This window comes from Rhinopithecus roxellana, chromosome 1 (assembly GCF_007565055.1).
Source record: "Rhinopithecus roxellana isolate Shanxi Qingling chromosome 1, ASM756505v1, whole genome shotgun sequence".
Lineage (NCBI taxonomy): Eukaryota > Metazoa > Chordata > Mammalia > Primates > Cercopithecidae > Rhinopithecus > Rhinopithecus roxellana.
The window spans coordinates 193,861,963-193,978,849 of NC_044549.1; the positions used below are offsets into that span (position 1 = coordinate 193,861,963).

Here is a 116,887-nt window from a genome sequence, read left to right on the forward strand (position 1 = left end):
GGGGACAGAAGGCTCTCGGGGCAGGCAGGGTCGGTCTTTCGGCAAGAGGCGCGCTCTCTCTCCCTTCCCCTTCCATCGAGGGCTGGGTGTGAAGGTGAGAGCAACCGGAAAAGAAGGTGAAGAGGCCCTTGGCCTTGACCCGGACGCGGGAGGAGGTCCCAGGCCGAGGCCGCCCCGCCCCCGCCGCCGCCTCGCCTAGCCTCACCCGGCACCGCCTCCCGTGTTCTAGGTTGACGCCTCCTCAGCGCTGGCCGCCGGCAGATTCTGCGGCAGCGCTAGTCGCCTCCTCCGAATCGGCTCCGCACAGGTAAGGTCAGGGCACCGGCGCCTGGGCTGCCGAGGAAGGAGTCGGGGGTGCTGCGTGAGACTGAGAGTTGAGGGGCAAGGAAACAAAATCGGATTTCCTCAGAAGGCCAGAGGAAGAGACTGAAGCACGCGAGCCCCAAATCCTTGGGCGGGGGGAGGTGGTCCCTGCCATGCCCACGACGGGTAGGCGCGTCTTTACCGACTGCCTGCACGGATCCGCAGATGTGCTGGGCGCTTAGATGCCTGCGGCTATGCAGAGACGCAGTCCAGAGCGGTGACCCCAGATCCTGGTGGGGGCTGGATCGCAGGGCCCCGACATCCCTTTGCAATTTCCAGCCATCAGCTAAAGACTCCCCTCCCGGGGCTTTAAAGAGAGGCTCCAGGCTCGCGATCCACGAATACACAAAAACCTTCCTTGCTGATGTTCTGAAGAAAAGCCCCGCCTCAGCCCTATGAATGGTAATAATAGGGGGAAGATTTATTCTTTCTTGGGTGTGTGTACAGGTGGAACAATCTGCAGAAAAAGACCTTTTTTTCGGAAAATCTTTTCAGTTTGAAGTTTCAGCAAATCTATGTTTGATTTCCTTGCATTTGGGGAAATGACATGGAATTTAAGCTCCAGTTTTGGGGCTGTCTCTGAAGTCCTGGGTTGGGCTGACCTTTCCCGGGATGAGGTTTTGATTTGGAGGAAGTAAAATGGGTATTGTCTGAACCTGTGCTCGTTCTTTAAACTTCTGAGGTCGGGGGCCGTGGACTTATTGACATCCTGTCTTCTCTCACCTGCAGCTGGGAGAAAAGATGTTCACTGTGCTGACCCGCCAACCATGTGAGCAAGCAGGTTAGTATCTCTCAGCAGGCAGCAAGCGTGGCTTTGCCAAATCGCAAGAGAATCCTAGCTTCGGCCCACAGTTTTTCATCCATGTCTCCTGCAAATTATTGTTTAACTTTATTGGTTTGAGACTCAGTATTCAACTGGGTTTCGCCACTGGCATTCCTCAAATAAAAGTAATGCTCTTCATCAAAGCCACACAAAACAAGGACTAACATGCATGTTTCACTTAAAAGGTTTTTCCGGTTTGTATAATCCATTAATTTGGCCCTTGTGGTTTCCCTTACCTAGCTGTATGTAAGGTTTGCTTTAGAATACTGTATTGTTGATTTTGTGATCAATTGTAAAGTACTTGGATCTTTCCTGTATTCCCATCCAAATGTTGCTGGCACAGTGCCTACAACACCCCCACCCCTCACCGTGGGTCAGTGTTGTTATGATTGATACTGCAGGCAGGAGTGCGGGATTTTCTCAAACTCGCAGGTACGAGCGCGTGCACACACACACACACACACACACACACACTTCTAAGCTTGCCCTGCCTGCCTCTAGAGTACTTTTTGGAGTTGCTCATGTGGAAGCCCAGAAGGCTCTGGCTTCTCCACGCTCAGGTAGGTATCTTGCAATTACCATGTTTGTCCAGCCCTAATGACAGCACAGCTCTAGGCTGCATTTCCTAAATGAATAAGACCTGGTCTCATCCATTTTGCTTTATAATAAGCTTTTCTGCTGGGACAAGGGTTTGCTTAAGGTAATCATAGCTTTTTACTTGAAAACTGCTGAAACACAGAAGACTTAGGAGGCCAGCCACGTAGCTGTGGTCAGGAAACTGCATACATATCACACACTCCTTCCCCATGGATAGACATTCTTTAGTCATGCCCCTAAACTGGGTATTCTTGTCTTCCAAAAGGATATGATTTTAGGATAGTAAGGGCAATCTATGTGAACTTTTATTTTTGTAAAGGGAGATTGCACGTGGGGAGCTGTTTTCCTTTGATTTTTAGGTTTTCCCCCAAAACACTTTGAAATGTTAACACAGAGATTGTAACATCACTCATATAGACTAACCTGTTACATTCCTTCCAAAGGCAAAGTTTAACTTGGCAGATTAAATTTCTACCACATTTTATTAGGGGGAAAAAAATCCCTTAAACTTCTATAACTGACACTGACAAATGCATTCTTTGAAAGCTGATGCAAAAGTTTGCCTCTGTGGATTAACTGGTTCCTGGCTGGTTCTTGTACTTTTATTTGGAATCACAGAAAAGTGATATAGGACCTCTTCATATGCTCTGCAGGTCAACTCCATGGCAGTTGGCTCTCCTTTCCATTGCTATTACCCACAAATCTGTAATGCGTAACCTTGTGTCTAAGTCATTTTACACATGTGGAGCTAGTTCTATGGGATAAATTCCCAAAATTTCGATTGTGAGTCAGATGGCATGCTTATTTGCAGTGTTGATAAATATAGACAAACTGCCCTCCATTGATGCTGTACCAGTTTACACTTTCAATGACAAGGTAGGAGGATTAAGGTGTTAAGTGACACCAAGAAATGTCTGTGACTGCAGCTACACTGCAGGGGAATCAGTTGAGATGGAAACAGTTAGCTGTTCTGAGCCACGAAGACCTATTGCGTGACTGCCCTCCTGTAGCAAATGTTGTGATGTGACTGAATTTATGGGCTGAATCTAATTATATCCTGGGTGCATAGACATGCCCTTTTTTTCTTCTGGGAAAATGTCTTACAGAAATAATGAAGGGGTAAAGCATAGGTTATGATGATCTAGGAATAATGTTCTGGAATAAGACAGGATCTATCGAATTGCTGTTCAGTTGATCTTCCTATAATGATGAAAATGTTATATGGCTGCACTGTCCAATATAGTAGCCACTAGCCCACACATGGTTATTGAACACTGGAAATGTGGCTAGTAAGATTGAGAGACTGCGTTTTTATTTTATTTTATTTTAATTAAGTTACATTTAGATAGCCAATTGATTAGATATATATTGGAATTCGATGAATCTAGTGATCCTTCTATTAGTGTTCATCATATTTCAACCATTTGGGTGTCATTTATGCTTATGTCCCAATAGTTCTACCAAGACTATTATTATTATTTTTTTAGAGACAAGGTCTCACTCTGTTGCCAGACTGGAGTGTAGTGGCACATCTCACTGCAGCCTTGAGCTTCTGGGCTCAAAGGATCCTCCAACCTCAACCTCCTGAGTAGCTTGGACTGCAGGTGTGCACCACATGTGCAGTTGATAATTTTTTCATTTTTTGTAAAGATGGGGTCTCACTATGTTGCTCAGGCTGGTGTCTAATGCCTGGCCTCAAATATCTTCCCACCTCAGCCTCCCAAAGCTGGGATTACAGGCATGAGCCACTATACCCGGTCCAAGATTACTATTTAGTCAATATTTTCATTGAATGTCTTTTTATCTTTTTTAAAAATTAGGTATAACTTCTATTCAGTGAAATGGATAGATCTTAAGTTGTGCCCCTAAGTTGGGTTTTCTTGCCTTCTAAAAGTATGTTTTTAGAATAGTAAGGGTAATTTATAAGAATCTTTTTTTTAAGGGAAATTATACCTAAGACACTGATTTGCTTTCATTTTCAAGTTTTCTCCAAAGGACTTTGAAAGGTTTGATGAGTTTTGACAAATACACACATCCATATACCCCACAATGCTATAATGTATAGTGCATTGCCGTTACCCCAAGAAAGTACCCACATATTCCTTCCCAGTGAATCCCTGCCCCAACTTCCACCCCCTGGCAATCACTATTCTGATTCCTGTTACCTGCCTACTTTAGAACTTCAAATAAGTGAAATCATCTCAGTATAGTATAGTGCTAATTTTTTATTTTATTTATTAATCTATTTATTTATTTATTTTTGAGACAAGGTCTCATTCTGTCACCCAAGTTGATGTGTAGTAGTGTGATCTCGACTCATTGCAACCTCTACCTCCTGGCTGCAAGCAATTCTCCCACCTCCGTCTCCCGAGTAGCTGGGACTACAGGCACATGTCACCACACCTGGCTAATTTTTGTATTTCTTGGTAGAGACAGGGTTTCACCATATTGGCCAGGCTGGTCTTGAACTTCTGACCTCAAGTGATCTGCCCACTTCGGCCTCCCAAAGTGCTGGGATTACAGGGGTGAGCCATCAGCCCAGCCTAATTTCTTTTTCTTTAACTGAGATTATTTTTAAATGAAATATTCTATCATTTAATTTTTTAAAAATAGATTTTTTGAATCTCCATTAAAACAAATGTTAGCTGGGCATGGTGACTCATGCCTGTAATCCCAGCACTTTAGGAGACCAAGACAGGCATATCACTTGAGCCCAGGAGTTCGAGACCAGCCTGGCCAACATGGTGAAACCCCGTCTCTACTAAAAATACAAAAATTGACTGGCGTGGTAGCATGCACCTGTAATCTCAGCTATTCAGGAGGCAGAGGCAGGAGAATCGCTTGAACCTGGGAGGCAGAAGCTGCAGTGAGCCGAGATCACGGCACAGCACTGTAACCTGGGCGATAGAATGAGACTCCATCAAAAGAAAGAAAGAAAGAAAGAAAGAGAGAGAGAGAGAGAGAGAGAGAGAGAGGGAGGGGGAGGGAGGGAGGGAGGGAGGGAAGGAAGGAAGGAAAGGAAAGAAAGGAGGGAGGGAGGGAGGGAGGGAGGGAGGGAAGGAGGGAAGGAAGGAAGGAAGGAAGGAAAAAGTAAAACGAATGTTATTGTACCACAATATCAGAAAACTAGACCATGCATACCTTCCCTGCAACACTGTTTTAGAAAGAAAGAAAAAGAAAGAAAGAAAGAAAGAAAGAAAGAAAGAAAGAAAGAAAGAAAGAAAGAAAGAAAGAAAGAAAGAAAGAAAGAGAAAGGAAGGAAGGAAGGAAAGAAGGAAGGAGGAAGGAAGGAAGGAAGGAAGGAAGGAAGGAAGGAAGGAAAGAAGGAAGGAAGGAAGGGAGGAAAAAGTAAAACGAATGTTATTGTACCACAATATCAGAAAACTAGACCATGCATACCTTCCCTGCAACACTGTTTTAGTACACAATTTGTGAGGAAGGGCAAATGCGTACTGTTTGTCCTTCCCTCAAAACTGGGGAGAAGGGGAGCTTATTTGCTACTCTGTCTTAGAAGTGTGGGTCTCGCTACAGAGAAAGTGGTTTATGCATATGATTATGGGGCCAGTCCATCGATTCTACAAAGAATACCAGTGCCTGGTTTTTACCTTCCCCTCAAGTGCCTTCTGGGTCTTCTCGTTTTAGGCCTCAAGGCCCTCTACCGAACTCCAACCATTATTGCCTTGGTGGTCTTGCTTGTGAGTATTGTGGTGCTTGTGAGTATCACTGTCATCCAGATCCACAAACAAGAGGTCCTCCCTCCAGGACTGAAGGTAAGTGTGAAGGGACTGGCAACAAAGGGAAGAAATGGGCATAAAGGGGAAGAAATCAATTATTCCAAAACCATGAGTTAGAAGAGCAGAAAATCTTCCCCCCACCGCCTCATTTCTGGCTGCAGCCAGGAGAAGGCAGTGTAAGACTCAAGGGAGAAGGTCTGGACATGTTGGGTTTATGATATTTGAGGCCACAAATTGAGGGTAGTGACACCTTCTCCAAGGACTGTGTTATCTTGCTTTGACTTCTGACTCCAAAGCTAAAATTTGTAACCAAGAGTTGCAGATGGCTATCAAAGATTTACCAGTTCAGCCAGGTGCAGTGGCTCATGCCTGTAGTCCTGGCACTTTGGGAGGCTGAGGCAGGTGGATCGCTTGAGCCCAGGAGTTCGAGACTTGCCTGGGCAACATGGTAAAACCCGTCTCTACCAAAAAAATAAATAAATAAATTTACCGGTTAGTGCAGTTTCCATTTTGACCAGTTTATCTGTTCTCCCAAGCACACAACCCTGATAATGAATAAAGACCAAGGCTGAGCACAGTGGCTCATGTCTGTAATTTCAGCACTTTGGGAGGCCAAGGCAGAAGGATTGCTTGAGCCCAGGAGTTCAAGACCAACCTGGTCAATTAGAGAGACTCCATCTCTACCAAAAAAACAATTTCCAAAAAAAGGAAAAAATAAATCAAGACCAGGAGACCCAGGCACCTCTTCTGGCCTAGGCTGAGTGAATAAAAAAATCAAGAACTTGAGAAGGTCTCCTTGAGCTCTATTTGTGCTGCTACTCTTGAGTCTAGAACATGTGCTGTGATCCTTCCAACACTTTGCTCAACAACCCCGACCCCACCAAAAAAAATTACTCAGGACCTTGTGCTTAGTCCCAGAGGCCCCTCTTAGCTCTCAACAAGTCCATCCTCAAATGATCTTTAGGCTCAGAATCATAATATATCCCCCAAGCTTGGCTCTGAGGATGCCCTTGGAGACGGGAGGTGATTCCATGAGAGGCTGACAAAGGAAAGGTGAAGCAAGTTGATGAGTCCTTCAATCATTTTAAGTAGGGGTCAGCAAACATTTCTCACAAAGGGTCAAATAGTACATATTTTAGGCTTTGAGGTCCATTTATAGTCTCTGTTTTATAACTCTTCTTTGTTTTTTGACTCAATTAAAATTGTACAAACCCTTCTTAGTTGTGCTGTAGGGACCAGGTAATTCAGCCATGTTCTTTGAATCTCATTTAACCTTTACACTTGACCTCACAAGTCTTTTCCATATCTTCCTGCTGTTAGTGACTATTCAAAGGTAATATTTGAAATACATAGACTTTTTAAAAGAAAAGAAACTAATATTGTTTTGGACTCTAAGGATGGGTTTGAGCTAACATTCTAAGGTGGCTTTTCGAAAAGATTAGAGTAAAATCTCCATTAGATAATATAATAGCATTTGGTTCCTTGATAAGATATTTTATTTAAGAATCTCAGCCCTCATTAATAACATGAATAAAAAAGAAAAACAAAAAAAACACAACCTTACGCAATCACCCAATAATGAGAAGAAAGCAAATTACCCGATTGTCCAAAGATACTAGCTAAGGCCTAAAAGAAGCTGTTTTCCCAAGCTCTAGGTACTGCCTTCTATAAACTACTGTATATAAAATTGGGACTTTGGGAGGCCGAGGCAGGCGGATCATGAGATCAGGAGATCGAGACCATCCTGGCTAACATGGTGAAACCCTGTCTCTACTAAAAATACAAAAAATTAGCCGGGCCTGGTGGTGGGCACCTGTAGTCCCAGTTAGCTACTCAGGAGGCTGAGGCAAGAGAATGGCATGAACCTGGGAGGCAAAGCTTGCAGTGAGCCAAGATGGTGCCACTGCACTCCAGCCTGGGCGACAGCGTGAGACTCCGTCTCAAAAAAAAAATAGGGACTGCAAGTAAGAGTAATATGTTTTTTATTTTATTATTATTATTTTTTGAAACAGTCTTGCTCCGTCCCCTAGGCTGGAGAGCAGTGGTGCAATCTTGGCTCACCGCAACCTCCACCTCCTCAGTTCAAGTGATTCTACTGCCTCAGCCTCCCAAGTAGCTGGGATCCCAGGTGCCCGCCACCACACCCAGCTAATTTTTTTTGTTGTATTTTTAGTACAGACCATGTTAGTACATCACCGTGTTGGCCAAACTAGTCTTGAACGCCTGACCTCAGGTGATCCACCCACCTCGGCCTCTCAGAGTGCTGGGATTACAGGCATGCGTCACCGCGCCCAGCTGCAACTAAGAGTAATATCTCTTTATACTTCGTATAGTGCTATTCAGTTAAGTGAGCACTTGTCCCTGATTATGTCACTTAGGTCTGATGCCAACCATAGAAGGTGGGCAAAGCGAGCACCATGACTGCCATTTTGAAAGTGAGAAAATACAGGTTTGGTCAGTGAATGACAGGTCCTGAACTGAAACCTGGTCCCTTCTGTTCCCAAGGCCAGGGCTCTCTTCACTGCCTCCCACTTCTCCCTGACTCTGAGTTCTGAATGGAGAGCCAAGTGGAGGGAAGGGATTGACCTCAGATAGGAGAACACTTCCTGCTTTGCACAGGAGTGAAGGTAGGGAGGCTGGATTCAGATGCAGGAAAATTGGTTGAATTGAGGGTGAGGAGTTAAGCCTAATGCCACCCTTAGACTCTGATAGCTGGGCTGCCTGCCCTGGGCCCCACATTTCAGAAAGACCAGCTCTAGCTGCACTTCAGGCTTAGCTCTCTTTATGACCCAAAGGAATATGCTTACCCAGAGCCCATACTTCCCCGTCTAGAACACACTGTGGCGCCCAAGACTTCAGAATCTAAGGATCTTCATGGACCTCCAGAAGGTGGACATCACCAGTGGTCTGAGGGGTGGCCAAGAGGCAGCTGCTTACAGGGAATGTAAACAGAGCATAGCTGTGTGGTCTGAACTGTCCCCACACAGATGCATGGGCTCTTTATTCTGTAGATTTGCCAGGGGTGGGAAGAGAACAGTTTTGGGAAAGGGACAGGGCAGAAGCCTCTATTCATAAAATTTTGTCTCTAATCCTACAAATGTTAGAAATGGGCTGGTTAAGGCAGTTGCCAGCTGATGGCTTCTACTTGTTCTGGATAGTAACAGGCAAGTCCTCTGTTCTTGCTGGAGGGACATGGAGGAATCAGATGGAAGACTAGTAAAATGAGTAGAGAAAAATAGATCCCTGGGCAGTCTAGAGGGCACTGTTGAAGGAGAAAACCACACACGTTGAATGCTACTGTCTTAGGTTGGGCTTTCCAAGTCAAAGACATACATGCAAATAGATCATCTGGGGATGATCCCAGGAAACGCTGGTGCGGGACTAGGGAGCTGAGATGGGTCAGGCAGCCAAGAGAGGGCCTGTTATGCAGCAGGTCAGCACTGTGGGCAACTGGGACTCAGTCCTGCTTGGGACCCTGTGAGATGGTACAGAGATCTCAAAGTTGTCCCATATCAAGGGGCATACAGGCATGTACCTCCCAGATATCCCACTCAAGGGCATATTTATCTACCAGCTTCCATCAGTCATTAGCTGAGAGGCTGCTCCCTGGATGTTAACTCTCTAGTCTTTCTGGCATATTTTGTGATCAGGTAGACTCAGGCCACTAGATAAAGCCTTCAGGCAGGTGAAAGATGGATGGTTGTACATCACAGTAGTAAGGTCTGAGGGGATGTGGGCAGAGAATTGCCAGTGACTACTCCATGTAAATAATATTGTTACTATCCCTGTATTGCAGATGAGAAAACAGGAAAAGAAAGGGCAAATAGCTTCCCGTAGTTACACAGATTGAAAACAGCAGAACTGGTGTAAAGGAAAGAAAAGAGAACAGACAACAGTGGTCTTAAACAAGGGTTTGGAGGAACCAGGAGACACACCCTCCACCAATTAGCAGGCAGTTCAAAGAGGGGATTTTAAATCTCTTCTGAATCTTGCTGACAGACCCTAGCCACCATTGCGAGGGGCAGGAAATTGTAAAACATGGGAAGATGAGCTCGGAAGGTCCATTCTGCTTAATTGGGTGGATTACATGTGAGAAAAGACAGATGTTCTGGGCCAGTTGAACCAGAAACAGAATGACAGCTTTGGAAGAGAGTGTTCCACATGCAGTTTTTCTCAGGATATGGAGAGATCTGTCTTTTTTGTCTTGAAGAGCATTGCAGGTGATGAAGTTGAGCAAATACAAGGGATTTTAAATTATTTGTTATTATTGTTTTTAATACCATGAGCCCTGTTTTGCTTTTGTGTGCAGCTGACGGTTGGTTCTAAAGGGCCAGCTCTACAACAGCCTATCTGGAGGGCCCTGAAATGTTACAGAGGATTCTCATGCAAGGTCATACCTGGCTATTAAATCTAACCTTGGCTTGCCTAACCTTGGCTTATGTGAGGTTATGGGCAGAACTATTAAAACGCAGTCAAGGGGCAAAAATGTCCAAGTCTCTTGTGTTACTGGTCCGACTTGCTCCACAAGCTTGAAGAGTAAACATGATGCCATCACTTGTAATTTTCACTCAGCCCCCACTCCCGCGCTTTATTATCTTGAAGTCCAACACCTTCCTCTTGAGGCTTCGCCCTCCCTACCCTTTAGAACTTCAGAGCCTCTCAGCCCAATGATCGATACTATCGAACTGCCTCTTGCAGCCATGTGATGTCACTGCTGAAGATGGGTTCTGCACAGTCTTAAAGTTTTAAGGATGGGCTTTTCCACTGTGACCTGCTTAGCCCACATTAGTTCCCCATACTAGGTCCAAGATCATAAGCCATTTTAGTCTACACTCCCATGCTCAGCCATTACTCTCCAAAGCACAACCACTGGCCCAGTCTGTGTTGAAATCATTCCCTCATTGAGCCTTGCTCATCAGCCTGGATTTCTGGTGCCTTGTAGCCCACCCTGGTCTACTTCTTGGAGAGCAAGAGTTGAATAATTAGTTGCTTTTTTCTTTTCAGAAAAACTCGGGCTCCTTATAAAAATGGGTCCTCTTTTCCAGCCAGATCTGCACACCCCTGAACTAAGAGTTTACTTTCAAGGGACTTTTTGTTTAAATAAGAAAGTCTGCAAAGCGCCTGATTACTGAACAGTCATGCCATTAGACTTGGTTTCCTTGGAGCTCAGTGAAAACATCATGGCTCTGAGTACAAGTTTTAGAGTCCGTTAGACTCAGGCTTGATCCGAGGTCTGTGATCTTGGGCATTTATGTACTACTGTAAGCCTCAGTTTGCCCATGTGTCGAATGATATGATATGATATGATATGATATGATATGATATGACATCTGTCTTATACAGGCAATAACACAAAGCACTTTCTGCAGTGCCTAGAATAAGTGCCAGACAAGGTTTATTACTACTACTATTCTTATTATCATAGTAATAATGATAATAATAATAAACAAATCTAAGAAAGTTGACCTTATGACTCTGCTTTTGCTATTGCTTTAGACAGATCACCCAATCCTTAAGTGTTGGACCAGGGAGACTGGCCCTTTCAGTTAATATTAATTGCATTAACTGTTAGATACAGAGTAATTTAGCCAATTTCCTGATTCTATACATTTCTAAACTGAAAGACTGTTTCCTTTTAGTTAACCCACTGCTTCAGATCCACATTCAAGCCATGATTTTTTCTGACATTGCATTAGACAGTGGATTACTTATTACTTTTTATCCAAACATCAACTGGCTAGCTGAACTGAAATTGATTCCCATCCCCTCTCCCCCAAAAGAATCACACTGAGTTTCACTGTTCAGGCAAAAGAGCTCTGAAAACTGGTTAAAGACCATTTTTCCCACTTTCAAAAATGTGAGTGAATGATGGTAGAGCTAGAAGAGTGTGAGTCAGTAGAGGTGGGCCTACATCAGCAGGTGCCGGATGGACAGCTGTTTCTCCAGTCTCACAGAGCAAAGTCTGGGTGCTGCAGATCCTGGTGAAAGCTGGATCCCAGTTGGAGTTACAAATAATAATGGATACTCTTCTCTGATCTTGACCCAACAGCCCTGAGCTTCACACACAGGGAAGACATGCTCCCTTTTAGAAAGGTTGGAATAAAGATTTGAGGAAAGGAAGATGATTGTTTTTCTCTTACTCTCTCTCTCCTCTTGTTTTATGGGTCAGCACCAGGCGTGGCAGGGCCAGTTGGAGTGGTGCTGATCAGGAGGGAGGAAAGAAAGCAGACCAAGAATATAGAGGCCCAGACCTCTTTAATTTAGTGCCTGGTTTCCTTCTTGCCTTCAGTTTCAACCTGTGCTTTAATCTCATTGTGAGTTGCTGCCTGTGACAGATTATGAACAATGCCACCCTTGTTCCCCATGAGGGATGTCAGGTCAGGATCCTGATCAACATTCATCATACTGAAGGGCTGAGATTAAGAGACTATCCAAATTCGCATACCAGTGGACACAGATGTTCTATTTCAAAATAATGGAGAGGCTATGATTCAGGAGCTGGAGCAACTTTTTAAAAATTTGGTCCCATTTCAAACAAAACAAGCATTTGTAATATAGATAATAAAAAGTTGGAAACCTCCTAAATGTATAGGATCAGGAAATTGGTTAAATTACTCTGTATCTAACAGTGGATACAATGAATGTACGAAAATGGTGATATGAATCTGTTTCTACTGTCAGGAAGACATGTTCATGATATACTTTTAAGAAAAGAGCATTGCATGGTCGGATGCGGTGGCTCATGCCTGTAATACCAGCAGCATTTTGGGAGGCCAAGGTGGGTGAATCACTTGAGTCCAGGAGTTCGAGACCAGGTTGGGAAACATGGCGTAACCGTCTTTACAAAAAATACAAAAATTAGCCAGGTGTGATGGTACACGCCTGTAATCCCAGCTACTTGAGAAGCTGGGGCTGAGAATCGATTGAGCCTGAGAAGTTGAGGCTGCAGTGAGTCATGATGGCACCACTGCATATATACAATGATATATGTATATATCCAGTTACATATATACATATATAATTAGAAAAGATATAACAAGGGCTAACGCAATATCTGGATTTGAGGGATACTTTGTTTTCTTTTCTGTTTTTCTTGTTTTGTGATTTTATTTGTTTATTTTGTTTGACTGGCCATTCTATATATGCTAATAGCCTGTATTTATGAGTAGCCTCTAAGCATCAGGCATATAGCCTTCTATTTACTTCTGCAAGTAAGTCCTCTAAAGATGAGGGAACCCAGAAAGGTCAGGCAACTTACCCAGGCCAGCATCATAAAATCAAGAATCCGTCTGAGTCAGCCTGCCTCCAGACCCAGCTTCATCACCTTCTGTGGGACAGGCTAGGTTAACCCAAAGGTAGTGGAGTGGGGGACTTCAGGCCACCCTGAAGGCCTCTGGATGCCCTGGGATGACTGTGAGCACAAGCAGATACTCGGCTTAGGTATGCATTGCTAATTCCAAACTCTATAGGGTACTAATACATACTCTTTCCTGGTCAGGTTTGGTCCAGAGCCTAGCCTGGGCCAAACCTGCAGATGAAGCTTTCTAGTGCCTGCTCAAGTTGGGCAAATCGGTCCAGGACTCTCAGCCTACTCTCCTGTACACAGGCAGCCCCAGCACTGCCCAGCAACACCTGCCTGTTCATTTGCTGACATACACATTGCCAAAGTGGGATCAATATGTCAATATTATTTTATTTTGCTTTTTTTCTCCTTAATTATGAATACTTTAATTCTGAGCACTGATGCAGGTATTAACATGCCTCAGCCAGGCACAGTGGCTCACATCTGTAATCCCAGCACTTTGGGAGGTCAAGGCGGGTGGATCACCTGAGGTCGGGAGTTTGAGACCAGCCTGCCCAACATGGTGAAACCCCATCTCTACTAAAAATACAAAAATTAGCCGGGGATGGTGGCAGGTACCTGTAATCCCAGCTACTTGGGAGGCTGAGGCAGGAGAATCTCTTGAACCTGGGAGGCAGAGGTTACAGTGAGCTGAGATCGTGCCATTGCACTCCAGCCTGGGTGACGAGAGTGGAATTCCATCTCAAAAAAAGAAAAAAAGAAATGCCTCTACCATGTGAAAAACTTCCTATAGCTTCTTCCTACGCTTTCATTTTGGTTGTTTATTTTTAGACTGATAAACCTAGAAGTTTGGAAATATAGGGCATCCAGGTGACTATTCATTTTCCTTCTGAGATGAAGATGGCTTTTGTACCTCCCCCCAGAGGTCTAAATGAGGAAGAATCAGGCAACTCGATTGTATACAAGATCTATGAAGTACAATTCTCAACCTTGGCTGAGTGTTGGACTCACCTGGGACTTTTAAAACCCGTTGATGCCTGAGTCCACTCTCAGAGATTCTGATTTAATTGGTATGGGGTGTAGCCTTGGCACTGGGGGATTTTTTAAGCTCTCCAGGTGATTCTAATGCATGGCAAAGTGATAATTATTTCCTAGAACCTGCCCTACCTTTCTTCATCCTGTTCCCTCACAATCCAAGGAGACAAAATTGGTTTGGAGGAAATAGTTTTTCTTATTGATCAGTCCTTCCCTAAGTGAAGCAGTGTGGATTAAGGTACTCAGGGTTCTCAGTGGCCAACCGAGAAAGCAGTGATCAGAGGAGTCCCACCCATTTCTGACTCTCCCTCTCCCTTTTTATTCAGTATGGTATTGTGCTGGATGCCGGGTCTTCTAGAACCACAGTCTACGTGTATCAATGGCCAGCAGAGAAAGAGAATAATACCGGAGTGGTCAGTCAAACCTTCAAATGTAGTGTGAAAGGTAAGGACTGAAGTGTGTCTGGGAGTTGCAATGGGAAGCAAGGTAGAATTCTAAGTGTCTTGGAGGCCTGGAGAGGTCGTTAGATGTTGCTGGGAGGCAGGGAATGAGCATTCGACTGGGAGTCAGGAAATAGAAGATCTTGTGCTAGTGCTGCTACTCATCAGTGGAATAAACTTGCTCTAGTCACTTCCCTTCTCTGGGCCTCAGTTTTTTCATCTGTATACATGGGAAGGGGTGGCGTCAAGAACTGTGAATGGTCTGATTTCACCCTGCCATATTTTCATGGGTGCTGGAAGACACAAGACTCCTGGTTCAGAAACAAAGGATAATTTGTTACTCACAGGAGTAGCCCAGAGTATCAGCATTTTCTTACACTGGTTCTGATTCTCAATTTGCCCAGGATGATGGAAAGAGAGACAGAGAGTATGCACTCATGCAATAGGTTCTGTCATAGGAAAGGAAGTCTGGGATTTTAGAGAAGCATTTATAATGGGCAGTGAGCATGTCTGCCTTTTGCTGTGGAGGGAAACACAAGGAACACATGGAAAGCTGTCTTCCAACAGTGATAAGGAGTAGTTGTGTGTACTGACGGGCAGGCAGAGAGAGAATGACAATATGTAAACAAATGGACATGGCTCTGTTCGAGTAAAGCTTTATTTATGGACACTGAAATTTTGAATTTCATATAATTCTCACATCATGAAATGTAATTCTTCTTGTAAATTTTTTCCCAACATTAAAAAATGTAAAACCTCTCTTAGCTCATAGGCTGCACAAAAAAAAGGTGGTATACTGGATTTGGCCCATGGGGTGCCAGCCCCTGAAGTGGAGTATTAGCAGCAATGATAATTAATGATCCTCCATGCAGCTCCCTGCCTTTTCCACAGCATATTCTGGGTTTTATATTAACTGTTTCCTTGTTCTTTTTAGTTTCGTCTTATGTATGTAGTGTTTCTGTTTTTTAAAACAAAATCAAACATGTATTCATATAAATGGAATCAACATATTTTATGCTGTATTTGCTTTGTTCACTAACAACATTGGGTTTTTAAGATTCATCTGTGTTGATATGAGCAACTATCTGCTCTTTTTTTTTTTTTTTTTTTTTTTTTTTTTGAGACAGAGTCTCACTCTGTTGCCCAGGCTGGAGTGCAGTGGCGCAATCTTGGCTCACTGCAATCTCTGCCTCCTGAGTTCAAGCGATTCTCCTGCCTCAGCCTCCCAAGTAGCCGGGATTACAGGTGCCTGCCACCACACCTGGCTAATTTTTGTATTTTTAGTAGAGATAGGGTTTCACCATGTTGGCCAGGCTAGCCTCGAACTCCTGACCTCAAGTGATCCACCTGCCTTGGCCTCCCAAAGCACTGGGATTACAGGCATGAGCCACTGCGCCCAGCCTCATTTTTCCATGTTGATAGGCATTTGTATTTTCTTGGTTACTAATAAAACTTAATATCTTTCCATATAATTATAGCAATTTCTGTTTTCTGTGAAATGCATATTCATGTCTTTTGTTCATTTTTCTATTGAATTATTGAATTTTTCTTACTAATTCATTGAAATTCTTTATAAATATTCTAAATATGAATTATTTGCCATTATTATTATCATATTATTGCTAATATCTTCTCACAGTTTGTAGTTTGTCTTTTTAGTTTGTGATGTCTCTTAATGAATAGAAGTTCTTGATTCTTATGTAAATACAACCATCAATATTCCCTTTTGTGGCTTGCTTTTTTGTATGTTTTATTTAAGAAATCCTTTCCTATCTTGAGGTCATACAGACATTTTTCTATGAAAAGTGTTATAATTTTGCCTTTTACAATTAAGTAATTAGTCCAAGTAATCGAGCCTAGTTAGGGAGTGTGTATAATTAGTCCAAGTAATCGAGCCTAGTTAGGGAGTGTGTATATGTATAAGCCTTTTTCAAAGCCACTTATCTTCCTCATTCGAGCATTAGGATTTTTGAGTTGGCCTGTAGCCTCCCAACCAGGGTTTTCTGAATGTGCCCAGTGTATCCTTGAGCCCACAGGACAACAAGTTAGAGACTCCAGACCTGTCCTCCCAGCCCAGCAACCTCCTTTGTTTCCCTCAGTGAGCTGCCAAAACATTATAAGTTCATGGGAATCATGGCATTGAAAAACTTGGGGAGCAGAGTTAGTCTTTCTCACCAGGAGACCGAGAGTCTTCTCTGGATAATCAGAGTGAATTCTGATCATCCGCCCTCCGAGGAGGGCAGCCAGGAGCTTGCCTACCCTGATGCACAGGTATTCCAGGTTAGGCTCTCCAGAAGCAGATGTAGAGACAGATTATGGAATGCAAGGTGGTTATTAGAGATGCAACATTATAGCAGAAAGCAGGCAGAGAGAAGGATTGGACAAAAAAAGAAGTCAAACTTCAGCCAGGCGCGGTGGCTCAAGCCTGTAATCCCAGCACTTTGGGAGGCCGAGGCGGGCAGATCACGAGGTCAGGAGATCAAGACCATCCTGGCTAACCCGGTGAAACCCCGTCTCTACTAAAAAAATACAAAAAACTAGCCGGGCGAGGTGGCGGGCGCCTGTAGTCCCAGCTACTCGGGAGGCTGAGGCAGGAGAATGGCGTAAACCCGGGAGGCGGAGCTTGCAGTGAGCTGAGATCAGGCCACCGCACTCCAGCCTGGGCGAAAGAGCGAGACTCTGTCCCCCCCAAAAAAAAAAGAAGTCAAACTTCAACTCAGGCCTGATGAAGCTTCAACTGATCTGTTCTGCTGCACCGGGTTGAAATGATGTGAAGTGGCTTGGCTGTAATACCCCTGTTGCTGCCACTCATTGGATGTTTGCCACCCTGGAAAGAGCAAGATCTTGAGCAAGGCAGCTCTCTGCAGCTCAGGCAGACCCTGAAGAAGCTGACAGCTGGAGCAATAAGTCTATTTGAAGGCATATTTGCACTGCATGTTTTTGGGTTCACCACACAGGGGACTTGGATATTTTCCCTTCTTTTTTTTTTCTTTTTGAGATAGGGTCTCACTCTATCTTCCAGGCTGGAGTGCAGTGGCACAATCATGGCTCGCTGCAGCCTAGACTTCCTGGATTCAAGCAGTCCTCCTATCTCAGCCTCCTGAGTAGCTGGGACTACAGACAGTGCCACCACATCTGGCTAATTTCATTTTTTGTAGAGATGGGGTCTCACTATGTTGCCCACGCTGGTCTTGAATTTCTGGGCTTAAGCCATCCTCCTGCCTCAGCCTCCCAAAGTGCTGAGATTACAGGTGTGAGCCACTGCACCCAGCAGATATTTTCTGAGTGTTGCTTGCACTGTTATCCACAAGACACAGGCAGCTGTAGCCCTGCTGTGACCTCAACCAGCAATCCTCTATCTGCTCGGGTAACTCGGGTAATGAGCCATTTCCTCACCTTCAACCATGAAATAGGACAGCAGGCTGCTCCTTTCAAAGAGACTATGTGCTCTGAGTAAAGAGAAGAGAGTGTAAGATCGAGATTAAGACTTCACCTCATCCCTACTGTGTGAACCTTGGAAAGTTATCTAACCTCTCTGAGTCTTGACTTCCTCATCTTTAAAGTAAAAAACGTAATAGTAGTTATACCTACCCCATAGGAGTGATTTGAAGATTAAATGACATAATATATGTAAAAGAAATGCCTGGCATACAGTAAGTGCTCAATAAGCATTAGCTGTTAGTCATGGGGCACCACAATCCAGAGCTCCTGGTGGATCCTCTTGCCACTTGTTCCTCTGTCTCACAGTTACAAGATCTCTGTTTTTAGACCCAAGAGGGCAATTCAATCAAGTTAGTCCTGACAGCCTTACGACTGTGGGGAAAAATAAGACTTATGTGGGGAGGTGTTACAGCAGTCCCTCAGGAGAAGGGTTCCTTGGCCCACCCGGGATGGCATATGTGATTTGAGGAGGCACAGAGTCATGGAGGCCACAGCACATCCATAAATGATCTTCCCTTCTTTGATCACAGTAGCCTCAGGGATCCATATATACTCTGAATGAACAGAAGACCACAAACTAAAGCTTAAATTACAGAGTTGAAGTTCAGCAAGTGTCATCCCCTCAAAGACTTGTGGCTTCTCCAAGGATAATTTGGGTTTCTGGTTCCTCTGTTGTAAACTTCCCAGGACTCCCCTGTCTTGGCCAAACTGAAGGGGGTGATGAATGCTTGCTCACCCAGCAGGGATTCCCAGATGCCTAGGCCCTCAGAAATTTCTTTCTGGTAGGTATCAACCCCCAGTTGCTACTGTTTTCCATGAGTTCATTGCCTTTGCTGGCGGTTTCTGTGCTGGTGTCTGTGTCTCTGGCTGCTTGTGGTGAAGCCACCCCCTGGAGGTGCTGGGTTCTCTGCATGTGTCTCATCTCATCTGCAGTACTCATGCCTGCTGCTGCCTTTCCCCACAAGGGACATTCACAATGTCTTTCCTTTAAACCAGTAACTAAAAATTACTTAAGCTCCACTAGAGCCTAAACTTAACAATCTCCTACATTAAAATCCCTCAAAGAGTTGCATCAGAAACCAGGCCACCATAGTATTAAAAAACATCCTTTGCCGCTGGGCGCAGTGGCTCATGCCTGTAATCCCAGCACTTTGGGAGGCTGAGGTGGGTGGATCACCTGAGGTCAGGAGTTTGAGACCAGCCTGGCCAACATGATGAAACTCCATCTCTACTAAAAATACAAAAATTAGCCAGGCGTGGTGGTGGGCACCTGTAATCCCAGCTACTCGGGAGGCTGAGGCAGGAGAATTGCTTGAACCCGGAAGGCAGAGGTTGCAGTGAGTGGAAATCACACCACTGCACTGCAGCCTGGGTGACAGAGCGAGACTCCATTTCAAAAAAAAAAAAAATTCTTTGCCAATAGTTGGCCGGAGCTCAAGCTGAGGCGCGTGTCTTTGGCTTCTGTTTCCCCTCAAGTAAGTTTTGTGCCATCTGTTTAACCCTCTCTCCCCATATTGAAATAGCAATTTCCATGCTCCTCTCATGGGACCAAGTGTCCAAGTCCAAGTATCCTAGGAGCCTATGAATCCTATCTCCTTTTCCCTCTGGGAGGCTTAATAGACCTTATGCAAACAGGCTTTCTGGTGACATATTCCCAAGGTTTCACCATTCTATCTTGCCTCTCACCAGCCGCTATCTAGAGACCAGCTGTTGCAGATTATATTTTGTTTAGCCGAGATTGGACTAGCCAATCTCCTTACTATAGAGATATATGGTGGATTGAAAGTCTCATTGATTGATTGATTTAATAAATATGTATTAGGTGCCTGCTGTTTGATATGAACTGTTCTTGGCACCAGGAATTCAGAAATAAACAATATATACAAAATCTGTGGTTGTGTGTTATGAGACTTTCATTCCAATGAAGAAGATAGACAAAAAAAAAAAGGGCATATAAGGAGTGTCAGGGAGACATGATGTGAAGAGAAATCAGGCAGGGTGGGAAATAGAAAGTGATCATGCTGTTTTGAACAGGACTGTCAGGGAAGTATGAAGAATATGACAGCTAAGCAGAGACAAAAGTGAGATGAGACAGTGAGCCATGTAAATGTCTGGGGGAAGAACATGCTGAGCAGAGGCATGGTAAGGGAAAAGGCCAAGCGTGGAAGCTGCTCAGCATTTTCTAGGAAAAGCCAAGGGGCCAGTGTGGCTGGAAGAAAGATGAGAAATGAGACTGAAGCTATAGCCAAGGCCAGCTCCTTGGAGGGCCTTGAGGTGTCATAAGGGTTTGACTGTGACTCAGATGAAGTTTCTTCAAAGTATATTGGGAAGCCATTAGAAGATTCTAACCAGGGAACTAATACATGACTTCTGTTTTTAACGGATCGCTCAGTTGATATAGAACACGTAGTCAGGGGCTAAGATTGGAAGCGAGGACACCAGTTAAGTGCTGTTAAATCAGTATGGGTGAGAGATTAGGTGATGGTCAATTTGTCCTTGACTAGTGCTTCTCAACACAAGGTGAATTTGTCTCCCAGGAAACATTTTGCAGTGTCTGGAGATCTTTTTGATTGTCATGACTGAGTCCGTGGTGCTGCTAGCATCTAGTGCATAGAGGACATTTCTCATCTTTCTTCCAGCCACACTGGCCCCTTGGCTTTTCCTAGAAAATGCTGAGCTCGGCCGGGCGCGGTGGCTCAAGCCTGTAATCCCAACACTTTGGGAGGCCGAGACGGGTGGATCACGAGGTCAGGAGATCGAGACCATCCTGGCTAACACGGTGAAACCCCGTCTCTACTAAAAAATACAAAAAACTAGCCGGGCGAGGTGGCAGGCGCCTGTAGTCCCAGCTACTCGGGAGGCTGAGGCAGGAGAATGGCGTGAACCTGGGAGGCGGAGCTTGAAGTGAGCTGAGATCAGGCCACTGCACTCCAGCCTGGGCGACAGAGCGAGACTCCGTCTCAAAAAAAAAAAAAAAAGAAAATGCTGAGCAGCTTCCATGCTTGGCCTTTTCCCTTGCCATTCTACAATGTTCTAAGCATTGTACAATGCACAGAACAGCCTCCACAACAAAGAATTATCTACCCCAAAATGTCAGTAGCACCAAGGTTGAGAAACCTTGGTTTACGAGGTTCTGGGGAAGGGGGTAAGAAGTGCTTAGATTTGCAAGGTATTTTGAAGGTAGGACCAACATGATTTTATGATGGACTTGATGTGAGGCATCTGAGTTGATAATGCATGAGCAAGAGTTTGGATATGAGCAACTGTGTGCATCACAACACCATTTACTGAGATTGGGGAACACTGGGAGTGGAGCATACTAGGGGCAGGGCAAGACTTAAAGAGTTTGGTTTTGGGCATATTAAGTTGGAGATGGCTATAAATCATTTGAGTCAGGGGACAGCAAACTTTTTTCTGTAAAGAGCTAGACGATAAATATTTTAGACTTGTGGGCCATATGGTCTCTGTCATAACTGCTCAACTCTGCCCCTTTAGCATGAAAACAGCCATAGACAATGTGTAGATGAATTAGCATGTTTGTATTTCAAAAAAAAAAAAACACAAAACTTTACTTATGAACACTGACATTTTAATTTCTTATAATTTTCATGACATAAAATGCTGTTCTTCATTTGATTTTTTTCCAACTACTTGAAAATGTAAAAATTATTCTTCACTCGCAATCCATACAAAAACAGGTATTGAGTCAAATACCTTGCTCACTCCTGATCTATATAGTGATGTGTGGTTGCCAGGCAAGTCAGGAGTTCAGGGGAGGGGGAGGTTGAAGAAATAAAGCTGAGGGTCATCAGAATACAGATGATATCCAGCCCCAGCTCATCTAGGGAGTGAGTAGATACTAAAGAAAAGAGATCTGAGGACTTAGCCTTACACGCCCCAGTACTGAGAGGCGGGGGAGAGGAGGAGGATCCAGCAAACGAACTTAGGAGGAATGGCAGCCAGTAAGGGGAGAAGAAGTTCAGAACCCAAATCCAAGAAATTTGAAGAAAGAGGAAGAGCACAATTAGATAAAAAGTGATGGGGAGCTTATAACCTAAGAAGTTAGACAGACATGATATGCCCCCAGTGTGGTGATGTACAGTAGGAAAAACCTAGCACACCTAGGAAGTGCTCTTGCCAAAAAATCAAACCTGAATCTGATCACATTTATAGAAATTAACTCCCAGTTTATAAAAAACACAGGAGATAAAGGAACATGTTCAATGACACCTCACGGATCCAATCAGTGAAATCCAAAATGAGAGAGCTGCTCCATTAAAATTATTTCTTTAATAAATAAATGGCAAGAAAAAAGGGGGTCATGAAAACTGTTACAGAATAAAGAATCTTAAAAAACATCCAAATGCACGTACAAGGTATGGACTTTGGTTTCTTCATCACACTATAAAGAAAAAGTTAGTTATTCTGGGAAATCTGAACACTGATGTGTCTTTAATAATATTAAGAACTTTTTTAGGAGTTATTTTTTTCTTAGGTATCATGGTTATACTTTTCAGAGTCCTTCCCTCTTCAAAACATATACTAACGTGTTTGCAGATGAATTAATATAATGCCTGGGATTTTCTTTACAGTAATTCATAGAGATGGAAAAAAGAAAGCATATAGATGAAAATAAGGTGGGCTGTGTATTGATTAACTGTTGAAGCTGAATGATCAGTGTATGGGGATTCATTTTACTAGTTTCACAGAAAACAATTATGAGGAACATGTACACTTACCTGTGATGTTCAGCACAGTTTTGTTGTTTTTGTTGGCATTGTGGAAAGGAAACCCTGTTAAATAACCTATCACATAAGAATATGCCTGAGAGCTTAATCTGACATTTTATTTACTGAGAGAGTTGTGTCTTTTTAAAAATAACTTTCTAATTACAAAATAATATATTTTCATTATGTGAAAATCAGAAAACATAGGTAAATAAAATGGAACCAGGCACAATGGATTCCCAGCTACTCAGGAGGCTGAGGCAGAAGGATCACTTGAGCCTAGGAGTTTGAGACCAGCCTGGGCAACATGGCAAGACCCCATCTTTATCTAAAAGTAGAAAAGGAAATAAGATCATCCATAATCCTTCACACGAGAGGGGAAAAAATTTCTTTTTTTAGGATTAATATATTTTTGTATTAAAAATTATTCATACAGGCTGGGTGCAATGGCTCACTCCTATAATCCCAGCACTTTGGGAGGCCAAGCGGATCAACTGAAGTCAGGAGTTTGAGACCAGCCTGGCCAACATGGTGAAACCCCGTCTCTCCTAAAAATACAAAATTAGCTGGGTCTGTTGGTGCATACCTGTAGTCCCAGCTACTCGGGAGGCTGAGGCAGGAGAATCTCACTTGAACCTGGGAGGCGGAGGTTGCAGTGAGGCAAGATCATGCCATTGCACTCTAACCTGGGTGACAAGAGCAAAAAACTCCATCTCAAAAAAAAAAAAAAAAAAATATATATATATATATACACACACACACACACACACATACATATATAAACATATATATTTATTTAATTGTTGTTATTAGTGTTTCTTACAGCTACTTCAGTTCTGAACTCCTGAGATCAAGCCACCAAGCTCATCAAGCCCATGGCTTATGGTGCTGTCATTTTTCTGTTGTAGGAGGTCATTCCCCCAGGAGGGAAGATTACATTAGAGGCTCTGTCCTTGGCCAAGGTTGGGAAAGCCTGTCCTTGCTTCTATGGCACTGTCGATGAAATCCACATGTTGGTGCATCTTAATGGACACATCCAAGTAAAACTTGTAATTAGAGAGCTCAGGGTTTTTTTTTATTGGTTTGTGGTAGTTAGAAGATGGGTGGGAAAGGTTAAGAAAGGGCAGTTGAAGGAGGCAGTGGCTCTACCAATTCCAAAGAAGGAAGTTTCCAGAGGAACCATATTCCCTCCATCTTCCTTGTCTGTCCTATACTTAGTCTTCCTTAAAGTAGGACGTATTTAAACTCAGAGCCTGGACTGGGAGAACAAATTAAGTTATATTCATGCAATGGCATGCAATGCAACTGTAAAAAGAAATGAAGAATATTTATATACTGCTATGGAGTGGCTACTAGGAAGTGTTGTTGAATGCAAAAAAAAAAAGTGGAGAAGGGTATATATAGTAAATTACCATTTATCTGGAAGTTGGGGTGATTAAAAATATATGTACTTGCTTATTTTAAACAAACATCAGTTAAACTTTTTTTAAAAAAGAAACTACTTACAGGAAGAGGAGACAAGGAGAATCTAGATGTCTCTGAATATACCTAGTTTTGTAGATCTGATTTTAGAACTAACTATGTAATTATTTTAATAACTATAAAACAATATCGTTTTTTAAAAAGTAATTCCTAAAACTCAAAAGTAAAATGCAACAGGCCAGGCATGGTGTCTCACACCTGTAATCCCAGCAATTTGGAAGGCCGAGGAGGGTGGATCACTTGAGGCCAAGAGTTCGAGACCAGCCTGGCCAACATGGGGAAACTCGGTCTTTACAAAAAATACAAAAATTAGACAGGCAAGGTGGCATTCATTTGTAATCCCAACTACTTGGGAGGCTGAGGCACAAGAATCGCTTGAATCTGGGAGACAGAGGTTGTAGTGAGCCGAGATCACACCACTGCACTCCAGCCTGGGTGACAGAGTGAGACTCCATCTCAGAAAAAAAAAAGAAGATATCACCATTTGCAACTCCTAATGAAATAATGGATTTAAGCCATTATCACTGATAATGCTAACAGCACAAAAAGAGAGACAACCAGATACTGTGCCTCCTATTGTAAATCCACACTAATCCCTATATTTTTTTTAAAAAATTCAAACCTGATCTGATCAAGCCTCTACATTCAATTAACAATTTATAGAAATACAAAGGACCAAGTAAGATGTTAATTGAATGATGAGGGTACAATCGACAAACTCAAGACTGTGGAAATTCTTCAGGACAGAGAAATTGCAATAAAAACTTTTAATAATTAGGAGGAATAATAGAAAGGGAAGGCAGAACCAATAGATAGAAAGAGACTTAACATTGCACTGAACGGAATTTATTGGGATCCTGACTCATACAAACGAGGAAAGGGTGGTGGATGGAGGAAGGAGGAGGGAGGAAGAGGAGGAGGAGGAAGAGAAAGAGACAGAGAGGATGAGAATGAGAATGGATATGAGGCAATGTGAACCATGACTAGATAGTTAATGATATTAAGAAATTATTTTTTTGGCCAGGCGTGGTGGCTCACGCCTGTAATCCCAGCACTGTGGGAGGTGCAGGCAGGTGGATCACCTGAGGTCAGGAGTTCAAGACCAGCCTGGGCAACATGGTGAAACCGTGTCTCTACAGAAAAAAAACAACAAAAATTAGCCAGGTGTGGTGGTACACACCTGTAATCCCAGGTACTCAGGAAACTGAGGCAGGAGAATCACTTGAACCTGAGAGGTGGAGGTTGTAGTGAGCCGAGATCATGCCACTGCACACTCCAGCCTGGGCGACAGAGCAAGACTGTCTCAAAAAAAAAAAAGAGAGAGAGAAAAAAAGAAAAGAAAAATAAATTATTTTTAATTTGTACAGGTATAGTAATTCAACCGTAGTTAGGGTTTCTTCAAAGAATTTTTAATTTTTGTGACACATACTGAAATATGGGAATTAAATGACACATCTGCATTTTGCTTTGTGGGGAGCAAGTGGAAGACTGTACAGATGAAATAAGAGTCGATTATTGTTGAAGCTGGGAGATAGATGCATGAGTTTCAATATACTATTCTCTCTACTTTTACTTATATTTGAAATTTTTATAATGACAACTTTTTTTAAAGTAGACCCTGGCTTACTTTTTTCACAATTGTAATTCATTCCTTTAGAGGTTGCAAGTAGACTGATCAGTGTAACCATATAGGACTTACCACATCCAGCTGTTTTCAACCCCCTACCAAACCCCAATAATTTTCAAAACCAGTCTGTTTTTTATTTAAAAGTTGTATTGCCGCTGTTGGTTCTTAGAAATGCTGACAGACGCTGACTGCTTGCTTTTCAGGCTCTGGAATCTCCAGCTATGGAAATAACCCCCAAGATGTCCCCAAAGCCTTTGAGGATTGTATGCAAAAAGTCAAGGGGCAGGTTCCATTTCACCTCCACGGATCCACCCCCATTCACCTGGGAGCCACAGCTGGGATGCGCTTGCTGAGGTAAAGGCTAAGTGGCACAAAGGGGCCCATTTGACCAAAATAACCAAGAATGTGTTGAACCTTGCCAAGAATGTAACTCTATTTCTGGGAACAACCCTTGCCCCCCAAAAAGAAGCCATATTCTGCCATAAATTTGGGCTTTAAAGGTTGGGAAACTTTTAGTCTTTATTTTAATACCCAGAAAGAAACAGTTCTAAAATTGTTTCCCTCTCACTTGGTGATTTTACTGGGAACTTTGAAAAAGAGAGAGGTAATATGAAATACGCTCATGGGATATAACTCTACTGCTTTGGAAAAGTAGCTGTTTTGACACTTGGTGTTTTAACACCTGTGAACAACCAGCTAAGTTTGGTAGTAAGTACAACCCATAGCTATGTAGCTTCTGCTTGTGTACAAAATATCACTGAAATCTGCTTTAAAACAATGGCATGTCTGCACCTCAAATCAGTCAAAGCTTTTGGAGTTGTTCTGAAACAAGCATCTCATTTCACTCACTCAATTAGTTCCTTCTAAATTTGTAGTCATGGCTTTTGGCCCAGTTGCATGTTTTTGAATGTCTTTTCTCTTTTTTCTCCATTATAGCATTTCCTTGACCTTGAAATTTAAAAAAAAAACAGTTTCCAAAAATAAACATCAAACTTAAATCTACTCAGAGTAGAGGCTACTCCAAGTGTTGGAATAAGGTTTTATCACAAGAAGACATCACTTATTCTGCTTCAAAGGCACTTTATCTATGACTCCAAGCATGCAAAATTAACTATGTCGGAGTATTAAGAAAATAAAAAAAGAACAAACAGAGCTCCTTTAACATGATAATGAAAAGAAATCATGACGTACTCTCCGTTAGACTGGGCCTTTTCCTTATAGTCTCATAATTCTCCTTTCTAATCTGATTTCCTGGCTGACCACGCTGAATGTGGAAGGAAGTCAGATTTCTTTGCTCACTCTTGGAATCTGCAGTGTATTTCTAAATTATTTCCTTTACGTGTAATAGAAATGACTTAAAAACTCCTTCCTTTTGCCTTTTCTTTCTTATAAAAACAGTTCTTCCAACAAGGGTGCAACTGAAACCTCGTAATCTCAGAGAACACAGCAAGGCAGCCCCTTTACAGGCTCTTAATTCCATGGACCTAAAATCCTCATCTGCTGTAGTGGATGCTTCCTTAACACGACACGTGTGGAGCTACTTATAGAAAAGTCAGCTGCAGGATGTGCTCATGAAGTTTTCAACTTGGAGACTGAATGCTTAGGGCTTAGTCTGTGAAATCCTTCTGCTTTCACTCTATTCAATTCACATTTTCAGGCTGAATTTTCCATTTCAGAATACATTAGGATGCTGTTTACTGTCCCTGGAATTTGACTTCAGGTAACAAGTTTCAGCACAGGACCTGAGCAATACCAGCAATATGAATGGGATAAGTGACTACTATCAGGGAGAAATACTGGTCCAATTCCATTAAATGTCTGTAGAAGTTACTCTAAAATATCTTTGCTTTACCAGTAGTGTTTGTACATATGTAAACTTCTTGGTTGAACTGGCTCTGACCTTATGACTTAAGTAGACTTCTACTACTCTAAAAACAAAAACAAAACAAACAAACAAAACAGCTCTTAAGAACCTGACTTTTTCTTGGTTGCTTCCCCTCCCTCCCCCAGTCTTTCAGTGAGAAATAATTAAAAGGCTCTGCAATTTACAGCTCATGACACAAACCGTGGAACAGAAAACTCACCCCTTAGGAAAAAGTGAATGTCTCCTTTGAATAAATTAAGTACTAACTTTTTCTTGTAAAACTGTTTTCTGATGATGATCTATTTCTTCTGAGGAACGAGCTGATATTTTAATTACTAGACAAGTAAAATAGAAAAGAAAACAATGAGAATTAGCTGCGATGAGAATTGATGAAACTGGGAAAACTCTGAATTATTTTCCAAGTAGTGATAACTGGCCACTGAATTGGAATGGATCCTGCTTATAGCCTTGCTCTTTCTTCTTCCTGAGCCAAGAGTCAGCCAGTGCCCCTGGCTTTCTTAACCCACGGATGAAAGAGGAAATAATCTCCCAAGCGAGCTCTTTCATAGCGTAAAATGGCAGCGATGGATGCCATAACATTCTGTCACTAGGGATAGAATGCTGTGTTGCCACTTGTCTAAGAGTCAGCACACCAATGGTTTTTCAATCCAGTGACAGCCATGATGACTGTCATATCCCTTCATGCTGAAGCCCTCCCAAAGACTGAAGCAGAAACAGCTGAAAACTCAATGTTCTTCCTTTCCCCCTTCCTACTAAGCTCCCCTTCCTTCTGGTCAGATGAGGGTTCCTTCGTATGGTGCCTCCATATGCCACTCTTATGCCTTCATCAATCTCCTTTCCTCTGCTGATCTGAGAGAGCAATGGCAGTTAAATAGGAGGCTCTTCTGATACATGAACAGATGATATAGGTGGGGAGAACAAATTGTACTTTTACTGAAAGCAATTTTCCTACTTGGCAGTTTGACAGGTAACAAGTGGATCCTGCCTTCACAGTTGCCCCAGAAGACTTCAACTTGCAAAAGGGATTGTGGTGTACAGCACACATCTGGAAAATCATTCATCCCCACCAGCAGGGAGATGGGGAAGTTTGCATTTTCACCTGAGTGAGACTATATATTTTAAGACTCTATTGTCTGGGCACTCAGACTTGTTTGTTCTGTGCCTTGCATAGGTTGCAAAATGAAACAGCAGCTAATGAAGTCCTTGAAAGCATCCAAAGCTACTTCAAGTCCCAGCCCTTTGACTTTAGGGGTGCTCAAATCATTTCTGGGCAAGAGGAAGGGGTATATGGATGGATTACGGCCAACTATTTAATGGGAAATTTCCTGGAGGTGTGTGGAAACAAATGCATGGTTTTAATCTTGCTGTTTATCCTATCCCTTGTGAGTGATAGCCTAAGTAGAGGTACATACCATTAGGGATATCTGTCCTGTATCACTCCTATCATGTAATGTATTAGGGAAATACCTATGAGACAATAGCTAAGAAAGACCTATATAGCTGGGGAGAAAACATAGTCGTAAATAGGACTAAATGCTTGGGAGGGAGGGAATCTCATCACTTTACTAGCTTGTAAGAAATTGAAGGGGGTGGGATCTAAAGTTTACACTAGGCTATGGGTCTTTGGGAGGACAGTTGAATAATCCTTCAGAGAGGCTCCATGACCATCTGAAATTTACAAAGCCCTCAGGAAGTCTGCATCCCTAAGTTCCCAGAGACAGGAGGAAGTCTTCACTCTGTGTTCCCAGGTCTCCTCACAGTCCAGTCCCTGCACTCCCTGCTCCCTTGGTGCAAAGGAAAGTTGACTCCAAGAGACAACTGCCATGTTACAGGGGGCACAAAACAGGAGTTACTCAGAGCATATCCAGCCCAAGACCTATTTTGTTCCCCTTCAAATGTATTTTAAATTTTTAAATAGTTACCAACAATTAACGTTTGGGAAATTTCACATAAAAATCCATACTTCTAGCTTCTTCTGACCTCCTCACTCCTCCCAAAAATCGGAGGAACTGGTCACAGTAGACTCACATTCCTGCACGGTAACGGGAACAGAGTGTAATTCGTGGACTCTCCAGTTTGCCACAGACCCCACCACTCCCTATTATACACCTAATCTACTTCACTCATTTATTACTTACCTATGTTACCTGCCCAGCTCCTGTAAGCACGTGAATTCACCACCTCTGAAAGAAAGGAGAGAACTGGCCTCACATGCTCTCTCTGTCCTACTTCTTAGTAATAGGAGACGAGACTTGGGTGGAGAACTTTGGGCAAACAGAGATGGTGCCTTTGGCTTTCTTTCTCACTTCTTTTTCCCACTGTGCAGAAGAACCTTTGGCATATGTGGGTGCACCCGCATGGAGTGGAAACCACGGGTGCCCTGGACTTAGGTGGCGCCTCCACCCAAATATCCTTCGTGGCAGGAGAGAAGGTGGATCTGAACACCAGCGACATCATGCAGGTGTCCCTGTATGGCTACGTGTACACGCTCTACACGCACAGCTTCCAGTGCTATGGCCGGAATGAGGCTGAGAAGAAGTTTCTGGCAATGCTATTGCAGGTACTTGAGTCGGGGGTAGGGGGTGGCAGGTGTTGTCTTGAGGGTTTGAGCTGAGGGGAGAATGCCCTGCCTTCTGGGGTCTGTCCTCTCCACTTCAGTTGAAAGGTAGATGGAAATAACCCCATTTTCCAATTTACTCCTGGGGGTCCAAGTCCCTTTCCTCTCTCTCTCTTTCTTCCCCTCCCTCTCCCTCTCATGTTGCCCACTCCCAGTGAATTTGAATAAGAAGTCTAGGGAATTTCCAGAGCTTCACATGTTTTGTAAATGACTCAAGACCTGGAATCCCTTTATGGACACAAACTGTTTTAAACCGGGAGCTAAATAAGCCTGAGAATATTGAGACTCCCCTGGGTGTAGACAAAATAATATTAGTGGTCACAAGAGAAATGTGTGCTGAAGTGGGAGAGGGCAGAGCCTTCCCAGGCTTAGCCTCCTTTTAGATGGGTCTATATTAGGCAGGCTTGATACCCTTTATACGGTGGAACTTTAGAGCAACCACATTCCATCATGTTGATCAGTAATTCATTTGGTAAGTGTTTCAGAGCCCAGAAGGCTAATTCAGGCATCAGCTAGAAAGTTATTGCTGATATTAAATTCAACATTATGTAGTGTGTGTTCATGAGGGCACTAACTCCATAGGTGAGACCCCAGACCCAAACGCTACTGCTCTGGGGACATCAATCTTAGCCATGGCTAGGTGGCTGAGAGGATGGGCCTTGACTACCTAGAGGGGTATGAGGAAATCAGAAGCCACAGATCCTGGCTTCTTACGGGACTCGAAGGCAGGGGAATCAGCCTATGAACAAAATGGACACAACATCAGTAGGTTAACCCACATTCCTCCAACCTACTCTGATAACTGAAGACAGGAGCAGACTCTATCCTGCAGAGGAGTTGAGGGAGATCACAAAAGTGCATCTTCAGCAGGACTCACAACTTCAGACCCCTGCATTTACCCAGTGTTCATGCAGGGTGGGTTGTGGGAACTCAGCTTCCAGTTCTGGCCCCTCCTCCAAACCTCTCCCCAATCCTTCCAGAAACGGCTAAGGCCCTGGGACACACGCATGGGACATTTATTGTCAGGAGAGTCTGAGCACTGCCTGGAAAGACCAGATGTGAGAACCCTGCAGACAGCCCTCAACTACCCTTCTGTACTAATCCGTGCTCACACTGCTATAAAGAAATACCTGAAACTGGGTAATTTATAAAGAAAAGAGGCTTGTTTAATTGGTTCATGGTTCTGTGGGCTGTACAGGTTTCTGCTTCTAGGGAGGCCTCAGGAAACTTACAGTCATAGTAGAAGGCAAAGGGGAAGCAAGCACTTCTCACATGCAGAAACAGGAGGGAAGATGCCACACATTTTTAAATAACCAGATCTCGTGACAACTCACTCACTATCACGAGAACAGCAAGGGGGAAATCTGCCCCCATGACCTAATCACCTCGCACCAGGCCCCTCCTCCAACACTGGGATTACAATCTTACATGAGACAAAGACAAACTATGTCACCTTCCATGGCTCCCACCCCAAATTCCACTTCCTTCCCCAGTCAGCCAAACCAAACCCTACAGGTAACTCAATCAACGCTCCCTATCAGGGGTCTCAATACTCACCGCTCATCCCCACTTGCTCATCAAAGTAGTTCAACCAACATGCTTCTTTCTTTCTGGGAGAGAAGCTCTAGAAAATCCTCTTTTCTCCAGCTCCTTTTACTTCTAGCAATGCTTAATGTCCTTTGCTCCAGCTCTGACTCTAGCAGGAGTAGAATGTGGAGGCTCAGGTGAAATCCTCCTTTTTCCAGGGTGAGTGGGGATCAGAGAGGCTAATCTTTTAAATTTGGCTGGCCCTGTGGAATGTGTGTTTCTGTCTGCCTGCATATGTCTGTGTGTTTTTGTACTTATATAATGTTTACTAAAGAATGATTATCTATGTATCCAGCAGTCCACAGAAAAGAAGTAAATACTTTACCTTTCTGAGGTCTGATTTAGGCTTGAGAATGCCAGTCTCCAAATGTGAGCCCAGCACTGGGGGTGGAAGAGTGAGCACCCATCCTCTCACAGTCAGCTCACAGGAACAGGGACACATGTCTTCAATTTGCCTGGTAACCTCTAGATGCCTGATAGGGTGACTCTGCCCTCGGAGGCTTCTGACTCATCCAAGAGGAGAGATTCAGATGAGATGAGGATTACTGACAAATTCATGTCAAGACCTGCCTGACCAACAGTTTCGTAGGTCAAATATGTATTGCCAAGCCCTGACTTGGAAGGTTCACACAAATTATTGCATCGTAAATACTGACTGAGTAAATTCCATCAGTCTGGATCTTGTTGCCTCATCTGTAATATAAGGAACTACGTAGTGTGGTGAGAATGATAGCTGGATGTATACTTTGCAAATTACTTTCTTATTAAGAAGTCTCCAGTCACCTTGGAGCTGAAGTCTCACTCTGACAACATGTTGGATATCAGGAATATGTATTCACTTTCTTTCCATTTTTAAGTAAGAAATTTGTCTTCTGTTTTTAATGTAATATATGTTCAGTGAAAAATATTTAGAAGATACACACCAAAAACTGTAAAGGATTTCTTTTTTTTTTTTTTTTTTTTGAGACGGAGTCTCGCTGTGTCGCCCAGGCTGGAGTGCAGTGGCCAGATCTCAGCTCACTGCAAGCTCCGCCTCCCGGGTTTATGCCATTCTCCTGCCTCAGCCTCCCGAGTAGCTGGGACTACAGGCGCCCGCCACCTCGCCCGGCTAGTTTTTTGTATTTTTTTTTTTTAGTAGAGACGGGGTTTCACCGTGTTCGCCAGGATGGTCTCGATATCCTGACCTCGTGATCCGCCCGTCTCGGCCTCCCAAAGTGCTGGGATTACAGGCTTGAGCCACCGCGCCCGGCCAAGGATTTCTTTAAAAACAGAATTAACCACTATTAATCATACTATTGCATTTTCTTCCACTTTTTTATGTATGAAAGTGTAAAAACTTGGCTTCATATGGTATATATAATTTTATATTTACCTTTTATTTTACCTAACCATATATTATGGTCAATTTCCTGTGTTGTTAATGTCCTTTTAAAATATTATTTTTATGAGATCATAATATTCCAAGTACCATAACTTAAAAAGAAAAAAATTGACCATTTGATTATGAAAGAAAGTACATTCTTATTGTAAAAATTTAAAGCCATACAAAGAGTGTTAAAGTCAAAATGAAAGATCCTCCTTCCAATCCCATTTACTGAATGCCATCACTGGTCAAAGCTTAATATGTTGTTCTTCTACACTTTCCAGGTCAGTATATTAACTTATTTTCTTTACTATTTAATATCCCATAATGTATCAATCATTCCCTTCCTCATGGACATCAGGCTTTGTCCTGTTTTGTTGCTATGACAATAATATAATAAGCCTTCTTACCCATATAACCTTATGAACCAGTGATTTTATTTCTGTAGGATAGGTTCAAAGGACAGGTGTATTTTTTTATTTAAATGAACAAATAGGTAATCTTCCAACAAAATTAAAACCGATTACCACCCATGTTGTGATGACTTTTTGAAATAAGCTTCAGGAATTCCAAAACATTCTAATAATAAGTATTTAGATAATGAGGATCTGCTTCTGGATTTTCTGTTCTATACATTCATTGTTCCATTTTGGGGCCGATATCATGTTGTTCTACCTGCAATAGTCTATTTTTCTACTCTCAGATGTTTATTTTCAACTTCAAAGTCATTTGAAGCAGTAACAAAAAAGGAAGTTTTTTGTTGAGACTGTGATTGTAATTACATTGATTCATACATTAATTTGGTTAAAATATGCTTATTAGTGACATCAACAATTTCTATCCGGAATTATACAATGTATTTCCATTTATTTAATTCTTGGCTTGTATCCTTCAATAAAATGTATAGTTTTCATCATTGGTTCTGTACCTCTCTTGTTAAATGTATTTTCTTTGTGTGTATTTTTTAAACTTCCTGTCACTAGCGAGAATAGTTTCTATCACTGTTTTTTCCAGTTTTAACCAGTTTAACTCTAAAATCAGATTATGCTATAGTTTTCTAGTGGACTTTTCTCCCTCGAGCCCATTGATTGACTCTTTCATGACAGTGCTCTTCAAACACTAAGCTCAGTGAAGACTGTTGAATGTTGAATGCCTGAACTTGGCACATTGGCAAATTACATGTAAAGAATGCCATAACAAAAATTCAAACACACAAAAAAGAAAAGAACTAATATTTACTAAGCTTTTCCTATGTACTAAGTCAGAAATCATTTATATTATCTTGTTTCTTCTCTGGACCAAACCAAAAATAATTTATATTTTTAATCATTTTAAAAGTATAAATCTCCCTTCAGACTATACCAGAAAAGAAAAAAAAGTATAAATCAGATTCGGAAGTAGATACTAAATAGCCAATTGATTGATTCGATATGTTTTTCTTTCAACCAATATTTCAGCTATAGGGTGACCCAAGTATGATATGCTATAAATTATATGTAACAGTTTTTGAAAATCATAGATTTTTTTCATACCATAGAGGCAGAAAGGGGCCTCTTTCTCAGTCAAATGAAGATCTTTCTGGAAAACACTCATTTGGGTTATATTTGATGAATGTAAAGCTTTTATAGGATTTTTGCAGAATCTTGTCACTGACCTTTGTTAAACAATTGCATTACTTGAATATGTACCTCAGTTTCCTCATTAGCAAAATGAAAGGGTTGGGCTAAATGTCTGAGTCAAGATTTTACTGTAGGGTGCCCAGGTGCAGTGGCTCACACCTGTAATCCTAGCACTTTGGAAGGCTAAGGCAGGAGAATCTCTTGTGTCCAGGAGTTTGAGACCAACCTGGGTAACATAGGGAGAACCTCTACCAAAAAAAAAAAAAATTAATTAAAAAAATTTTGTTCTTACTTTTTTTGAGACAGAGTCTTGCTCTGTCACCCAGGCAGGAGTGTAATGGTGCAATCTCGGTTCGCTGCAACCTCCACCTCCCAGGTTCAAGTCATTCTCCTGCCTCAGCCTCCCGAGTAGCTGGGAATACAGGTGCATGCCACCACATCTGGCTAATTTTTGTATTTTTTTTTTTTTTTGAGATGTATTTTTAGGAAAGATGGGGGTTTCACCATGCTGCCCAGGCTTTTCTCAAACTACTGACCTCAAATGATCCGCCTGCCTCAGCCTCCTAAAGTGCTGGGATTACAGGTGTGAGCCATCACACCCGGCCAAAACAAAATATTTTACTATAGGGGAAGCAGTATGCCTTAGTGGCTTAAGTTGAACATAGTTCAAATCCAGTTCCTTAGAAAAGAGAGTTCATAAATTGAATCAACAACATTTAGGATTTTAGCATAAAATAGAGTATTTTGCACCAGTAGATTAAAGATTGAATAGTCATATGGAAAAAGTAAAGCCAAGTCTCTATCCGAGTCTTTAAGTCAAATAAATTGCAATGGATAAAGATTTATATGTGACAAGGATATTTGTTTGTAATGGCAAAATGATTGGGAACCACCTCAGTGTTCATCTAGATGGTATTCCTTAAATAAAGTATGATTTATTTGTACAGTGGAATACTATGCAGCTACTAAAAAAATAGGCCACTCTTAAGTACAATGAATGGAAAGATCTCAAAGATACATTTTTAAGTGAGAAAAGCAACGAGCACAAGGGGGTATATAAAGTGCTACCATTTATGGCTTTAAAAAAAGAAAAGTGTGGGAGAAAAAAATATATTTGCATGTGCATGCCAGATCTTTGGAAGGATATACAAAAATTGGCAATAGTGATTGTTTCCAGAGAGAGGCCTGATGGCTACAAGTGGATGAGTAGGAGACTTCACTTTCATATATTTATCTGTACCTTTTGGATTATTTTGCTAGGTGGATAGATGATATTCTACTTAAAATGATACATTAAATATATCCATTTTCTCACCATGTGAAGTTCATAAAACCTGATTCACAGGGCTATCATAAGAGCTGGATCAGATAATGTGAGCGAGAGCCTAGCGCTATGCCTGGTACAGGTAATTGTCACAAACACACACACACACTTTCCCCCCCCCCACACTTGAATTATCTAGACAACCTATGGCCAAAGACATGCTGACATAGAATGGTATTTTTTGTTTCTCTCTTGGCATTGGAGGATAGTGATAGAGAGAATTTGCAAAAGGGAGATACTTGGCTATCCACAAAAAACGTGATTTCTAACACCTTACTCTTATACCTACAGAATTCTCCTACCAAAAACCATCTCACCAATCCCTGTTACCCTCGGGATTATAGCATCAACTTCACCATGGGCCATGTATTTGATAGCCTGTGCACTGTGGACCAGAGGCCAGAAAGTTATAACCCCAGTGATATCATCACTTTTGAGGGAACTGGGGACCCATCTCTGTGTAAGGAGAAGGTGGCTTCCCTATTTGACTTCAAAGCTTGCCATGATCAAGAAACCTGTTCTTTTGATGGGGTTTATCAGCCAAAGATTAAAGGGCCATTTGTGGTAAGAGCAAAACCTGAAAGATTCCTTTCTTTCCCCGTTGAATATTTATTTCTCACTTTTCTGTTTCTCCTCTGCTGACCTGTTAGCCACCTTCTAATTCCTCACCCATAAACCTTTCTATTATACCCATTCTGAGAACTAATTTCCTTCTGTATTACTTATTTCCAGGCTTTTGCAGGATTCTACTACACAGCCAGTGCTTTAAATCTTTCAGGTAGCTTTTCCCTGGACACCTTCAACTCCAGCACCTGGAATTTCTGCTCACAGAATTGGAGTCAGGTCAGTATTTAAAGAGAAAGGATTCATGTCAGTACAAACAAATATATATGGTAGAATCTATTCTATGTGTGTATATTCTGAATTTAGCCTTTATGCTCTTCTATTTCCATCACATCTGTAAAATAAAAGGAATAAGGGAATCTACTCCCACACCTGTGGTGTGAATTAATGTTATAACTACATGCACAATGGTTAGTATAATATTTGGCATATAATAAGCACTCAATGAGTTTAAAGATTAGTATATTGTAAAATTATATAGTGATATCTTCATAATTATATTGAATAATTATATGATTGTATTATAAAGTCTTTTCTGTTATGAAATTATGGATGATAAGATTCTTTAAAACATGACTTTTAACCCAAGGTGTTCATTTTAAAACATACCTGCCTGCCCTGCCTCTCAGATGTTTTAAACCTCCTTTCAGCTCCCACTCCTGCTCCCCAAATTTGATGAGGTATACGCCCGCTCTTACTGCTTCTCAGCCAACTATATCTACCACTTGTTTGTGAATGGTTACAAATTCACAGAGGAGACTTGGCCCCAGATACATTTTGAAAAAGAAGTAAGTCAAAGCACAAATCATTTTCTCTTCTTCTTCCCAACAGAGAGATTTGTATGTATGTGTGTGTGGAACAAATGTAGAAGGTAAAAGGGTATTAATGAGTTAAACTCACTGGGTGGAAGCTGATCAGACTGATCCCTTGTGAGTTTCCCAGAAGAGGTCGTGGAGAATTTAGTGGAGTTGCTCATGGGTGTCCATTCTCCTGGAAAAGACTGGAGGCCAAGGGCCAATGGACTAGCAGGTCCTGGAGGGCAGAGACTTGTCTTGGCATCTTCATATTCCCAGCACTCAGCACAAGGGATAGAGCCTAGAAGGTGCTTAGTAAATGTTTGTTGAATTCGTAAATAAATATGAATTCATAAGTAAATATGAATTAAGGATATGAGACTTTTCATCCTGAAAAGAAGCTTTAAATGTAACCATTTTTTAAAGAGGATAGTAACTAATTCTTCTCCATTTTATGCAGATGTCAGAGTAAGATACAGGCCTTAGAGCCTGACGGATTTGCATTAGCATTAAATAAACATTTTCTCTTTGAATGAACCTGAAGTCATTACATTTACTGACAAAGATTTGGGGGATGGGGAAGATATTCTTAGCTCAGGGTTTAATATATCTAAAAATGTATATATTTATAGATATCTATAAATACATACATATATATATGATGGTCAAGTGACCAGAATGGTCCAAGCTGGAATCACAGCTATCACCTGGTGACAGCTGAAAGGACCTCCATACCTTGTTTTCAGGCAGGGCTCAGCCTTGCGAATATGTTCAGCCAGCACTATGTTCCCCAGGTTCCAGAGAATTTTCTCATTTCAGAAATAGCTGATATGAAGCCCGAAGGATGTCTGGAGTCAGCCTGTTCAATACCAGCTTCAGCAATAATTATATTAAATCAATCAATATCCTGCATTAGGCCTCTGACTATCTACTTTTACATAAATAAAATTGAGTCATCTACAAAAAAATAAGGATATCTGGAGACATAAGGACTGTTGGTAGCATGTACTCTCTAAGCTTTGCTTCTAATGGATCTAATTACCAGTAAAGTATAAGAATGGAGAATGACTTTCCATTTGAGTGCCAGTTTGAGTTGATATAATATCTAAGCTAAAAGTTCCTTTTTTCTAATTATAAAGAATGTTATGTCCAGCCAAATTAGTATTTAAATGTGAAGATGTTGGCTGGGTGCGGTGGCTCACACCTGTAATCCCAGCACTTTGGGAGGCCAAGGCAGGTGGATCTCCTAAGGTCGGTAGTTTGAGACCAGCCTGACCAACAAGGAGAAACTCTGTCTCTACTAAAAATACGAAATTAGCCGGGCATGATGGTGCATACCTGTAATCCCAGCTACTCAGGAGGCTGAGGCAGGAGAATCACTTGAACCTGGGAGGTGGAGGTTGCCATGAGCTGAGATCATGCCATTGCACTCCAGCCTGGGCAACAAGAGCAAAACTCCATCTCTAAATAAATAAATAAATAAATATAAATATAAATGTGAAGGTGTAAAAAGACTTAAGAAGATTTGCTGCACAAAGACTTACACTGAAAATATTTTTTATGGAAGTAATAAAATAAGAGAAATAAATCCAGGAGATGTTACAAAAATACTGGAAGTAAGAATAAATGATGTTGTGGCTTAAAATTTATATTAAAAAGGCCAGGTGCTATGGCTCACACCTGTAATCCCAGCACTCTGGGAGGCTGAGGCAGGTGTATCACCTGAGGTCAGGAGTTCAAGACCAGTCTTCAAGACCAGTCTGACCAACATGGTGAAACCATGTCTCTACTAAAAATACAAAAAATTAACTGCGTGTGGTGGCATGCACCTTTACTCCCAGCCACTCAGGAGGCTGAGGCAGGAGAATCACTCGAAACTGGGAGGTGGAGGTTGCAGTAAGCCGAGATCTCACCATTTCACTTCAGCCTGGGCAACAGAACAAGACTCTATCTCAAAAAAAAAATATATATATGTTAAAAAAAAAAAAACAGAAAATGAACACTAAACTATAAAAATAAACTCCATTCATATGACTCAAGTATAGAAAATACCCAACATGATAAGGGTGTGGTAAGGAGTTATAAGATACAGGGACATAAGAGTAACCTAAAATTTAAATTCTCTTCTTGTCAAAGGGAACACAGAGATATCTTTTTTTTTTTTTTTTGAGATGGAGTCTCGCTCTGTCACCTAGGCTGGAGTGCAATGGCGTGATCTCAGCTCACTGCAGCCTCTGCATCCTGGGCTCAAGCAATTCTCCTGCCTCAGCTCCTGAGTAACTGGGATGACAGGCACCCACCATCATGCCTGGCTAATTTTTGTATTTTTATAGAGACAGGGTTTCACCACGTTGGCCAGGCTGGTCTTGAACTCCTGACCTCAGGTGATCTGCCCGCCTCAGCCTCCCAGAGTGCTGGGATTATAGGTGTGAGCCACCATGCCTGGCCACAGATACCATTTTTAAGGCAAGAAAGAAGAAAAAAAAAATATGTATATAAAAGCACTAATTGAAAATTTAAAAGTAAGATATTAGAAAGAAGTGTAAATATATTAATAATCACAATAATTATAAATGGACTAAACCTACCAGTTAAAAGACAGATGTCAGATTGAATTTTTAGAAATCAAGCAGGTGCCATTTATAAGAGAAACATGATTCAAGCATAAAGACATGGAAAGACTGAAAGATAATTTGTTTAAATTATCAAACACTACCCAGAAGAAAGCTGGTATAACTATTTAACATCTGGCAAAGCAGTCTTTAAGACAAACAGCCTCATTCTAGACAGCGAGGGTTACAACATAATGATAAAATGTTCAATTCACTATGAAGATTGTAAAGGTGAAACATTTATACACCTAATAAAACACCCTAAAACATGTAAAGCAAAAATGGATAGAACGACCAGAAGAAATTAACAGTCGGCTTCCCATTTGGGCTGATTTCCTATTCTTAGAAACTGGTCCTGGGATCAGTAAACCACTCATTAGCCTCTTTCTCTAGCCACAAACACTCTTGTGCTCCTGGACAATGGGAACACTTTCACTCTTATTAACTGTGCCTTCTTCACTCTTGGCTGTGACAAGATTTTGAGGATTTGTTCTTTTGACTATTTCTTCTGCCGCGCTGGAGGTGAGATTACCCAAGTCTTTGTGGCTACAGTGTGGTGTCTTAACTTGGGCAAGTCCTTTGACCTCTTTGGGCCACAATTTCCCATGGGAGCTTTGTGAGGTTGATAGTGGTATGCCTCTGGTATGTAATTGTAGCCTTGAGCCTTGTCCTCTACTCCACAGGTGGGGAATAGCAGCATAGCCTGGTCTCTTGGCTACATGCTCAGTCTGACCAACCAGATCCCAGCTGAAAGCCCTCTGATCCGTCTGCCCATAGAACCACCTGTCTTTGTGGGCACCCTCGCTTTCTTCACAGCGGCAGCCTTGCTGTGTCTGGCATTTCTTGCGTACCTGTGTTCAGCATCCAGAAAAAAGAGGCACTCCGAGCATGCCTTTGACCATGCAGTGGATTCTGACTGAGCCTTCAAAGCAGCTCCTGGAGTCCAATGGCTGCTTAGAGTCAGCCTGGGTGGCACCAGGCAACACAGGTAAAGTGGCTGCCTTCAGGAAATACAACTAACTAAAATCAAACACCTAGGTCACGTGCCTCTCAAATACTGATTTCTGCCACAGTACCTCTTGGGGCATCACTTGGCTATTCTGCGCATATCGCTCTTCAGAGACCTCACTACCCATGTGCTGATCTATTGGGGAATAGAGAAGAGACAGGCCACCAAGGTCAGGCTCTTTATTTTAAGTCCCCCAGAGGAAGAGTAAGTTGAGAGGATATCAGCTTAATGTTGAAGAATTGACCTCAGGGCTCAGTTTCTATTTCCCTCCCTCAGTATTCTTCCTGGCAGGATACCCATTAAGCATTTGGCCCAACCAGATATCTCATTTTATAGTTTTTTTCCCATTGGTGTTTAACTAAGATTTTCTTATAGCAATCTCATAAGCAGTGAACCCCCTCAGATCAGTAGAATATAGTATCTGGGGGAGAAGACTTATTTCCCTCAGGGCAGTGGCCACAGCCAGGCTTCTGTCATACAGGTGGATCCCGAAGCACAGAGACATAAAAAAGGTCTCCCAGAAAACTATAGACCATTCTCCAAGTGGAATTCCCACTTAGGGCTCTGGTCACTAGATTGCATTCATTCAACAGACATCTAAAAACACCTATTATGGCTGATACCTTTTAGGTGTGATCTTGGATTTGGACATATGATAAGAACATAGTATTTATTCATATTTGTTGATTGAGGTTGTTTCCATGAGTGACCAAGAAAGGGCAATAAACTATAGAGATAGCAGGGAAAAAACAGCATCCAAATCACCAAGAGTTTTCAAGAAAAAAAATCTTTGTGTTTGTCATCATCCTCATCTCGCCATTGTATTGCTATGCCCTCCCATAAAAACACATTTATCCCTAGCAAGATTGTTGCATTCCAGATTTTACTGCCTTTGCTAGGCTTTTGTTTAGCAAAGGGCTGCCTTTCCATTGTTATCATGGTGTATATATTTTTGTCACCATTCCCACAGTATACTTGATGTTGTCATAGAACATTCTACTTTATGATTTACTAGCCAATTACTTTTCTAGATCATAGACCTCTCTGCATAGTAGTCATAGGTCTTGACTTTGGGGAAAGAAAAGGAAGCTGCAGGAATATTTATCTCCAAAGTCGAATGAGAAAGAACTCCAGCAAATCCAATGGCTACAAACTAAAAATCAGCATTATTTCATATTGCTGTTTCTTAGCTGAATATGGAATAAAGAACTATTATTTTATTTTGACTTGCAGTGGGTGTGTGTGTGTTAACTTACATATAGTACTCTTCCTCCTAAGGACCCTAGGCGATATTTATGAGAGAAAATTTTTTCCCTAGTGAATTAAGAAACCCATTCATTAATATCACCTTTATTCCAGAGAGTTCAAAGTGCTTTTACTTCGATGAACCTTTGACTGCTTGAGATTATTGAGTCAAACATTTCTGTACCTTATTTGAGATTCTAAGCCTCTGTGAGGCCACAACCTGACACTCAAATCTTAGTTCTCATCCAGAATGGCTACTCCTATCCCAAACTGTACCTTTGCTCACACCATCCTCTCTACTATATTGCTAGATCATCCTCCCATCCTCCCACCAATACATGACTGAGAAACAATCATGTATATTTCTCAAGATCTAGTTCCTTCCTGTAAGTCTTCCACAAAGCTTTCCTTGCACACACACACTATGCTGTATCTCCTGGACCACTTTTTCAAAACCAGCCACATAAGTCCTCATATTGTCATTTATATTGGTGTATGTGTACAGCTTATTTCTAAAAGAGACAGTAGGCTTCTTAAGGGCAAAGCCTATTGTGCATCACTCCTCATTCATTCAACAGACATCTAAAAACACCTATTATGGCTGATACCTTTTAGGTGTGATCTTGGATTTGGACATATGATAAGAACATAGTATTTATTCATATTTGTTGATTGAGGTTGTTTCCATGAGTGACCAAGAAGGGGCAATAAACTATAGAGATAGCAGGAAAAAAACAGCATCCAAATCACCAAGAGTTTGCAAGAAAAAAAATCTTGTCTGTGCAAGAAAGAGAGCCAAAGCTCCAAGAAGGCAAGTCCTAGTCAACATTTCTAACTCATTTGGGAAGTTAGAATAAGCTGAGGTACTTCAGGTTTTCTGACACACACTGAAGAATTTTTGACTGGGTGCAGTAGCTCACACCTGTAATCTCAGCCTTTTGAGAGTAGCTGAGGCTGGCGGGATTGTTTGAGCCCAGAAGTTCAAGAGCAGCCTGGGAAATGTGGCAAAACCTCTTCTCTCCAACAAATACAAAAATTAGCCAGAAGTTGTGGGCACACTTGGAGTTCCAGCTCCTTGGGAGGTTGAGGTAGGAAGATTCCTTGAGCCTGGGAGGTGGAGGTTGCAATGAGCCGAGATCATGCCACTGCACTCTAGCCTGGGTAACAGAGCAAGACTGCAACACTCTCTCTCTCTCTCTCTCTCTCTGTCTCTGTCTCTCTCTCTCTCTCTCACACACACACACACACAAGAATTTTTCTAGATAGACCATTGTGAAATCTGCAATTCAAGCAGCATATCTAGCACTGTTACTGTGGTGAACAGAATTCTCCTTCGCCCTCTGGTGTTACTCCAATTATGTGGTTACATTGTCACATGGCAAAAGGGTTTTGCAGATGTAATTACAAATCAGTTGACCTTAAAATGGAGAGCTTATCCAGGTAGGCCTAACCTCACCACATGAGCTCTTTAAAGGCAGAGCATTTTCTCCAGAAGAAGAAGTCAGAGATTCAAATGATTCAAATGAGAAGAATTCCACGTGCAGTGGTCAGCTTGAGGATGGAGGGCGCCGTGTGCAAAGGCCCTAAGTGCAGCCTCTCGAAACTAAGAGCAATCCCTGGCTGACATCAGCAAAAAATCAGGGACTTCAGTCCTGCAGCTGCAAGGAACTGGATTCTGCCAAAAACCTGAATGAACTTGGAAGCATATTTTCACCCAGAGCCTTCAGATAAGAGTCCAGGTCAGATCATATCTTGATTTCAGCCTACTGAGACCCTAAGTGGAGAACCCAGTTGAGCCCACCATGACTTCTGACCTACAAAACTATAAAGTAACAAAAAGATAATGTTTAAAGCCACTAAATTTGTGGTAATTTGTTACACAGTCACAATGAACTAATACAACTATGGAACCCCAAACCCCAAAGCTCCAACCAAAGCAAGTCTTTTGATGTGAAATATGTGGTGAAGATAAAAGTGATGAGTATCACATATAGTGTCTATTCCTAACTACAACTATGTAAAAAAAAGCATAGGTTCAGAGGTAAAAGTACATGCCAGCATTACCCAGCCACTGAGTGATTTGGGGGATAGGGATTGGGGCTTGAGCTTTGGGCCTGGTCGAGTCTAAAACCCACTGCATAACTTTTCCTTTCACACAGAAAGGCAGTATCATATAGTAGTTAGGAATCTGGCTTTAGATTTCTGTAGTCTAACATACCCATTCACATACAGACACCTGATTTATAACAGAGGTGTCACATCAGAGCAGTGGGAAAATGCAGGACAGTTGGATATCTTAATGGAGAAAAAATGAATTTGACCCTTTCCTCACTCCACTTGCAAGAATTGTTTCCAGGTAGCTTAAAGACCTAAGTGTGAAAAACCTATAAAGGTTTAGAAGAAAATGTAGGAGAACATTTTTAGGATTCCGGGTAAGGGAAGGGTTTCTTAAACACTACGCAAAAAGCATTAACCATAAGAAAATACTTAATACATTAAAATGTAAAACTTCTGTTCCTCAAAAAACATCATTAAAAGAGTGAAAAGACAAGCCATAGAGTGGAAGAAGGTATTTACAACATATATAACTGATAAAGGACTACTTTCCAAATTATATGAAGAACACCTACAAATCAGTAAGAAAAAGGAAGATGATTCAATTTTTCTAAACAGGCAATAATCTTGAAAAGACACTTTTCAAAAGGAGGCATCTAAATGTCTAATAAACATATGAAAAGATGCTCAATCTCATTATTGGGACAATGCAAATTAAAACTACAGAGAAATAGTACAACATGCTCATCCGTTTGGCAAAACTTAAAAGTCTGACAATACCAAGTGTTAGTGAGGATGTGGAACTAGAACTCTCCTATACTGCTGTGGGACTGTAAATTAATGCAACTACTCTGGAAAACTGAGGTATTGTCTAATAAAGTTGAAGATATGCACATAAAATGACCTGGAAATTCCAGTCCAAATTATATACCTTAGTGATACATAGTCTTAGATATACCAGCATACATGCCTAAGAATGTTTTTTTTTTTTGTTTGTTTTTTTTTTTTTTTGAGACCGAGTCTGGCTCTGTCGCCCAGGCTGGAGTGCGGTGGCCGGATCTCAGCTCACTGCAAGCTCCGCCTCCCAGGTTCACGCCATCCGCCTTCCAGGTTCACGCCATTCTCCTGCCTCCGCCTCCCAAGTAGCGTATTCTTTTTTTTTTTTTTTTGAGACGGAGTCTCGCTCTGTCACCCAGGCTGGAGTGCTGTGGCCAGATCTCAGCTCACTTCAAGCTCTGCCTCCCGGGTTCACGCCATTCTCCTCCTTCAGCCTTCCGAGTAGCTGGGACTACAGGCGCCGCCACCTCGCCCGGCTAGTTTTTTGTATTTTTTAGTAGAGACGGGGTTTCACCATGTTAGCCAGGATGGTCTCGATCTCCTGACCTCGTGATCCGCCCGTCTCGGCCTCCCAAAGTGCTGGGATTACAAGGTTGAGCCACCGCGCCCTAGGCCCAGTTTTTTGTATTCTTTAGTAGTGACGGGGTTTCACCATATTAGCCAGGATGGTCTGGATCTCCTGACCTTGTGATCCGCCCGTCTCGGCCTCCCAAAGTGCTGGGATTACAGGCTTGAGCCACCGCGCCCGGCCGAGAATGTTTTAAGCAGCAACCAAGATGCCTATCCCACAGAATAAATAAATAAATAAATAAATAGCAATATAGCCATACTAGAAAATACTGTACATCAATGAAAACAAAAGAACTACATAATAAAAAGGGTTTTTTTGTTTGTCTTTTGTTTTGTTTTTGTTTTTGTTTTGAGATGGAGTCTCCCTCTGTCACCCAGGCTGGAGTGCAGTGGCTCAATCTTGGCTCACTGCAAACTTCACCTCCTGGCTTGAAGCGAGTCTCCTGCCTCTTGGCCTCCTGGGATTACAGGCACCTGCCACCACGCCCAGCTAATTTTTGTATTTTTAGTAGAGACAGGGTTTCACCATGTTGGCCAGGCTGGTCTCGAACTTCTGATCTCGTGATCCGTCCACCTCGTCCTCCCAAAGTGCTGGGATTACAGGCGTGAGTCATTGCATCTGGCCTAATACAAGGTTTAAAAACAGGCGAAACTGTTTAGTCAACGTTTAGGTAAACGCTAAAGAAAAGCAAGGAAATTATTACTCTGAAATTTGGGAGGAGATGGAGGCTGTGTCTGGAAAAGGAAAAATGGGTGTCTTAGACTGCTTGAACTGCCATAGTAAAATACTATAAATTGAGTGGCTTAAACAACAGAAATTAATCTTCTCACAGTTTTGGAGCCTGGGAATTCCAACATCAAGGCATCAGCTGACTAATTCCTGGTGAGGGCTCAATTCTTGGCTTGCAGATGGTGGCCTTTATGCTGTGTCCACATGGCCTTTCCTCTGAGCTCGCAGGGAGAGAGAGAGAGAGAGAGAGAGAGAGAGAGAGAGAGAGAGAGAGAGAGAGAGAGAGAGAGAGAGAGAGAGAGAGAGCGCGCACTCTGGGATATCTTCTGACAAGGGCATCAATCCTATCATGAGGGCCACTCCCTCATAACCTTGTCTCACCCTAGTTATCTCCTCTCCCAAAGGCTCCATCTCCAAATCCTATACTGGGGGGTTAGGGCTTCAACATATAAATTTGGGGGATCACAAATATTCAGTTCATAACAACAGGGCTTCTGGGATGACCATGTTATTCTACAACTAGGTAGTGACTACAGATGTTTCCTTTTTCAACCATTTATACATTATCTGTATGTCCTATACTACAATATAAAGTCACAGATCTGGGTTAACTCAAGAATTTTCTCCTTATTATCTCTATGGTTTTCACCATGTCTTTCAGTCTCCTTGAGTCTTGACTTCCGCATATATAAAACGGGCATAATACCTACCTTATGGGATAGTTAAGAGAAAATACAGCACTTAGCCAGTGCCTGGCATGGATGTAGCCAATAAATACTAGTTTTAAAACATATTTCTTTCACCCATTTACTTGCTCATTATTCACTCATCACACTTTCACCAAAAGTCTACTGTGCGACAAGCCGTGAGCTAAATGACTAAGGGTGTAACAGAAATGAGACAACTGTCTTTTCTCTTGAAACATGAGACTTGAACGCCCTCTGTTGGAACTATGGAAAAAATTCTTCCCAGGTTGAGCCTCCTGCCCTTTTTTTTAACCTCTCTAAAGGTATTAGGAAAAAAAATCATTAGTTCAAAAATATTTTTAATAGTATAAAATAAGGAGAAAATTGGAAATCTGAACATTGAATATTGTCAAGGAAAATTCCTGTTAATTTTTGTTTAGGTAAAATAATGGAATCGGCCAGGCGCCGTGGCTCATGCCTGTAATCCCAGTACTTTGAAAGGCCGAGGCGGATGGATTACTTGAGGTTAGGAGTTCAAGACCAGCCTAGCCAACTTAGTGAAACCCCGTCTCTATCAAAAAATACAAAAATTAGCCAGGTGTGGTGGTGCGCGCCTGTAATCCCGGCTGCTCAGGAGGCTGAGGCAAGAGAATCACTTGAACCTGGGCGGTGGAGGTTGTAGTGAGCAGAGATCATGCCACTGCACTCCAGCCTAAGCGGAAGAGCAAGACTCTGTCTCAAAATAAGTAAACAAATAAAATAAAATAATGGTATCATGGATATTTTTTTCAAGAACCCTTGCTGTTTAGATCAATGGTCCCCAACATTTTTGGCACCAGAAACCAGTTTTGTGGGAGACAATGGACGGTGGGGGGCTGGGTGGGGAGGCACAGATGGTTTCAGGATGAAACTGTTCCACCTCAGATCATCAGGCATTAGATTCTCATAAGGAGCAAACAACCTAGATCCCTCACACACGCAGTTCACAATAGGGTTCACGTTGCTGCTGATCTGACAGGAGGTGGAGTTCAGGTGGTAATGCTGGTTTGCCCGCTGCTCAACACCTGCTGTGCAGCCTGGCTCCTAAACAGGCCACAGACCAGTACTGGTCTACCGCCTGGCTGGGGATTGAGGACCCCCGGTTTAGATACTTGCTGAACTGTTTCCAGATGAAATGATATGTCTAGCATATCAGTCAAAGTTCAACCAGAGAAGTAGAGCCAGTATGAAGAGATCTATTGCAAGGAATTGGCTTGTGAGACTATGAGACTGGCTAGGCAAGTCCTAAATCTGTAGGGCAGGCCGTCAGGAAGAGCAGGCTGGAACCCTCAGGCATGAACTAAACCTGCAGTACACAGATGGAATTTCTTCCTTCTCAGAGAAGTCTCAGTTCTGCTCTTACGGACTTTCAACTGATTTAATCAGGCTCACCCAGATTATATAGGTTGAGTCCCCTTAAAAATCTACTAATTATGGGCAGTAATCACACTCACAAAATACTTTCACAGCTACACCTAGATTAACGAATAACTGGGTGCTATAGTCTAGCCAAGTTGACACATAAAATTGACTATCACATCTGTGAATTGATTCAAAATCACAGGGGAGGGAGAATGTAGGGGTAGAACTGGCCCATACTTTGATGGTCCTTGAGATTGGGGTGATGAGACATAGGGGTTTATTATAGTATTCTGTCTGCTTTGTGTATGTTTACAATTTTCTAAATAAAAGTTAAAAAGTATATTTTGAGGCCAGGCGTAGTAGCTCACGCCTACAATCCCAGCATTTTGGGAGGCTGAGGCAGGCAGATCACCTGAGGTCAGGAGTTTGAGACCAGCCTGACAAACCTGGAGAAACCCTGTCTCTACTAAAAATACAAAATTAACTGGGCATCGTGGTGCATGCCTGTAATCCCAGCTACTCAGGAGGCTGAGGCAGGAGAACTGCTTGAACCCAGAAGATGGAGGTTACAGTAAGCTGAGATCATGCCAGTGCACTCCAGCTTGGGCAACAAGAGCGAAACTCTGTCTCCAAAATAAAAAAAAATCTGTATCTATATGTATCTATCTATATATATATACACACACACACACACACTCAGAATCTCACTGCTGTATATTTGATATTTTTCTTTCTGAATCTTTTTCTTTACACATTTGTACATAGTTAAGATCATGCTGGAATTACAAAGCTATATTTCATTCTTTCATAGCATTATACCATTAGCACTTTCAGATCTCGTTAAAAATTATTCGCAAATGTCAAACAAAATGATTAAGAACTCAGGCTTTGACATCACAAAAACCTGGTTCACACATCCTAGTTCTGCTGTTCATTGCTGTGTGATCTTTGTCTAAAATTCTTAGGTTTTCTATGCTTCAGTTTCCTTTAATATAGCCATTCAATTCAACTGCTTGTTCATTTGTTCATTCAACTAATATTGATTGAATTCATCCTCTGAGTAAGATCCTGTGTAGGTGGCATAACTCCACCAATTAACATCATAGACAAAGTCCTTGCCTTCAGGGAACCAACATTCTAGTGAGGGAGAACTAAATACACTAAACAACTAAATACACACTGTACAAGGGGATTATAAGTGATCTGGAGAAATTAAGAAGAGTATGGGGAAAGGAAAGTGCCAGGAGCATGAGATGGGGATTGCTATTAGGTCAGAAAAGTCTTTTCAGATAAGGTGATATTTGAATGAACACTTAGAGAATTTGAAGGAGTCGGTCATTTGAATATCTGGAGGAAGAGCATTCTAAGCAGAAGCGACCACAAACACAAAGGCCATTGTGATTGGAGCAGAATAAATGACTGGAAGATGGGAGAGATAGGGTAAGGGAGTTAACAGGGGGTAGACTGTGCAAGGGGGCCCCGTTGAGAGTTCTGAACAAAGGAGGGGTATCTGGCTTCTGTTTCTCGTTACAGTGATAAAAAATAAAGGAGACAAGGGCAGAAACATGAAAACCAGTTGGTGGGTGATTTTAATAATCCAGGTGAGAACTGCTGATAGGTTGGACCAGGTTGGTAGCAGTAGAGGCTGTGAGCAATGGTCAGACCCTGGATATACGTGAAAGTAGAGCCCACAGTATTTGCTGATGAATGTACGTGGAGTGAGAGAGAAAAAGAGGGGTTAAAAGTTATTCCAATAGTTTTGCTTGAGTGACTGAAAGGATAGAGTTGCTATTAAATGAGATGTGAATAAAGCAGGGAGAGAGGGCTTAGTAAGAGGAAGGTTAAGATCCAGACTATTTTCTTAAAAAAAAGAAAAAACTGTTTATACCAGCACATATCCATAGCATGGAGAGAAAATGAGAAAAGAAAACAATAGTAACATTTTGGCACCCGAAAGCCTGGTGGACCAGGGGTAACTGACTTAGCAGAGGCAAGAAAGCACAGTCCTAAACCAATGAGAAAATAAAAAATCAACCAATTTAAACAGTAGTGTTCTCAAAAAGCTCAGGAATCTGTGGCATCAGGTACAGCTGCAAGTTGGTTAGTGAGCACAAAATAAAGATAATTAAAGCTGTTTAAGAATAGTGATTCTGGCTGGGTGCAGTGGCTCACGCCTATAATCCTGGCACTTTGGGAGGCTGCGGTGGATGGATCACAAAGTCAGGAGTTTGAGACCAGCCTGGCCAACATGATGAAACCCCGGCTCTACTAAAAATACAAAAATTAGCCAGGCAAGTTGGAGCACCTGTTATCCCAGATACTAAGGAGGCTGAGGCAGGAGAATCGCTTGAACCCGGGAGGCAGAGGTTGCAGTGAGCCAAGATTGCACCACTGCACTCCAGCCTGGGTGACGGAGCAAGACTCCTTCTTGAAAAGAAAAAGAAAAAAAAAGAAGAAGAAAAATAGTCATTCCGAGATCTGTTCTACTCTTTACTGATGAATGACTGCCTCTTCCCAACTCAAGCAGAGAAACTGGAAGGCACAAGGCACAGTTGGGGTGGAGGTGTCATACCAAAACAACAAGATTAAGGAAACCAAGGCATATTCAGTGTTTAGACTCCAAGCCCTCTAACTCCATCAACTCCCAGGTTCTAGGTTAACTCCACCCTTTAGTCAGGGCTTTGGAAGATTCTTCCTTTGTGAGGAATCCAAGTAGTCCAGGAGAAAGGACACAAATGTGCTGGTATTTAGAGTTCACTAGTCAGATTATCCTACAGTGAAGCTTGAATCAATAACTCCAAACTTCCAATCAGCTTTTTATACCCTCACCTTAAACAGAAAACAAATGAGGTGGCAGGAGTGGTGGCTCACTCACACCTGAAATCCCAGCACTTTGGGAGGCCGAGGAGGGTGGATCACCTCGGCCAGCAGTTCGAGACCAGCCTGACCAACATAGTGAAACTCCATCTCTACTAAAAATACAATAATTACCTGGGCATGATGGCGGGTGCCTATAATCCTAGCTTCTGGGGAGGCTGAGGCAGGAGAATTGCTTGAACCCAGGAGGCGGAGGTTGCAGTGAGCTGAGATTGCGCCACTGCACTCCAGCCTGGGCAACAGAGGAAGACTCCATCTCAAAAAAAAAAAAAAAAAAAAAAAAAAAAAAAAAGAAAAGAAAAGAAAGAAAGAAAGAAAAGAAAGAAAGAAAAAAAGAAAACAAACAAGACAAGTATTTAAGGACAGCCCCCATTGTTGTTCTAGTCGGGCATCAGGAAGATATGCACTTAGATGTTTGTGTTCTATCAGCCATTTTTACCCAGAAGTCTGTCTCTCTTGTTATTATTACCTCCCTCTATCTTCTGTCATCTGCTTTCTTCTTTTCTAAATAAAAGTAGAGTTCCAAGAAGCTCATGTTTTTATTTTATTTTATTTATTCATTCATTCATTTATTTTAGAGATGGGGTCTAGGTTGCTGAGGCTGGACTTGAAGCCCTGGGCTCATGCAATCCTTCCTTCTAAGCCTCCCACGTAGCTGGGACTACAGGTGCACACCACTATGCCTGGCAGGTTCCTGCTTTTGTCTCTTTGCTCTTGTCTGCTTAAAAGTCACCTCTGAATCATCACTAGAACTTGACTTCTCACAGATGAAAAGGCGGTATGATGAATACAAGTAAAGATTGGGATGATGCACTTGAAAGATGGAGGAAGGGGCAAGTAAAGGAACACAGGTGGCCATGAGAAGCTGAAAAAGCAAGGAAACAAATTATCCCCTCAGAGCCTCCAAGGAACCTCTAAAAGCCAAAACGTTGACTTTAGCCCAGTAAAACTGAATTCAGACTTCTGACCTTCAGAACTGTAAGAGAATAAAACTTGTTTTAAGCCATTAAAACAAAACAAAATTTGACCTCTCACAACAGAGGGGAAGTCTTATTGTCTTTCTCTAGATTTCAGAACCATGGCCAGTGATCCAAATACACACTATGAGGGTGACATGGGCTCCATCACACACTCCTGAAGGGAGTGTAAATTAATCTAATGTTCTGAAAAAGTAGCTATAATATGCTGCAAGATTTTAAAAGTGTATATTCTTCAACCCAACAACCGTATTTCTAAAAAGTAATTCTAAAGAAACCTTTTTTAAAAATATGGACATTGTTATTACAGATACATATTGAAATATTTATGGACACACTGATAAAATGTCTGGGATCTGCTTCACATCAATCCTGTTTGGTGAGCATATTCACACTTTCTCATAGGAGAGCCACTAGGCACATATGGCTATTGAGCTAGTCCAGTTGAGATATGCTATGAATGTAAAGTACACACTAGATTTTGAAGACTTAGTACCAAAAAAATTAAAATATGTCATTAATAATTTGGAAACTGGTTATATATTAAAATAATATTTTGGATATATTGAGTAAAATAAAATATATTATTAAAATTAATTTCACAGGTGGGGCACAATGGCTCACACTTGTAATCTCAGCACTTTGGGAAACTGAGGTGAGGTGGGAGGATCACTTAAGCCCAGGAGTTCCAGATCAGCTTGAGCAACACAGGGAGACTCTGTCTGTACAAAAAATTTAAAAGTTAGCAGGCCTGTTGGCACATGCCTGTAGTCCTAGCTACTCGTGAGGCTGAGGCTGGAAGATCGGTTGAGTCCAGGAATTTGATGCTGCAATGAACTATGATTGCACCCCTACACGCCAGCCTGGGCAATAGAGTGAGACCCTGTCTTATATAAATAAATAAATAAATTTCACTTCTTTAATATTTTTCAAATGTAGCTACTAGAAAATTTTAGGTTACAATTAAGTTATGTTTTAAATTACAAACATGGTTTTCATTTGTAGTTTACATTATATTTTTATTGGACAGCACTGGTATAGAATCCATATACTATAGTTAAAACAAGATTGTCCATTAAACATGAATATGTTTGGATACTGGACCAAAAATGGCTATTGTTGAAACTAAATAATGGGTACATGGGAGTTTATTATACCATTTTCTTTACTTTTGTACATGATTGAAAATTCCATAATGAGTCTGGGCACAGTAGCTCACACCTGTAATACCAGTGCTTTGGGAGGCCAAGACAGGAGAATTGCTTGAGCTTAGGAGTTTGAGACCAGCCTAGGCAATATAAAGAAACCCTACTTCTAAAAATAAAACAAAAATAAAAATAAAAAATTTAATTAGCTGGGTGTGGGTCACATGCCTGTAGTCCCAGCTTAATCAGAAGGCTGAGGAGGGAGAATACATTGAGCCTGGGAATTTAAGGCTGCAGTAAGCTATGATTGTGCCACTGTGCTCCAGCCCGGGTGACAGATCAAAATCCTTTCTCAAAAAATATATATATTACATAATGAAAGTTTTAAAATATGTGACTAAAGCCATTTTCAGAAAAATACTCATCCCTATTTATATAATAGTAAAAAGTAAAAAGTAAGCCTGATCTTCAATAGCAGTAGAGGAATGGCTAGGTGAATTATGTTCATCTGTATGCTAAAAGAGTATGACGCAGCCATTAAATAATAAAATAAAATATAACATCAAATATTTGAATGTTTACTATATTCCAGACTCTGTGCTAAGCAAATTATATGCATTACATCACTTAATTTTTATAACAGCTTTCTGAGTTGGATAAAATTTTTCTTCTCCAACCTCTCCCCTTGACTCCAAATTTATATATTCAATAGCCCACCAAAACCCATTAGCTAGATGATATGGATAAAGAGTCCAACAAACTGAAAGAAAAAAATGAATTGGAAGAAACAGAAACTATGTAAGGAAAAAATATTTTAAACAAAAAAGGAAACTCATTAATATGAGAAAAATAAGGGACACTATATTAACGAAATGAAACAACTTTTTTTCTTTTTCTCTCTCTCTTTTTTTTTTTTTTTAAGACAGCATCTTGCTATGTTGCTCATGCTGGCCTTGAAAACCTGGGCCCCAGCCTCCCACTTCAGCCTCCCAAGTAGCTGGAACTACAGGCACACCCCACCACGTCTAGCTCAGAAACAATTTTTTAAAGGAAAGATTAGATATCCAGAACAAAGAAACCGTTCTTGGAAATTTAAAACATGATAGCAGACATTAAGAACTCGCTAGAAGGGTTGAAAGATAGCATTGAGGCAAACCCTCAGAGAGGAAAGAAAAAACACAAAGAAATGGGAAAAAGAGTAAGAAAACAAAATTCTAAGACTAGTCCACCAAAATCCCTATCTGAATAACACAAGTTTCAAGAAGAAGAATCACCCATGAAATACATGGAAAATTTTACCCTGAATAGAATTATATGGACATGATTGAAAGGGCCCAGTCCAATAAATAAAAATTACTTTATACCAATGTACAATGCTATAAAAATTCAGAACGTTAAAAGAAAAAGAATACCCCTTATAAATTTCCAGAGACGGAGGAAAAAAAAAAAAAAACAGGCCACATACAAATGATGAGGATGAGAATGGATTTAGTTTTCTCAACAATAACTCTGGAAGCAAGAAGCCAATGGAGTAATGCCTTCAAAATTCTGAGGGAAAATTATGTCCGAGCTAGAGTTCTGTATCCAGCCAAATGATCAATTAGGTGTGAGAATAGAAAAGAGACATTTTCTGACAGCTTCCTTTTAGGGAGCTAACTGGACGGTGTGTTCCACCAAAAGAAGAGACTAACCCAAGAAAACGAAAGGCATGGACTCCAGAAAAAAAGGAGATCCAATACAGGAGAAAATAGGAAGGAAATCTCCAGGATGGTGATGAAGGTGTATGGGAAACCAGCCAGAATGAAGTGACTCAGTCGCCTCTAAACAAAATATCTTAAAGAAGATGAAGTTGATAGAACTTTACATCTGGGCCAGGCATGGTGGCTCATATCTGTAATCCCAGCACAAATTATCTGGGCATGGTGGTGGGTTCCTGTAATCCCAGTTACTTTGGAGGCTGAGGCAGGCAAATCACTTGAACCTGGGACGGGGAGGTTGCAGTGAGCTGAGATCAAGCCACTGTACTCCAGCCTGGGCAACAGAATGAGACTCCACCAGAAAAAAAGAAAAGAGAAAAGAAAAGAAAAAAAAGAAAAAAGAAAAGAAAAGAAAAGAAAAGAAAAGAAAAAGGCTGAGGTGGGCAGATCACTTGAGGTCAGGAGTTTGAGAACAGCCTGGCCAACATGGTGAAACCCTGTCTCTACTAAAAATAAGAAAATTACCCAAGCATGGTGGTGCACACCTGTAATCCCAGCTACTCCAGAGGCTGAGGCAGGAGAATCGCTTGAACTCAGGAGGCAGAGGTTGCAGTGAGCCAAGATCATGCCACTGCACTGCAGCCTGGGTGACAGAGTGAGACTCCATCTCGAAAGAAAGAAAAAGACGGAAGGAAGGAAGGAAGGAAGGAAGGGAGGGAGGGAGGGAGGGAGGGAGGGAGGGAGGAAGGAAGGAAGGAAGGAAGGAAGGAAGGAAGGAAGGAAGGAAGGAAGGAAGGAAGGAAGGAAGGAAGGAAGGAAGGAAGGGAGGGAGGGGGAGAAAAGTTTTAGACCCAATTCAATTTATACTTTCCATGTATACCTCCTCATAGGCTAATTTGTCCTTAGTTTGGGGTTTTTTTAATTGTTTCTAAAATGCTGATTCTAAAAGAATACTTATCTGCCCTAAAATGACATTTTTTGGGTTTTGAACAGAATCCCCAGCTGGTGTTTTGTGACGTTGCAGGAACAAGCTCATGTTTTCCTGTATACATTTCAGTGACTACTTATGACTATCACTTCCACCCTATTTTAACTGTGCCATTCCACATAAAGTCTTAAGATTTACAATTTCACCTCTTATAGCTTGCTGCTGCCCACAGAATATGTGTAAAGTAGTAAGTACCCATTTCCTGATATTTGCTTTTGCTTTTTTCCATAGTAATAGTTCTGCAACATCTGATTTTTAGCAAGGTTCATAGTCACCAGAAGTGGAGACTCCATTTCCCAGCATTGCTTGCAGGTGTGGTAATGAGGCTGAGTTCTGGCCAATGGGAAGGAAGCAGAAGTGTCCTGACGTGGCAACCAAGACTCCTCCTGAGAGAACAGTGGACACACATCTTTTGTCCTTTTTCTTTATCCTGCTGCAAAGTGTAAGGGCAAGATCTGTAGGCCTGAAGTAATGAAAGTAAGAGCCACCTCATGGATGTTAGGGATGTAGGAAGAGTGAGCTGGATCCCTGAGCTGAGGGACCAGGCCAGCCCAGGACCCCCACAAAAGAGGAAAATAAATGTTTAAGTCATAGTCATTGACTCTATAACTCATTGCTAAAATTGATGCACACTAACTCCCCTCTATAGTTGCTTTCCAGATGCCTTTTCTGGGTCTGATGCTACCTCTAATGGGCCAGGTGACCAGAATTGAATGTAATCAATTCTTGTTCAGATGTGACCTCTATGATTCTGTTCAAGTTTCCTGGGCTCTCCACGTCCTGCTCCTGTTGAAGCTCCAATCTGTGGATGTATCCTCGAACTCATTCTTTCAAAATGGTCAGTAGAGATTTTTATTTTCAAATGCCCAAGGGGGGTTGTTGTGCACAGAATGGACTATCAACAGTTACTAGCCATTAAAATAATATTTAATTTTTAAAGTCTTATGTTTAAAAACTTAGATTTTCTTAAAGCTTTTATTTCAACTTGTAAAGTTATCATTCTGTTTTATAGGTAGCAATTTTTACATAAATTAGAAACAATAACTTTAGCTTGCTCTATGATGAATGTTCAAATAAGTCAAGTCTAAGAGATTAAATTTCCAGAAACATTAACACCACTTAAAATCATGATTAATTAAATCCCCTGAAAATTTTAAATCTACTTCATTAATGTCATATTGGTGGCAGCAGTGGCCGATCTAGAGTGGCCACTGCCAAGACATCGGCTGCAGTAGGGAGGCACTGCTGGGGTTATACACTCCACGGAACAGGCAGAAGCCCCGCCCTCCCCAGGTGCCGCTGCAGCTGCCCAAGCCTGGCTGCAAACCCAGGCATCTCTGTGCTCTTGGGGGCCCAGGTAGGCCCCCCTGCGAAGTGTCTGCTCTCACTACCTGGCCTCTCCCTGTTCCCAGTGCCTGTTCCAATTATGGAGCAAGGTTGGAGCCGAACCCGGGCACTGTCACAGCCCAGCCAGGTGGGCACACACTCAGGGTAGCACTGACATGCCAGCCCCCTGCCACCTTGGCCCCTTCTGGACTTTGGGCACTGACGCATATGGGAGGGAAGCCAAGCAGGGGCTGAGGACAGGTGAAACATGATGAATGTGTTAGATGCTCTTAAACATTAGAGATACTTTAATAAAAAATACTCAGAGATTGGCTACATTTAACAACAAAATGTATTATTATGGGTTTGATTTACTAAATGATGGCTCTGTGTTTTCCTTGTGTTGCAGACTCTCTCACCCAACTTTAGGAGTATAGCCTGGATCACAGGTGAGCTGAGATGAATGGGTCAAAGGTATAGGACAGCAATATAATTACCCACAGGTCAGATACAGATATTTGAGTCCAGGACACAGGATCTGGCTCCACATACATCATGGATGATTCTACCTTAACCACAACTTAAAACACAGAATCTCTATTTGCTATTTCAATAAGCTGCTCCAAACCTTTCAGACAGGATTTAGCTTCACAATTAATAAACTACTTAACCCATTTATTCAACACATATTATTGAGTGCAAGCAATTAATGAGGCAATGTTCGAGGCACTTGGGTTACAGCAAAGAACAAGACGTTTTCTGCTTTCTTAGAGATTAAATTTTAGTAGGAACAGAAGGAGGGAAGACAACAAAATAATGATGTAATAAAGGGATAAATTATTTTGTGTCAGAACTGAAAGAGGATAGCCAGGATGGGCCTCACTGAGAAGGTGACATTTGAGCAGACTTGAAGAAGATGCAGAAGCCAGCAGGCAAGATGTGGGAGCCCTTGAGGGAAGAGTGTCCTAGGAGAGGGGACAGTCAGTGTGTGGGCTCCGGGCAGCAGGTTGCTTGCCATACTGAAGAATAGCAGGGAGGCCCACGTGCTGGAAGAAAATTTGCAAGGGGAAGAATGATAGGAGATGAGGAAAGAGAGAGGATAGGGGATCAGACTGTGAAATGCCTTGCAGCCCACTTAGCAAGGAAGTAAGTGTCATGATGATCTGACTTATGTTTTAAAAGGATCTCTTACTGCTGTGTGGACAACAGACTGTAGTGTGAAGGTTGAAGGAGGGAGACCATGTAGGAAGCTGTATTAAGTATCCGTTGCTGTATTAACAAATACCTCAAAACTTTGTGGCCTCAAACAACAGCATTTATTATCTCACTGCCTCTGTAGGTCAGGAATCCGGGCACAATTTCGCTGAGTCCTCTGGTTCAGGGTCCTTCACAGGCTGCAATCAAGTTGTCAGCCAGGGCTGCAGTCATCTCAAGGTTCCACTGCGGAAAGATGCACTTTCAGCTTCACTTGGGCAGTTGTCAGCAGGATTCAGTTTTTTTCAGGATATTGTATCATGGGCCTCAGCTCTTGTCTGTCCAGGGGGCTTCTCATTTTCTTGCCATGTGGGGCTCTCCACCAGAAAGCTCACAACAGGGCAGCTTGCTTCATCACAGCAAGCAAACAGAAAAGAGAGGGAGGCAGAGAAAGAGAGAGAAAGACAGAGAGATAGAGGTCACGGTCTTTTATACTCTAATCTCAGAAGTATATCCCACAACTTTTGTCATAGTCTATGCCTTAGAAGAAAGTCACTAAGTCCAGCTCTTTCTGAAGGGGAAGGGATTATGCAAAGGTTTGAATACCAGAAGGCAGAAATCATTAGGGGCCATTTTAGAAGTGTCCGCCACAGAGGCTATTGCAGTTATCCAAACAAGAGATAGTGGTGACTTGCACAAGGTTTGTTGTAACAGAGGAGGAGAGTAGTCAGGTTCTCAATAAAATTTTAAAGGTACAGCCAACAAGAGTTTTTGTCTGAATGGATATGGGATGTGAAAGTGGAAGATCGGCTGGGCGAGGTGTCTCATACTGGCAATCCTACCACTTTGGGAGGCCGAGGTGGGAGGATCACTTGAGGTCAGGAGTTCAAAACCAGTCTGGCCAACATGGTGAAACCCCTTCTCTACTAAAAATTTTAAAAAGTTAGCCAGACGAGGTGGCAGGTGCCTGTAATCCCAGCTACTCAGGAGGCTGAGGCAGGAGAATCACTTGAACCAGGGAGGCGGAGGTTGCAGTGAGCCAAGATCGCACCACTGCACTCCAGCCTGGGCGACAGAGTAAGACTCCATCTCAAAAAAAAAGCGGAAAAGAAAAAGCGAAGGATTGAGGGTGACTTCAGGGTGTCTGCTCTGAACAACTGGAATGATAGAGTTGCCATGAACACAGATGGGGAAAACTAAACAGTAAGGTTTAGTGGATTAATAGGGAGGGGTTGCTGAAGATCAGGAGCTCTGTGTTGGTGTGTTAAGTTTGAGATCTCCAACAGATGAATGGATAAAGAAAATGTGGTACTTATACACAATGGACTGCTATTCAGCCATCAAAAGAATGAGATTCTGTCATTGGCAATAGCATGGATGGAACTGGAGATCATCATGTTAGGTGAAATAAGCCAGGTACAGAAAGACAAACATCACATGTTCTCACTTACTTGTGGGTTCTAAAAGTCAAAACAATTGAACTCATAGGGATAGAGAATAGAAGGATGGTTACCAGAGGCTGAGAAAGGTAGTGAGTGGTATGGTGAGAGGAGGTGGGGATGGTTAATGCATACAAAAAAAATTTAGGAAGAATGAATAAGACTAGTATTTGATAGCACAACAGGGAGACTATAATCAGTAATAATTTAATTGTACATTTAAAAATACCTAAAAGAGGCCGGACACGGTGGCTCATGCCTGTAATCCCAGCGCTTTGGGATGCCAAGGTGGGCGGATCCCAAGGTCAGGAGATTGAAACCGTCCTGGCTAACATGGTGAAACCCCATCTCTACTAAAAATACAAAAAATTAGCCAGGCGTGGTTGCAGACGCCTCTAGTGTGCCACACACTGACTGTCCCCTCTCCCAGCTACTCAGGAGGCTGAGGCAGGAGAATGGCTTGAATCCGGGAGATGGAGCTTGCAGTGAGCAGAGACTGCACCACTGCACTCCAGCCTGGGCAACAGAGTGAGACTCCATCTCAAAAAATAAATAAATAAAAATAAAAATTTTAAAAAACCTAAAAGAGTATATATAATTGAGTTGTTTGTAACACAAAGGATAAATGCTTGAGGAGATGGGTACCTGATTTTCCATGACGTGATTATTATGCATTGCATGCCTGTACCAAAATATCTCATGTACCCCACAAACATATACACCTACTATGTAACCACGAAAATTAAAAATAAAAAAAGTTTGAGATCACGATTTGACAACTAAGTATATTACAAGTCCTTGAGCCATCCTTCAAGTTCCCTTTAATTTTTATCATAACTTCTTTCAACTCTTAGGTTTGAGTAGATGCAATTTTATTCCTTGACTAGGATTGCTGCTACTTTCCTCAATCTAACTGGATCCAGCTAACAACTTTACACCCTGAATGGATTCTGCATGGTTAAGAGGATGGACTCTGGGTCTGAACGATGCACTGACTAGCCATCTGAGGGGGCACAAGTTATTTAGCCTCCCTATCCATTTCCTCACCTGCAACGTAGGGATAATATCACCTCTATTCTGGAGGTTACATCTTGGGCTTTTGCAAGGATTAAATGATTTAATATGTGTAAGGCACTCAGAATGGTGCCTAGTGTTTGTCAGAAGTGCTACAAGGATTAGCTACGCAAATGTTCTATGTGAATGTGTGTGTGTGACTGGTTCTCAGCCACAATTCTGGAGTTATTTGATAAAAATTTAAATACTGATGTCTCTTGGAAGGCTTTTGATTAGCTGATGTTGTCTCTCGGAAGGCTTTTGATTAACTACAGATTCTCAGAAAATATGGAAAAAGGTGCAAGAATCCCTCCAAAATTGGAATAAATACTTGAACATATTAGGGAATTTTTGTTAATTTTCAGGTGTGATAATACTAGTGGGGTTATATTTCTTTTAAAGAAATCATCTTTTAGATACATATTGAGGTATTTATGGCTAAAATTTCTTGAATTGGCTTTTAAAATAAAACAGAAGAGAGAGTGTTAAATGAGTAGAAATAAATAAGATTGGCCCTGTGTGGATAATTTTTGAGAAAGCATAATGTGTACATGGGAGTTTATTATACATACTATTCTATTTTTGTACATGTGGAAATTCTTCATAATAGAAACGTTTGTGATCCAGGATCTATGCCAAAAGAAACTTAAGCCCTAGTACTGCTTCCCTTGGTAAATATTTGGTACAACTTGGGTTCCGAATATTTGTTTATTAGAACCACAGTGACCTCTGAAACAGTGTCCCTGCTGGTACAGAGATATACAAAACTCAGGTTTTCAGGCCCAGCATTGTCCTTTTTACATATTACTAATGCCTTTAATGAATGTTAACGCATTTAATCCTTTAAAAAAAAAAAAAAGCCAAGATGTAACACCCATCCAACTTGTCTCCAGCTGCAACCTTGCCTCCTACAGTCTATGATGAGAAGGGCATTCTTAACCCAATGTTATAATCTTTAAAACCTGTATAATCTTTATAAAACCTGTATAAAGCCTGTATAATCTTTAAAAGCATGTCAGATCATGTCACTGCTCCATTTAAAGCATCCATTGGCTCCCATCTTGAGAGTAAAAGCAAGTCCTTCCAGTGGCTTCCAAGGTTCCACATGCCCTGGCTTCTTCATCTCATACTCTCTCTCCCTCAGTCACCCCACTTCAGCCTCATTGGTCTCCCTGCCCTTCCACATACATGATGAGAGAGAACTTGCTGTTCCCTCTGCCTGGAATTGTCATCACCCAGACATCCACATGAATTGCTCACTCATCTCCTGAAGTTCTCTATTCAAGTGTCACTTTTTTCCTCAAGGCCTTCCCTCACTTCCCTATTTAAAATAACTACCCTTTCCCTTAAAGCAATTCCACCCTAGTACTCTCCATCCTCCTTTTTATTTTTCTGTGACACTTACCACCATATGACACACTATTTGCTTATTTTCTGTATCTACCCTCTCAAATGACAGTTCCACGAGAGTAGAACTTTTGCCTGTTTTGTTCACTACTATGTCTTCAATTCCTTGCACACACGAGGCATTCAGTATTTGCTAAATGAACTAATATATGTTCATTCCTTCTAGATGGCACCATGTCAGCATCTCTTCTCCCTGAATGCCCTGTCACTCGTTCTGCATCCTTGTTTACCACTATGTTCATTATGCTGCATTATCTAGCACCCTGTCCTTGTAGTCATTCCTTTGGGGGAGAGTTGTTTCCATGGTGATACAGGAGCTTTTCTCCTACTTAGCAGGCCTCTCAGAAAGCTCTTTGCACCATGGTTCTATTTCTAGTGTTGTTAAGACTCCAACACACACAGAACTTTCCATTCCTATCCTGGAAAGCATTCTCAATCAGTATAGCTAGCTATGCGATTTGCCTGGTGCTTTTCAGCAGTTTTGTAGGCAGTTTATTTAAGCAGACCTCTTTTGATAGACATTTAGTATGTTCTAAGGCTTTGCCTTTTCATTCATTCACTCAAAATATTTATGAAGCGCCTATTCTACTCCAGGCACTGATTTAGTCACTTAGCATTCACCAGTGATTCACCCTGGGTTCCCAGGGTTGAATTATCATAAATTACTCCACCTATTGTTTATGTTGTGGTAAAGCGTGTCAAAGATCTTGATCTTGCTTGCTGATCTCTAGCTCCTGACTTTGCAGCCCACTGACGTGAAATACGTACAGTAAAAACAAGCAAACAAACAACAACAAAGAAACAGGGCGCGGTGCAGAGGTTCATGTCTGTAATCCTAACACTATGAGAGGCCGAGAGGATCACTTGAGTCCAGGAGTCTGAGACCACCTTGGACAACATAATGAAACCCTCATCTCTACAGAAAATTTAAAAATTAGCTGGGCATGGTGGCACGTGCCTGTAGTCCCAGATACTTGTGAGACTGAGGTGGGAGGATGGCTCAAGCCAACAAGTCAAGGCTGCAGTGAGCTCTGATTGCACCACTGCACTCCAGCCTGGGTGACAAAGCAAGACTCTACCTCAAAAAAAAAAAAAAAAAAAAAAGTACACAGAAACCAACACTACCTCCTTGTTTGTTAAATACAAGGGACAGACCACACACACACACACACACACACAAACCTATCTAGGCATTTGAAGTGTTGAACAAACTTGTACTACTGAGGAGTTGGGCACTGCATCCCAAGTGTCCTGACCCATTCCAGAGTCTATCAGCCACTTTGGGAACAGGAAGTTGGAAGTGGGCAATCACTGAGTTGCTAAGATGACCTTCATTTGCTTCTCACTCAGATTTCTGTAATAGGCCAATGTTCCTCTTCATTATGGACATTTTTTATTCCAGAGTGTGTCATTACCTGTGGTTTGTGAGCTTACCTCCTGCTTTGCAAAAGATCTAGAACTTCCCCATTGATATAATGCTCAGAATATCTTCTTGCTATACCATCAGAATTCCTAAGGAATAAGTAAATACAAGCTCAGTTGAGAAGAAAAATCTGCATGGTTATTCATCAGGCAGGAAAAACAAACACAAATAAAGACAGCCGCAAAGTTAACAAGAAACTATTGTTGCCAAGGACATGCTTAATCTTTAGTGTCATAATAACCCTCTTTGAGTGACTACTGCTTTCTCACTTTCTCACTGAGAAACTTTGTTTTCTAAAATCAAAGACCCTCAGAAATTTGCTGTTTGAAATTGTGTAAGAATAAAACATCTTGCTTGGAGGATCTAAGTCACTTTAACACAGAGACACAGCTTCAATTTACAAGCCAGTTGCAAAGCTTCAGAAAAGAGGTTTTCAAAGAAACAGGACCGTGGGTCCACTCTGCAGTCTAGGCCTGATGTTGACCCTTTTTCACAGACCTGCTTTGCTTTGAGGCTATTAAAACCCTGTTTCATTTAAGTTCCATTCAAACTTTAAACTTTCTCAAAATTCTGTAACTTTATCTTTTCCTTCCTTAGGTAAAATGTCCCATGGTGTCTCTGGTGTGCAATCTCCCTCATTAAAAAAGGTCGATAGACCTGGTTTTGTTGACTATTGGTTCGTCCCTGGTGGTCTTAGACTGACTGGGCTTGAACAGTCTTGCTCAGCTTCAGAGTTCCTAAGATTACAAATTTCAAAAACAGATACAACAAACATTTTTTCACTCCTAAATATAAATGCTCCTGTCCACGTTGCCAGGTAACTAGTTATGCACATGGCTATCACGTCAATTTGGTCGTAACTAGGGTGAGTTCACTTCTCGGGAAGGTTAGTTATAGGAACAAGAAAGAAAGTCAGGGTTCTGCACAGCTTTTGGTTCGATTCTTGTACTGGCTTATACTTCTTTTTCTTTGGGGCTTCAGGTAAATATTTTGTCTGCTAAACTATCAGTTAAAGACTAGAGACCTGATAAATAAATGCAATTTGTAATCCTCCATTAGACCAAGAGCCTGGAAAAAAAATTTTTTTTCCTCATTTGCTCCAAAGAACATAGGAGCAACAACTTATAAATTTGAATAAGGGCTGCAGGTTAGATAACAGTACTATTGCAATATTAATTTCCTGATTTTGATAAGTGTACTGATGATGTAAGAGAATCTCTTTGTTGTTAGGAAATACACATTTTAAGAATGTATAGATAGGCTGGGTATGGTGGCTCCCGCCGGTAATCCCAGCACTTTGGAAGGCCAAGACAAGACGATCATCTTCACCCAGAAGTTAGAGGCCGCAGGGAACTGTGATCACAACACTGCACTCCAGCCTGGGAGACTGAGGGAGAACCTGTCTCTATAAAAGAATGTAACACCGGGCGCGGAGGCTCACGCCTGTAATCCCAACACTTTGGGAGGCCAAGTGGGGCAGATCACGAGGTCAGGAGTTAGAGACCAGCCTGATCAACATAGTGAAACCCCGTCTCTACTGAAAATACAAAAAAACTTAGCCCACCATGGTGGCGCGCGCCTGTAGTCCCAGCTACTTGGGAGGCTGAGGCTGGAGAATCGCTTGAACCCGGAAGGCGGAAGTTGCGGTGAGCCGAGTTCCCGCCACTGCACTCCAGCGTGGGCAACAGACCGAGGCTCCGTCTTCAAAAAAAAAAAAAAAAAGGTAGAGATAAAAGGACATCATGTCGGCAATGCCCTCTCAAATGGTAGAATGATATAGCACGTCCAAAACGGTAACATTTGTGGAATCTAGAAGGGTTTATGGGAATTATTTGTACTAGTTTAGCAATATTTCTGTAAGTGTGAGTTACTTTAAAATGAAAGGTTAACAAAGTTACTGAGATTAGGGAGAGAACGTGAGAAGCGAACAGGCCTAGTACTAAGCCATGACCAACCAACAATTAAATAAAACTCGGGGAAATAAAAAGGAAGTCAAATGGCATGCGACCAACGGAAGACATAGCTTCCGTACTCTTAACCCTAAATTACTAAGCGATGATCTTCCTGCAGCTCTCCAATCCAAATCACCAAAGACAATCTCGCCGCCCAACTTTGCCAAAATCTAATTCCGCTCCAGCCGGCTCCGCCATGTTTTTCCAGCGAGCTGCGCGTACGCACGCACGGGTCCACGCACCAACCAATTGGTGCACACGTCGGAGTCTCGTTACCGAAGGGGCGGTGCGTTCTTCTACACATGCGCACGGTTGAGCTGGCCTCCTTCTTTCTCGCCGAACGCCGCCAACATGGTGAGTCTTACTGATGCGGGCTCAGGGGCTGGCGACCATGCCGTTCAACCTCCACCTCTGCTGGGAAGCTGAGGCGCCGAACGGCTCCCAGAGGGTCTCGGGAAGCGCATGGTGAGGGTCCCCGGACCGACCGTGCACCGAAAACTGACCCTTCCTGGACTCGCGGCTGGCGAGCGCGTGGAGGGCCCGGCAAGGCCTGGCGCGCCTTGGGTCACGGGTGCGCGCCTCTGCCGCTGGAGCTGGACTGCCGAGGCGGCTAGTGGTCCGAGGGCCTTGTCCCGCCGCCTGGGCCTTGCGGAGCTGAGAGCTGGCAGGCGGTGGCGGTGGGAGCGGGCTTTAGCTACTGAGGCGTCTGCCGATTTCGTCCTTCCGGGTTGGCGCCTGGCGCTCGGGCAGGTGTTCCCCTGCAGCATTCCTTTTCGCTGAATTTAACCATGTCGTCTCTAGCTGCAGAAAGTGACATATCTAGTGAGTATTTATAAGTAAGTTTCACTGTCCTTTCTCCCCCAATTTTAGGTGTTCAGGCGCTTTGTGGAGGTTGGCCGGGTGGCCTACGTCTCCTTTGGACCTCATGCCGGAAAATTGGTCGCGATTGTAGATGTTATTGATCAGAACAGGGTAAGTGTCACAACCTCTTACTAAACATGGCAGTGGACATGTGCTCTGCAGTTGACAAATGAATTGTCTCGATGGCTGTGTAAGATGAGGTTGCTGTGAGTAGTAGCTTTATTTTACCATTGAGGAAACAGGTAATGGTAAGGGTTGTAAGCACAGCTTTAAATTAGCTCTTAGTATTGAATTTTAGTGTTGCCACTTAAGGTAGAGCCCGTTATGGACTGAAAAAAGTTGGTTAGTTTTAAATGAGTTACTATGCGTAAAGTGAGTTTAGAACAGATCCAACACATAGAAAGCACTTTTGTATCTACTGCTGTGTATTTGAGACAAGCAAACTAAGGAGTTGACCACCGGCTATAAATGAACAGGGATCAGAGTCCTAAAGTTGCTTGTAAATCACATGTGGTTGGTTTCTATGGGGTACTAATAGTCTAAAAAGGAACATTTAATGGTGTGGAGAAATGTTTGTGTTGAGCAAAAGAAGTAAACATACGTGACCCAGATAGGACAATCCCTGTCTTAGCAATTTATTTAAATAGTAGTGTGGGTTTGATGGCCCTGAACGGATAAGTAATTTTACAGAACCATCTGACCATTTTAATTGCTGTTAGATTTTGCACTGAAGTTCTTGATGTTTGTGTTCTAGGCTTTGGTCGATGGACCTTGCACTCAAGTGAGGAGACAGGCCATGCCTTTCAAGTGCATGCAGCTCACTGATTTCATCCTGAAGTTTCCACACAGGTAACTATCCACTAATATCATTGCTCCCTCCCATCCCCAGATTTGTTTATACTAGTGAAAGTTTGTTTTAGAGTAAACAATATGGAAGATTCCGAGCCATCCTGAAAAAGGATTTACATTATAGAAGTAGACAGGGATTATTTACTTTTAAAATGTCCTGGGTGTGATAGCTCACGCCTGTTATCCCAGTACTTTGGGGGGCCATGGTGGGAGGGTCTCTTGAGCCCAAGAGTTTCGAGACCAGCATGGGCAACATGGTGAAAACCCCTGTCTACAAAAAATACAAAAAAATTCGTTGGGCATGGTGGCACGTTCCTGTAATCCCAGGTAGGGGGGCCGTGGGGGTGCTGAGTTGGGAGGATCACTTTAGTGAGATCTAGACTGCAGAGAGCCATGATCATGCCACTGCACTCCAGCATGGATGACAGAATGAGACCCTGTCTCGAAAATAAATAAAATAAATGCCTTAAGGTCACTTTTCTACCCTGGTAGTTTAGGGCTTTCCCTTTGTTTAGACTTGCCATCCTCTTCTGGTCTCTGCCAAACTTTTAGCTTAAAGTAACAAAAGTACTAAGTCTTGTGTTTTTTGATACTAGCTATCATTAGGCAAGCTCTTAGTGTGTGTCAGTTACACAATATTTAACATGAAGGGTTTTATCCCTAGCTTACATTTAAATGAGACGGTGAATAGTGGTTCTTTTTTGACATGAAAATTAAAACACTTTAGTGTGTTGCTATACAGTTAATTCAACTCACAATGATGGTTACAGTGGAACATGTACTATCATGTGGCCACTACAGATAAAGTAGGTCTAAATAATGTAATTTTGCATGCTTTAAAAAATAGTCAAAAACTTGCTGTATGCTGAGCGCTACAGACACTGCAGTACGTGTATTAATACATAATGGAAGTACTGGTGGTTGGAAACATGCCACTTGAACAACCTCAGTGAACATAGCCGTGCTGCTGCTACTATGACATACCACATTGTTTGAAGCACAATTAGGGATGAAGCTTGAGCATACTTGTCAAAGTTCAAAGCAGTAGAAAATACCTGGTAACTTAGATTTTTCACTAGGTACTCTTGTAATTCTGCCTTGGATTCCGGAGCACCCTGGATTTTATTTTTAGGATGTTTGGCCACAAATTTTTACTGTAAAAATTTTTTTTAAAGAGCATAAGAGTTAACATTAATTACTTTGTTTGTTATGAGAATGAATGGCTTGGATGGGTGCAGTGGCTCATACCTGTAATCTCAGCACTTTGGGAGGCCAAGGCGGGAAGATAACTTGAGGCCAGGAATTTGAGACCAGCCTAGCCAACCCCGTCTCCACTAAAAGTCCAAAAATTAGTCGAGTATGGTGGTGTACTCCTGTAGTCCCAGCTATTTGAGTGGATGAAACAGTAGAATTGCTAGAACCTAGGAAGTGGAAGTCGCAGTGAGCCAACATTGCGCCAGTGCATTCTCCAATCTGGGTTACAGAGCAAGACCCTGTCTCAAAAGAAAAAAAAAAAAAAGGTTTTCAACACGTCCACTACCCAAGTGGAATTATATATAGTCAGAGGTGGGGTTTTTGTGTTGTTTGTTTTCCGGGTGGCTCTTTCTTTCTTTTTTTTGACACAGAGTCTCACTCTGTCACCCAAGCTAGAGTGCAGTGATACAATCTCGGCTCACTGCAACCTCAGCCTCCCAAGTAGCTGGGATTATAGGCACCTGCAACCACGCTTGGCTAATGTTTGTGTTTTTAGTAAAGATAGGGTTTCACTATGTTGGTCAGGCTGGTCTTGAACTCCTGACCTCAGGTGATCCACCCACCTCGACCTCCCAAAGTGCTGGGATTACAGATGTGAGCCACTGCGCCTGGCCGAGAGGTAGTTTTTAAATTCATAAAATGGACTTGGCTGGGTGCAGGCTCACACCTGTAATCCCAGCACTTTGGAAGGCCAAGGTGGAGGATTGCTTGAGCCCAGGAGTTGGAGAGCAGCATGGGCAACGTAGCAAGACCCTGTCTCTACAAAAAATACAAAAATTAACTGGATATGCTGGTATGCATCTGTAGTCCCAGCTACTTGGGAGGCTGAGGCAGGAGGATGGCTTGAGCCAAGAAGGTCGAGGCTGCAGTGAGCCGTGATCATACCACTGCATTCCAGCCTGGGTGGCAAGCAAGATCCTCTCTAAAAGAAAAATTGGAACTGGATTACAGTTTTGATTAAAATATGCTTGAAATTACAACCTTTTCTGGCTTACTAAACACAAATATGAGTAAAATACATAGTGTGCCAGGCGTCGTGTCTTATGTAGAGAAAGAAGTGTAACAGGAAGAGTGCTTTTTAAGGAACAAAGAAAGTGTCCTTGATAATGAGTGACTGCAAAGCTGATCTGTGGTCTTGGCTCGTTCTAGTGCCCGCCAGAAGTATGTCCGACAAGCCTGGCAGAAGGCAGACATCAATACAAAATGGGCAGCCACACGATGGGCCAAGAAGATTGAAGCCAGAGAACGGGTAATAACTTGGGGTCATATGGATTCTGGTCCTTTTTTTGGAGAGTTCAAGGTAGTGTGAGAGGGATAATTTTTATTTATTTTTTTAACAGAAAGCCAAGATGACAGATTTTGATCGTTTTAAAGTTATGAAGGCAAAGAAAATGGTAAGATTTAAGATCTGTGTTTTTGTGTAACAGCTTTAGAATAATGAGGGAGCAGTAGCCAAACCCCATTTCAAGCTACCGGCTTCTTGGGAGCTTTCTGTAAAAAGGGAGAATTTATCCTCTCTTGTGTTTCATGATGTCATTATGGAGTTGTTACTTTTTTTCAGATGCAGGGGAACAGACCACTTAATGCCCTTTATAAAACCAGCATAAATTGGAGTTTATTGTATGTATACACAATAAATGCTTTCTTACATTGATAATTTTCAGAGGAACAGAATAATCAAGAATGAAGTTAAGAAGCTTCAAAAGGCAGCTCTCCTGAAAGCTTCTCCCAAAAAAGCACCTGGTACTAAGGGTACTGCTGCTGCTGCTAAAGTTCCAGCAAAAAAGATGACCACCGCGAGTAAAAAGGCTCCAGCCCAGAAGGTTCCTGCCCAGAAAGCCACAGGCCAGAAGGCTGCGCCTGCTCCGAAAGCTCAGAAGGGTCAAAAAGCTCCAGCCCAGAAAGCACCTGCTCCAAAGGCATCTGGCAAGAAAGCATAAGTGGCAGTCAAAAGAAGTAATAAAGGTTCTTTTTGACATGTTGGCAAATGTATTTAAGCCTTTGGATTTAAAGCCTGTTGAGGCTGGAGTTAGGAGGCAGATTGATAGTAGGATTATAATAAACATTAAATAATCAGTTCCTTAATCTCACTCTCTGCCCATACTTGGATAGATAGTGCAAAATCATTGCAAAGTCATAACTGATCATGTCATGAGAAATCATGATAACTTAGAACACCAAGTGACACAAATGACATTTTTTTCTTATGGTCACCTTGGCTTCAGAACATTTTTTTTTCCTTGTACAGATATGTTTGCCATAAATAGGTAAAGTGACAGCTTCTTGATGCTCAAGAGTCTAGCCATTTTTTGTTTTGTTTTGTTTTGTTTTTGAGACAGTCTTACTGTGTCACCCAGGCTGGAGTGCAGTGGCGCGATCTCAGCTCTCTGCCACCTCCACCTTCCGGGTTCAAGTGATTCTCCTGCCTTGGCCTCCCAGGTAGCTGGGCCTACAGGCACCTGCCACCACGCCCAGCTAAATTTAGTATTTCTTGTAGAGATAGGGATTCGTTATGTTGGCCAGGCTGGTTTTGAACTCCTGACCTTGTGATCCGCCTGTCTCAGCCTCCCAAAGTGCTGGGATTACAGGCATGAGCCACTGCATTTGGCCTTCTTTGTTGTTTTTTTGAGACAGTCTTGCTCTTGTCACCCAGGCTGGAGTGCAGTGACACGATCTCGGCTCAGTGCAACCTCTGCCTCCTGGGCTCAAGCGATTCTCCTGCCTCAGCCTGAGTAGTTGGGACTACAGGCATGTGCCTCACGCCTGGCTAGTTTTTGTGTTTTTAGTAGAGACGGGGTTTGACTGTGTTGGCCGTGCTGGACTTGAACTCCTGACCTCAGGTGATACACCCGCCTTGGCCTCCCAAAGTGCTGGGATTACAGGTGTGAGCCACTCTGCCCGGCCTGCAAATTTTCTTACAAAAAGTAGGAAAATAAGGCAAGTATAAAAATTACAGGTTGAGCATATTTCTAATCCAAGAAGCTCTAACCTCTGAAACTGAGCTATGACACAACAATACAAAATCCCTAGCCTACCCTCATGGTGGGTTATAGTCAAAATGCAGGTACACAATACTATTCATTGTCCCTGAGGAAGTAGTAGTTGACCTTCAGGGTATGTGGATATGAAGCATAAATGAATTTCCTATATAGACCTAGGTCCCAAGCATTTCAGATAAGATACTTACCTTGTATATAGTAGATTGGACTTTTGGTTCTCTCTACCACAAAATTTAGGTAATTTGGGGCAATCCTGACCTCAGGTGGTCTGTCTGCCTTGGCTTCCCAAAGTGCTGGGATTACAGGCGTGAGCCACCGCTTCCGGCCAGGAATACGTTTTAAATGAAGCTCATTTTTTAACCAAGAGCTAGCTTCAAGCTTCATTGGGGTAAAGGAAAAAGCACATTGATTTGCTTGACAGTAGGTGAGTGGTATGGTGTAATAAGGAAAATAGGGACAATTTGGGATTACCTGTTCTACTCTGTAGAGAATTGTTTAGAGAAAGTGGAATCTACAGCTAAAATGAGAAGGTGGCGTAAGGGGAAGAATGACATCAGATAGGAAATAAACGAATTGATAATGTAGACTGGCTTGGGACCACAACAAGAAAGTAGGTTAGTGGTTAGATCCTGTAGGGGAGCATGGGAAGCTACTGAGGGTTTTTTTAAATGGAGTGATATCTCAGATCATTGAACTGGTAAGACTGAAACTTACGGGATCAAGACTGGGAATGCTGGGGTTGGCAGTATAATCCAAGGAAGTGGCAGTGGTGATGCCATTTACGTGGTCTTGATCATGCATTGGACTGCAGAAATAAGTGAGAAAACAATGTGTCGGGGTTTCTGGTTTGTACCTCTGACTCATTGGTTGTGAGGGAACATGAGGCAGGGTAAAGTTTATCCAGGTAAGATGAGTTAGATATGTAGACTATCTGGGTGTATATGCAAAGACTGCAGACAATCTATACTAAAATCCTAGCTCTGCCTCTTGAAAGCTATGTAGTTTAGGCACATAGCCAAAACCCAGTTTCCTCATCTATATGGTAAGCTTCAGAGTAGTTAATAAATCATGATACGTAGTCCAGCAACTGGTTACCCTGGTAAGAGCTGTGATGATGACACAAGGAGGAAAGGTTTCAGGACAGACTTGGGATTCATAAATATATAAGTAGTCACTGACTGCCCAGGGGTAGAATGACAACAATCAAGAGATGAGTAGAGAGGTTGGAAAGAAGTCACGAGGGGTGGGAAACTAGCAGGGGCACATGGAAGCCAGGGAAAGAATTTTGCTTGAGATTGTCAAAGTGAGGGGAAAAGGGCAGTAAGTGAAGGAGAAATGTATGGGGTTCAGAGGTTTTGTTTTTGTAAATCTGGAGTGATGGGCATGTTCAAATGCTTCTGGGAAAGGAACTAATAGAGAAGCTTGGCCCTTCGAAAAACAGGAAGGGATGGATCCTAGGGGAGAGGAGGAAGGATTAGCTTTAGAGGAAAGATGTATTTTACATGAGGAAAAGGAAGAAAAGGTGGGTTTAGACACTAAATCTGTAGGTTTGCTGTTAGGAAATTGAAGATTTTTCACCTTGATCTCTGAAGTTTTTCTGGAGTTAGCAAGGCAAGGTCATACACTGAGAAGGAGGGATGAGGGAATGTAGATTTACAGACATACAGGTTGTAATTGCTTCTGGAGGAAAGGGGAGAGCACTTCTGTCAGACTGCCAGCGGCCTTGAGGGCCCTTTGGCTACAGTCCACGAGGTGCTCAGTGGATAAGAAAGCTTCAGGGTAGAAGCAGTATTCAAGCTGCACCTAGAAAATAGTGCAATATAGAACAGTGGAAATTGGAAATTCCAATCTTGGAATCTCTAGGAAAGTAACTGAGGCATATGATGCCTGAAAAGGAGTAGAAAATAAAATTAATAAGGTGGGGCCATATGATAAAAGATTTGAGACCTGGCACTGTGGCTCACACCTGTAATCCCAGCACTTTGGGAGGCTGAGGCAGGCAGATCACCTGACGTCAGGAGTCCAAGACCGGCTTGGCCAACATGGTGAAACCCCGTCTCTACTGAAAATACAAAAATTAGATAGGCATGCAGCATGCCTGTAATCCCAGCTACTTGGGAGACTGAAGCAGGAGAATCACTTGAACCCAGGAGGTGGAGGTTGCAGTGAGCTGACATCACGCCATTGCATTCCAGCTTGTGTGACAGGGAAACTGTCTCAAGAAAAAAAAAAAGAGCAAGGGAGTAATCTTCAGGAAGTTTAGTCTAATAGTACAGTATGGATTGGGTTGGGGGATGGGGAAGGAGAGCAGAAAATTGTTGAAATATCCAGGTACATAAAAGTCTACTTTGATTATGGAGAACTACACACTTGTTCAGTCACCCTCATTGGAGATAGGGGATGGCATACGAAAAGAATGCTGATTTTGGGCAGGGCACGGTGGCTCAAGCCTTTAATCCCAGCACTTTGGGAGGCCGAGGGAGGTGGATCAGGGGTTCGAGACCAGCCTGGCCAATGAAACCCTGTCTATTAAAAATCAAAAAAAAAAAAAAAAAAGGCCGGGCGCGGTGGCTCAAGCCTGTAATCCCAGCACTTTGGGAGGCCAAGACGGGCGGATCACGAGGTCAGGAGATCGAGACCATCCTGGCTAACACGGTGAAACCCCGTCTCTACTAAAAAATACCAAAAAACTAGCCGGGCAAGGTGGCGGGCGCCTGTAGTCCCAGCTATTCGGGAGGCTGAGGCAGGAGAATGGCATAAACCCGGGAGGTGGAGCTTGCAGTGAGCTGAGATCCGGCCACTGTACTCCAGCCTGGGCAACAGAGCGAGACTCCGTCTCAAAAAAATAAAAAAATAAAATGCTGATTTCAGAGTCATATTCAGGTTTAAATTCTGGCATTCAGCCCAAACTCATTACATTACTTAACGTGAGTCTCATCTAAAAAGCAAAGATCCTCATACCTGCCTCATATGGCAAGGATCAGATGAGTCAAATAAGATGCTTGTGAAAGTGAGGACAGGATCTATCCTCAACACCTGGCGCAATTCTTTTTACACATTAGGTACTTATTAATTTGGGTTGAATTGTGTTGAACTAACCTGGTGGTATAAGCAAAATTTGGAAGTTTGGTTTTCAGAAAGTCTTGACTTCCTCTAATCTCTTAAGTAATTGGCATGTCCTCTAATTCATATTTTTCCCCCCTCATCTGTTGGTGAAACACTGTTTATCCCTTTGTACTAAAATTAAAGGCTACCTCATTCTTCTAGCTAGCTGATTTTTTAAAATCTAGACTAAACCATAAGTCATTTACATTTAAATAAAATATTACAGTTGAAAGTAAAAGGTCCTTTCATTATCTCCACTTTCAATTCCAGTACCCTGTATAAAGGAAAATATACACATCTTGCAGACATTTTTTGAAGTATTTGTAGTATAGGACATAAACATATATGTGCTTGTTTTAAGCAAATTTCATATTCTGCAACTTGTTTTTTTTCTTAATATGTTCTGGAGATCTTATCTAGTCAGCCTCTAAATTAGAGTTCTTCAGAAAAACAACCAATGGGATGGATGAATGGGCTCAAGAGATTATGGAAACCAAGAAGTCCCACAAAATACCATCTGCAAGCTGGAGAACCAGGAAAGCTGATTGGGATAATTCAAGCTGGGTCCAGAGGCCTGAGAACTAGAAGTGACGGTGTAAGTCCTGGTCTGAGACCAAAGGCTTGATCAAGATTCAAGAGCATCAACAACTGAGGGCAGGAGAGGATGGGTTTCCCAGATTAAAAAAGCAAATTCGGCCGGGCTCGGTAACTCTTGCCTGTAATCCCAGCACTTTGGGAGGCCGAGGCAGGCAGATCACCTGAGGTCAGGAGTTCAAGACCAGCCTGACCAACATGGAGAAACCCCGTCTGTACTAAAAATACAACATTAGCCGGGTGTGGTGGTACATGCCTGTAATCCCAGCTACTCAGGAGGCTGAGACAGGAGAATTGCTTGAACTCAGGAAGCGGAGGTTGCAGTGAGTCGAGATTGCACAGTTGCACTCCAGCCTGGGCAACAAGAGTGAAACTCCATCTCAAAAAAAAAAAAAAAAAACAAATTCACACTTCCTCCGCCATTTTGTTCTATTTGAACCTTCCGTGGATAGGATGATGCCCACCTGCATTGGTGAAGGTCATCTTTACTCAGTCTACCCATTCAAATGCCAATCTCTTCCAGAAGTAATCTCACAGATCCAGAAATGTTTTGCTTATTAATCTACCTCATTCTTTTTCATCTTCTGCATAATAATCCACAACATGAATGTTTACGTTTGACCTCTTGATAGACATTTAGGATGATGCCAATTTCTTTTTCTGGTTTTTTGTTTTTTATTTTTTGTTTGGCTGGAGTGCAGTGGTGTGATCTCGGCTCACTGCAACCTCTGCCTCCCCGGTTCAAGCAATTCTCCTGCCTCAACCTCCTGAGTAGCTGGGATTACAGGAGCACATCACCACACATGGCTAATGTTTGTGTTTTTAGTAGAGACGGGGTTTCACCATGTTAGCCAGGCTGGTCTCCATCTCCTGACCTCGTGATCCACCCCTCTCTGTCTGCCAAAGTGCTGGGATTACAGGCATGAGCCACTGCAACAGGCCCTCTTTTTCTGTTTAAACAGTGCTTCCCATGAATGTCCTTGTATGTACTTCCTCCTGTACTCAATGGTGTTTATCTGGCAAACATCGCCAATCAGTGCACTTGCTGGATTGAAGAATATGAGTGTTTTTACCACTCTTTCAGTAGGCTGTACCAGTTTAGACTTGCTCTACCAATTTAGATTTCCATCAGCAATAAACAAAGACATTCCTGCCTGGCAGTCTTGAACTGCTGCTGTTATCTGTTAAATTTTTGCCGATGTGTGAAAAGTAGTATCTTACTTTAACTTGCATTTTCCTGGTCCAATAGTGCACTAAATGCCCGAGTTCTGTGTTTATTCTGTTTGGATAGCCATTAGATAGCCATTAAGTCCACTCATAGAGTTACTTTAAATGTTTTCCTTTAGTTTCCTCCCACATTTTCAAATAAAATTTAGAATTAGCTTGTCAAGTAAGTTAAATCATATTGTGATTTTTGAGATTGCATTGAATTTATAGATGTGTTAGAACAAACTCACCATCTTCATACCAACTCTTCCATTCAGGAGCATGGTATATTTCCAGTTACTTGGGCCGTCATTCTTTTCAAAATAAATAAATAAATAAACAAACTATTTATTGGCTTATTCCTGGCGATTGTTCGTTTGAGATGGAGTCTCGTTTAGTTGCCCAGGCTGGAGTGCAGTGGCGTGATCTCGGCTCACTGCAAGCTCTGCCTCCTGGGTTCACACCATTCTCCTGCCTCAGCCTCCTGAGTAGCTGGGACTACAGGCACCCTCCACCACGCTTGGCTAATTTTTTTTTTTTTTGTATTTTTAGTAGAGATGGGGTTTCACCATGTTAGCCAGGATGGTCTCGATCTCCTGACGTAGTGATCCGCCCGCCTCGGCCTCCCAAAGTGCTGGATTACAGGCATGAGCCACCGCGTCTGGCCTTTGTTTTTGAGATGAGTCTCACTCTGTTCCCCAGGCTGGAGTGTAGTGGTATGATATCGGCCCATTGCAACCTCTGTCTCCTGGGTTCAAGTGATTCTCCCACCCCAGCTTCCCAAATACCTGGGATTACAGGCGTGCACCACCACATTGGCTAATTTTTGCATTTTTAGTAGAGATGGGGTTTCACTATGTTGGCCAGGCTGGTCTTGAACTCCTGACCTCACATGATGCACCTGCCTGGACCTCCCAAAATGCTGAAATTACAGGTGTGAGCCACCATGCAGGCCATATTCCTAGTGATTTTGAACTAGTATCAGTTCCTAGTATTTTATTTTTATTTTTTTGAGACCAAGTCTCACTCCATTGCCCAGGCTGGAGTGCAGTGGCGAGATCTTGGCTCACTGCAACCTCCGCCTCCCAGGTTCAAGCAATTCTCGTCCCTCAGTCTCCCAAGTAGCTGGGATTACAGGTGCCCGCCACCATGCCCAGCTAATTTTTGTATTTTTAGTAAAAGAGATGGGGTTTCACTGTGTTGACCAGGTTGGCCTTGAACTCCCGACCTCAAGTGATCCACCCACCTCAGCCTCCCAGAGTCTGGGATTAAAGTCATAAGCCACCGCGCCTGGCTCCTAGTATCTTTTCTAACTGGATGTTGATGGATGTAAGGGGCTGCGGATTTTTGTATTTAACATCTTGTGTGTGTCCACATTGCTGAACTCTTATTGTTCTAATATAATTTTTAGTTGATTTTTTAAAATTTTCTTTTTTTCCTTTTCTTACCCCCCTTGAGACAGTGTCTTGCTCTGTCACCCAGGCTGAGTGCAGTGGTATGATCATGGCTCACTGCATCCTTGACCTCCCAGGCTCAAGTGATCCTCCTGCCTCAGCCTCCCAAGTAGCTGGGACTACAGATATGTGCCACTATGCCCAGCTAATTTATTTTTATTTTTATTTTATGTATTTATTAATTTATTTTTGAGATGGAGTTTTGCTTTTGTTGCCCAGGCTGGAGTGCAATGGTGCGATCTTGTCTCATTGCAACCTCCGCCTCCCGGGTTCAAGTGATTCTTCTGCCTCAGCCTCCCGAGTAGCTGGGATTACAGGTGCCACTCCCGCTGCCACCACAATGCCTGCTAATTTTTTTGCATCTTTAGTAGAGATGGGGTTTCAACATGTTGGCCAGGTTGTTCTCGAACTCCTGACCTCAGGTAATCCACCTTGGCCTCCCAAAGTGCTAGGATTACAGGCATGAGTTTTATGTTTTGTAGAGACAGAGTCTCACTATGTTGCCTAGGCTGATTTCGAATTGAATGCATACAGACCTGCCTTGGCCTCCCAAGGTGCTAGGATTACAGGTGTGAGCTACCATGCCCGGCTGGATGTCTTGGATTTTCTATGAGGATGATGATGAAAACAACTTATCCATTAAAAAATTGTATTACACGTCAGTAGGTATAGAAAATCTCAATAAAATGATATATTCTTAGACATTTTAATGGATAAACATGCAACTCTTTTCAAATCTGTATTATTGCCACTCCTTTCAAATACTGTTTGGAACACTGTCCTCCTGGATGAGTACCACACTGTCTTATCTCCCATTCCTTCATGTCACAAGGCCCCAAGGCAATTCTTGGAAAATGGCTGCCTGTTTTTATATTTTTATAAAACAAATCCTGTAACTGTGATGTGCTAAGGAATAGAAGTGTAATTGACCCAGCCCCTGGTTAGTGAAAATTCATCCTTTCCTCCAGTGGACATTTTATAATGATGAAGTCTTATCGTTAAATTCTGAGTCTGTGGTCTTTTCTATAACAATAATTCTGTGATCTACAAATAATGATAATTCTGTTTCCTGTATCTGCTACATGTTTTTTATTTATTTTTATTTTTGCATTTTTTTCTGATTTCTTCATCCTGTCCAACTGAAACTTTGTACCCTTTGACCAGCATGTCCCCATTTACCCATCTCAGCCGCTGGCAACCACCATTTTACTCTGCTTCTATAAGGTTAACTTTTTTGGGAGAGAGATTCTTGCTTTGTTGCCCAAGCTAGAGTGCAATAGCGTGACCTTGGCTCACTACAACCTCTGCCTCCTGGGTTCAAGTGATTCTCCCGCCTCAGCCTCCCGACTAGCTGGGATTACAGGCATGCACCACCGCGCCCAGCTAATTATTTTTTTTATTTGTTATTTTTAGTAGAGACAGGTTTTCACCACGTTGGCCAGGATGGTCTCGATCTCTTGACCTAGTGATCTGCCTGCCTTGGCCTCCCAAAGTGCTGGGATTACAGGTGTGAGCCACCGTGCCCGGCCAACTTTTTTAGGTTCTACATATAAGTGAGATCATACAGTATTTGTCTTTCTATGCCTTATTCACTAAGCATAATATCCTCCAGGTTCATCCATGTTGTCACAATGACAGGATTTTTTTCTTTTAAAGGAGGAATAATACTTCATTGTGTGTGTGTGTGTGTATACACATTTTCTTTACCATTCATCCATTGATGGACACATAGGTTGTTCCATGTCTCAGTGGTTCTGAATAATGTTGCAATGAACATGGAAGTACAGATATCTCTTTGACATACTGATTTTATTTTCTTTGGAAACATATCCATGTAACAGGATTGCTGAATCATACGGTATTTCTATTTTTAATTTTTTTTAAGAAACTTTCATACTCTTTTCCATGATAGTTGGACAAATTTACATTCCCATCAACAGTGTACAAGGGTTCCATTTTCTCCACAACCTACATGTTATCTGTTGTCTTTTTTTTTTTTTTTTTTTTTTTTTTTTGAGACGAAGTCTCGCTCTGTCGCCCAGACTGGAATGCAGTGGCATGATCTCAGCTCACTCTAACCTCCACCTCCCTGGTTCAAGTGATTCTCCTGCCTCAGCCTCCCGAGTAGCTGGGATTATGGGTGCCCACCACCACACCTGTTGTCTGATTTTTGTATTTTAGTAGAGATGGGTTTTTGCCATGTTGGCCAAGCTGGTCTCAACTCCTGAGCTCAAGCAATCCACCTGCCTCGGCCTCCCAAAGTGCTGGGATTATAGGCTTGAACCACCGCATCCAGCCATCTGTTGTATTTTTGATAATAGCCATTCTGGTTTGATGGCTCATGCCTCCCCTGGGAGGGGGAGGTTGCAGTGAGCCAAGATCGCGCCACTCTACTCCAGCCTGGGTGACAGGGATATTATGTCTCAAAAGAAAAAAAGAAATTAGAGAAAAATAAGAATCAAACATGAGATATGATTAAAACAGACTCAGAAGAAAGCTTATAGACATAAATACAAGTATGAGAGAACAAAAAAGCTATAAAAAATTAGGTATGCTATTCAAAAAAGCTAGAAAAAGAATATACGTCTCCCAAATTTTAAGAAATAAATCAATAATAAAATGAAACTGATATGGGTATTAGAAGTGTTCATGAAAAATAAATAAAAATGATATTAAAAATCAAACAATGGGCCGGGCGCGGTGTAAGCCTGTAATCCCAGCACTTTGGGAGGCTGAGACAGGCGGATCACAAGGTCAGGAGATCAAGACCATCCTGGCTAACACGGTGAAACCCCATCTCTACTAAAAAATACAAAAAACTAGCCGGGCGAGGTGGCGGGCACCTGTAGTCCCAGCTACTTGGGAGGCTGAGAGAGGAGAATGGCGTAAACCCGGGAGGCGGAGTTTGCAGTCAGCTGAGATCCGGCCACTGCACTCCAGCCTGGGCAACAGAGCGAGACTCCGTCTCAAAAAAAAATAAAATCAAACAATGATACAGAAAAAGCAATGAAATATGAGAAAAAGACAATAAAACTAAAAGTTGGTTCTGTGAAAAATTCAATTAAAAAAAGTATAGGTAAACAGTAATTGATACAAGAAAAGGGACAAATCCCTTCAGACGTGGACATAGAAAAGTAAGATGATTTTGTATCAGTAAATTTGACAGCCTATGACAAATTATTTTCTATGGAAGAATAAAGTATCAAAATTGGTTAAAGGCATTAAAAACCTGAATGGACTAATAACCACACAAGAGACGGAAAAGTTGTCAGATATACTCATAAAATGGTGTTGGGTCCAGAATGACTTTAATAGGTGAAATTTTCACACCATTATAGAACATTTTGGCCCTAAGTTATGCTTTCCTAAATAATATGAAACTGTATATATACCTACTATAGATATGGTCTCACTCTGTTGCCCAGGCTGGAGTTCAGTAGTGTGATGAGTTTCTTGGTTGGCTGCAAACTGGTGTATTCACTGAGGTGGGGGAACCCTGGAGGAGGAACAGGGGGATGAGGGAAAGATGATGAGATTAGTTTGGAACATTTTGGATTTTAGGCTCTTGTGGAATAATTAGAAATCAACAGGCAGTTTCAAATGCACACTGCCTGGCCAGTAGGAAGCACTGTTGCCATGAGTATTATTAAATCTGGACTGCAGAAAGAGATATGGGAGTGTCTTACAGGAGAGTGGTGAGATACACAAGAATAATAATAATGTCAGCAATAATATAGCACTTATTTTGACTTAGTTTGGTACAGAACTGTACTCTGTCCATAAAAAGAGTCAAACTCTGTAAAATATTTAAAGAGATTTATTCTGAGTTAATATGAGGACCAGTGACCCACGACACAGCCCCAGGGGGTCCTGAGATCTTGTGCTCAAGGTTGTTGGGCTACAGCTTGATTTTGTATGTTTTAGGAAGATAAAAGATATCAATCAATAAATGTAAGATATACATTAGCTCCATCCGGAAAGGAGGGACAACACGAAGTGGGGAGTGTGGGGGTACCTTCCATAGGGTGGATTCAAAGATTTCTTTTTTCTTTCCTTTTCTTTTCTTTCCTTTCCTTTTCTTTTCTTTTCTTTTCTTTCCTTTCCTTTTCTTTTCTTTTTCTCTTCTTTCCTTTTCTTTTCTTTTTTTTTTTTGAAGATTTCTAACTGGCAATTAGTTGAAAGAGTTATTACCTAAAGACCTGGAATCAATTGAAGGGAATGTCTGGATTAAGATAAGAGGTTTTGGAGACCAATGTTCTTATTATGCAGATGAAACCTCGGGGTAGCAGGCTTCAGAGAGAAATGATTGTAAATGTTTCTTATCAGACTTCAAAAGGTGCCAAACTTTCTTAGTTAATTATCTCCTGGATCAAGGAAAAGACCTCAAAAGTGAAGGGGATTCTTTACAGGATGTGGATTTTCCCCACAAGAGACAGCTTTACAGGGCCATTTCAAAATATGTCAAATAAATACATTTTAGGGTAAAATACTTCAGTTTATTTCAGGACCTATTATCTGTCACGTGAGACTATACTAGAGTCAGGTTAGAATTTGGTGTCTTATTGCTATAAAGAGTTTGTTTTGGGCTGGGTGCCCTGGCTCACGCCTGTAATCCCAGCACTTCGGGAGGCTGAGGCGGGCGGATCACGAGGTCGAGTTCAAGACCAGCCTGGCCAACATGGCGAAACCCCCTCTCTACTAAGAATACAAACATTGGCCGGGCGCGGTGGCTCAAGCCTGTAATCCCAGCACTTTGGGAGGCCGAGACGGGCGGATCACGAGGTCAGGAGATCGAGACCATCCTGACTAACACAGTGAAACCCCGTCTCTACTAAAAATACAAAAAAAACTAGCCGGGCGAGGTGGCGGGCGCCTGTAGTCCCAGCTACTCGGGAGGCTGAGGCGGGAGAATGGCGCAAACCCGGGAGGCGGAGCTTGCAGTGAGCTGAGATCCGGCCACTGCACTCCAGTCCGGGCGACAGAGCGAGACTTCGCCTCAAAAAAAAAAAAAAAAAAAAAAAAAAAAAAAAAAAAAAGAATACAAACATTAGCCTGGCGTGTTGGCGGGCGTCTGTAATCCCAGCTACTCAGGAGGTTGTGGCAGGAGAATTGCTTGAACCCGGGAGGCGGAGGTTCCAGTGAGCCAAGATCGCGCCACTGTACTCCAGCCTGGGTGACAGAGGAAGACTCCGTCTCGCGGGGGTGGGGGGGGGGGGGGGTTGGGAAGTTGGAATCAGTCTCTAGATCTCTGTTTTTATGTTAATGCTGGTTCGTAGTGCCTGAATTCCAAGAGCAGAATGAGGCAAGTCCGATCCCCTGAACTAGATTGCCAGGTTTTCTTTGGAAAGTTTTGGCGGAGAGGAGTGGTCCATTCAGTTGGTTGGGGGACTTAGAATTTTATCTTTGGTTTACAGAACTGTCGAATGAATTGACTCAGTTAATCCACTGAATTTATAAATTACAAACTTTTACCATTCTCAATTGATAAATTGAGGCAACAATTTAGCTTGAGCAAGTCCATACAGAGTGGAGCCAGGAACGCAATGAGACCCCATACCCCATGGTCTTAGGTCACAGTCATTAAGTGGGAGACAGGGGCTATAAATTCATTAGAATGTTAAGTTAGGAATTAAGTAAATTAGGTAAGGAGTTAGGAATTAAGTTAAGTTACGAATTAATTGTTAAATATGGAGGAATTTATCATGTAGTTGGGGTACTAAACATAAGAGAAAATAATAAAAAACCGGGCGCAGTGGCTCACGCCTGCATTCCCAGCACTTTGGGAGGCCGAGGCGGGCGGACAGCTTGAGCTCAGGAGTTCGAGAACAGCCTGCACAACACAGCAAGAACCCTGTTTCAAAAACAAAAGCAAAAAAAAAAAAAAAAAAAATTAAAATTGAAAAGCAAACAAACCAGGCGCAGAGCGGTTGTGGAGAAGGGAAGCGAAGGGTGGGAGTTTGGTTTCGGGGGAACCATAGAGAAGGGCCAGCCTCCCGGCTTCCTAGAGAGGCTGTAGGGACGGACGGCCGGCTAGCTAGTGCTTCCATCTTGGCCACCTTGCGAGCGCTCGGGTTGAGTTTCCCGTGCTTCCCTGACTCGGCTACCTGTTCTGGAGGTCGGGCGTTGGGCCCTTGCAGAGATCGCCGAGGGGCGCGCGCGGCCGCCCGAGCCTGGGCCCAGTCCCCAGTCCTCAGAGACGCACTCGACCTTCTTGCTCCGAAGAGCTGGCCTGATGTCCTCGGGTCGCGGTATTCATGGGAAGGATGGGAGCCGTGACTATAGGGTCTTCCGCTTCCCGGGGTGGAGTGTTCAGATCCCGGTTAGGTCTTCGGTCAGCATCACCTGCTGGGACGTTGAGCGTCTTACCCTTGTCACCCGGGGCTAGGTCACCACTTGCATTTTGTCCTGCAGCCTGTGGTTTGTTTAGGGGTCTCCGTTATATCCTACTTTCTCTCCAGAGACTTGTTTTGGGGTTTTGCCACGATCACTAGAAGCATTCAGTCAATACAAACTACTTAGTAATGTATTCATAGTGGGGCCAAGAAGTTTTCTTTTTTTTTTTAAACAGCCACGCATCCACTGCAGTTATTGATTCTTGCTTTACAGATATTCTTTCTAGAGTCTCCAGTGTCACCGAGCAGATCTATAGGAGAATATGCAGAGGGAGCATTTGCAGCATCCCATGAATCAGTGGAGAGGGTGAATGAGAACAGCTAGTGTGCCAAGAATATCTGCAGTGCTAGTGGCAGGAGACAGAGGGCAAGAGGCGGCAAGTCTAGGAGACAAAACAGGATCAGTCTCATTGTGGTTCTCTCTTAGCTCAGCAGGTTCTTACTTTTCCAAACCTAGAGGGCAGTGCATGAAGCCAGGAGTCATCAGCCATGCTCCAGACAGTGTGGTTCCAGGTGAGCAGAGATTTCTTTCAGCTTTCTGTACTCAGAACAGATATGGAAGGCCCAGTAGCCTGACTTGGCCAGTCCCATGCTTAGTTTTACATCCTTCGATAGACTATGTAAAAACAGTATGCGAGGGCAGTTGATGAACGAGAGTAGGTGAATTTTGGAGGGTTAGGTGGGTTGGAAAAGAAGGAATGAATTATCCTAGAAAATGGGAATCTGCATTCATGAGAACTGAAAGTGTGGCCTGGAGATGAGCAGCTTTTGCACCACAGAGGGCGCTTGTGAGGCAAAATGTCAGGCCTCCTCCCCAGATTTCCTGAATCAGAATCTACATTTTTACAAGATCTGGAAAATTAAAGGGCAGATTGAAATTTGAGGAGTGCTAGTCTGCGTAACAGTACACAAAGGAAAACCATTTCTGAGGTTAAATAGACACTTCCAAGGGAGTAGTTTACCCTTCAGACTACTCATTTAAGGTACAGTGAAGCCAGAACTGGAAGCATTTGGAAAATGTAGATGGATGAGGGAGGTGTATTTTTGGAGGAATGATGAGTTTGGAGCTGAAGCCAGTGCCTTTAGCTCAATGCAAAGACATCAGGCTAACCTCTGTGAGAGTCTATATCCTTTCTTGGCTACAAATTCATGTAGCATTGGGAGCACTTGTCCCTCCAGTTTTCTTGATGGTAGATGATGGTTTTACTGGATTTTTCCCCAGTGTCCTAGATCATGTAATGAGAAAACTGAGTTTATCATGTAATGGATGTATCTTGTAATGAGAAAGCTCCATCCCAAGGACTTACAATGTGTGTGTCCTTCTTTTGGTGGATATTGGACCATCCACTTCTGTTGGAGCACTTCAGAGAAAATCCATTCCTACAAGTTGGGAAGTGTTCTGTGGGGATATGCTGTGCTCTCCTGGTGCTTTGCCTGAAGTGCAGTAATCACTTAGGATTAGATTCCACAAAGAGGACCCAAATGACAGTGGATTAAACAAGGTCAAGGCTTCTCTCTCATACAAAAATGTCAAGAGTCAATCCAGGGCTAGTGTGGCAGCTCCTCTATTATCCTGCTCTCAGACTCTGTCTTTCTGTTCTACCATCCTAGTAGTGTCTCACCTGCCCTAGGCCACTTTATTGTCCAAGGTGGCTGCTTGATCGCTAACCATCATGTGTGCATTCCAGCTAGAAGAGGAGCTACCAAAAAAAAAAAAAAAAAAGGTGAACCTCTCTCTTTTAGGAACCTTCCCATAAGTCCCCAACAATATTTATACTTGCATTTCATTGGCCCCACTGGGTTGCCAGGGCTGAGTGCAACCTCAAGTAAAATTAGGATTCCAATACTAAGAAAGAAAGGGGTTACACACACACATCTGTCAGTCTTTGCTACAATCTCTAAGAGGAACATTTGTCATTTAGAATCTTCTAGGAAGTTCCCCCAATCGCATCTGTGGTTGTAGTAAGTGCTGAGATTTATATGATATCATGTGCCAGGTGATATCTTAGTGCCTTACAGATAATAACTTATGCCATCCTTGTAAGAGTCGTATCAGATAATTACTATTATTATCCCGGTTTTACAAATGGGGACAACCGAGGCACAGAAAGTTTAACTGTCTCATCCAAGGTTAACAGCTAATGAGTATTAGAGATACTATTTGAACCTAGGGAGTCCAGCTTAGAGCAGGGTTTTTCAACCTTGGCATCATTTACATTTGGGACAGATAATTCTTTGTTTGGGGGATGTCCTGTTCATTATAGGATGTTCAGAAATAGCCCTGGCCCACTATCTACTAGATGCCAGTAGCACTACCATTACCACCACACTGCAGTTTTGACAACTAAAAATGTCTCCAGACATTGCCACATATTCCCTGGGGGACAAAATTGCCCCCCATGTTAAGAGCCACAGCTTTAACATCTGTGCCATTTGCCACTATGTTGTGCTGCCCCTGTAACCCACTTCCTAAAGAAGGGAGTCAATAGCCCCACTTAATGGAGAAAGAGTAAGTGCAAGTAAAGGACAGAAGAAGAATGATCACAGATAGAGAAGATCTGGAGAAGCTGAGTGTTTCCGAAAACAAGGAACCAAAGAATGTGCTGATAATTAGAGTGATGTTTCAGAGGTATGGAGAGGTAGAGCATAATGTGAAGAAAAGGGGAGATCCATATTCCCAGCTGTTGACTCTGAAGGAAGTAAGACAAGAGTATTAACAGATGTATTTATTCTGCACTGTCCAGGAAGGTACCCCCTAGCTACATGTGCCTATTTAAATTAAAATCAATTAAAGTTCCTCAGTCATGCCAGCCACATTTGAACTTTCTGGCTAAGGGGTAATCTGATTACTGTATAGTTACTGTTTTCATCTTGTAGCTAATAAGCAATCTATGAGGAGACATTTAAGATCGTGCAAATATTCTGCTTCTCATGAAAATTTCCTCCTAGATATAGCATCCATGATGATTTTTGACCAAACCAATCTTTACGATGATGATTGCAAATCTTCTAGTACTTCTTCTTTTTTTTTTTTTTTTTTTTTTTTTTTTTTTTTTTTTTGTTGAGACGGAGTCTTGCTCTGTCTGTCGCCCAGGCTGGAGTGCAGTGGTGCAATCTTGGCTCACTGCAAGCTCCACCCCCTGAGTTCACGCCTTTCTCCTGCCTCAGCCTCCCGAGTAGTTGGGACTACGGGCACCCACCACCACGCCTGGCTAATTTTTTGTGTATTTTTAGTAGAGACGGAGTTTCACTGTGTTAGCCAGGAGGGTCTCGATCTCCTGACCTTGCGATCTGCCCGCCTTGGCCTCCCAAAGTGCTGGAATTACAAGCGTGAGCCACGCGACCAGTCCAAATCTTCTAGTACTTCTATGTTATATTTCTTCACTCAGAAGAGACTTCAGTACAAAGAGAAGCTTGTTGACATGAACTGAGAAAGACTACAGTGTGAGTCAGAGAGAGATGTTATAGTGGGACTAATTCATATAAAAGTGGTCAGTTCATTTTGAACTTTTTGCTTATACAACCTTGTAATAAATATTCAAAGAGGACTCCTTTTAGTCTATTTCAAAGTGCTTAATATTGCTGATTCCCATCATCTGAAAATGGACATAATAATTCTTATTTCACAGATGTGCTATAATGATTGAGCAAATTGATTTAAAAGTAGCTGACACAAAGCTCTAAACAACCTGTGATGGTTTCCTTCTTCCCTGAGAAGCTGGAGGTGGTTTTAGTGGGAAGCAGAAAGAGAGAGACACGTAGTGAAGAGGACAGCATTGGCAGGTCAGACAGAGCTTAGGTGATCAGTGGGCAGATCTCTGCAGAAGGATGGGAGATTGCCATCCTGTCCTGGAGTGAAGTGTGTTAGGAGACAAGTAACATTGCACATCACCTTCAAGGGAGAACTATTAATAGCTTCTGATAAGGCAAGATGATCGAAAGGGGAGAACTATCCAGGATGAAAGGAGCTTTATCCCCATGAAATCACTCCTCTGTCTGTAGCAGAAAATCTAGAGGAGGAAGACCAGAAAGAAGCTGAGTGGAGGGCCCTGATAGGTGCTTCAGGATGGATGGAGGCACTGTGAAAGACGATTACCTGAAAGTCGATTTAGAAAGCATGCCAGACAGTTAGAATGGCAATCATTAAAAAGTCAGGAAACAACAGGTGTTGGAGAGGATGTGGAGAAATAGGAACACTTTTACACTGTTGGTGGGATTGTAAACTAGTTCAACCATTATGGAAAACAGTATGGCAATTCCTCAAGGATCTAGAACTAGATGTACCATATGACCCAGCCATCCCACTACTGGGTATATACCCAAAGGATTATAAATCATGCTGCTATAAAGACACATGCACACGTATGTTTATTGCGGCACTATTCACAATAGCAAAGACTTGGAATCAACCCAAATGTCCATCTGTGACAGACTGGATTAAGAAAATGTGGCACATATACACCATGGAATACTATGCAGCCATAAAAAAGGATGAGTTTGCGTCCTTTGTAGGGACATGGATGCAGCTGGAAACCATCATTCTTAGCAAACTATCACAAGAACAGAAAACCAAACACCGCATGTTCTCACTTATAGGTGGGAACTGAACAATGAGATCACTTGGACTCGGGAAGGGGAACATCACACACCGGGGCCTATCATGGGGTGGGGGAGGGATTGCATTGGGAGTTATACCTGATATAAATGACGAATTGATGGGTGCTGACGAGTTGATGGGTGCAGCACACCAACATGGCACAAGTATACATACGTAACAAACCTGCACGTTATGCACATGTACCCTAGAACTTAAAGTATAATAAAAAAAATAAAAAATAAAATAAAAGTTCCTAAGAAAAAAAAAAACAAAACAAAACAAAAAAGAAAAAAAAGAAAGCATGCCAGAAAAATATATCTGGCCTGTGGAACCAGACATAGGTTGACATGATCACCAGGCAGAAAACAGCAGGTGCTGGGCTCTGTGCTTAGGATGGTAATATGAGGGCCCCAGAAGTATGCACATGGAAAGTTGGAATGCTGGCCTGGGGCTGCCCCTGCTGGGGTCCCGTGTGGCTCTCCTTGCCAGTACAAACCTTCCATGGGGCTCAGTGCCATGAATTCCAGTAAATGAATCCCTTTCCTGGAATTCAGGCCTCTCCCTCTGTTCTTGTGCAGGGCTTGAGCAGGAACCTGTTGCTTCAGGAGCCAGTGACCTTTGAGGATGTGGCTGTGTACTTCACCCAGAATGAATGGGCCAGCCTGCACCCTACACAGAGGGCCCTGTACAGGGAGGTGATGCTGGAGAATTATGCAAATGTGACTTCCTTGTGTAAGTCCTTCCTCTCTGAAACTCAGCTTCTGCCCTTGGGGGCTCTTAAGTTCCTCCTTAGCAGATCTAAGATCTCTTAATACCATCAGAATTGATGCCCTGTGGGCTGAGCTCTCTAATCCCCAGTGCCAGGAGTAGCTAGATGGAGAAAGAGCTGGGTTCACTTTGATGTTTAACAGGACTTTTCTCTTCCCTGTTTCCTAATGGAGACCCAACTGCAGGGGGCTTTCCTCTGGGTACAGAGAGAACTGAGAAGGTTCCTGGTGCACTGCCTTCATTCCTTCCATCTTCCAGTTCCCTGGAGGTGATCTTGGCCCTGTTGCCTATGTGTGAGTCCCCTAGGGCCCTTGTGTATACACCCCCCAGTGACTGTAGGAGCTTTCTGTCCTCTTAGAGGCCAGAGTAAGCTTCAAGCCCTTCATTAGATTCTGCAGATTCACTTCTACCTGACTTCACTTAATCTCCTGGGCCATTCTCTTCTATTTTCACCTGGCAAAGCAGAGAGTAGTCTGAGGGAGGTCAGTGGTGATTCTCCTCAGCGTCCTGTTTTTCTTTCTCCTCTAGCAGCATTTCCATTCCCCAAACCAGATCTGATATTCCAGCTGGAGCAAGGAGAAGCAGCATGGGGCCCAGATCCCTGGACACTTGCTGGGGGAGAGGCCCTGAAAGGCATGTGCACAGGTGAGCAGGAAAGCCTACCATCCTCCGTTCCAGCTTTGCCTCCTCCTTTCTTTTAACAATTTAGCATGAAAAAGGGTTTTTCCTTGTCATATGATGGTTGTGGGGATTAAAATAGTCACTCTTATTCAAAGAAGTGTTGCTTACCAGAACTTCATCTCCAGACTAGAAAAGACCACTCCCACCATTTTATTTCTGCCATTTTTCTTTGTAAAGCTAAAGGATTTCAGGCTGGGTGTGGTGGCTTACACCTATATCCCAGCACTTTGGGAGGCTAAGGTGGGAGGGTGCTTGAGGCCAAGAGTTCAAGACCAGCCTGAGCAACATAGCAATACCCTGTCACTACAATAAATAAATTAATTAGCTGGGCATGGTGGCATGTGCCTGTAGTGCCAGCTACTCAGGAGGTTGGGGCTGGAGGATCCCTTGAGCCAGGAGTTTGAGGTTGCAGTGAGCTAGGATCACACCATTCCACTCCAGCCTGGGTGACAGTGTGAGACCCTATCTCTTAAAAAAAAAAAAAAAAAGATTTCAAACAGGCTTCTGTTGGTTGGTCAGCTCAGGAATATAAACACAATATAGTAAGAACTTGGTTTTTTTTTTTTTTTTTTTGAGATAGAGTCTTGCTCTATTGCCCGGGCTGGAGTGCAGTGGCACGATCATGACTCACCACAACTTTCGCCTCCTGGATTCAAGTGTTTCTCCTGCCTCAGTCTCCTGAGTAGCTGGGACTACATGCGCGCACCACCATGCCTGGCTAATGTTTTAGAAGAGATGGGGTTTCACTGATTAGGCCAGGCTGGTGTTGAACTCCTGACCTCATGATCCACGCCACCCCTGCCCCGGCCTCCCAAAGTGCTGGGATTACAGTGTGAGGCACCACGCCTGGCCAAGAACTTGGTTTTTAAAAAATTTATTTATTTGTTTGTTGGTTTATTTTTTGAGATAGAGTTTCACTCTCGTTGCCCAGGCTGGAGTGCAATGGCGTGATCTTCACTCACCACTACTTCCGCCTCCCAGGTTCAAGCAATTCTCTTGCCTCAGCCTTCCAGGTAGCTGGAATTATAGGCATGCGTCACTACACCCAGCTAATTTTGTGTTTTTAGTAAAGACGCGGTGTCTCCATGTTGGTCAGGCTGGTCTCGAACTCCCGACCTCAGGTGATCCGCCTGCCTTGGCCTCCCAAAGTGCTGGGATTACAGGTGTGAGCCACCGCACTTGGCCTATTTATTTATTTTTTGAGACAGAGTTGCTCTGAAAGCTGAAGTGCAGTGCACTATTTTGGCTCACTGCAACCTCTGCCTCGCAGGTTCAAGCAATTCTCCTGCCTCAGCCTCCCAAGTGGCTGGGATTACAGGCACCTGCCACCACGCCCGGGTAATTTTTCTAATTTTAATAGAGACAGGGTTTCACCATATTGCCCAGGTTGGTCTTGAACTCCTGACCTTAGTGATTCTCCCACCTCAGCCTCCCCAAGTGCTGGGATTACAGGTGTGAGCCACCACACCCGGCTAGAACTTGTTTTTATAAGAACATTTTGTGTGTGTGTATAAAACTATATATGTAAATGGAATTTTTCTAAATTCCTAAACACTGAATTTTACATTAGCTTTTGAAAGAAAGCTTGTTTATGTATTGGGAATGAATGGTTTTCTTTTTTGAAAGACATGGAATTGAGATAAATGTAAAGACCAATCAGAGATTTGGTATATAGCCTTCCTCATTCTGTGGGCTCTGTTATCATATTCTGTCAATCTTTTATGCTATTCAGAGCCTCTGTAAGGCAAATGCTCCTTTCTAATCCCCCCACTTTGCCTTAATCAATGCCTTAAATTGACTTCAGCGTTTCAGATCATCTAGAGGCTTTCCCAGTATCCTGCCTGCAGTTGTTAGTGTTGCCCTTTGCCACAGGTGCACATTGTCTATTTAGCCTGCCAGATGAATCACATGAGCACCTGAAGTGTGCCTAGTGTAACAAAGAACTGAGTTTTTAATTTTATTCCATTTTAATTAATTTACACTTAAATAGCCACATGTGGCTAGTGGCCACCTTTTGGGAAAGTGCAGCCTTAAACAATGAAAAGAGCAGCCTCAATCTGTCTTTTGTAGTTTATAGATTAGTAAATTTCAAATTCTGGTATGTATCAGAATTACTTGCAGAGCTTGTTAAAACACAGATTGCCAGATGCCACCTCCAAAGATTCGAATTCAGTAGACTGGTGTAGGGCTGAGAATTTGCATTTCTTTTTCTTTTTTTTCAAGATAGGGTCTTGTTATTTTGCCTAGGCTGGTCTCAAATTCCTGGGCTCAAGTAATTCTTTCACCTCTGCCTCCTAATTAGGTGGGACTACTGGCACACACCACCAAACCCAGCCCCATTAATTTGCATATCTAACAAGTTCCCAGATGATAGTGGTCCAGGGACCACCATTTGAGACCACTGTTCTTGAAAATCTAGAACCATATTCTTTAACTCTGGGTTGCAACTCATCAATGAGTTGTTACCAGCTTTTAAAACTTAGACTACACTGTATTAGGTGTAAATAAAGACTAAAGTAGTATAAAGTCTATTGTGAATGCATCTTTTTTTTTTTTTTTGGAGACACAGTCTCATTCTTTCCCCCAGGCTGGAGTGTAGTGGCATGATGTTGGCTCACTACAATCTCTGCCTCCCGGGCTCAAGCGATTCTCATGCTTCAGCCTCATGAGTAGCTGGGATTACAGGTGCCCGACACCATACCCGGCTACTTTTTTGCATTTTTAGTAGAGACGGGTTTTACCATGTTGGCTGGGCTGATCTCGAACTCCTGACCTCAGGTGATCCACCTGCCTTGGCCTCCCAAAGTGCTGGGATTACAGGCATGAGCCACTGCGCCCGGCGTGAGTACATCACTCTTAATAAGGACGTTGTTTTGTTTCGGTTTCAGCTGTGTGTGTGTGTAAGCATGTCTGTATTGTTTTAGGATCCAAAATGTTGAGTCATGGTCAACAAGGCTTGAAAAACACTAAGATGAAAGTTTCATTTGTCAGATCTTTGGTGCTTGACAAGGCAAAAAAGATTTCTATGTTGTGGTGCTACCAGTGAAAGCATGATCCCCATGCCCCCGATCCAATTGCCATCTCCATTATGAGTAGGTTCTTGGCTGAACCTGTCTTTTTTCCTTTCAAAGGTCAGTCTCCCAAAGGACAGCACTTGGGTTTTTAAATTGTGGTCTTCTCATGAACCCTTTGTAAACAGCAGTGTTACAAACTGCTTTCTGTCCAGCCATGCTTGTGATAGAGAACTAGAGAACATTTATTTAAAAATTACAGAATATTTTAAAGTATTTTGACAGGTTTTATTGGACTTTGAGATCCACTGTTGTAGACAGTACCTCCCAGCCCTCTGGATACTATGTGGTACTACAGCTGCCTACCCATCTTTCTCTTCTCTGGTTTAGAGATTGCTTTTCTCACTTTTGGCTTCCTCTATTTTTCTTTATTGCTTCCCCTTCCTGCAACTTCACCCCATTCCCATTTTTCTTTAACCATTTGCCTCAAATCAATAGCTTCTGCCATCCACACTGTTTTTGTTTTTTGTCATCCTTATGGGATTGCTTACCTTCATAACCTCCAGTTTGTTTACTTTCCCTTTGAGGTACCATCAGGTGGCTATGTCTGTCTCAAAAAATTCATGTGTCTAGTGGGCGTGGTGGCTCACACCTGTAATCCCAGCACTTTGGGAGGCTGAGGTGGGTGGATCACCTGAGGTCAGGAATTCAAGACCAGCCTGACCAACATGGAGAAATGCTGTCTCTACGAAAAATACAAAAAATTAGCCGGGCATGCTAACGCATGCCTATAATCCCAGCTACTTGGGAGGCTGAGGTAGGATAATCGCTTGAAACTGGGAGGCAGAGGTTGTGGTGAGCCAAGATCATGCCATTGCACTCCAGCCTGGGTAACAAGAGTGAAACTCCATCTCAAAAAAAAAAAAAAATTCATGTGTCTAGGGCAGGCTGATACTGATTAATCCCTTTCCCTTCTGGCATAAATAAGGGACTCTTGTGTTTTCTTTTTATCATGCTAGGTGGTAAGACCAAGACTAAGAATGAGGAACAAACTGCACAGCTAAACATTTCTAAAGAATCAGAGTCCCACAGACTGATAGTGGAGGGACTGCTGATGGACATTCCCCAGCACCCTGACTTCAAGGACAGGTTAGAGAAGTCACAACATGATACAAGGAAGAAAACAAAGATAGGGGATTGCACAGATTTGACAGTCCAGGATCATAAATCTTCCACCATTGAAAGGGAGGAGATAGCCAGGAAATTGGAAGAAAGTAGTGTCAGCACACATCTCATTACAAAGCAAGACTTTGCCAAAGAACAGGTGTTTTATAAATGTGGTTAGTGTGGCAGTTACTACAACCCACATTCACACTTTCACCAGCATCAGAGAATTCACACTAATGAGAGGCCCTACACATGCAAAGAATGTGGGAAAACCTTCAGATATAACTCAAAACTGTCATGGCATCAGAAAATCCACACTGGAGAGAAACCATACTCATGTGAGGAATGTGGACAAGCGTTTGGTCAAAATTCTCACCTTTTTCAGCATCAGAAGCTCCATGGTGGACAGAGGCCCTATGAATGTACTGACTGTGGGAAAACCTTCAGCTATAATTCAAAACTGATTCAGCATCAGAGAATCCATACTGGGGAGAAGCCCTTTAAATGTAAGGAATGTGGGAAAGTCTTCAGGTGTAGCTATGACTGCATCATCCATGAACGAATTCACACTGGGGAGAAGCCCTATGAATGTAAGGAGTGTGGGAAGAGTTTGAGTTCTAATCCAATTCTGATTCAGCATCAGACAATCCACACTGGGGAGAAACCTTATGAATGTAAAGAGTGTGGCAAGGCCTTCCACCGCAGTTCGATATTTCTTCAGCACAAGAGGTTCCACACTGGGGAACAACTCTACAAATGTAATGAATGTTGGAAAACTTTCAGTTGTAGCTCCCACTTCGTAGTGCATCAGAGAATCCACACTGGGGAGAAACCCTATGAATGCCAGGAATGTGGGAAGACATTCAGTCAGAAGATCACTCTGGTTCAGCATCAGCGAGTTCACACTGGGGAGAAACCTTATGAGTGTAAGGAGTGCGGGAAAGCCTTCAGATGGAATGCAAGTTTCATTCAGCATCAGAAGTGGCATACTAGAAAGAAACTCACCAATGGAACAGGGCTATCTGCAGTTAAGCCCTACTGCCCCTCCGCTGTCCTCTTTCCTCTGCCTCCCCAACATATCTGCTCTATCCCAGCCCCACCAGGGCCTCCCTTATCTTCTTCACATGCAGTGGTACTTCCTCCCTTTTTGCCTTTCTTCCTGCTGCTTCCCTCATCTGAAAAGGCCAGTCCTTCACCTGTCCAAATAGTACATTTCTTTCAGGATCTCACTTCTTCTGGGAAGTCATCCCCTCATAGCCCGAATCCTTTGTCTCACTCCCTGTAAGCCCCCTTATGTTCTCAACATCAATTGCACCTCAAGTTAGGGATTCCACTGGTCTCCTGATTGTGTCTACTGATATTCCTCTGGCCTTGTGTTGTATAAGTGGTTACTGTTTTCCTAACTTCATTTTAAGTTCTCACACTTAAGGACCATGTTTGATTAGTTTATTTTATCCCCCAGGTAGGAAATGGCAGCACTTAATTCCTTATCATGTCCACATTTGGGCTGTATTATCAGTCTGCATCTTTCTTCTGGGGCTACTGGAGTTGGAAAAATTTGCAGAACATTTTGGGGTTTAGGGCATATGGCATTATGATTATGATGAGATGGGGTATTATAATTAGAGACTAGGAGAAATGCAAAGTCTATGGGAGAAGATAATCAGATAAAGTTTCCAATGATTGCTTTCAGGAGTTCTTTTGTTTGTTTGTTTGTTTGTTTTTTGAGCCAGAGTTTCACTCTTGTCACCCAGGCTGGAGTGCAATGGTGCGATCTTGGCTCACTGCAAACTCTGCCTCCAGGGTTCAAGTGATTCTCATGCCTCAGCCTCCTGAGTAGCTGGGACCACAGGCATGCACCACCACGCCCAGCTAATTTTGTATTTTTAGTAGAGACAGGGTTTCACCATGTTGGCCAGGCTGGTCTCAAAATCCTGACTTCAGGTGATCCACCCACCTCAGTCTCCCAAAGTGCTGGGATTACAGGCATGAGCCACTGCATCCAGCCTGCTTTCAGGATTTAAGGAGGGCCATTTGGTGGACCAGTGGCAAGGCTCACTGAAAGAATTTAAAACTTGGAATTTTTTATTACCTTGGTAGCATAAAAAATTATGAGGGTCCTGTTTATGCAAGAAGAAAATGAAGTGATGAGTTGGCATTGATAGCAATAATGTAAAATTATGTCTTTGAGCTTTATTGGAAGGGGACGTGGTTTTTCAGTTTGGGTTCCTTCTTTATTTTCTTTTTACATTTTCCTTTTTTTTTAGAGACAGGGTCTTGCTCTGTCACCCAGGCTGGAGTGCAGTGGTGTGATCATGGATGACTGCAGTGTTGACTTTGGGGCTCAAGCAATCGTTCCACCTCAGCTTCCCAAGAAGCTGGGAGGTAGTGCAGCCTCCCAGCTTCTCAGAGGGCTGATATGGGAGGATTGCTTGAGCCCTGGGGGCATACACCACCACACCCAGCTTATTTTTGTATTTTTTGTAGAGACAGGGTTTTGCCATGTTGCCCAGGCTGGTCTCAAACTCCTGGACACAAGTGATCCTCCCACTTCAGCCTCCCAAAGTGCTGGGATTACAGGCATGAGCCACCAGTTCCAGCCTCTATTCTTTTTCATATCTGTTGGATTTCAGTACCCACTCATATATGTAGGTACGAAAAGTGACTTGGACTTGTACCCTTTAGAGTAGATGCCTGAGTATAGTAATCTCTAAAGCTATACATGGACTGAACTTGTTGGCATCACACTGGTGAGCACCAGAGGCAAAGAGAAGAGAAACCTGACCAGGACTTGCTGTAGTTCCTCAGAAGTGAGTCCATTTCTGATGAGTTTCTATGCAGGCCCTTGGATATGTTCTCACACCTACTCCAGATTTCCCTATGATTAAATCTGAATTTTATTGGTGGCAGTTTTAAGTTAATTTTATAAAGAACTGTTTTAGTGACACCAAGAAATTTTTTCTATGGTTTAAGTTTTAAGTTTCAGTGTGTTTTGTTTTGTTTTGTTTTTTGGTTGGGTTTTAGACTTACTTGGGACCAGTTACCCCTTTTTTCTTGCCTGTTTCCCCCATTGGAATGGGAATGTCTATCTTATGCCCATTTCACCATTGTATTTTGGAAGTAGATAACTTGTTTTGACTTCACAGGTTTATAGCTGGAGAGAGATTGCTATGGTTTGAATATCCCCAGCAAAATTCATGTTGAAACTTAATCCCCATTTTAATAGTACTGGGTGGGGGGTCTTTAAGAGTGATTAGAATTAGATAAGTTCATCAGGGTGGAGCCTCTGCGATGGGACTGGTGGCTTTATGAGGAGAGGAAGAGCAATGTGAACTGGGACACATGCTTGCTCTGTCTTGCCTTTTGATGCTTCCTGCCATGTCATGATGCAGCAAGTAAGCCCTCACCAGATGCCTGCACCTTTATATTGGACTTCTCAGCCTTCAGAACTGTGAACTAAATAAACCTCTATTCTGTATAAATTACCCAGTATATGGTATTCAGTTAGAGTCACACAAAACGTAAGAAGACAGAATATTGGTAGTCGTAAGTAGGTTTGCTGCTCTGACATTTACATAAAAATGTAGAAGTGGCTTTGGAACTGAGTAATGGGTAGAGGCTTGAAAAATTTGGAAGATCAGGTCAGACAAAGCCTATATTATCTAATGGAGCATTAAGGGTGATTTTGGCCAAGGCTTAGAAGAGAAGACTAGGGAAAGTCTGAAACTTCTTAGAGATTACAGTTGATCCTTGAACAACTTGGGTTTCAACTGTGTGGGTTCACTTACGGACTTTCTTCTGCCTCTGCCACCCCTGAGATGGTAAGACCAGTCCCCCTCCCCTCCCCTTCTCAGCCTGCTTAACATGAAATGACAAGGATAAAGACCTTTATGATGATCCGTATAATATAGTTAATTATATTTACTAAATATAATTTCTCTTATGACTTTCTTAATATTTTCTCTAGCTTTATTATAAGAATATAGTATCTAACATGCATAACATAAAAAATATGTGTTAACAACTATATTTCAGTAAGGCTTCTGGTCAACAGTAGACTATTAGTAGTTACATTTTTGGGGAGTTAAAAGTTATACATGGCATGGAAGTTGGTGCCCATAACCCCTGAGTTGTTCCAGGGTCAGCTGTACTCAGGTGATCATGACAAGAATGTTGATATAAATATGGACAGTAAAGGCCATTCTGATAAGGTCTCAGATGGAATTGAATAAAATGGTATTGGAAACTGGAGCAAAGGCCATCCTTGTTATAGAGTAGCAAAGAACTTGGCTGAGCTGTGTCTATGTCAGGCTTTATGGAAGGCAGAATTTAAGAGTGATGAAATAGAATATCTGATGGAAGAAATGTCTAAGCAGCAAAAGCATATAGGCTATTGCATGGCTAGTTTGAACTGCTTACAGTAAAATAAGAGGGAAGAGATGATTTAAACACAACTTATATTTGAAAGGGAAGTAGAGTGGAAAGATTTGGAAAACTCACAGCCTAGAAGACTGCCACCCACACCCCCAAACTATAGAGCTACCAATGTGCAATGCCAGCCTGGGAGAGCTGTGGTCATGAGACTCCAACCTCAGAGAGTTGAAATGTGGACCCAGCCCAGCAAAGACATAGGGGTGGGGCTGCCTGAGGCTTTGGAGGCCCAAACTTCTGAGTGTGTCCAGAAGATTGCACATGGACTGAAAGAGCATTCTGAAGTTTTAAGATTTAATGTTTTTTGTTTTGTTTTGGTTTGTTTTTTTTGGGGTTTTAGACTTACTTGGGACCAGTTACCCCTTTTTTCTTGACTCTCTCCCCCATTGGAATGGGAATATCTATCTTATGCCCATTTCACCATTGTATTTTGGAAGTAGGTAACTTGTTTTGACTTCACAGGTTTACAGCTGGAGAGAAGTCACTTCAGGAGGAATCATCCCTTGAGTTATGCCCATATCTGATTCAGATGACACTCTGGACTGTTTGAGTTGATAGCTAAGTGATTTAAGACTTTTGGGGGCCAGTAGGATGGAATGAATATATTTTATTTGTGGGAAGGTCATGAGTTTGGGGTAGTTGGCAGGGGCAGAATGCTAGGGTTTAAATGTCCCCACCAAAACGCATGTTGAAACTTAATCCCCGCCTAACACGGTGGCTCACGCCTATATTCCCAACACTTTGGGAGGTCAGGAGTTTGAGACCAGCCTGGCCAATGTGGTGAAACTCCATCTTTACTAAAAATACAAAAATTAGCCAGGTGTGATAGCAGGTGCCTGTAATCCCAGCTACTCAGGAGGCTGATGCAGGAGAATTGCTTAAACCCAGGAGGCAGGGGTTACAGTGAGCTGAGATCATGCCACTGCACTCCAACCTGGGTGACAGAGTAAGACTGTGTCTCAAAAAAAAAAAAAACAAAGAAAGAAAGAAAGAAACTTAATCCCCATTGTACCAGTATTAAGAGATGATTAGAACTAGACTCAGTCATCAGCTTGGGGCCCCCATGATGGTACTGATGGCTTTATAAGAAGAGGAAGGGAGACCTGAGCTGACATGCATGCTCTTGCCCTCTTGCTTTCTGTCATGTTATGACACAGTAAGAAGGCCAGATATGGCTCCTTCACAGTTCCCAGCTCTGGGAACCCTGAGCTAAATAAACTTCTTTTCTTTATAAATTACCCAATCTGTGATACTCTGTTACAGCAACAGAAAACAGACTGACACTGATCTTACCAGACATTATGATCTCACTGGTTTGGCCTACTGCCTAGAGACTAACCCGTCTCAGAATCACTGCTTCAGGACAGTATAACGACATGCATAGGTTTATTTATTGATTTATTATTTTTTGAGACAAAGTTTCACTCTTGTTGCCCAGGCTGGAGTGCAATGACGTGATCTCAGCTCGCCACAACCTTCGCCTCCCAGGTTCAAGCAATTCTCCTGCCTCAGCCTCCCGAGTAGCTGGGACTGCAGGCATACGCCACCAGGCCCAGCTAATTTTGTATTTTTAGTAGAGATAGGGTTTTTCCATGTTGGTCAGGGTGGACTCAAACTCCTGACTTCAGGTGAACTGCCTGCCTCAGCCTCCCAAAGTGCTGGGATTACAGGCATGAGCAACTGCACCCTGCCACAAAGGTTTTTTTTCAAAAAATGAAGTGGGAATACGATACTAAGAAAATCGCTTTTATTTTGTGTTAATGTAAAAAAAAACAAACTATGAAAAATATTTCAGAGATGTTTAACCTGAGCCAATGTGAGTGACCATGGCCTGCAGAAAACACAAACCCAGGAAACCTTGAGTAAGTAGTCCTGAGGCAGTCAGAATGTAATTCTGTTTTATACATTTCAGGGAAGCAGAAGTTACACAAAAAACCATCAATCAATACATGCAGGTTATACCTTGGTTTGGTCCCAAAAGGCAAGATATCTTGAAGCAGGGGAGTACAGGTCATAGGTGGGTTCAGAGATTCTTCTTTTTTTTGAGACAGAGTCTCACTTTGTTGCCCAGGCTGGAGCAGTGGCGCAATTGAATTGAGATGGGGTTTCACCACGTTGGCTGGGCTGGTCTCGAACTCCCAACCTCAAGTGATCCACCCACTCCAGCCTCCCAAAGTGCTGGGATTACAGGCATGTGCTAAGATTACACGTGTCAGCCACCGTTCAGGGCCAGAGATTCTTTAATTTGTAATTGTTTAGAAAAACAAAGTGTGGTCTAAGAACTTTGAGTTACCAGAAAGGAATGTTTAAGGAAATTTGTAGCCAGGTGTGGTGGCTCACACCTGTAATCCCAATACTTTGGGAGGCCAAGGTAGGAGTGTTACTTGAAATCAGGAGTTCAAGACCAGCCTGGGCAACATAGCAAAACCGTGTTTCTACTAAAAATAATTTTTAAAAATTTAATTTAAAAAAGATAAGTCTGCTAAGCATCATGTGCTATGCTAGAGTTGAGTTGTGAGACCAAGCCACTCTCTCTCTATATATATATAGATAGATAAGTAGATATAGATATATAGGCTGGGTGCAGCGGCTCACGCCTGTAATCCCAGCACTTTGGGAGGCCAAGGCGGGTGGATCACCTGAGTTCAGCAGTTTGAGACCAGCCTGGCCAATATGGTAAAACCCCATCTCTACTAAAAATGCAAAAATTAGGTGGGCATGGTGGTGGGTGCCTGTAATCCCAGCTACTTGGGAGGCTGAGGCAGGAGAATCGCTTGAACCCACGAGGTGGAGGTTGCAGTGAGCCAAAATCATGTCACTGCACTCCAACCTGGGCGACATATCTGAAAAAAAAATCTATATCTTTTATATCTATATATCTATATAGATATAGATATGCAGATATACTCTGTGTGTGTGTGTGTGTGTGTACGTATATATATTTGACTGGCCTGCTGACATGACTCCAGGCTTCTTAAGGAGTTTGAGTAAAGAGAAAAATGTTAACACCATAAAATTATGTATGCAAGAGAGGGCATAGAGAGATTTTGGTTTTGGTTTTGATCAGGTTTATTGAGATATGCTTTACATAAAGTAAATTCACCCTTTTTAAGGTATGCAGTTTGATGACTTTTGATAAATGAATGCAAATGTATAAGCAAGAGTTAGAAAATTTCCACCACCCCAAAAAGTTACCTTGGCATAGGGAGAAATTAAATGGTTGGTGAGATGTTGGGGAATTTATTTTCATTCCTTGATAAGGTTTGTACAATACATAGAGTTTAGGAGAAGAAAAATCAAAAACCAACTTTGATTTCCCAGCTATCGTCAGATCTTGCAGAATATGCAAAGAACCCAGAATTACTGCTAAGTAAAGCAGTCAAAATGGACACAGACATACATACAAAATTTTAGTTCTATTTACTTCTCCAAAGCACCATTAAACAGAAAGGGCCTTAGGGGTTCTGGGAGGATGATAGCAAGGAAGAGGGAATGAGAGACTTCTCAACTAGCCAGGCTTCAGAAAAAAGGAGCTTCTAAGTATGATTTGGAAGATAGGAAATTGTAAGAGGAGAAGAAAGCAAGGAGTGTAGGGAAAAATAAATGGATCTGCCCTAGTTTTCATAGCCAAGAGATTTATGGATTTGATTGGTGAAGTTTATTTTCTCATTTATTTTTTTCTTTATTCATTGAACAGCTATTTAGAGGGGTTCCCCCCCACCACTGCATTGTTACACAAACGTTATTACACAGCTTCTACAGTACTTATAGTAGGTGCTGAAAATAGATGAATAATGTGTCATTCTTTTTAATTCAGGTATTAATGATGCCCAGTTTTCTGGTATTTAATAGATACTCAGGTGTTTTCTGATAGGGGCCATGAGTTTCATAGTGGGAATAGATGTGTAAAAATAAACTCATTATCACTTAGATTCCAGCATAATGTTCTTCCAAGGAGTTTCTATTTCTTCTTTTTTTTTTTTTTTTTTGAGATGGAATTTCACTCTGTTACCCAGGCTGGAGTGCAATGGCGCAATCTTGGCTCACTGCAACCTCTGCCTCACGGGTTCAAGCTATTCTCCTGCCTCAGTCTCCTGAGTAGCTGGGATTACAGGCATGAGTCACCACGTCTGGCTAATTTTTGTATTTTTACTAGAGACGGGGGTTTCACTACATTTGCCAGGCTGGTCTTGAACTCCTGACCTCAGGTGATCCGTCTGCCTCGGCCTCCCAAAGGGCTGGGATTACAGGCATGAGCCATTGCACCTGGCCTTCTATTTCTTCGGAAACTGAAATGGTTATATCTAAACATACTGACTTTTCCCCCTGTGATACTGTAATACAGTAAGAAAGATATATTTGTCTTTTTCCCCAGTTTCTGGCATAAAGCTGCTAAAAATCCTTGTAATTTCCTAGTGATAAGAGCATCTTTTTTTTATATATAATATGCAGTCTTAGTTCTTGGCACGTGAGCTTCTGAGACCCTTACAACTTCCAGAGTAATGTGTCTTTTGTGTGCTAATGAGACGACTGGTAGCTGAGGTCCCTGAGATAGCTTAGGGATGGGGTCTGATGGCAGAAAGGTCAAGGACTAATTAGAGGGCTGAAACATTCAACCCCAACCTCCATCCTCTGGGAAGGGGAGAGGGGCTGAAGGCTAAGCTAATTATCAATGGCTAATAATGTAATCAGTCATCCCTATGTAATGAAACTTCCATATGAACCCTAAACAAGGGAGTTCAGAGAGCTTCCAGGTTTGTGAACACATGCAGGTGCTTGGAGGGTGGCGCATGGAAGGTCCATGCCCCTCCCTCCATACCTTGCCCTTTGCGTCTCTTCCATTTGGCTGTTCCTGAGTTGTCTCCTTTATAATAAATCAGTAAGAGGAAGTAAAGTGCCTTCCTGATTTCTGTGAGCCATTCTAGCACATTATCAAATGTGAGAAGAGGGTTATGGGAACAGAATTACAGTGGCCCTGTGATTGGCATCTGAAGTGAGGACAGTCTTGTGGGACTGAGCCTTTAACCTGTATGGTTTGATGCTAACTCTGGGTAGTTAGTGCCAGAGCTGAATTGTTAGACACCTAGCTGGTGTCCAGAGAGCTGAAGAATTGGTTGTTGGTGTGGGAAGAAATCCAACTATTTATGTGAGAATTTGAGCAAAAACAGCTCATACTCCCCTCTACTTGTTAGTTCAAGATTTGCATAAGGAATGTCCGCTTTCTTCGGGAAAGACAGATGGATGTCTGTTAACTAAGTTGTGTCGTTTTCAGACTTTGGCCTTTAACAGTGACAGCTAAGTGTGTTATTTAGGATTCTGTTTAAAAATAGCAGAAACCTACTTGAATTAACTTAAATACACTTAATTTATTATGAGGATTTCTGCATGTACCCTGGCACCTAAAGGCAAGAATGCAACTAGAAGTTCTGGAGCGTGGAAAATCCAAGCAATCAGGAACAACAGGCAGCGCACTCAGGTTCAGTCTCAGCTCTTTCCTCACTTCTGATCCCTCTTTTGCTCTTTGCTTTCCTGCTTTCTCTGATCCTAGGCATAGGGCAGAAATTGCCAGAGGTCCCGAGTGTATAACTCCATTCCAGAAGCCAGTCCAAACTGAGTTAGACTCTCAGACTTAATTCCTAATTCTTGGGAGAGACAATAGGATTTGCTCAGTTTGGGTTAGATGTTCACTTCTGGTTTACTCCTATGGCCCAGGGGAGCTAGGTCATGTAATGTAAATGAGGCTTCCAGGGCCCCATCCTGTGGGAGGGGGTGGTTAACCGGGCTGATCAGACACCCAAAAGGTGCCTGCTGCTAATTAGATCACAACCTTTTCCCTCATTTCTATTGCTGTATGTCTCCTGACAACTAAGATAACTGAGAAGCTTCAGGGTTGTTGTTTTTTTTTCTCTTCTGCTTGGAAGCTTTCATAAATTTATCTTTGACAGTTCATTCTGCCTTGGTGTTGGTTATACTCCATTAACGTTTTTTGGCTCTCAGTGATCTCTCAGACTGCATTCACATCTTCCTCTGATGATGGTTTGTGACTGGTCAGTGGGTGGAATAGCTGGTGGGGTTAGGGAAATGGGGATATAGTCTCCTCTGATTTCCTTGGGGCTCTGTCTTTGGGGTAAACAGCCACATAGTTGAGTGAGTTGGGTCTTAGTTGACCCAACTGGCCATAGTTGAGTGAGTTGGATCTTTCTGTTTGGGACCAATAGTTGAGTGAGTTGGGTCTTTCTGTTTGGGATATATGTGTGCAACCAACTTAACAGTAGCAAGGCTGGCTCTCTGGCTATAGCTCTCCATTCGATTCAGTTATGGTTATAGTTGTCCCTTGTCTGTCTGTTCTTTCTTTCTTTCTTTCTCTTTCTTTCTTTCTTTCTTTCTTTCTTTCTTTCTTTCTTTCTTTCTTTCTTTCTTTCTTTCTTTCTTCCTTCCTTCCTTCCTTCCTTCCTTCCTTCCTTCCTTCCTTCCTTCCTTCCTTCCTTCCTTCCTTCCTTCCTTCCTTCCTTTCTTTCTTTCTTTCTTCCTTCCTTTCTTTCTTTCTTCTTTCTTTTCTTTTCTTTTCTTTCTCTTTCTTTCTTCTTTCTCTCTTTCTTTCCTTTCTCTTTCTTTCTTTCCTTTCTCCTTCCTTCCTTCCTTCCTTCCTTCCTTCCTTCCTTCCTTCCTTCCTTCCTTCCTTCCTTCCTTCTTCCTTCTCTCTCTCTCTCTTTCTTTCTTTCTCTCCTTCCTCCTTCCTTCCTTCCTTCCTTCCTTCTTTCTTTCTTTTCTTTTCTTTTCTTTCTTTTCTTTCTTTCCTTCTTTTTTTTTTTGAAACGGAGTCTTACTTTATTGCCCAGGCTGGAGTGCAGTGGCACGATCTCGGCTCACTGCAAGCTCTGCCTCCCGGGTTCACACCATTCTCCTGCCTCAGCCTCCCGAGTAGCTGGGACTACAGGCACCCGCCACCACGCCTGGCTAATTTTTTGTAGTTTTAGTAGAGACGGGGTTTCACCGTATTAGCCAGGATAGTCTTGATCTCCTGACCTCATGATCTGCCCGCCTCGGCCTCCCAAAGTACTGGGATTACAAGCGTGAGCCACCGTGCCCGGCTTCTTTCTTTCTTTCTTTTTTCTTTTTTTTTTTTTTTTTTTTTTTGTATTTTCGTATCCACTCCAATATGGAAGCTGTCTTGGTGGTAACAAAAACTGTGTGACTGCATGATTTCTCCTTTAATTCGGTCACTACTGCCATTCCTCCTAATAGGTCTCTGGAATATCCTATTCTACCAGAATAGGTCTCCGGTAGGGTATTCCCTGGCTCTCCTTGAATGCCCCTGCCCCTAGCTGTCATCTTCCCAAGCTGAAATTTCTTAGAACCACTTTCAGACACATCTCATTCCATAAACTTCCTATTCTCTATATCTTTTTTTTTTTTTTCCCGAGAGGGAGCCTTGCTGCCCACTGGCTGGAGTGCAGTGGCATGATCTCAGCTCACTGCAACCTCCACCTCCCAGGTTCAAGCGATTCTCCTTCCTCAGCCTACCGAGTAGCTGGGATTACAGGCATGTGCCACCATGCCCAACTAATTTTTGTATTTTTAGTAGAGACAGGGTTTTGCCAATTTGGCCAGGCTGATCTCGAACTCCTGACCTCGTGATACCCCCACCTCAGCCTCCCAAAGTGTTAGAATTACAGGCGTGAGCTACCGCGCCCAGCCTGTTCTCTATGTCTTAACAGCAATTAACAAGCTGTAGGGGAAGAACTCTGCCTCTTACAGTTCAGTCCAAATTATAATAAGCTTGGCCAATACACCTCTGCACTTGAGAGTATGTAATTGGGCTACTTATCTAGTTTGTAGGCTTCCCCTCGGGGGAGGTTAACACTCAGTATCTCAAAGCTTGCTGTGTTAACAAGGCCTTTAGAAGGAATAGCGATAGAGAACAGACTGGAGATAGTTAGATTCATCTTTACCAGTCCAGTCCCCCTGGACAAGGTCCTAGGAATGGCGAAGGCTTATGAAGAGATACAAACAGCTATTAATATTTCCCTATATGATGCCATGCCCTGGAGGTCAAATCCTCCTCTCCTCCTTTTTCTTTTCTTTTTTTTTTTCTTTATAGGATCTCACTTTGTACCCCAGGCTGGAGTGGCGTGGGGAAATCTTGGCTCACTGCAGCCACCTCAACCTCCTGGGCTCAAGCGATCCTCCTGTCTCAGTCCCCCAAGTAGCTGGGACTACAGGCACGCGCCACCACGCTTGGCTATTTTTTTTTTTTTTTTTTTTTTTTTTTTTTGAGACGGAGTCGCTCTCTGTCTCCCAGGCTGGAGTGCAAGCTCTGCTTCCCGGGTTCACGCCATTCTCCTGCCTCCAGCCTCCCTAGTAGCTGGGACTACAGGCACCCGCCACCACTTCCGGCTAATTTTTTGTATTTTTTAGTAGAGACAGGGTTTCACCGTGTTAGCCTGGATGGTCTCGATCTCCTGACCTCGTGATCCACCCACGTTGGCCTCCCAAATTGCTGGGATTACAGGCGTGAGCCACCGCGCCCGGCCCCTAAGTTTTTGTAATTTTTGTAGAGACGGGGTTTCGCCATGTTGCCCAGGCTGGTCTCGAACTCCTGAGCGCAAGGGATTCGCCCGCCTCGGCCTCCCAAAATGCTAGGATTACAAGCAGAAGCCACCACATCCGGCCGCAAGTCTGGCTTTTCTATCCCAGTTGCATGTGGACAACCAGGATTGCAGGACGAATCCCAAAATATGTGCATCCTCCTGGGCTACACTGTGGCCCCATCTGTAGCCAGCTAGGAGGCCTGGGGAGGCAGGGTTGCATCAAGATTCGCTAGGCAGCAGGGCATCATCAACACTAATGAGCAAGGAGGGGCCTGGACCAGGGCGCATCTCCAACACTGACCAGTAAGAAGAGCAGCCTGTGCTGACTTGTCACGTGAGGGTTCTGGACCAACGCACCACCGAGAAGCGAACCCTGTGGCTTCCTAGAGAGAACCAGGCTCCCGCCGTACTTCCGGCTCGCTGCCGCCAGGTGGAGCCCCTGGGGTCCCGTGGGAGAGTGTACCTGCAAGCTGGCCCTCTGACCAGAGAGCCGCAGCCTGGAAGCGAGACGTGGCCGTCGGTGATCCCAGGCGGGGCGAGGAGACCCCGTGAGCCCATTTCGTTCTTCCCCACCTGGAGGGCTTTCTGCGCCGGCCTTTGTGGCGTCCTTCCTAGTTGTGGCTGATGACATTGGCTGGCCGTCTTCTCAGTGATCCCAGCGGGTCTGCGCCCAGCGTTACCCACAGGGCACTTGAGCCTTTTTCTTGTTGTTTCTGGGCACTCTTTCCAGCTTTGACCCGTAGGCAAGCCTGCACTTTCATTTTGTCCTGTAAGCCCTTATTGGTTCAGCAGTCCTCTGCCCGATTTCTTCCAGAGGCGGCCTCTCTTGGTCATGGTCAGGGTCTTTTAACACATTTAGTAAAAACTATTTTCTACTCCAACCTGTCAACCTAAAATAATCAAAAAGTCAGAATCTGGTTTAAAGATAGTTTTTATTCAAGTGCAAAGCTAAGGACGGGTTGCCCAGGAAGCACGGATTCCAAAGAATGAAGTCAGTCTTCCGAAGGGTAGATGTTTAAGATCGTTTATATAGACAAAGTTCAGGGAAGTGTAATAGAATTTCAACATATTTCTATGTAAGGTTTAATGCATAGTTGCGATTATTTGATTAGTTGGGTGGTCTTTTTTTCCAGGAAAGGTGTATTTAACATTCCACCCTGAAGATATAACTGTCATAGGGTCTTGGGCACCATCTGGTCTGAGTTAGGTACAGGATAATAAAGGAGACAGTTAATCTACAATGAAGATCAGTGATTGGAAGGGGGAAGATCTGGTCTCTGGTTTCTCCTAGTCATTTACAGAATAAGAACAATGAGGAAGAGAGTTAAACAATGATAATAAGAATAGCATATATAATATGCGACTCTCCAGGGCTTAACTTTCCGCTTGACATAATAAATTTAGAAGGTCCTGAAATTTTATTTTCTTTTACAAATCCAAGCAGTTCCTCTGAGACCAGGATTCTCCTGTAGCTGAGATTCAGTTCTGGACTATGGAGTGTAGTGGCATGTTTTGAGAAACCTTGTGTCTTGCCCGCAATTGGATGAAGCAATAAACTGAAAGAGCACTTATAACTCTGCAGCTGAGGGTGGGGCCAGGTAACCCTGGAGTGGGAGGACAAGCCATAGTTCTAAAGATTTTTAGGCAGGATGATAAGGGGGAGTAGTGCACATATTGAGCTGCAAGAGAAGGTCGGGCTTATTTGTGGCTCTCTTCTCCTCACTTAGTTCCCGAGACTCTGCCTTTTCCAAAATCAGAGAGCAGTGCAGGAAACCAGGGGAATGCAGCCTTTCTGCAGACAATATGGTCCCAGCTGAGTTGGGCTTCCTAACAGTCTGCCTTAGGTCAGCTGTCAGAGAAATCAGTACAGGTCTCAGGGGCCTGACCTGGTTTACCCATTGCAGGGCAGCTGTAGCAAGTGTATATGTGTGTCTATACACAAGAAACTGTGTGTTTTGGGGGGAAAGTGATTTGAGGCTAAATGAGATTGTCCAGACTAAGATGTGTCTTGGTTAGAGACAGCACATGATTTTGAGAAGATCCATTTAATTGGTAAAGTGGAGGGAGGCAACTGCCAGTAAAATTTTCTGGAAACTGGAAATTCACACGTTCTGCGGATGAAGTCCACCAGCGTAAGTAGGGAAAGTCCTTTGGAGGAATACATTTGCTCTGCAAATAGTGTGTGTAGAATAGCTTACGCCTGGGGGCCTGGTCATTCTGCAAGTATATACTGAGCAGACTCTGTATGCCAGGCCATGGAATAAGCTTTGCAGATACAATGGGAAATAATAATAGTTACATAACTTACTGAGCTCTTACTTTGTAGATTCATTCATTTAACAGATATTTATGGGGTTTCTGCTTTGTGCCAATGGTGACCAAGACAGTACCTTCATGGAGCTGTAAACTCTAATGGGAGACACACACAACACACCCGTGAATGTATACTGCATTGTCAGGGGATGATACATGCCAAAATGGAAGGGTAAGTGAGTGGATGGAAAGTGACTATAGTGCCTGGAGTGGAAGAAGGTCAGAGAGGACCTCTTGAAGGAGGTGATATTTGAACAGAATGAATTTGGGGACCAAACCAGGCAGAGGGAACAGCAAGGTCCTAAAGTGTGAACAATCTTAAAGTGTTTGAGTTTTTAAGCAACAGAAAGAAGGCAAGTATTTCAGAAGGAAAAGGAGCCAGACCTTGTAGTTAGAGATGAGGTCAGAGAGAGAAAGAGGTGGGCCACTTTTTGTGTGGCTTTGATATTGTACAACTGGGCAAGGCCTTTTTCACTCAGAGTTTTTACAACTCACTGAACAGGCGATGTCCTCAATGAGATCTAAAGAAAGGGAAGAATTGGCCGGGCGCGGTGGCTCAAGCCTGTAATCCCAGCACTTTGGGAGGCCGAGACGGGCGGATCACGAGGTCAGGAGATCGAGACCATCCTGGCCAACACAATGAAACCCCGTCTCTACTAAAAATACAAAAAACTAGCTGAGCGAGGTGGCGGGCGCCTGTAGTCCCAGCTACTTGGGAGGCTGAGGTAGGAGAATGGCGTGAACCTGGGAGGCGGAGCTTACAGTGAGCTGAGATCTGGCCACTGCACTCCAGCCCGGGCGACAGAGCAAGACTCCGTCTCAAAAAAAAAAAAAAAAAAAAAAAAAAAAAAAGAAAGGACATGGGGAGAGAATTTTAGGCTGATGGAAGAACAAATACAAAGGCCTTGAGGTAGGAAAGAGTTTGACTTGTTTGAAGAAAAAAAAAGGAAGCCAGAGTGCTGGACTAGACAGAGCCCAGGGAGAGAGTTACACTGGCTGAAGTTGTAGAGGATGTAGGGGCCAGATCTGTAGGATCTTAGAGGTCACGGGAAAGAGTTTGATTTCACCCTAAGAAGAATGATAGCCATTAAAGACTTTTTGACTGTTTCATGAACTTTTTATCAGATCATTCAAACTAATGTTTGCAAAATCTACTTTATTACACACCCACACATTATTGGGTATGTAAGAGAGAAAAATGAATGAGATTTGAGTTAGGAGGTTATTGCAGGAGTACAGCCAGGAAATGATTACTGTAATGTTATAGTATGGATTGATATCTGGGTAGAGCAAATTTCCTTTTCCCCCAAAAAATATTCTTACTAGTCTTTCCATCTGTCCCTCCATATAAGCTTCACAATCCAGATTCTTTAGAACTTTAGAATAAAAAATGATTTCCTTTGGGATTGCAATGACTTATAGATTAAATGAGAAATGACAGTTTTAGAAAAATCATGCTTTCCACTTATGAACATGTTCTCTCTTATCATTTATTCAGTTCTTTTATGAAGGGGCACGTGCGCATGTGTGCACACATGCGTGTGTGCGCTATAGGTCTTGTCCATTTTCCAACTGAATTCTGGGGTATACTATTGATTTTTTATGTTGGTCTTCATCTGGCCATCTAATTATCTACAGCGCATCTGCCCCCTTCCCCTGTTCCCCAGGGCTTGAGTAGGAATCTTTTGTTTCAGGAACCAGTGACCATCAAGGATAAGACCTTCTATTTCACCTATAAGCAATGGGCCAGCCTGATGCCTGCTCAAAAGACACTGTACAGAGATGGTATTGGAGATATAGGACTGTAGCTTCTCTGGGTGAGGCCCTCTCTAGGACTCAGCCTTTGTACTTTGGAGCTTCCTGGCTTCTTTCCTCTTATAGGCTGAGGTATCTCTCATAAGCTCATTTTCAGAATTCCATCAACTGAGTTTCCCAACTCACCCGCCTCAGGGACTGCTGGCCAGGGAGAGCCCTAGGTTCTCTGTAGTATTGAAACAGATGTCCCCAGTTCCCTAGTAGAGGTTCTGCTTTGGACAAAATGTGAAATGAAAATTTTTTTGATGCCCTAATTGAGCCCTCTGTCCCTACACCATCCCTGTTTTCCTGAGATCTTAGCCTCCTACCATGTGGGTGGGATACTACCACTATTTCAGCCCACCCTCTCACAGGGCCAGATGTGTTATGCTCCTTCCTGAAGTAAGAGAGTTGGGGTCCTTCTGTAGTGTGCTCCACTTTCCCTGAGATCCCGCCTCGCTTGTTCTCCTGGGTGTTCTAATTCTTCCTCCACTTGCTAAAGGCAGAAGATGGGCTGAAAAGAGTTCCAGAATCAACAATGGTTGACTCCCCACATTTTCCTATTCCTTGTTTTTCCTCCTTGAGAAACATTTTATTCCCTAAACAACTTCTGATATCTCTGCTGGAGCAAGGGGGAATACCATGGGGCCCAGATCCCTGGGTGCTGCTCGGCAGAGAGGCCCTGAGAGGTGTCTGTTCTGGTGAGTGAGAGAACCTGTGAGCTTTACTTCCTGCTTTTCCTCTTTGTTTGTTGTTGTTTTTGTCTGTTTTTTTTTTTTGTTTGTTTGTTTTAAGAGATAGGGTCGCGGGCGCGGTGGCTCACACCTGTAATCCCAGCACTCTGGGAGGCTGAGGCAGGCACACCACTTGAGGTCAGGAGTTTGAGACCAGCCCAGCCAACATGGTGAAACCCTGTCTCTACTAAAAGTACAAAAATTAGCTGGGTGTGGTGGCAGGTGCCTGTAATCCCAGCTACGAGGGGGTGCTGAGGCAGGAGAATTGCTTGAATCCGGGAGGCGGAGGTTGCAGTTAGCTGAGATCGTGCCACTGCACTCCAGCCTGGGCAACAGAGTGAGACTCTGTCTCAAAATAAAATAAAATAATAAAATAAAATTAATAAAATAAAATAAAATAAAATAGACTTACAATGTTGGCCAGGCTGGTCTCGAACTCCTTGCCTCAAGTGATCCTCCAGCCTCTGCCTTGCAAAGCACTGGGATTATAGGCATGAACCACCATGCCCCATCGTTTGTTTTAATAATTTGTCATGCAAAAGGTTTTTCTTTTTTTTTTTTTTTTCTTGAGACAGAGTCTTGTTCTGTGGCCCAGGCTGGAGTGCAGTGACCGGATCTCAGCTCACTGCAAGCTCCGCCTCCCGGGTTCACGCCATTCCCCTGCCTCAGCCTCACAAGTAGCTGGGACTACAGGCGCCCGCCACCTCGCCCGGCTAGTTTTTTTGTATTTTTGTAGTAGAGACGGGGTTTCACCATATTAGCCAGGATGGTCTCAATCTCCTGACCTCGTGATCCACCTGTCTCAGCCTCCCAAAGTGCTGGGATTACAGGCTTGAGCCACCGCGCCTGGCCAGTTTTTCTTCTTTTATATGACTGCTGTGAAGGATGAAAGTGGTTACTCTTACACAGACAAATATTACAGAGCATCCCCTACACACCTTTTTTTATTTAATGGGAGAACTGAACTTTCTACTACTTTTTTAAAAATTATATTTTAAGTTCTGGGCTACATATGCAGAACGTACACTTTCGCTACATGGGTATATGCATGCCATGGTGGTTTGCTGCACCCATCAACCCATCGCCTACGTTAGGTATTTCTCCTAATGTTATCCCTCCCCTAGCTCCCCACCCCCCACATGCCCCGATGTGTGATGTTCCCCTCCCTGTGTCCATGTGTTCTCATTGTTCAGCTCCCACTTATGAATGAGAACATGCAGTGTTTGGTTTTCTGATCTTGTGATAGTTTGCTGAGAATGATGGTTTCCAGCTTCATCCATGTCCCTGTAAAGGACATGAAAGCATTCTTTTTTATGGCTGCACAGTATTCCATTGTGTATATGTGCCACATTTTCTTAATCCCATCTATCATTGATGGGCATTTGGGTTGGTTCCAAGTCTTTGCTGTTTGTGAATAGTGCTGCAGTAAACATACGTGTGCAGGTGTTTTTATCGTAGAATGATTTATAATCCTTTGGGTATATGCCCAGTAATGGGATTGCTGGGTCAAATGATATTTCTACTTCTAGATCCTTGAAGAATCACCACACTGTCTTCCACAATGGTTGAAGTAATTAATTTACACTCCCACCAACAGTGTAAAGCGTTCCTATTTCTCCACATCCTCTCCAGCACCTGTTGTTTCCTGACTTTTTAATGATCGCCATTCTACTGGCATGAGATGGTATCTTAAGACTCAGAGCTGTTCCTCTCCATGGAAATCTTTAGTAAAAGGCGAAAGATTTATATGATCTGAAGAGAAACCAGAGTATAATTTTCTACTGTTTTCAATACAACGATGTGTTTTCATTACAATTAGAGGAATATAGGCTTCTGTGAGGTAACTTGGAAGCAAACATAATCATTACTGTTCATTGTTTCCGTGAGAAAATGTATTGTTTCTAAATATTGACCTAAAAATAAACTCTGAGGAATTCATGATTGTAACTGGATGGAAACTGGCTTTCTTCATTTGAAATAAATTAACTGAACAAGACAAAAAAAATCCAGAAACATATATTTTGGCTTTTCTTATTTTCAGCCTGTTAAGAAGTGTAAAAAATTAGGTAAAATCATTAGTAACAGCATGCATCTTGCTACAAATCTGAGAGTTCATATAGAACAGATTTAATGAATGTGGTGAGTGAAGCCGATGTTTCAAACTAAGGTCTTTCACCAATATCAGATAATTTACTCTGGGAAGATACCATACAATTGTAAAGAATGTGGAAAAGTCTTTAAATATAGGTCAGAATTTTCACAGCACCAGAAAATCAAAATGGGGAGAAACCGTACTCATGTAGGAAGTGGACAAACTTTTAATCAGAACACCCACCTTCTTTTTTTTGAGATGCAGACTTGCGCTGTCGCCAGGCTGAAGTGCAGTAGTGCAATCTCAGCTCACTGCAACCTCTGCTTCCTGGGTTCAAGCAATTCTCCTGCCTCAGCTTCCCGAGTAGCTGGGATTACAGGCACATGCCATCACACCCAGCTTATTTTTGTATTTTTGGGGTTTTGCCATGTTGGCCAGGCCGGTCTCAAACTCCTGGCCTCAAGTGATTGGCCTGCACTTTCAGCCTGCATATTCTCCTCCCTGATTAATGGCTTTTTCCTTCAGGTTTGTCCTACCAGGATTAGAACTAGGGTTAGATTTAAGGACACAACCCATTTTAAGATTATGTTGTCTTTCTAGTATGTATTTTTTTTTTAAATTGAGGTATCACTGACATACAATAAGCCATGCATCAAGTGTATAATTTGATAAGTTTTGCCATATGTATATGCCTCTCAAAAAAATAACACAATCAAGATAACATAATCATACCCCAAAAAGTTTCCTTATGCCCTTTTATAATCTCTCCATTCCAGCCTGCTCCTCTTCTGCCCCCAGCCCCAAGAAACCACCAATCTGTTTTCTTTTACTACAGTTTTCCTTTTCTAGAATTTTATATAAATGCTATCACACAGTATGTACTCTTTTTAAAGTTTGTGTGTGTGTGTGTGTGTGTGTGTGTGATGTCCTTCACACAACAGAATTATTTTGAGATTCACCCATGTTGTTGCATATATATCAGTAGTTCATTCCTTGTTATTACTGAGTAGTATTCCACTGTATGGATATGCCACAATTTAACTCAAATGATGGCCATTTGAATTGTTTCCAGTTTTTGGCTATTATAAATAAAGCTGTTATGAAAATTTGTATGCAAGTCTTTGTAAGGTAAGGACATACATTTTAATTTCTCTTGGGTAAATAACAAGAGTGAAATGGCTAGATAATAAGGTAGGTATATATTTAATTTTTAAAGAACCTACAGAGTTTTTCCAAACAGACTGTGCCATTGTACATTTTCATCAGTATTGTATGGGTTCCACTTCTGATACATCTTTGCCTACACTTGATGTCTTCCCTACTTTTAGCTGTTCTAATAAGTGTGTAATACTGTTTCATTGTGGTTTTAATCTGTATTTCTCTAATGACTAACAATGTTGAGCATCATTTCAAATACTTAATTGCTTTCCATATATCTTCTTTGGTGAAGGATCTGTTCAAATCTTTTGCCTATTTTTAAAAATTGGTTTATTTTCTTATGAGTGACTTTTGAGAGTCCTTTATATATTTTGGAAACAAGTCTTTTATCAAATATTTTCAGTATTTTTTCCCAGTCTGTGACTTGTCTTTTCATTCTCTTAAAAGTATCTTCTGAAAAGCAGAAGATTTAACTTTGATTAAGTCCAATTTATCAGCTTTTTTCCACCGGCTAATACTGTTTAGAATTTGTGGTGTATCTGTATGTATGTTTATGCGCACCCACATATGCATGTTCATTCATGGTAAATGTTCATTTTAATAGGTTTAGCAAAGGGGCAGTATTCAAATGTATGTCCTTGTCATGCCATTGTTTCTGGAAATCTATTTAAAACAATTGCTGTACATAAACTTTACAGTGAAAATACTATAGATTTTATAAAATGAACTGTTTCTGTGACAGTTAAAATCTCTGTGCTAGGTGGCCCCACAGTGGCTCCCAGTGATTCTCATATTCTGGCATTCAAACCCTTGTGTATCTCACCCCAC

General features: G+C 42.6%; 3 protein-coding genes, 1 long non-coding RNA gene and 1 other non-coding gene across 9 annotated transcripts; 3 read left to right on the forward strand and 2 right to left on the reverse strand.

The window, feature by feature from the left end:
- Positions 1 to 203: 203 nt before the first annotated feature.
- On the forward strand, positions 204 to 42,232 carry ENTPD3 (ectonucleoside triphosphate diphosphohydrolase 3). 5 transcript variants are annotated; one of them, XM_030935165.1, is made up of 12 exons: positions 296 to 307; positions 643 to 765; positions 1,093 to 1,144; positions 5,426 to 5,553; positions 14,182 to 14,299; positions 25,776 to 25,926; positions 28,629 to 28,788; positions 29,784 to 30,017; positions 36,259 to 36,531; positions 36,700 to 36,810; positions 37,242 to 37,379; positions 40,681 to 42,232. In XM_030935165.1, exons 2-12 carry the CDS (start codon positions 763 to 765, stop codon positions 40,915 to 40,917), a joined length of 1,605 nt encoding a protein of 534 aa, XP_030791025.1. In that variant the 5' UTR covers positions 296 to 307; positions 643 to 762; the 3' UTR covers positions 40,918 to 42,232. The 5 variants fall into 5 exon arrangements, with proteins under 5 accessions (XP_010358333.1, XP_010358334.1, XP_030791025.1 ...); XM_030935174.1 differs by lacking the exon at positions 40,681 to 42,232 and adding an exon at positions 38,205 to 38,293; XM_010360031.1 differs by lacking the exon at positions 643 to 765 and having other exon boundaries at positions 204 to 307.
- A 15,593-nt stretch (positions 42,233 to 57,825) lies between these two features.
- LOC104659868 lies at positions 57,826 to 66,205 on the reverse strand. Its single transcript, XR_004058651.1, has 3 exons — positions 66,089 to 66,205; positions 64,068 to 64,145; positions 57,826 to 59,143 (listed from the first exon to the last, which is right to left on the reverse strand). It is a non-coding gene; the product is annotated as an uncharacterized LOC104659868 (long non-coding RNA).
- Positions 66,193 to 71,048, forward strand: RPL14 (ribosomal protein L14). The gene is made up of 6 exons (XM_010360029.2): positions 66,193 to 66,362; positions 66,879 to 66,980; positions 67,624 to 67,718; positions 70,122 to 70,221; positions 70,313 to 70,366; positions 70,637 to 71,048. The coding sequence occupies exons 1-6, from the start codon at positions 66,360 to 66,362 to the stop codon at positions 70,910 to 70,912; spliced, it is 630 nt and encodes a 209-aa protein (XP_010358331.1). The 5' UTR covers positions 66,193 to 66,359; the 3' UTR covers positions 70,913 to 71,048.
- Positions 71,049 to 84,331: 13,283 nt separating this feature from the next.
- Positions 84,332 to 96,745, forward strand: ZNF619 (zinc finger protein 619). The gene is given in 5 exon segments (XM_030935189.1): positions 84,332 to 84,578; positions 85,158 to 85,235; positions 89,898 to 90,051; positions 90,616 to 90,732; positions 94,799 to 96,745. Coding segments are annotated over 4 exon segments (1,728 nt in total). The 5' UTR covers positions 84,332 to 84,578; positions 85,158 to 85,211; the 3' UTR covers positions 96,232 to 96,745.
- Positions 96,746 to 114,469: 17,724 nt separating this feature from the next.
- On the reverse strand, positions 114,470 to 114,581 carry LOC115900810. Its single transcript, XR_004060462.1, has one exon. It is a non-coding gene; the product is annotated as a U5 spliceosomal RNA (small nuclear RNA).
- Between the last annotated feature and the right edge of the window lie 2,306 nt (positions 114,582 to 116,887).

Bases quoted from the DNA above. Each gene is read 5' to 3' on its own strand.
- ENTPD3 (XM_030935165.1), top strand. The intron at 1,145-5,425 runs GTTAGTATCTCT...TTCTCGTTTTAG, and splicing joins CCAACCATGTGAGCAAGCAG to GCCTCAAGGCCCTCTACCGA. The intron at 28,789-29,783 runs GTGTGTGGAAAC...CCCACTGTGCAG, and splicing joins TAATGGGAAATTTCCTGGAG to AAGAACCTTTGGCATATGTG.
- RPL14 (XM_010360029.2), top strand. The intron at 66,981-67,623 runs GTAAGTGTCACA...TTTGTGTTCTAG, and splicing joins ATGTTATTGATCAGAACAGG to GCTTTGGTCGATGGACCTTG. The intron at 67,719-70,121 runs GTAACTATCCAC...GGCTCGTTCTAG, and splicing joins ATCCTGAAGTTTCCACACAG to TGCCCGCCAGAAGTATGTCC.